This window comes from Bos taurus, chromosome X (genome assembly GCF_002263795.3).
Source record: "Bos taurus isolate L1 Dominette 01449 registration number 42190680 breed Hereford chromosome X, ARS-UCD2.0, whole genome shotgun sequence".
Lineage (NCBI taxonomy): Eukaryota > Metazoa > Chordata > Mammalia > Artiodactyla > Bovidae > Bos > Bos taurus.
In genome coordinates, this window is record NC_037357.1 from 94,679,146 (window position 1) to 94,823,324 (window position 144,179).

General features: G+C 42.1%; 1 protein-coding gene and 1 pseudogene across 1 annotated transcript; both read right to left on the minus strand.

Annotated features, from left to right (window-relative positions):
• Positions 1-17,499: 17,499 nt before the first annotated feature.
• On the minus strand, positions 17,500-90,188 carry MSN (moesin). The gene is given in 13 exon segments (NM_001046477.1): positions 17,500-19,730; positions 20,321-20,545; positions 20,891-20,983; positions 22,165-22,325; positions 22,586-22,716; positions 25,133-25,296; positions 26,990-27,086; positions 28,509-28,655; positions 29,374-29,457; positions 30,769-31,043; positions 32,384-32,479; positions 41,547-41,630; positions 90,012-90,188. Coding segments are annotated over 13 exon segments (1,734 nt in total). The 5' UTR covers positions 90,024-90,188; the 3' UTR covers positions 17,500-19,565.
• Positions 90,189-123,058: 32,870 nt separating this feature from the next.
• Positions 123,059-124,714, minus strand: LOC783563 (importin subunit alpha-4-like; annotated as a pseudogene).
• Between the last annotated feature and the right edge of the window lie 19,465 nt (positions 124,715-144,179).

The following is a 144,179-nucleotide window of genomic DNA, read 5'->3' on the forward strand; positions in this document are numbered from 1 at the left end:
TACTAGTAAATTGTGCCTGTCAGTCTTGTACATCCTAGAGTCCTAGATTCCTAAACCTGGTGCCATTCACAAGCTCTTCCAAAAAACTAAGGAGGCCACAGTCCCCCAACTCATTCTATGAGGCCAGCCTTACAATGATAGCAAAATCAGACAAAAAAAATCACAAGGAAAGAAAGCTAGGGATAAATATCCTTTCTTATTATAGATAAAAATTTTCTCAACAAAATACTAGCAGACAGAACCATCAACATATAAAAAGAATTTACATACCACAAGTAAGTGAGATTTATCTCAGTAATACAAGGCTGACTCACCATATGAAAATCAATCAATGTAATGCACAGTATTAATAGAACAAAGAAACAAATCACATGATCCTCTTAATAGATTCAAATATAACATTTTTCAAAATTCCTTTCATTATAAATAAAAAAAAAACATGCAACACACTAGGAATAGAAGTGGACTTCCTCAGGCATCTATAAAAAATAACAATAACAGCTAATATCATACTTCATCATGAAACTGAAAGCATTGACACTAAAATTAGTAACAAGACAAGGAAGTCAGCTCTTGTCACTTCAGTTTAGCATTTTGCTGGAGGTTCTATCCAGGGAAATTAGACCATTAAAATGAATAAAATTTATTCAGTTTAAATAGTAAGAAGTAAAACTATCTCTGCCTGCAAATGATTTGATCTCACATATGGAAAATTCTGAGGAATTCTCCTCAAAATGTAAACATGCCATATGATCCAGTAATTCCACTCCAAGAGAAAAAAAAATATATGTACATACAAAATCTTGTACATGAATAGTGATATTAGCATTATTTATAATATCAAAAAGTATTTAAAAACTCAAATTTCCATTAATTAATCATTAGATAAATTTAATCATTTAGATAAATTTTTTAGATAAATTTAAATTTTATGAATAGTCCATTCATTCAAAGAGTAAAAATGGACTATTCATTCATCCAAAGAGTAAAATAGGATTCATGTAAAAATTTGTATGAACCTTGAAAAGATTGTCCTAAATGAATGAAGCCAGATACAAAACATCATATATAATTTCATTTATGTAAACTATCTAGAATAGGCAAATCTATAAAGACAGAAAACAGGTTAGCGGTTTCAGGGATTTGTGGCAGCATAAGGAGAGAAGTGGAGAGAGACTGCTAATAGGTCTGAGGTTTCCTTTGGGGATTATGAAAATGTTCCAGAATTAGATAGTGGTAATGCTTGCATTACCTTGTGAATATAATAAAATCCATTGAATTATGCATCTTAAAAGGATGACATTTCTGGTAAGTGAATTTTATTACAGTAAGAAAAATTACAATAAAAATGAAGTAAAAAAATAATGACAATGTCTCATGAAAATCAGAACATCAATAAAATGAAATGAAAAATGAAAATTCTAAGGTTAAAATAACAGTAACTTACAGGTTCTGTGAAAAACAATATAGTTATTCCTCAAAAAAGTAAACATACAGTACCATACAATATATCAGATTCATTTCTGAGTATATAACCAAAATAATTGAAAGCAGAGATTTGAACAGATATTTATGTGCTCATCTTCACAACATTATTCAGAAAAGCCAAAAGGTGGAAACAATACAAATGTTATTCAATATATAAATGTTTAAACAAAATGTGGTATATGCATGCAATGAAATCTTATTTAGCCTTAAAAGAAATGAAATTCTGATACATGGTACAACATGGTTGAATCTTGAAGACATGATAAGAGAAATAAGCCAACACAAAAATACAAATATTGCATGATTCCACTCATATGAAGTACCTAGAAAAGTCAAACTCACAAAAATATAGGGTAGAACAGGGGTTATCAGGGTTAAGAGGAGAGGATACTGGGGAGCTATTGCTTAATGGTTATGGGGTTTCAGTTTGAGACAATGAACATTTTCTAGAGATATATAGTGGTGATGGATTTACCACACTGTACATGTACTTGATACAACTGAACTGTGTGTTAAAAACTGTTATAATAGTTAAGTTTTATGTTATGTACATTTTCCCAAAATTAAATATAGATGCATATAATAGATATGAACTGGCAATGAAGAGTAAGTAAACTTGAAAATAAACTGATAGATGTTATGCAATCCAAAGAACAGAGAAAAATAAAGAATGGAAAAAAAACAGTCTCAGAAAAATGTTGGACACCATTAAACCACCAAACTATAATAATGAAAGTACCAAATGAAAGGAGAGAAAAGAGAAAGAAAAATATTTGAAGAAATAATTATTGAAATTTGTCAAATTTTATAATAAAGCATTAACCTATCCATCCAACAATTTCAATCAACTAGATCCACCCATGTTGCTGCAGATGGCATTATTTCATTCCTTTTACTGGTTGAGTAATATTCTATTGTATATATGTACCACACCTTCTTTATCCATTCCTCTGTTGATAGACATTTAGGTTGCTTCCATGTCCTGGCTATTGTAGTGCTGCAATGAACATTGGAGGGCATGTATCTTTTCAAATTATGGTTTTCTCCAGAAATATGTCCAGCAGTGATATGTCTGGATCAGATGGTAACTCTATTTTTATTTTTTAAGAAACCTCCATACTGTTGTCAATAATGGCTATACCAATTACATTCCCACCAACACTGTAAAAGGGTTCCCTTTTCCTCACACTCTGTTCAGCATGTGTTGTTTATAGATTTTTGAGGATAGTTAGTCTGACCAGTGTGAGATGATACCTCATTGTAGTTTTGATTCGCATTTCTCTAATAATGCATGATGATCATCTTTTCACGTGCTTATTGACCATCTGTATGTCATCTTTGGTGAAATGTCTATTTAGAACTTCTGTGCATTTTTTGATTGGGTTGTTTATTTTTTATATTGGGCTGCATAAGCTGTTTGTATATTTTGGAAATTAATCAATTGTCAGTTGCTTTCTTTCCAAAAATTTTCTCCCATTCTGAAGCTTGTCTTTTCATTTTTTTTTTATGATTTCCTTTGCTATGCAAAAGATTTTAATTAAGTCCCATTTATTTATTTTATTACTCTATAGGGTGGATCAAAAATGATCTTGCTTCAATTTATGTCAGCCAACATTCTCCCTATGTTTTCCTCCAAGAGTTTTATAGTATCCAGACTTATATTTAGTACCTCATCTTGAATTTATTTTTGTGCATTGTGTTAGAGTGTGTTCTAATTTCATTCTTTTACATGTAACTGTCCAGTTTTCCCAGCACCACTTATTGAAGAGACAGTCCACTGTTTATTCCTGCCTCCTTTGTTGTATATTAGGTGTGTGGGCCTGTCCCTGGATTTTCTATCCTGTTCCATTGATCTATATTTCTGTTTTTGTTCCAGTACCATACTGTCTTGATGACTGCAGCTTTGTAGTATAGCCTGAAGTCAGGAAGCCTGATTTATTCAGCTCTACTTTTCTTTCTCAACCTTGCTCTATTTGTGGTCTTTTCTGTTTCCATACAAACTGTAAAATTTTTGAAGAGAAGGTTCAAAATGGCTAGGTAAAAGGACGTGGACTCATTTCCTGCAAGATCACAAAAATCACAACAAGCTGCTGAAAAACCATCAATAGGAGGATGCTAGAACCCACCAAAAAAAAAAAAAAAGAGACACACCACATACGAGGACAAAGGAAAAGCCACAGTGAGATTGTAGGAGGGGAATAGTCATGATAAAATCAAATCCCATACCAACCGAGTGGGATACTCAAAAACTGGAGAATAATGCCAAAGAAGTTCTTGCACTATTGTAAAGTTTCTAGGCCCCACAACAGGCTTCCTAGGCTGGGAATCTGAAAAAGGGATTGGGAATCTCCAAGGAATCTGACTTTGAAGGCCAGTGGGATTTGATTAGGACCTCGACAGGATTAGAGGAAAAAGAGACTTCACACTTGGAGGGCACAGACAAAACCTTGTGTACACCAGGACCCAAAAGAAAGGAGCAGCAACCCCACAGGATACAGAATCAGGCCTTCTTGTGAGTGTTTGAGGGTCTCCTGCAGAGGCGTGGGGTAGCAGAGGCCTGCCTCGGGGACAGGAGCCCTGGCAGCAGTAGTCCTGGGAAGCACACGCTGGCATAAGTCATTTTGGAGGACATTAGCCCTACCTGGGTTTCCCTGGTGGCTCAGTTGGTAAAGAATTCTTCAATGCAAGAAACCTGGGTTCGACCCGTGGGTTGGGAAGATACCCTGGAGGAGGGCATGGCAATCCACTCCAGTATTCTTGCCTGGAGAATCCCCATGGACAGAGGAGCCTGACAGGCTACAGTCTAGTCCGTCAGTCAGTTCAGTCGCTCAGTTGTGTCCGACTCTTTGTGACTCCATGAATTGCAGCACGCCAGGCCCTCTGTTCATCACCAACTCCCGGAGTTCACAGAAACTTATCTCCATCGAGTCGGTGATGCCATCCAGCCATCTCATCCTCTGTCGTCCCCTTCTCCTCCTGTCCCCAATCCCTCCCAGCATCAGAGTCTTTTCCAATGAGTCAACTCTTTGCATGAGGTGGCCAAAGTACTGGAGTTTCAGCTTTAGCATCACTCCTTCCAAAGAACACCAAGGACTGATCTCCTTTAGAATGGACTGGTTGGATCTCCTTGCAGCCCAAGGGACTCTCAAGAGTCTTCTCCAACACCACAGTTTAAAAGCATAAACTCTTTGGTGCTCAGCTTTCTTCACAGTCCAACTCTCACATCCATACATGACCACTGGAAAAACCATAGCCTTGACTAGATGGACCTTTGTTGGCGAAGTAATGTCTTTGCTTTTGAATATGCTATCTCGGTTGGGCATAACTTTCCTTCCAAGGAGTAAGTGTCTTTTAATTTCATGGCTGCAGTCACCATCTGCAGTGATTTTGGAGCCCCCCAAAATAAAGTCTGACACAGTTTCCACTGTTTCCCCATCTATTTCCCATGAAGTGATGGGACCAGATGCCATGATCTTCGTTTTCTAAATGTTGAGCTTTAAGACAACTTTTTCACTCTCTTCTTTCACTTTCAAGAGGCTTTTTAGTTCCTCTTCACTTTCTGCCATAAGGGTGGTGTTATCTGCATATCTGAGGTTATTGATATTTCTCCTGGCAATCTTGATTCCAGCTTGTGCTTCTTCCAGTCCAGCGTTTCTCATGATGTACTCTGCATGTAAGTTAAATAAGCAGGGTGACAATGTACAGCCTTGATGTACTCCTTTTCCTATTTGGAACCAGTCTGTTGTTCGATGGCCAGTTCTAACTGTTGCTTCCTGACCTGGATATAGGTTTCTCAAGAGGCAGGTCAGGTGGTATGGTATTCCCATCCCTTTCAGAATTTTCCACAGGTTATTGTGATCCACACAGTCAAAGGCTTTGGCATAGTCAATAAAGAAGACATAGATGTTTTTCCGGAACTCTTGCTTTTTCAATGATCCAGCGGATGTTGGCAATTTGATCTCTGGTTCCTCTGACTTTCCTAAAACAAGCTTGACCATCTGGAAGTTCACGGTTCACGTATTGCTGAAGCCTGGCTTGGAGAATTTTGAGCATTACTTTACTAGTGTGTGAGATGAGTGCAATTGTGTGGTAGTTTGAGCATTCTTTGGCATTGCCTTTCTTTGGGATTGGAATGAAAACTGACCTTTTCCAATCCTGTGGCCACTGCTGAGTTTTCCAAATTTGCTGGCATATTGAGTGCAGCACTTTCACAGCATCGTCTTTCAGGATTTGAAATAGCTCAACTGGAATTCCATCACGTCCACTAGCTTTGTTCATAGTGATGCTTTCTAAGGCCCACTTGACTTCACATTCCAGGATATCTGGCTCTAGGTCAGTGATCACACCGCTGAAACTATCTTGGTCGTGAAGATCTTTTTTATAGTTCTTCTGTGTATTCTTGCCATCTCTTCTTAATATATTCTGCTTTTGCTGGGTCCATACAATTTCTGTCCTTTACTGAGCCCATCTTTGCATGATATCTTCCCTTGGTATCTCTAATTTTCTTGAAGAGATCTTAGTCTTTCCCATTCTGGTGTTTTCCGCTATTGCTTTGCATTGATCACTGAGGAAGGCTTTCTTATCTCTTCTTGCTATTCTTTGGGACTCTGCATTCAGATGCTTATATCTTTCCTTTTCTCCTTTGCTTTTCGCTTCTCTTCTTTTCACAGCTATTTGTAAGGCCTCCTCAGACAGCCATTTTGCTTTTTTGCATTTCTTTTCCATGGGGATGGTCTTCATTCCTGTCTCCTGTACAATGTCACAAACCTCCACCCATAGTTCATCAGGCACTCTATCTATCAAGTCTAGGCCCTTAAATCTATTTCTCACTTCCACTGTATAATCATAGGGGATTTGCTTTAGGTCATACCTGAATTGTCTAGTGGTTTTCCCTACTTTCTTCAATTTACGTCTGAGTTTGGCAATAAGGAGTTCATGATCTGAGCCACAGTCAGCTCCCGGTCTTGTTTTTGCTGACTGTATAGAGCTTCTCCATCTTTGGCTGCAAAGAATATAATCAATCTGATTTTGGTGTTGAGCATCTGGTGATGTCCATGTGTAGAGTCTTCTCTTGTGTTGTTGGAAGAGGGTTTTTGCTATGACCAGTGCATTCTCTTGGCAAAACTCTATTAGCCTTTGCCCTGCTTCTTTCTGTATTCCCAGGCCAAATTTGCCTGTTACCACATGTCCAAGGAGCGGTGGCTGCACAGGCGCAGTATGGCCAAGAGGAGCTACTCCAATGTTCAAGGTCAGGAGGGGCGGTGGTGAAGAGATACCCCTCGTCCAAAGTAAGGAGCAGCAGCTGCGTTTTGCTGGAGCAGCTGTGCAGAGATACCCCACGTCCAAGGTAAGAGAAACCCAAGTAAGATGGTAGGTGTTGTGACAGAGCATCAGAGGGCAGACGCACTGAAACCATAATCACAGAAAACTATTCAATCTAATCACACAGACCACAGCATTGTGTAACTCAATGAAACTAAACCATGCCCTGTGGGGCCACTCTAGACGGGCGGGTCATGGTGGAGAGGTCTGACAGAATGTGGTCCATTGGAAAAGTGAATGGCAAACCACTTCAGTATTCTTGCCTTGAGAACCCCATGAATAGTATGAAAAGGCAAAATGATAGGATACTGAAAGAGGAACTCCCTAGGTCGGTAGGTGCCCAATATGCTACTGGAGATCAGTGGAGAAATAACTCCAGAAAGAATGAAGGGATGGAGCCAAAGCAAAAACAATACCCAGCTGTGGATGTGACTAATGAGAGAAGCAAGGTCCGATGCTGTAAAGAGCAATATTGCACCAGTTCAGTTCAGGTCAGTCACTCAGTCGTGTCCGACTCTTTGCGTCCCCATGAATCACAGCACACCAGGCCTCCCTGTCCATCACCAACTCCCGGAGTTCACTCAGGCTCACGTCCGTCGAGTCAGTGATGCCATCCAGCCATCTCATCCTCTGTCGTCCCTTCTCCTCCTGCCCCCAATCCCTCCCAGCATCACAGTCTTTTCCAATGAGTCAACTCTTTGCATGAGGTGGCCAAAGTACTGGAGTTTCAGCTTTAGCATCATTCCTTCCAAAGAAATCCCAGGGCTGATCTCCTTCAGAATGGACTGATTGGATCTCCTTGCAGTCCAAGGGACTCTCAAGAGTCTTCCCCAACACCACACTTCAAAAGCATCAATTCTTCAGCGCTCAGCTTTCTTCACAGTCCAACTCTCACATCCATACATGACCACTGGAAAAACCATAGCCTTGACTAGACGGACCTTTGTTGGCAAAGTAATGTCTCTGCTTTTCAATATACTATCTAGGTTGGTCATAACTTTCCTTCCAAGGAGTAAGTGTCTTTTAATTTCATGGCTGCAGTCACAATCTGCAGTGATTTTGGAGCCCCCAAAAAATAAAGTCTGACACTGTTTCCACTGTTTCCCCATCTATTTCCCATGAAGTGATGGGACAGGATGCCATGATCTCCGTTTTCTGAATGTTGAGTAAGCCAAGTTTTTCACTCTCATCTTTCACCTTTATCAAGAGGCTTTTTAGTTCCTCTTCACGTTCTGCCATAAATGTGGTGTCATCTGCATATCTGAGGTTATTGATATTTTTCCTGGCAATCTTCACTCCAGCTTGTGCTTCTTCTAGCCCAGCGTTTCTCATGATGTACTCTGCATATAAATTAAATAAGCAGGGTGACAATATACAGCCTTGATGTACTCCTTTTCCTATTTGGAACCAGTCTGTTGTTCCATGTCCAGTTCTAACTGTTGCTTCCTGACCTGCATACAAATTTCTCAAGAGGGAGGTCAGGAACTTGGAATGTTAGGTCCATGAATGAAGCTAAATTGGAAGTGGTCAAACAGGAGATGGCAAGAGTGAAGGTCGACATTCTAGGAATCAGTGAACTAAAATGGACTGGAATGGGTGAATTTAACTCAGATGACCATTACATCCACTACTGTGAGCAGGAACCCTTTAAAAGAAATGGAGTAGCCATCATGGTCAACAAAAGAGTCCCAAACACAGTACTTGGATGCAATCTCAAAAATGACAGAATGATCTCTGTTCATTTCCAAGGCAAACCATTCAATATCACAGTAATCCAAGCCTATGCCCCAACCAGTAATGCTGAAGAAGCTGAATTTGAATGGTTATATGAAGACCTACAAGACCTTTTAGAACTAACACCCAAAAAAGATGTCCTTTTCATTATTGGGGACTGGAATGCAAAAGTAGGAAGTCAAGAAACACCTGGAGTAACAGGGAAATTTGGCTACAGTCTATGAGGTTTCAAAGTGTGACTAAGAACATACATTATGCTTCACGACTAGGTTCCCTCAGGTGAAACAACTAGCAGGGAGGGAGCACAGCCCCACCCATCAGCAGAAAATTGGATTAAAGATTTTCTGAGTATGGCTGAGAGTCCCTTGGACAGCAAGGAAATCAAACCAGTCACTGGTCAAGGAAACCTTTCCTGAATATTCACTGAAGGACTCATGCTGAAGCTGAAGCTCCCCTACTTTGGCCACCTGATGTGAAGAACTGACTCATTGGAAAAGACCCTGATGCTGGGAAAGATTGAAGGCAAGAGGATAAGGGGGTGACAGGGTGAGATGGTTGGATGGTGTCTCTAACTTGATGGACATGAGTTTGAGCAAGCTCCAGGAGTTGGTGATGGACAGGGAAGCCTGGTGTGCCGCAGTCCATGGGGCCACAAAAAGTTGGACACAACTGAGCGACTGAACTGAGCATGGCCCTGCCCACCAGAGCAAGACTCAGTTTTCCCCACAGCCAATCCTCCCATCAGGAAGCTTACACAACCTTTTATCCTCATCCACCAGAGGGCAGACAAGCTGTAAACTTTTTCTTCTAATTCTGGGGGAAATGCCATTCTTAATTTGATAGGGATTGCATTTAATCTGTAGACTGCTTTGGATAGTATAATCATTTTGTTAATATTGATTCTTCCCATTAAAGAACATGTTATATCTCTCCATCTGTTTGTGTCATCTTTTGTTTCTTTCATCAATATCTTATAGTTTTTGGAGTACAGGACTTTGATCTCCATAGGTGCGGGGAGCCGGTGAGGCATTCCACTCGTGACAAAGGTCATGAGGAAGGAGGCTCGGCATACGCAAAGGCGGGATCGAGCCTCAGGAGTCCCCCCGGATATTCTCGAGCATTTTCCCCCAAAAAACCAGTCTGCCTACTTTATTGCTTTGTGCTCTCACCTCTGACTTTACTAGGGGCTGTCCCCTACCACCATCTCTCTCTCTTTCTGTCAAAGAGTTAACTTACAGCTCCAATTAATAAAGTTCCTGGGCAATTAGGAGTGTTTAAATCCAAACCCCTCAGATGGCTCTCTAACTCGCCTGACAAGTTTACCCGGACTCCTGCAGCTATGCATACGATTGTTTACAGTCTCCTAGCCTCCAGAGGCACGGGAAGCTTAAGATATTCAAATAGCTTAGAGCCTCTCAGAGAGTTAAAAACTGTCAGAATAAACTAGTAAAGGATTTCATTGATGAGTCAATGCTTGTTGCCAAGTTTTCACATCCCCTGAATTGTATCTTTGAATATGTATTAATTAATAGTGGGCATGTAGAAAAAATAAGTAGTGGCCTTGGTGTTAGTAACTTTAGACCCTTAAGGTAATAAATTCTTTCTTTGTTGTAAACCCATTACACATCCGCCCTATAGGAATGCAATTTTATCTTTGGAAGATGGTGCCAAACCTTGAAATAATTACTCTTAGAGAAAATAAGTCTTTGTTGATAAGTCCTTGTCAAGAGTCATAAAATGTTAGTAGGCCTTCTGGCCAGAAGATGATGTAAATCACCTAAACCATTTGTATACGATACATTTGCAGGAAAGAAACCTTGGTTTTTGATAAGAACCAAAGACTGCTGACTTTGCATCCCCTATTATCCTCTATGTGTAACTTAGGGTATAAAAGCCCCTGTTAAAAATAAAGCTACGGGCCTTGTTTACCAGCGCTTGGTCTCCCCATGTCATTCTTCCCTTTAACTTCCAGCTGAGTCTCCATCTGGAGCGCGGAACCCACCACGCTTACTAATCATGCCTGGGCTTCTAAGACCCACTCGAGAAAGAGTCTAGGGTGAGACACCTTCCGCTATTCGAGAGGGCGCCTGCGGCCTACGTAAGTGGTGCAAACTTCTTGTCTTGAAGTTTTATTGGTCTCCCGCGTAAACCAAGCTACTCAGCTTCTTTTCTCCACTGAATTTTCCTACTGAGCTATCCTCATTCTATTGTTCTCTATATCTCTAATTAGCATATAAATAGTCGCCTAGGCCGTCTCTCCTTCGAATACCCTGGATCAGCTGGGGCTGGTCCCCGGCACATAGGTAGGTTTATTCCTTGGTATTTTATTCTTTTTTGATGTGATGATAATAGGATTGTTTCCTTAATTTGTCTTTCTGATCTGTCATCGCTAGTGTATAGGAATGCAAGAAATTTCTGTCTTTTAATTTTGTGTGCTATTGCTTTACTAAGGTCATTAATGAGCTCTAGTAGTTTTCAGGTGGCATGTCTGGATTTTCTAAATATAGTATCATGTCATCTGCCAACAGCAACAATTTCGCTTCTTTTTCAGTTTGGATTCCTTTTATTTCTTCTCTGATTCCCATGGCTAGAACTTCAAAAACTATGTTGAACAAAAGTGGCAAGAGTGGACATGCTTATCTTATTCCTGATCTTACAGGAAATGCTTTCGGTTTTTTTATCATAGAGAATAATGTCACCTGTGGGTTTATCCTGTGTATGTATATCCTCACTTGAATCTAAATCTTTGCAACGCTATGAACTGTAGCATGCCAGGCTCCTCTGTCCATGGAATTTTCCAGGCAAGAATACTGGAGTGGGTAATTTCCTTCTCCAGTGGATCTTCCCAACCCAGGGATCAAACCCGAGTATCTTGCATCTCCTGCAGTGACAGGCAGATTCTTTACCACTGCACCACCTGGGAAGACCATAGATTTGTCATATATAGCCTTTATAATGTTGAGGAAGATTCCTTCTATGTGCCTACTTTCTGGAGAGTTTTATCATAAATCGATGTTGAATTTTCTCAAAAGTCTTTTTCTACGCCTATTGAGAAAATCACATGGTTTTTAAATTTGATAAGGTAGTGCATCACATTGATTTGAGTATATTGAAGAATCCTTGCATCCCTGGGATGATTCTCACTTGATCATGGAGTGTGACCCTTTAATATCTTATTGGACTAGGATTACCAGTATTTTGCTGAGGATGGTCGCACCCATTCATCAGTGATATTAGCCTGTAATTTTTTTAATATCTGGGTCTGGTTTTCATATCCGGGTGAGGTAGCCTCATAGAATGAGCTTGGGGGGTGTTCCTTTTTCTGCAATTATTTGGAAGAGTTTCAGAAGGGTTGGAGTTAATCCTTCTCTAAGTGATTGATAGAATTCACTTGTGAAGCCATCTGCTCCTGGACTTTTGCTGGTTGGAAGTTTTTTTCTCACACTTTCAATTTCAGTGCTTGTAAACGGTCTGTTTTATATATTCAATTTTTTTCTGGTTCAGTCTTGGAAGTTTGTACCTTTCTAAGAATTTCTCCATTTCTTCTAGGTTGTTTGGCCTTGTAGTAGTCTCTTGTGATCCTTTGGTTTCTGTGGTGTCAGCTGTAACTTTTTCATTTTAATTTTACTCATTTGAGTTTTCTCCCTTTTTTTCTTGATGAGTCTGGCTAAAGGTTTATCAATTTTGTTTAACTTCTCAAAGAGTCAGCTTTTAGTTTCATGTATCTTAGCTTTTGTTTTCTTTGTCTCTGCTTTCTTTGTTTCTGCTCTGATATGTGTGTTTTCTTTTCTTCTAACTTTGGGTTTGTTTGTTTCTCTATATCCAGTTGCTTTAGGTATAAAGTTAGCTTTTTTTATTTGAAATTTTTATTGTTTCCTGAGGTAAGATTGTATTTCTATAAACTTCTTAGAATTGCTTTTGCTGTTTCCCATATGTTTTGGATCATAATGTTTTGGTTGTCATATGTCTCTAGGTATTTTTAAATTTCCTCTTTGATTTCTTCAGTGATCCATTGGTTGTTCAATAACCTATTGTTTGGCCTCCTTGAACTTTTGTTTTTTACCTCTTTTTTTCCCCTGTAATTGATTACTAATCCCTGAGGACACTAGTCAGAAAAGATGCTTGATATGATTCCAATTTCCTTACATTTACCAGTGCTTCAACTTCCCTGTTGGTCCAGTGGTTAAGAATCCACCTGCCAATGCAGGGGATACAGGTTTGTTCCCTGGTCCATGAAGATCCCACATGCCATGGAGCAACTAAACCCATGCACCACCAAAACTACTAAGCCTGCTTGCCTAGAACTTGTGCTCTGCAACAAGAGAAGCCACTGCAACGAGAAGCCCACACACTGAAACTAGAGGACCTGCTGCTTGCCACAACTAGAACAAACCCATGCACAGCAAAGAAGCCCTAGCACAGCCAAAAGTAAATTAATTAATTAACTTACCAAGGCATGATATGTTACCCAAGATGAGACCTATCCTGGAGAATGTTCCACATGCACTTTCATGAAGAAAGTATATTCTGCTGCTTTCAGATGGAATGTCCTATAAATATCAATTGTCTCTCTGGTCTAATGTGTCATACAAGGTTGTCTTTTCTTATTAATTTTCTTTCTGGATGATTTGTTCATTGGTGTCCGTGGAGTGTTAAAATGTCCCATTATTGTTGTATTACTGCCAATTTCCCCTATTATGGCTGCTAGGATTTGCCTTATATATTGAGGAGCTCTTGTGTTGGATACATATTTATTTATAATTCTTATGCCCTCTTCTTTCATTGATATCTTGATCACTACGTACGTACTTTCCTTGTCTCTTGTAACAACAGTCTTTATCTTAAAGTCTATTTTGTCTGATATGAATATTGCTACTCCAGCTTTCTTTTGATTTCTATTTGCATGGGATATCTTTTTGCATTCTCTTACTTTCAGAGTGTATGTGTTCCTAGATCTGAAGTGGGTGTCTTATACAGGTCTTGTTTTTTATATATATTCTGTCAGTCTGAATCTTTTTTGAAGCATGAAATTCATTTAAATTTAGCATAAATATCAATATTTAAGTTCACTTCAAATCAACATCTATTTTCATTTCAGTAAATGTTTAGGGTTTGTTTTTGTAGGTCATTTTTTCTTCTCTTCCTGTTTTGTTCTCTTTTGGCTCATCTTTGGTGTTGTATTTGTGTTACTTTTTCTTTCATGTGTGTATATCTATTGTAGTCTTTGGGGGGGGGGTTCCATTTCCTATGAAGTTTTGATATAGCAGTTATATATATATATATATATGCTTCCCTGGTGGCTCAGACGGTAAAGTGTCTGTCCACAATGTGAGAGACCTGGGTTCAATCCCTGGATTGGGAAGATTCCCTGGAGAAGGAAATGGCAATCCACTCCAGTACTCTTGCCTTGAAAATCCCATGAACAGAGGAGCTTGGTGCAGGCTACTATCCATGGGGTCGCAGAGTTGGGCATGACTGAGCGACTTCACTTTCACACACACACACACACACACACACACACACATATATATATATCCCTGGTGGCTCAGACAGTAAAGCATCTGCCTACAATGCAGGAGACCTGGGTTCGATCCCTGGGTCGGGAAGATCCCCTGGAGAAGGAAATTGCAACCCACTCCAGTATTCTTCCCTGGAAAATCCCATGGACAGAGGAGCCTGGTTGGCTACTATCCATGGGGTTGCAAAGAGTTGGACACGACTGAGTGACTTCATTATCTATCTATCTATCTATATATATAGTTGCTTTAAGTTGCTGGTCTCTTCATTTCAAATTCAGTTCCCATTTCCTGCGTTTGTACTCTCCTCCTCACATGGTTCCTGGTTTTGGTATCATATTCATGTATGGATGATTTCCATTTTTTACTGTTTGTTTTAATTGGGTTTCATTGAGCTTAAGAGTTAGCAGGACTGTGTTCCTTCTGGAGGTTCTGGGGGGAGAATCTGCTTCCTTGCCTTTCCCAGTTTTTAGAGGCCACCTGTATTCCTTGGCTTGTGTCCTCTTCATCTGCAAAGCCATCAACACTGCATCTTCAATTGTTTCTCTGACCCTCTTTGATCTTTTAAAGACCCTTGTAATTACATTGGGCCCACCTGGATAATCTAGAATCATCTCCCAAACTTAAACTCCTTAACTTAATCACACCACCATCGCCAAGTCCCTTTTTGCCACATAAGGTAATATATTCATCTTTGCGGGGGGCCATTATCTTGCCTGCCACATGCATCTTCCTGGAAACATAAGACCACTTGTCTCCCATATTTGCACATATATAGCCCAACATACACACAGAAACAGGCACCCTCTGGTTGAAGCTGGAGGGAACCTCAGTTCAGTTCAGATCAGTCGTGTTTGACTCTCTGCAACCCCATGAATCGCAGCACGCCAGGCCTCCCTGTCTATCACAAATTCCCGGAGTTTACCCAAACTCATGTCCATCAAGTCGGTGATGCCATCCAGCCATCTCATCCTATGTTGTCTCCTTCTCCTCCCACCCCAAATCTCTCCCAGCATCAGAGTCTTTTCGAATGAGTCAACTCTTTGCATGAGGTGGCCAAAGTACTGGAGTTTCAGCTTCAGCATCAGTCCTTCCAATGAACACCAAGGACTGATCTCCTTTAGGATGGACTGGTTGGATCCTTGCAGTCCAAGGGACTCTCAAGAGTCTTCTCCAACACCACAGTTCAAAAGCATCAATTCTTTGGCACTCAGCTTTCTTCACAGTCCAACTCTCACATCCATACATGACCACTGGAAAAACCATAGCCTTGACTAGATGGACCTTTGTTGGCAAAGTAATGTCTCTGCTTTTGAATATGCTATCTAGGTGGGTCATAACTTTCCTTCCAAGGAGTAAGCATCTTTTAATTTCATGGCTGCAGTCACCATCTGCAGTGATTTTGGAGCCCAAAAAAATAAAGTCTGACACTGTTTCCCCATCTATTTCCCATGAAGTGATGGGACCAGATGCCATGATCTTCGTTTTCTAAATGTTGAGCTTTAAGACAACTTTTTCACTCTCCTCTTTCACTTTCATCAAGAGGCTTTTTTGTTCCTCTTCACTTTCTGCCATAAGGGTGGTGTCATCTGCATATCTGAGGTTATTGATATTTCTTCCGGCAATCTTGATTCCAGCTTGTGCTTCTTCCAGCCCAGCGTTTCTCATGATGTACTCTGCATGTAAGTTAAATAAGCAGGGTGACAATGTACAGCCTTGACGTACTCCTTTTCCTATTTGGAACCAGTCTGTTGTTCGATGGCCAGTTCTAACTGTTGCTTCCTGACCTGGATATAGGTTTCTCAAGAGGCAGGTCAGGTGGTATGGTATTCCCATCTCTTTCAGAATTTTCCACAATTTATTGTGATCCACACAGTGAAAGGCTTTGGCATAGTCAATAAAGCAGAAATAGATGTTTTTCTGGAACTCTTGCTTTTTCAATGATCCAGTGGATGTTGGCAATTTGATCTCTGGTTCCTCTGTCTTTTCTATTTGATGCCTTAGAACTGAAGGTGTGCAAGTACAGTCATCCCTCAGTATCCATAGGGGATTGGTTACAGGTGCCTTGCAGATATCAAAAGCAGTGCATGCTCAAGTCCCTTTTATAAAATGGTGCAGTATTTGCATATAATCTATGCACATCCTCCTGTATAGTTTAAATCATCTCTAGATTATTTATAATGCTTAAAACAATGTAAATGCTATGTAAATAGTTGCCAAGATGCAGCAAATTCAAGGTTAGCTTTTTGGAACTTTCCAGAATTGTTTCAAATATTTTTGATCCACAGTTGATTGAATCAGAGGATGTAGATTCCAAAGATACAAAGAATCAAATGTATTTCCTTTTTCCAGTGCATGTCTATCCTTCCTCAGGCCCTTGGTGGAAATAGCAGGGAAGAAATATAGTGTAGTGATTAAGAGCAGAGGCTCATGAACTAGATTGCCTAATGAACAATTGCCTAGATTGTTCATATCCTGGCTCTATTACTTCTATCTGCAACCTTGGAGAAATTAACTCATCTTATTGGTCCTCCATTTCTTTATCTGTAAAATAGGATAAAACAGTATATTCTCAGAGCATTTCCCACTACTAGAGATTATAATTTGATCTGAGGAAGTGGTCTAGGCTTTTAAATCTTTAAGATTCTAATATGTAGACAAGTTTGAGAGACACTGCCTCAAAGGGTTGTTGTAAGGATTTAAAGCTCACAGAATACATAACTTGCTTTTCCTTGCACACGATGGCTCACCAAGAAGGGAGCTGGTAAGTGAGAGTACGCCAGGTCCAAGACAACCTAGAAGGCTTATCTGAGTCTGTTTCCTCATCTGTAAAACTAGGACAACCATAACACGGCTACAAAATGACATGTTTTATAAACCATAAAGTACTGCCCAACAGTTTTTGTACATACATATATTCTCCATTCTCACTTCATACTCCCACTATCTTCTGCAATAGGGTTCAACTCAAGGTAATTTCTCTGACCTTCACTGACACTACAAGAAGTGAGGGTAGTAGGAGGTGGGCAAGCTTGGAGGTATTCCTGACAAGGAGGCAGGAAAGGGCCTGACCATCCCAGTAGGAGTCCAGAGATATAAACCACTCCTTACAAGCAGACCCAGAGCCAAACAAACCCAGGAGCATCACATGGTCAATGCAGGGCCCATCTACCTTGGAAAAATTGGCCTAGGACTATGGAAAGGGCACAGGCTACTAATTCATACAGTCCTGTGTCCTTGGGCAGTTATTCTACTCTTCTATTTTTTCAAGTTCATTCCTTCCTCTATAAAACGAGGATGGATAGTCATATACATTCCCAATAGGACTGAAGTGAGAATGAAAAGAGACCAGGGATAAAAAAGTGGTTCACAGAGTGGAAATTACATTAAAGTATTTTACAGTCATCCACTGATGCCATAAAGAAAGATTAAGTCATAATGAAGTCTTCCTAAATTTTATTGGCACTGAAATAGAACATGGGTTAAGCATAAACCCCTCCAAAAACAAATTAAAAAAAAAAAAACCCAAAAGATGCACAAAAAAACCCTGAATATAAAATCTAATCTTTCTCCCCAGCTTCCCCTGGCGGGGAGGGGGGTGGTGGTGGGGTGGTATACTATCTTTAAGGCAGCTGGATTGCCCCATAATTCCAGGTTTGAATTTAGCAAATATAGGGCACATCACCAAGAAAGTGTCAATATAATACACAGCGATGCACATAAGATTTCCCAAGGTCAAGCAGAAGACAAGGGGATGGAGGGATCAAAGCCATGGGCTCTGGGCTAGGGGCACTGCATGGAAGTACAGTAGGGCCCCTTTGGGGAATGAACTTTGAGAAGAAGGCAGGAAAAAAAAGGGAACAATAAAACCAAATACCAAGTACTTTAAAAAAGGATTGTATGACCTACAGTGACAGATGATATCACTAATACTGAAAGCTTCTTACATTAATTTTTCTGGCAAAATATGCTTCTTAGGTGTAGGGGTGGTAAAGGAATGAGGCCAAAATGATCCTGTCCCAAGACTAGTATCTTCTAAAGGTGCATTAGCAAGAAATGCAGAAATCAATGTTGAGTTAGATGCTGCTAAAATATATAACACTGGTAGAAAGAAAAAGAGCACACGTGAGACAGAGAGGAAGAGGATGCTGCTCCAGGGTTGAGAGAAAGAGGTGGCGGCGTGAAAGGGACCAGACCAGAACCCCTAACAGCTCTCTGGTTTATAGCTCCAAGGGATAGCACAGCTGGTGGGAAGATCTGGGTTAAAGGTTTATTAAACAGAGGCAGGACCCAGTCATCACCTCAGAGAGGGGTGATAGGAAGGGGCTGTTAGGCACCTGGTAGGGCTCAAGTAACCTGTAGGATCTGAGTCACGAGCTTCTCACACCACACTTGGCTTCTTCCACACATTCACCAATTGAGCCAACTGACATCAAGATCCAGGACTCACAAAACCAAGGCCTTAATGACCCTGAAGCAGAAGTTGTGGCCCAACTAGCCCTGAAGGGAGAAGTGGTTTGGGACCCCCTGGAGGTGAAAATACTGAAGCCACATGTGAATATTTCATCCCCTTGGCAAGAGTTCTAGATGTGGCTGGCTGGGTTTGAGAGTAATCATCCCTATTGTTCTACCTGAGGAGATTTGTGGATTAGAGTGGGGAAGGGCAGGTCCCAAGATCGGAATAGGAACACAGAATAATAAGGGATATCTCTGCCCATAGAGCTCACCTGAAATAAGCCTAGGCTCCCATAAAACATAGAGGCGTATTCTCTACCCAATCAGGTCTGAACAGAAGGGCTAACTGCCTTCCAGGAGGTTGGGGAAGCCTCTTGAAGGCATATTCTCCCCCATACTACCCTGAAGAGAAAAATCAGTGTCTGAACTCAGGCACAAGGCTTATTGGGACTGAATTTGTAACAAGCCCAATCTGGGAGGTAGAGAGAAGAATGACTGAACATCTTTTTGCCTCCAATGATTACAAAGCATAAGTAACTCTAGAAAGAATGGACATTGGGAGGCCTAATCCTAGGGCAGTTGACATTCTAGAGCATGTAGCCAGGGCCCTGCCTTCTTTTCTAAACCTGTGATGCTTCAATTCTGCAAATCACAAGACCATGAACATGAAGGCTGTGGTAGGGCAGGGGTGAGGGCCAGTTTTCAACCTACTCCACACTTGACTCCTGCAGAACAGCATTAAATATGAGGGTATTTCCCAAACCAAGTGGGAAGTGCCTCTGAGCTGAGAAAGTGTTCTCTTCTAGCAAGCCAGATCACCCAGGACAGAGGAAAAAGAGGATCTCATTGGCACCACAGTGGCCATCTCTCTGCCTAGGGAAGTGAATAAGGATTGAGGGGCTAGGTTTGGTCCCATGGCTGCACTGAATGCTTGGCGTGACTCCAGGACTGCTCTAGTTAATGGCTCCAGCACAGTGTGAGTTAGGCAAGAGTATAAGAGTGTGAGAGCAAGGAAGAAGGGAGGAGGGGTCCCTAGGGGCTAGGTGCCCTTTACATAGACTCAAACTCATCAATGCGCTGCTTAGTATTGCCCTGCCGGATCTGGCGCAGGGTCTTGTATTTGTCTCGACCCAGTCGCATGTTCTCAGCATGAATCATGTCATTAGCAGTCTTCTTGGACTCATCACGGGCATTGGCCAGCTCTGAAGTGAGGGCCTGTGAAGGTGCAAGGGGATAAAGGGTTAATGGCTTCCTCTAATTTTACCTCCCCTTCTTAACCAAATGTATTTCCTGATTTATCCTGTCCCACCTTCTCCCTCACCTTTCTCTCTCCCCTCCCACTCCACTCCCACTGTCCCCACCCTTTATACACACACACACACACACACACACACACACATATTTTTTGAGAGCCATTTCCAGCCCTGTTAGAATTTCAGGGGGGCAAGAATAAAACAAAAGATACCAACTGAGTGGATCAATTGATGACAGGTATTCTCTGTGAGTGGAGCAATACATCAAAGATTCAGGTAGGAATTGTGTCAACTAAATATTTTCTGAATATAAGAGGTAAATGGAATATGGATGGAGGACAGAGTGAAAAAAAAAGGAGGGGGAACAGGTAGTTCAGAGTCTGATTTATAAGTGAGAGATCCCTCCATTAGAGCCCTCATTGAGAAATGCTCAAGCTCCCACACAGCACTGAGACAGGTTCTTCTTCTCCCCTACCCCAATGATCTAGGGAAGGCCATAGCTACTAAGTCAATACACATGGTCTCCATGACTCTTTGGGTCTGCCTGGATACCTTCAGGTGCTTCTGCACACGCTCATTCTTTTCCGCCTCAGTGGTACGTTCCTCCTCACTGCGATCCTTGGCCATGGCATCAGCTCGCAGTTCAGCGCTGGCCTCTGCCCCATTCTCATCCTGCTCATCCTGCTCATTTTCAGCAGGCTCTGCCACATGAGGCGTGCTCATGGCAGTCTTCAGCTCTGCACGGGTCTTCTCCAAGTCTTCTTGTACCATCTGAGCCTGTTCAGTAACAGAGGAAGAGAAGGGCTGGCAGCTAAACCAGGTTAACTTGTAGCATCCCTACATGTGCCTAGAATGGCCCAGAAGAAAGCAGGCACCAGGTAGTTCAAGCCACTTTGCCTGACTGATCCTGAGTTTCTTCAGCTGTATAACAGGAGTAATTGTACCAAATTCCCTGGGGATACTGGAGAATTCTGGGAAATATTTGAGAGAGCCTTGAGCTCCTCCCATGATACACACTGTCAAGGAAGGATGGAAAAGTGACGAAACCCAAACCTGAGGAATCCAAGAACTTATGCATGATATCCCATCCCACACTGCTTAGTCCTGGGCACTATGTCTTACCTTCTGCTGCCATTCCACAGCCTCACTCTCCTTCTTTTGTCGGGCCATCTCCAGCTGGGAGATCCGAGCTGTCAGCTCTGCCATTTCCAAGGCCTACGGATCAGTTGGAAACTTATGAGAAGTGGGCCTTCTGGTCCCTAGGGCCCAAGTTTCTTCAACCCCAGATCCTCTGAGAACTAACAGGGAACTTCCTGTTTCACTTGCATGCTTCTCTGGAGACTCTTTTTACCACACCTCCTCCAGGAAGCCCAGAGGGAACACTCTCATTATCCCATCTACTACAGCATCCTATTAACTCCCTGCCTAGACTAGACTAGACTTGAAAGCAAACAACGTGTCACCTCTGGTTCTTTATGTCACTCTCTCCCCTCTCTTCTCTCTCTCACTGCAGAGTTCGGGCCTCAGTAAAGCTTTGGAGATCACTGTATCACTGCCTGAAGTGGCAGACCCTTTCCTGTTATCCTACAATGCTCAGGCCTCCACTAAGATCTTCTCAGGACAAGTATAGGAATGACACTCAAGTGTCACACAGTGATATGACCAAGGAAATAAAGCTTATGCATACCCTCACATCGTGGACAAATCTCCCAGAGGACATTTTCCCCTGAAAATTAGGTTTTAGTTTCCTGTACTCCCACTCTAAACAGTACAGGGTAAAAGCATATGTTAAGGAATTTAGGCCACAGGTCCTTAAATTCTGAGTTACAGAACCCTTGGAAATTGTGATGAAAGTACAGATGCTCACCCTCCTCCCCTATAAATAATGTATAGACATACAACTTTACACATGATTTTAGGGAGTAAACCCTTACAAGAGAAGCAGAAATGACTTCTCATTCTTAGTCACAATTGTGTGACCTATGCAAGTCTCTTCAACCACTCTAAGCCCTAATTTCATTACCTGGGCATATTATCCCACATGGGTTAATCCCATAGGATTATTAGGAAGAGGAAATAAGGAAGTAAGGAAAAGTGAAAAATTGATCGTATAGTTTGTAACACACATAGCTAGTCAATCAGGTGTGAATCCCTTCTTTCCTTCCTCTCTTTGTCAGGTCATCAGCTCAAGTCCCCACTTGCTAAGAAAAAGAATAAAAGTAAGGGTTAGGGAAGTAACTTCTCAGCTTGCTTCTGAAAGATCTATCTGCTGGAAGCCTGCAGAGAGGTACTCTGCTAAAAAGAGCCAGATGTGCAAACAGAGGTAGCTGTGAATAGGTAGATAGACAGAAGAGAAAATTCAGATCCCATAATCCCATCCCATTTTGTAGCTTTACCAGTTGTTCCTGGGTCTTCTTCTGGTCCTGGGAGGCCTGCAACAAGGCCTCCTTGGCCTCTTCAGCTTCTTGACGCTCTTTGGCCAGTTTTTCAGCCTCACTCTGGGCACGCTTTCGCTCCTGTTCAAGTTCCAGAGCCCTGCGGGTCTGTTCTTCCAGTTCTGGGAAGAGAAGGAAGGGGAAAGGTGGTAAAGAGTACAGAGATTAAGAAGGGATGCCTAACTTCCTTCCTGGAAATGCTTCACTCCAGGCACAGATGGCAAAAAGCTCTAGGCACTCTTCCTTTTGCCTCATCATTCCTCTATTCTTTTAGCCACATCTTGAATATATGCCCCGAGTCTGCAGCTCAGACAGAAGGGTTTCCAGCTCACAGTGTCAGACTGTGGGAAAATCCAGTCTCCAAGATGACTCCAAGCCTCACCTTGTTGAGCCTTCTTAGTCTGTTCCTCGATTTGCTTCAGCCTCTCCATCAGTTCCTCCTTTTCCCGTTCAATCTTCTCCTTCTCCTTTTCTGCCATCTCACGTTTCTTCTTTTCATTTTCCAGCAGAGCACTAGGAAAGGAGAAAGAAGGAATGGAACAGGATAGCAAGGCCACATGGAAGCCTTGGGATCCCCAAGACCTTCTGGCCCTGATCCCTCAGTCCCCACCCATCTAGCACACTCGGGGCTTGTGAGGCAAGATCACTCTCCCTTCTCCCTATATTCTTGTCCTCATATCACAGCCCCACATGGGCTGGTATGCTCAGAGCCCTGCCAGTTTGTCCCAGTATCAGGAGATCCAACCTGGACTCCCAGCTCATCCACTACCCAGTGAGTAACCAGTGGGTGACCTTAGCTGCATCATTTCTTTGGTCTTGTTCTTAGTAATCCTATGTGTAAGATGGCCAAATAACTCTTACCCTGTCTACCTTATGGAGTTACAGACAGAAAAGTTTTGACTCTTTGCTGATACACTGTGCTTCAAGTCTGGTGATCTCTATGGCTAGGGCATTAGTCCTCTGCCTTGTGAAGTTCAGTTTTAGGCTCCTTTCTCTCAAAATTTGTTGTAAATCTAAAATAAGTACTGGCTTTTTCTTGCCCCAGCACCTCTTCTAGTAGTCCTTCTTTTCTCCCTTGGTTAGATGTCTTTTCTCTCAAAATAGTTGGCCCTATCCTTCTCCATAGCCCTCCACCCTGTTATTTTTCTCCAAAGTACTTATCATGTCACAGACTGTATAATATGCTTATTTGATCTGCCTGTCTCGTCCCACTAGAACGACAGCTTCATGGGAGCAGAGCAGAGATTTTTGTCTTTTGTTCACTGCTCAATAAATATATATTGAGTGAATGAATGACACAGCATTGTGCCCTGAATAGTTATGCATATACTGTTTTTCCCCTTTCTTCTACTAGACTGTGAGGTCCTATAGGGCAGGTTCCTGCCAGAACCAGTTCTGTAAACTGCCCCTCATATCATTTTTTTTTTCAGAATAAATGTAAATCTTGGTGTCTAACCTCTCATACATGGAGTCATTTTCCAGCCTACTAGATTAGAAGCTTCCTGAGATTCCAAACTCTTTATGATATAGTATCTATTAGAGCAGTGCTATCAAACCTTAACGTGTACAGGAATCACCTGGGATCTTATTTTTTTAATAAATTACTTAGTGATAATCATATTAATAATATAAAGTTAATCATTTAAAGCAAATAATTAAGTGGCATTTAATAAATGCACAATATTTCATCATGCCAAAGTAAAACCTCATACCTGGTGTTAAGAAGTTTCTCCACATCTCCCTTCCCTCCAGCCCTTGACAATCATCAATCTGTCATCTGTCTCAGTAGGTTTATCTATTCTGTATATTTCATATAAATGGAATAATACAATATAGGCCTTTTGTGTCTGGTTTCTTTCACTTAGCATAATGTTTTAGATATTCATCCACATAATAGTATGTATCAGTATTTTGTTCTTTTTAATGACTGAATAATATTTCATTGGATAGCTGAATAATTTGCTTATCCATTCATTCAGTGATGGACATTTGGGCTGTTTTCATCTTTTGGCTACTGTGAATTTCACAGCTACAAACATGTGTGTGCATATACATGTTTGACCATCTGTTTTCAAATTTTTTTTTTCAGTGTATACCTAGGAGGGGAACTGTAGAGTTATACGATAATTCTACATTTAACTTTTTGAGGAACTATCAATTATTTTCTACAGCAGTTGAACCATTTTACATTCCCAACAGTGAAGAACATGAGTTTCAGTCTCTCCACACCCTTGCCAACAGCTGTTATTATCTGTTTTCATTTATTATATCCATATTAGTGAGTATGAAATAGTTCCTCACTGAGGTTTCAATTTGCATTTCCCTAATAACTAAGGGTATTTTCATGTGCCTGCTGGCCATTTACACATCTTCTTTGAAGAAATGGTTAACTAGGTTCTTAAAATGCAGATTTTGAATCAGCACATTTGGGGTAGGTCTCAGATACTGCCTTCCTAAATAGTTTCAAAGTTGATGCTGATGCTGCTAAGCCTTGATGCACTTTGAGTAGCAAAGGGGCCATAGTGCAAAAGGGCTGGAAAAATCTGGTAGCTCTGTCTAATTCTACTCAAAAGATCCTATAGAGTCCAGGTTTAAATGTGCATAGAGCCTTTTGCTACCACCACTATACTGGTCAGATAGCCCAGAGCAACCCAGAGTCCACCTAGAAGAGCAATAGCATGAGGGTCATAAATAACGGGGAACTATGAAATGCCCCTCTCTCCTATGAATCTCTGAAATCCTAGGGTTCTAAATGCCTGATTCCTGGGGATGAGGATATCTGAGACTTAAAGGAAGAGGTGTCATCCCTGTACAGCTCCCTTTCCCCTAGTACCAGGATGACTTCATGTCCTGCCTTTAGCAGGCTTGGCACCTTTGAAAAGCTTCTTTGCCATAGCCCAAGCCCCCACTTCAGTTCCACACCACCTACCGCTCCATCTGCTTCTGGTGCTTCTCCTCCCGGGCCTGTGCCTTCATCTGCTGTACTTCAATGGTGTCGGGCTTGCGACGGCGCATGTATAGCTCATGGTTCCCCATGCACAGAGCCAAGATCCGTTTGTTAATCCGCAGCCGAGGAGCATAGAAAACAAAGTCCTGGTAGAAAACCAGCAGTTAGAAAGAGTGTAGAGGGAAAGATGAAGGTGGGCTTCTGCCTTCTGAAAAGCTAAGTTAAAAAGCACTGAAACAATCATACTACAGATGGGAAGACCAATTATCAGAGTAGTGAAGTGACTTGCTCAGGGTCAGATGGCAAGTTAGTGGCAGACCCAGGTCTAGAACCCAGGCTTCTTGACTCCGAAACTAGTGCTCTTCCTTACCAAGCCACAATTTCTTTCAACATTTGCTTATGAAAATCATCTTAAAATACCCTCAATCCAGTTGAAAGATAGAAACTGACTTCATCTGCTAATTAAATATCCTGCTGGGTCTCAGCAACCTCTCTTAGAGGTACAATAATCTTTAGATAATACCCTGGTGAGTGTAGTATGAGTGGGCTGGACTGGTTCTGTATCTTCTAAAAGCATATCTTAGAGCTAGTCCCTTCAATCCTATTTGGAATAAGGCAGTGTATTTGTAAATACATACATGAATATATAAGTCTCCTGAACATCAATTATCCTGGTCGTTGTGTTTTAAATAAGCCCTTGGTCTCAGCTGGCTTTGTTACTTACCTTTCTGATGAAAGTTAAGCAAAACAGCAGTTAAAACACACACACACACACACACACACACACACACACAAGAAAATCCAGTGAGCTGGAGTTTGTTGCTACAAATACCACTGGACCAAGTTCACCAGCTGATGTGCTAACCACCAGCTCTTCTGCCACTGAACCCAAACTTCTACCATCTCATATAGCTTGGGGTACAGTAGAAGGAGCACAAGCTCTAGAGGTCAAACAACCTAGGTATAAATCCCAGCTCTACCATTTTAGCTGTATGATCTTGGGCAAATCACTCCATCCCTCTGAAACTCAATTTCATCACTTATAAAATAGGAATGCCATTACCTACCTGACAATATCATTGAGGGTTGAAGGAGACAATATATATAAAGTTCTTAGCAGGGAAAGTTCAGAGACCTCAAAGCTAGAAGAAGGTTGAGACCCCATGAGAAGTGTCTAGTTCAGCATGGCCACTTGCCCTTGGCACATGAAAGAGGAGACTCTCATCACAGTTTTCTATCTTATTCCCAATCCCCAGTTTTTCAGTCTTGTCAGCCACAGGCAACTACAGGTGACAGGTGTGGCAACCATGTTAGAGGAATTACTGGACTCAAAGCATTATTTTGTATTTGGATTGCTCTGGAGAGAAGTCTTAAGAGGACAGCAGTAAAGTTATAACAAAAAGAACAACATTTGGATCTGGACTTCTCCTGGCTCTCTCCCTTCTCCACAATTAGAGATAAATCAAGTACATGAACGATTTCTACTTTTCAAGCCTAGAGGCTTTAAAAGATAAGATGTACTACCCCAGAGCCTTGGGGCAGTAACAAACAGTGGCTAACAGGCAGAACTTAGACTGCCTGTGTTTCTCCCTAATCCATGCTTCTCCTGAGACACAGTTAGCAGGGTAGCACCAGTTACAGGATGCCTCCTGACCATTTATTGGCATCAACATCCTTTTTCATTGCCAATCACTTTTTGTACCTCCTATTCCCATCCACATACACAAAAATCCAGAGAAAGGAGAGAAATATGCAATGACATGATTGCTTCTAGCATTATGTAGGCCTTGGCCAATATGACCATTACCTAGGCCTTGGCCAGTAGGAGGAGCCACTTACCGGGGCTTTTTTGTCAATGGGCTTGATGACAAATTTCTTGTCATTGAAAGAGATGTTCCTGATTTCACTCCAGGGGAAGCCTATCTTAGGAGTCAGCCTGTAAAAATGGATACCAAGAGCATTAGGACAAACACAAGGCAAGAAGGACATAGAGGGTTGGTGCCTTGCCCTCACCACCACCAACTTCTCCATTAAGGAGACAGATTCATTGCCAGCTCAGCCAGTATCATCACATGCCACCAGGTCAGCTGCCAGCACTGAGAGTTCACAAAGGACTTTCTAATACTACAATCAACATATCCCTTGTCTCAACAACTAAGGTTTGCTTTATTTTTTGTTGAGGCATGGACCTTGTAACAATCTCTCAAAGAATCACCAGCCTTACTTCACTGGATCTCTTCTACTCAAAGTTGTAAAATCTGAGAGGACAGTAAATAATGAGTTCCAAGACTCAAGTTACACAAAACAATAATATATTGATCTTTATACTCATCAAGAGAAAACCAAGGGAAAAAAATAAGCTAGTGAGATAAGGCTGTACCAAGAGAGATTATAGGTCAAAAAATACTGAATCATCATATGAAGTGAGATTAATTACAAATCCTGACAAGGTGGGTTTTAAATCAGTGCTATCCAACAGAAATATAAATTATCACACATGCAATTTAAAATTTTCTAGTAACCACATGTAAGTAAAAAGAAACAGAGTGGAATTAACTATAACAACAGTTCACTTAACCCAGTATATGCAAAATACTATCATGTATTTTGAACATGTAAATGTTCATGAAGATGTAAATGAATATTTAAAATACATTAAATGAGACATTTTATATTGTTTTTCACACTAAGTCTTCAATGTAGTTTATACATATAGCACATCTCAATTCAGACCAGCCACATTTCAAGTATTCAACAGCTACATGTGGGCCAGAAGCCACCACAGTGGACAGTGAAAGTCTAGTCAATGCAAGATTTAGAGGCCTGAGGGAGGTTGTGTGATCATCTGGGCTGGTCTAATCTAGGTAGAAAAAGAATGATACAGGTGGGACCCAGGAAGTATAATCATACTTTGTCAAGTCCTAGGTGTCAAAGTAGCCCAAAAAAGTAAGCAAGCTGAGCAATATCATATGATATCTTTTATATGTGGAATCTAAAAAGAAATGATACAAATGAACTTACTTACAAAACAGAAACAGATTCACAGACTTAGAAAAGGAACTTATGGTTCTTAGAGGGGAAGGACAAGGGGGAGGGATAGTTAGGGAGTTTGACATGGACATACACACGCTGTTATGTTTGAAATGGATAACAAACAAGGACCTACTGTATAGAACATGGAGCTGTGCTCAATGTTATGTGGCATCCTGGATAGGAAAGGAGTTTGGGGGAGAATAAATACATGTATATATATGGCTGAGCTCCTTCACTGCTCACTTGAAAGTATCACAACATTGTTTGTTAATTGGTTATACCCTAATACAAAATAAAAAGTTAAAAAGCGAGCTCTGAACTATACCTGTCATTCTGCTCATAGATGTTGAGACCCAGGGCATCCACCCCCAGCCATAGCTCTGAGCCTTTCTTGTTCTTGATGCTAAAGTAGTTCACACCATACATCTCCAGATCCTGGGCAATCTTCAGATACTCCAGGACAGCATCCTCCCTAAACAACAGAGCAGAAGTCAGTGGCGGTGGGGTGGGGGTGGGGGTGGGCGCGGAAGGGGCAAGTAATAAAGGGGAGGGAGCCTATGACTCAGACACAGGGAGACAGAAAGCCTACTTGCTCTCCACTTCTGACAAGAATCTTGCCGAAAGCAGTTGAAAAGAGGATGGAAGGTGAGCAGATGATGGTTAACACAGCAAAATGTGACTTTTGCCAAAACATGCTCATAGAAGCCTAAGGTCTGAGATTCCCAAGGGGAATAAAGGCAGGCTGACACTTGCTGACCTCAGGCATATTAGCTATCACAGAAGCCTCTTACACAGGCACATTATTAGCAGAGCCCAAATGAGATGGTGATGACAAAATGAAAAGATTTGTTCTTCAATTAGACATCTCCCAAATGGTATGCCATGTTCATAAAGATCCTTCCTCATTTCATTCTTGGAGAGGGGACCCTTGTGGCTCAGAAACTCCCTAGGGGAGGGAATCTCAGGATCCCCTCATTTGGGCTATCAGCTCCCATCATCCACAAAAACCACAGTTTTATAATGGTGCTGATTTGCCTTCCATTTCTAATTTCCTCTTGTAAACGGCATTTCTGTCTCTCTCCAACATCCTCCAGTGTTCCTAGCCTCTGCCTCTTCTTCCCCACTGAACCAACTCTTATTCTCCTTGCAAGGGCATAGCATAGAGTCCACAGTTCCTAGGGTAGGCTTACCTGAGCATGCCCCGGTGCTCCTCATGCCACACCTGGATCCTTTCCTCCCACTGGTCCTTGTTAAGCTTGTGCTGCTCCAGGACCCTGGAAAGATGATGTGGGGTCAGTTACACCAGAAGCAGACTGAAATTACAGCAGGAGATATTAACTAGACACAGGGAACTGCCTGAGGGGTATGAGACATACAGAATGGGTGACCAAGAAAGACAATGGGAACACCTTCCTTTGTACCTTTAACCAGAAAATCCAATAATGTGCTGTGGTCACCAAGCAAAGCAGTAACATATTAACAGTCTGTGCTGATTTGTGAGACTAAGAGGAGGAATTGGCCTCATGGAGGCATGCATACTCTCTCCTAGATCTCTGTGGGGCCAATAGTTTGCATTTGTGAGACTACTGCTCAGGGATAAGATATAGCCTGTAGCTATGGAAGATAAAACTGAGTCCAAATGGTTTAGGAAAAAAACTAACAGGTTCAACTGTTATTATCTGTAAAATGGGCCCAGTTGTAATTATATTATAACAATAACTCCCAGATCTACTAGATCATAAACAAGGCTTGCTTTAAATATGCTATTTCAGACATTATAGCAGTGACTGACTCATGTAGAGTCCCAGGGCACAACCACTATCCCTAATACCTTCAGGTGAGTTGTACATTTGCCATAGCTCCACTGGGACTGAGGTTACTGGAATGAAGCATAATTTTCCTTCCAATTTAAAAGCCTATATAAAATAGTGACTGGATGCAGTAGGGTTAAAAAAAATCAAGACTAGGGTTCCAGGTTGCCACAAATGAGCTGTGGGAGATTCAGCAGGTCAGAGTGAGTACCTCTACATCTTTATTTCCTTAGCTAGGAAATAAGGATTATGCCTGCCTTATTCATTCTGTGTGTTGTTGCGATGCTAAAATAAAAATAATTAGAGTTTGAGAATGTTCAGTTTTGAAGTTTACAAAAGGAGAAATCTCTGTACACTGGGTATCAATATTAAAAGACTGTTTTGAGCTCCCTATGTCCCTAGTTTAAGTATTTCTCACTCCAATGAACCTCTGATATAAGAAGTCTAAATCAGTGGAAAGGATCAAGAAAATGGAACTGGGGCAAGGAGAAGTAATCCATCTCTGGTTCTCAATATAAGCACCTGTTTCCACAGTAATGAAGTTCTGTAATAGGCAAGCAGAGGAGGGAAAAAAGTGTTTTATTTTGAGAACCAGAGAAATAAGAACAGAGTATGGTGCCATATGCAAGTATGTCTGTCTGAGCATCATAACATGGTCTTCAGACAGACCCTAGTGGAGAGGGACAGATCTGGCAACCCCTGTATAACAGGAATCAATCAACTTTGGGCCACAGCTCACTCTGACCAGGGCAGATCACCAGGATACCACCTCACCTCTGTGGCAGCAACCTGTCCCCAGCCAAGTAGCCAGACTTGTGGACTTCCTTATTGAAGTCACCATACTTGGACTGGACAGCATAGGAGGCCAGCAACACAGCAGTCTCAGGTGGGCAGTAAATATCATCATTGAGAATGTCCTCCTTCACTTGCAGGAAGAATAGTCGCTGTGTGATGTCCTGGATCAACTCTTCAGATACATCCTCAGGGTAGAACTTGGCCCGGAACTTGAAAAGCAGAGGGCTTTCCTTCCGCACATCCTGGGCGGTCACCTAGGAGCACCAAGGGGCTATGCACTCTCAAAAAAATAGATTTTAGGGGTAAGGGAGTGGCTGTAGGGTGGGGAGAAGACACTGGAAAGTCATCAATTTGAATAATCCCAAAGAGTTGGGTAACAATTCTGGTAATTCAGAAAAGAGACATATTACTTTCATCAGGGACCCAAGCCCACATCCATAATTGCCTCCTATTGGGAATTTCTCCTTAAAATAACCTAACACCTATTGATAGTCATAAGCTCTTAAGCCATGATCAGACAATATATCCAACTGCTCCTACATTCTGAGGGTAGTTTTAAGAAACACCTCTTTTAAGACTCTCCTCCAACTCCATAAATCAACAAAGTAAAGACTAAGATGTATGACTGAGGTCTGGGAATTGACTAGAAAAGAGGACAAATTAGATTGTCTTTTGAAGCCTGAAATTGGCTACTAATGGTTCCACATTTTCCCAGCAAAAGTCTCCACTCTTTGGAAAAAGAAGACTCTGCCAGCAAAAGGTGGAGCACTCACCCGCTAGACACAATCAGGAAAATAAACCACAGGACTGTATGGAGACCTCCAAGGACAAAGTCAGACAGTTTGAGGATGATGAGATGGAGAACTGCTATGTACCTGCAGAGATTCTGCTGGGATGTGGAGAGTTTGAATGGACCTATACTTAAACCCTGGTGGCTCAGACGGTAAAGCGTCTGCCTATAATGCGGGAGACCCGGGTTCAATCCCTGGATTGGGAAGATCTCCTGGAGAAGGAAATGGCAACCCACTCTAGTATTCTTGCCTGGAAAATCCCATGGACAGAAGAGCCTGGTGGACTACAGTCCATGGGGTCGCAGAGTCGGACACAACTGAGCGACTTCACTTTCACTATATTTAAACCATCTCACTTGGAGTTCAACTGAGAAAATTAAGAAAGAAGGACACATCTTTATGGGGTGCAGGCATAAGTTAATAGGCAAGAAAATAGACAAGATTATGAGACTTTCAAGATTCTTTCCAGTTCGATAGTCTGTGACTCTCTGTTTAACAAATTTCCTAAAGCCCTTGAGTTTGGAAAGGAAAAAAGGATACCAATCTCCTCTAGAAGAACTACTGATAGCTATGATCCGTAAGTAGGTCCCATCCTCCTTGGACACTGGCCATTCTCGCTGTTACAAATCCAAATAGAGACAGAGCAAGAGCTCTACCCTTATTCTGATCTAGCGGTTGAGAGACCACCCAGTGAAAAATGGAGCCCTACATGCCCTAAATTTGCCAGCTTGCACATTTTACACTCCTGAGCAAAGTCTAGTAGAAGAGTGAATTCCAAATGTGGCAGTGGAGTAAGCAATTACCTTCTTATTGAGTTTCAGCCAAGTAAAGAATCCCTTAGTGTCCTGGTACTGCAGACCAAAAAACCAAATTTCCCTCAGGCCAATAGTTTTCACCACCTGAAAGGCAAAACAGAAAACAACCATTGATTTGAGTGCCTACCCTGTGCCAGGCACAGAGGAGACAAATGTGGAGCCCATGTGGTCCCTGACCTTAAAGGATATAAGGCACCCAGGTCTGAAAATAAAATACACTTGGGCAGTAGCTAAGAAATAATGTCAACATCTCTCTGCACCAAATACTTCTGCTGAGGTATGGACTAGATAAATTATAAGCACTACCAGACACCAATAACTTGATATCCATTATCTCCTTGAATTTTCACAATAGTCCTATGATATAATTACAACTGGGCCCATTTTACAGATAAATAAAAGTAAGGTTCAGTTAGTGAGTAGCAGAGTCAGGACTGTTTGACTCCAAACCCATTCAAATTCAGTGCTTTTTGCCATCACCATCCCACTCAGTTATGCCATGCAGCTCCATACTCCCAGAATAAGGTAAAGGCTGAAGGTAGAAACTGTTGGTTTAACTCCTGAATCTTGTTCTCCTGGACTCCTTCTTTATGTTTAGCAATTAGGAATAATGCCCATACCCTTCAGGCTAAGTCCTACTTACAATGCCCAAAGAAAAAATGTACTTTGGTATCTATAAACCCCAAACCTGTGCTGTGCTTAGAGGCTAAGATGCTTATTTTCAGCCCTGATTAGAGCTCAGTCATGATTCTCCTTTACTACTCACACAGGTTGACAGTAGGAATGAGTATAGTAGCTGAAGGGCCCCATGGTGTTCAGCTACTGGGCATTTTGGCTGAGCAGTGGGCAGGAAAGGAAAGACAACCAGGAAAAGATAGACAGGGTCTGTTTTCCAGTCCATGACATTAGCATGTAAATAGTTCTGGCTGGTGGCTCAACCCTAGCATGCCCACCACTGGGGATAGAGGTAATAAAGCCATTTCCTAATGAGGTGTCAGAGAGTCTTCTTTATATTTTCTTCTACTGGGGTGGGAGGGGGAATTTGAGGTGAAGAAATTTACCTGGAGTTAGAAACAAGTAGCAGGGACCCAGCGTTGCTACACACTGCACTGTATCCACAAAGTTTCTACTATGCATCCAAGGCCAGGCCAGACCCATTGTCACTCCCAGAGCTTACAATCTAGAGCTTCAGAGGCCTCAAGGAAAAAGTAGATCATGTTTATTAAGTACCTATTATGTGCCAGGTACCAAACACTGAACAATCATGAGATAGTTATTATTTCCATTTTATAAATGAGGAAAATAAGGCTTAGAGAGCAATCTGTCTAAAACCATAGAGTCTAGACTAAAATCCTAATTATATGACTCTAAAACCTATACCCTTTTTCTCTTGTTTGCTATCTCCTAAGGCCAAGGGTTCAAAAGAGCTTAGAAGCTCTGGGGTTCCCAAGTGACTAACTGCCTTGTCTCTCTTTTGATCCAGATATACCAGCCAGAAAATGAACTTTGACTACCTCTGCATCTACATATAGCTCCTGGCTTTTCCACTAGGTTCAGTCAACAATCACTTTGGAGAGAAGCCATACTGCCAAGACATTAACCTTCATTGCTCACCAGGGTGTTCATGATGATTACCCTCCCCTTTCATAGCTTGAATCAGGTGTCAAGAAACCTGAGTGGAAGTCTCACTTCTGTCTTCCACTTGCTGTGTGATGTTAAGGCAATACATTTCCTTCTCTGGGCCTCAGTTTCCTCATCTATCCAGCTTCGCCATCTACTATGAGTGGTGTGGCTTAAATGACTTCTTTATGCTCTCAAGTTCTACCAATCTACTAATTAAGTTATTTGTAAATGACCAAGAAATACAGCCCCATTTCCCACATACCTCTTGACAACTTGGGTAACTAGGAACATGCTTAGAAAAAAATAAATGAGGGAAGGTGTACTATATGAGGAAAGATCAAGACTTCCAGGATTTGATGGAAAGGTGAGTCTCTGAGTCTAAGTCAATAGGCATTACCATCAGGTTGTAGATGGAGAATACAAAGTAGTCATGTTGAAATGTGACAGTGACTTTTTTTTTTTTTTTTTTTTTGCAGAGGATAAAGGGAGAGGATGTGCATAGGAAAGATTTTTTTAAGCACCTCTTACATCCTATATCTAAGATAGGGTCTAATTAATGGTTTTCCACAAGGCTGCAGAACATAGTGTGTACAGGTGCAATTGGTGTAAAGAAATAAGTTCCAAGAAACAATGCAGCCCCAGGATAGAAAAAGACCCACTGAAGATGTTGAAAATGGACCATTAGGACAGGATGCTAGGTCATGGCAGGACATACTGGGAACAGAACTAGTAGGGTAGCAACTGGCTTTTGCCTGTACCAACGGCCCAGGTGTAGAAACTCAAGAGACACCAGAATTAAAAGAAAGTGAGGCAGGCACAGACCACACAATCAGTTCCACAGGTCCCAGGAGTGAGTGCCTTAGCCTCTACACCATGTTGTCTGCTTCACTAGCGGGATGGTTAGGGGTATGATGAGAGGAGTTATAGGAGCTAAAATAATTCCAGGATTTAGAGTATCTCTGAGGATAAAGTAATAGTTAAAGTGATATCAAAAGAAAAGATATCAGGATCAGCAGGGCATTTTAATCTCTCTGAGCACTGCCTCTTCCCTATGAACACAAAGAAATCAGATGCATATAAATGCTCTACTTCCTTAGACTGTAGGCTTGGAGAGAGAGCGATGTCTCTTAGCCTCCATTGAAGTCCCAAAGTAAGGAAGTGAGTGTGTTGGGTGAAGGAAATATGGTCTGAAGTCAGAACTGAGACTGAAAAAGAACAAAGGATAAAACTGATGACTCGTGGACCCCAGGCTGTAAGGAAATCTCCAATTAAGGTCCACAGGGTGCTGGGAATCATTTGATCAGGCAACTCTTGGCCCCATTTTCAAATTCTAAAATATGGAATGAGGCCAAGCTTAGCTTGCTTCAAGCTTTGCCTCCTGCTGAGAACTTACTTCAGAGGAAAGAGAAACCTCATTTTCTAGTGGGAAAGAGTGTCTAGGTACTGGTTCTGGGAAAACATCTGTGGCTCCAATGAGCAGGTTCTTTACCATTCCACTCTGAGAAGTGGCTGCATCTCTAAGAAAAAAATTCTTTGCTCCCTTTGATTTCAGACAGCAATCTCATCTGGCCTGAGCTAGTATTTCTCAAAGCTGCCATGGAAGACATTTTTAAGCCACAGAAGATAATGAATGCATATACCCAGAGGATGGGGGTGGGGGGGTGGGGTGGGGTTGGAAGTGTCAGAATACTAGGAGATGGCTGGCTGTAAGTCATAATTTCTTTGAAGCCTGAAGGTTTAATCTTAATAATTTGTGCAAAATTTACTGTTTACTCCTTAAATATCTATATTTTAATAATAAAATAGATATCTACAAGTACAACTGATGCTCCAAGATAGTAAATCACATTCAGCCTACAGGTCTGTGAACCTCTTGGAACCTGGCACATTCACCTTGAGGGGGGCTAGGACTTTAGTTTGCAAAACACTGGCTGTGGATTCTATTCAGCCACATAATACTAACCCCCAAAACAGACTGGAGCATTACAAGATCCAAGCAGCATAAACTAGAAAACTGGGGTCCCATGAGGGAAATAGACTTGCCTCTCAGAAAATTGTCACTAATTACCAGGAGCATCATAAGTAAGAAAGAACTCCTGTTTGCCTCTTTTTGCATGTGAAGGCTACTTATATCTGAGATCTGGGGAGGGCAGAGAATATTAGGCCAATTCCAGAACCCAAAGCCCCCTCCCCATATCCTCTATGCATCTATCTGAATAAATAAACTAGTGACATAATCAATCACTTCAGAAGCCAATAGCAGGATTGGGAAGCAAGGCTTGAGCCTTAAGTGCGTGAGAAATTATGTGCAAAACCACTGCTGCTGCTAAGTCGCTTCAGTAGTGTCTGACTCTGTGCAACCCCATAGACGGCAGCCCACCAGGCTCCCCCGTCCCTGGGATTCTCTAGGCAAGAACACTGGACTGGGTTGCCATTTCCTTCTCCAATGCATGAAAGTGAAAGTGAAGTCGCTCAGTCATGTCCGACCCTCAGCGACCCCATGAACTGCAGCCTTCCAGGCTCCTCTGCCCATGGGATTTTCCAGGCAAGAGTACTGGACTGGGTTGCCATTGTCTTCTCCAGTGCAAAACTGCACCAATGCCCAAATACCTGAGGCCATTACAGGCTTGGCAGCAGCTCCATCAATCACCTACCTGAAAGCAAATCAGTGCACAACTGGAAAGTTCCAGGAGGGGCTGTCACCATCTCTGCTTCTGTTACCCTACACTGACTGTGCCCAAGTGGCCATCTACTCTATAACACAGAGCACGTTCATCTAGGGTTCTAAATATAGGGACCAAACTTTGCTTTTAGAATGGAAACAGGCAAAGAAAGGGGAAGTCACAGAGGACACAGCTGACAAAAGGTACTGGGAAAATTGCAAATGCTATGTGCCTTGATTCAAACCATTATACTATGTCCTAGCTATCTGACCTTAAACAGGTCTTTTCCTCTTTCCAAGCCTCAGTTCCTCATCTATAAGATGGAGATACAACTATTACAATAACAGATATTAGGTATTTTATAAAATAAAAATGGAAAAAGGAGGATTGCTGTCTTCAATACAGAATCTACAAATCCTAAGAACTTCACTGAGCCAGAAAAGCCTCTTGATTGCATGGCTCCATTATCTGAACTCCCAGGGGAAATTCTACCCACTTATTTAGCTCTTAATAAGAACAAGCAACATTAGAATGCCTGCTATGCACCAGGCACTTTACTTATTCGAGGATTAAATAAGACTACAAAATCTCTAAAATTGTGTGATTACTATTTTACTGAGAAAAGTGAAGTCCTAAGAGGCTACACGAGCCATCCAAGGTCACATGGCTAAACAGCAGGATAGAATTTGAACCCAAGGCTGACTCTAAATCCCATGCTCTATATACCATCTCTACGTACAACTTGAGTCTCAAGGATGTTTTTTCATTCAACGTGAGAGGAGAGTTGCATGTATTTTTCTGTTTCCAAAGGTGAGTAATTCCAAGTTCCTTAAGGACAGAGATGGTATCTGATAGGCTAGAGATCCTTCTCAAGACACAGTAGACCTTCAGTCAATATTGAATCAGTCAATGAATAGGATGGATGCTCTGAGATTTCACCTCTTTTCCACAGCTCAAAACCTTAAGTGGAGGGGACAGGTAGAGCTAGACTAGAGCTAGAGCTTAGAGACCATGGCTGAGGAGGAGACAAGTAGAGGGTTCTTAAAGTGGAACTTATGCCACCTAAGTAATCACGAGCCCTTGGAAGAAGCTCAGGTTTTAGAAATGGGGCTAAGTGACAAAAATTGCTATAGAAAAATGTTCTCTCTCTCCTCCCTAGATGTTCTCACTCCTCCGCACTGACAAGAGACAAAGGCAAGTGAGAAGAACTATGGGCCCCATATCCCTTTCCCACCATGCCTTGGGCCTCTTCAAGCTATGGAGTCCCATTGTTGCCTGTTATTTATCACCAGTGCCAAGGAGAGTGCTTCGTCTCCAGTCAGCTTCCTCTCTGGTCATCAGCCAGACAACTGCTGGATTCCAGGATGGCCCCAAAGCTTTTGTCAGTCCCTCTCAAGGAGTCCAGCTCCTTTCTCCTAGGCCCCTAATCTCCCAGAAAGAAGGTCAAACATAATAGACTTCCTCCCTTATGCCTCATCAAGTTGGAAAGAGGGAAAAGATCAACCCCCGCCAGTGGCCTGTGAACATGCACAGGTCTGAGGATTCCCACCCAGACTTGCCTTGGCCCTGAGAGTGCCAGATGCTCAATTCTGTGTCAGAGTTCAAATCTTTTTGTCCTGTACTTTTCACCTATGGGGTCCCAGCTCTGTTCCTTCTGACATCACAGAACATGATTGCCCCTTCCTTCCAATGATAGCACCTCAGTGACCTCAAGACAGAGAATACATATCTTCTTGAGTCTTCTCTGAGCCAAACAGGCTCATTCACCCCAGAGTAGCACAGTAGGGAAAAGTATTGTTTTATTTACAGTCAGAGCTATAATTTAAACTCCATATTACAATTTACTAACTATATAACCTAGAGTGTGTTCTTTCACTTCTTATAAGCAGGGTCACTGCAAGGTTTAAAACACTGAGCCAAAGTTAGTCCATAGTAGGTACTCACTAAATGATTTTTCTCAAAACACTGATCTTCCTGGTTGGGAAATCATGAACTTCGCGGTTTCCTCCCTTTCCTGTCTCTAACCATATGAAAGATTCAAGTTTCTCAAGGGCTTTTCTGGGGAAGTAGTAGCTTTCAGAACTAGCACACCAATCCAGCCAAGAATCCCTACCATATGGGCTTCCCTCAGAACCACATCCATAGTACGCAAACCAAACAAACACTAACAAAGAATAACCTGGCCTTGTGGCTTTTTGAAGTTAATAAACTTCTTTGTTCAAAGATTTTTCTGCCCTAGTCTCTAAATTATACCTTCCTCACCCTCCACAGTTACCCCATCCAATGCAAATGGACAAAGACCCCAGTGTTGAAGGCAGGGGATGGTGTCATTTACTTGAGAGAGATTAGGCATAGAACTCTGGGAATGAGTCTGGGCAGAGGTTGAGGGAACCTCTGGTTCCTATCTGGACTATAAAATTCACATTGGCTCATACTCTCCTCTCTACAGCTGCTGTCCAGAATGATATTCCCGTCTGAAGCAAAGGGCCCAACAGCCTACCTATGGTATGGATACCTTCTCCTTTTTGTCCCAGGGACAGTAAGAAGCCTATACAGGAAGAGTTGTCCTTGCTGTCAGGTAGCTTTGCCCTCCCCACTCCCTGGTATATGCCAACTGCAAATCATACTCAAGTGAAGCATTTCCTTCCTTTTTACAGAAAGGGGTCATCTGAAATCCAAATAGTGGGGTTACAAATGGGAAAGAACAAATATGGATTACAGAAATAAGTGCCATAAATTTCTGAGAGATAACCAGATTTGAGGTATCAGTTAGATACTGTACAGATGGGAAAACTGAAGCACAAAGAGGGGAAAGGTTTGTGTAAGGTATCAGGAGAGTTAGTGGTAGAGCCAGCCATAAGGCCCAAAATTTCTAACTTTCTATTTAGTGCCCTTTCTAGTTCACTAGGCTATCCCTTTATAAGCTTTCCAACATAAAACCTGCATGCAAAAGAAGGTAAAACTTTAATATAATCAAAATGCAATGTCATATTCAAGATTAGCATTGTAATCACTTGTGAACTATATGAATGCCAGTACATTAATTGTAGTAAATGTGTGTTTAAATGTTCCTCTAATTTTTACTTTCTCAAATTAAATATCAATGACTACCTTACAACATTTGATACAAAACAAACTCCAGAGAAGAAGCAAGTTCCAGTTAAATCCAGTTACATATGCTGAGGATCTTCAAGCCGATCTCTCAACTCTATCTGATTAATCAGACAAGAAGTGTCACGGTGTTTGACAGCTATCATTTATTACATCTCTACTATACGTCAGATGCTTCACATAACACTCTTCTCTATATGCACTTTCTTATAGTCTTTCTCACCTATTTTAATTTATCCTTCTGAATTTTATATATCCTTACAAGCCACTGGGTAGCAAGTGAGATACAAATAATAGACTCTTCCATAATCTCACAAAAAGTCTGTGAGGTAGACATTAGATGCACTTTGGTTGGGGTGGGGGACGTGGTGGGGGAATGAGACTACTAACCCAAAAAGGTTCAATAAATTTTCCCAGGGCCTAGCTAAGAATATGAAGATTTTTGTTTCCTCATCTGTAAAATGGGGCTAGTACTAATCCCTGCACTCACAGGGCTTTGTGATAGTCAAGTGATATGGTTTACAAAATGCCTGGCATAGTACCTGACATACAGGAAGCCCTTGACAAAATGTTAACTTTCATCTGTATTAGCCATAGACAGCAATTTTCGTACTCTACCATATGACATCAGGGACTCAGGAGACATGCCCAAACTGTCTCACATTTCTAGCCATACTTTCCTTCTTTTTACACAGAGATCTGAATGGAAAACAGCCCTGTACCATGCCCATCTCCATCCTCTCCTCTCACCAGTCAGATGTATTCATAGTAATAGAATGATCTTATTTGAATATAATCTCTTTCCTCCTTTCCCTTCCCAAGTATGGGTAAGCTCCGACAGCAGAAGTACACAGAGAGCAAAGGAAAAAGGGAAGCAGGAGGGCATGGAAAATCCATTAAGGGGACATGTGGTCCCAACATCCAGGACAATGTCAGACTCTCACCTCGCCAGAGGCTGGTGTGGAAGTAGGATAATGGCCTGTCTGGAGGGATTCCAGTTTCTGGAAATGAGAGCCCCATTTTTACTCCTGGAAGTCTGGTCACAAAAGGCACATTCCTTTGGATTCTATGGCCCCCACCTGGCTGTTACATAGCACATCCTTTCTGACAATGGTGATTCACAATGAAAGGACATTCTTTGGATTGTAGATGGGGATGACTACTTCAGTATTATCTCCATGTCAAGTTTATAGGAGCTGAGGTATCCTCTTATTGCATTTCTCACCCACTGTGGTATCTTAAGTCCCAATATTCCTTGAGGGAAATGTACATAGAGCACACTACTACAGGGAGAATATGTTGGTTTCCTTCTAGTGGGAAGAAAAACCAAGTGACAGAAGCCATGTTGTACAGTGACAAGAATGTGGGGTTCAAATCCCAGGCAGATACCAACTGAGTGCAATAAAATTATTTAATTTCTGAGCCTCATTGTTAAATCAGAGAAGAATCACATATCTTTCAGAGTTGAGAGAAGGGCTCTGCCTGCTGACATTTTTAAAGTATCTAGCACAGTCATACCCTACTTGCTTCTCTTTTCTCCCATGTTTAGCCCCAAGGATAGGACTGATTGGGGCCATCCAAGATATAGGCTTCCAGAGTTAAAATTTGCCTACTTCATTAAGGCTGAGGTCAGCCTTTGTTTTGACCTCTGCTGGAGGAGTGAGTAGAAGAGATTCCTCAAAAGTGGGCATTTTGGGGAAAGTGGAAGCTATTGGGAGAAGTAGGAGGCTAAGAAGCAATAAGTCCTCCCTTACCTGGTCAAACAGCTGCTTCCCGGTGGTGTTGGGCTGGATGGCAAACTCCAGCTCAGCGTCCATGGTGGTCACACGCACATTGATCTAGGATTAGATCAAAGGAGATAAGTCAGTTGTTTGGCTTGATGCTCAACAGAGCCTGGGATAAGTCTCTATCCAACCACAGGAGAAGAAACTAAGGTGCAGGAACCTATGGAATTTAGATACTGGTGTGAAGGAAGGGAGACCATTAAAACAAACAGTAACCTAGCCCTCTGCTCCCAACCAGTTTACTGAAGACAAACCCCCCACTGCTACAAGGCAGTGCTTATCAAGGGGAAAATAAATGAATGCAAATAAACCTATTATCAAAAGGAAACAAATGTTGGCTATACTTCTTCCAGGAAGCCTTCTCCACCTACATCAGCCAGCTCCAAGCCCACAGCATTCTCTCCCCACCTCCGATCTATAGCCTGGATTATCTACAGCACTGGTCTTCATAGAGGCAAGTTAAGGGCAGGATAAAGAACACTGGATTCCAAGCCTAGCACCATAACTGGCTTACTCTACAACCTTGAATAAATCTTATCCCATTCCTGAGCCTTAGTTCCCTTCACCTGTGCAAGGGCAGGAGTGCAGGAGATGGAGTTTGTCAATTATACTAGGCAATCTCCAATAGCCATTTCCGTGCTGATGTCTATGGTTCTATATACTGTCTTGCATTGTTAACACTTCCTGTATATATGTCTCACTGGTCTCCCTAGGCACAAGAGAGGAAAGGGCCCTCAACATAGATAGGTTTGAGCAGGACAGAGGTGCTACCAAAGCCAAGTAAGCATAGGGAAAAGGGACAGGGACAGGCCCAGACGGAAACACAAAGTATTTCATACGTACTAGAAAAAGCACCCTCTACTCTTAGGAATAGATCACCTAGCCAAAGTCAATGATAGCTGATATTTCATCAGTAGAGATAGGATTCTTTGGCTGAAAACTTGGTAGCAGTGGTAATAGTATTAACAGTAACAATAAGCAGCAGCTTTCATGTATGAAGACTCACTACTCACTAGGCACTTTATATGTACTATCCCAATAATCATAATCATCCTGTGAAACAGGATATCTCCACATTGGGCATGAAGACTTAGATATTTGTCTAATGTTACTTTGCTAGTAAGTGGGGAAGACAGGGTTTGAATTCAGATCTAAGTCCAAGTCTCACAATTTAAGCCAACATGTCAAATCTCTCTTACATCAAAGTGTAGAATGCCTCTATTAAAAGAAACCAAAGATTAAGGTTTTTTCATTATTTTTTAACTGAAGGATAATTGGTTTACAGAATTTTGTTGTTTTCTGTCAAACCTCAACATGAATCAGCCATAGGTATATATATATCTGCTCCCTTTAGTTATATATATATATATATATCTCCTCCCTTTAGAACCTCCAAAGATTAAGTTTTTTAGTTGTTGGACATTTTGCTTAGGTAATCTATATGATATAGCCATATGATGGCTTGTCACATGGTCAAATAAAATATTCATAATGATTATTTCATGCCCACATAAAACACCTCAGTAATATTAAGAAAGAGTAAGCAACAAGATTTCATGAGCTCAATTTTATAAAAAAGTATTCAAAGAGAGGTTATTGGAATCATACCCAAGTATTTGTCAGTCTTGGTTTTTGGGTAGTGATCTTATGAATGCATCCTCCCTTCTTTAAATTAAAAAGAAAACTAATCTACATTTCTAGGATGCTCACATATTACTTATTCTGTTGGAGGGGAATAAAAGTAGAATTGCCAAAGATACAAATCCCCATGGAGTAGCTAAAACATTAAGCCTTATGAGTCTTTAATACCTATGGGCTTTTCCTGAGCACAGGGGTCAGCTAGTGGGAAAGAGGGGGCCAGACAGCAATTTTGCCAGCTAAACAATTCTGATGAGGACCAGGCCTGGGGAACAATTTTGTAAATAAATCTCACCAGGGAGCCAAGGAGGAAATCTATTTCAGGATTGACAATGGGACAGGAAAGGCCATGAAGGCAGGAACAAGTAAGGCAAGTACCCCAGTGAGAGACAGCAGGCAAGATTAGTCACTTTGACTCAGTGTTACCTAGGCTCCCTGCCAATCCAGTGACCTGCATATAATGGACCCTCATAAGGTAGGGAGAATGAGGCCCAATGGACTAGAATTTGGCTTCAATTCAGTTCAGTTCAGTCGCTCAGTCGTGTCCGACTCTTTGCAACCCCATGAACTGCAGCACGCCAGGCGTCCTTGTCCATCACAAACTCCTGGAATCTACCCAAACTCTTGCCCACTGAGTTGGTGATGCCATCCAACCATCTCACCCTCTGTCGTCCCCTTCTCCTCCTGCCCTCAATCTTACCCAACATCAGGGTCTTTTCAAATGAGTCAGCTCTTCACATAAGGTGGCCAAAATATTGGAGTTTCAGCTTCAACATCAGTCCTTCCAACGAACACCTAGGACTGATTTCCTTCAGGCTGGACTGGTTGGATCTCCTTGCAGTCCAAGGGACTCTCAAGAGTATTCTTCAACACCACAGTTCAAAAGCATCAATTCTTCTGTGCTCAGCTTTCTTTATAGTCCAACTCTCACATCCATACATCCATACTCTCACATCCATATTGGCTTCAATATCTAGCCTTAAATCACACTTGAGCTGAGTTAGGGGAGCCCTCAAAACACCAATGACTTGGCAGATAAGAAGTAGAAAAGGGACAACAGCCCTTTTAGTATATTGAGAAATTTAATCCTCATTTTGAGGCTTCTATCTTAATTAGAGCTACCTCTCTAGTATCTAGGGACTTCCCTGGTGGCTCAGATGGTAAAGTGTCTGTCTACAATGTGAGAGACCTGGGTTTGATCCCTGGGTTGGGAAGATTCCCTGGAGAAGGAAATGACAACCCACTCCAGTACTCTTGCCTTGAAAATCCCATGGACAGAGGAGCTTGGTGCAGGCTACTATCCATGGGGTCGCAAAGAGTTGGGCATTACTGAGCAACTTCACTTTCACTTTCTCTAGTACCTAAGACTCAGTGGGTACTCACAAGATATTGGCTAAATGAACAGTACTAAGCAAGGAGATACAAGAGATAGATATAGCACAGTATACAGACTCAGAGATGGGAACATTTTACATCTTGACTTTTTTGTGCCACGGACCTTTCTGAGCAGTATGGTGAGGTCTATGGATTGCCTTCTCAGAAATTTGTAAATGCATGAAATAAAGTAGATATAAAGAGACCAATTACATTGAAATAGTTACCAAAATTTAATATGTACTTCTTCATTATTATATTATATAATTACCTAACACTGGTTCTTATTAGTTATTACTACTGTAATTTCAATCTTGTCTTCAGCATAAATGATATTCTGAAAAATCTATAGTAACTAAACTGTAATATCAAAGTATCTTAGATTTCCTCTGGTGACAAAGTCACAGGTACTGCCTTTTTTTGGCCTAAATTCATAACTGAAAGAAGGGTTAAATTTTAGTGAGAAGTCAGTGAAAACAAATATGTAAATTTTCCTCCATCCATCTTCATAGATCCTTCCCACTTCAAATTATACCCATAGATTTCATGGAGGCCCAAGGACTCCAGGTTAAGGAGCTCTCTATAAATTTATTTCAGTTTACCCAATATTAATGGAATACTATGTTTAGGGAACTATGGTTGCAGTAGAGCTATAGAATCAGTCTCTGACCCTAAGGACTTACTGAATAACAGGGAAATTATTACATACAAGGGAAACCCTGAGAAGTACCATACCAGAACAGAAGAAACTTTTTTGTAGAAATACAGAACCACAGTTCAAAGTGGTATTTGCAGGGTATCTAAAGATAAGGATTTTGAAAAAGGGAGAATGTGAGAGTTGGGGGGAAGAGCACCCAAATGTCCCAGGTAAAGAAAGAGACACAATGCAATGGCCCCAAAGGAGACAGAGATGCAAGGATTCAGAGCTCCTCCAGGGTAAATGAGGCCTGCAAGGTGAAGAGTGGGCACAGAGGCCAGGAAGGTAGATGGAAAGGAGTCATACCAATCTACCATCTTCAGGGGCTGGCCCATAACTCCAAATATTTAACTGAAATATTTGTTTATAAATGTTTCTTAAATAAATCAACTGGTAGAAAAGAACTCAGTCTGGGTTAGGGATAAATATGTCAGAGAGGCTAGAACTGTTCATGCTTCCTGTATCATATATAGAGCATTGCCCCAGAACAAGAAAGAGCTCTCCTTCAATCTGATGCTGTCCAGTTGAAACTAAACTGGAACCTATGTCTCCAGAATCCCTGCTCAGAGTTTCTGTCATTCCACTGTGGCTGCATCTCAAGGGAAAGCAGCCTGTGGTTCCCTGAACTTCACTGTGGAGATAAAAAATCTTAGGTTTAAAAAATTAGGAAGAAAAGCAAACACAACACAAAGGGACTTCTATTCTTGCCACCACTCAACTCAGAATAAAATGTGAGTCTTGAAGACAGGATCATGGGTCTGTGTTCTCCTGATTTTCAGTGTGTTGGCAGTAGGGGTAGCAAGGGTAATAGCATGACCAGGGCTGAAGGTGATAGGTATAGGGCAGGAGTGGTGATCAAAGAAAATCTCTCATTTTCCTTAACAGTAATCTGGGACCCAAATGTGTACAAGGAGCTGCAGGCCCAGATCCACTGCCACACAGGATGCTCACACAAGTGGGCACCCACTGCCTTCCTTTTGGGCCTGGCCTCTTCAGTATCAATGAAGAGAGGAGGGTAGTCTAGTTTGAAAGGCAAGAACCTGAAAATAAAGCCTCCAAAGTCAGCAGAAAGTTCCCAGGCAGCCCCACAGCTCAGCGGGAATGGAGGAGCTGGCCTGGGTGAGAGAGTATTTCAAGATGTGGTCCCCAGTAAAGAACTAAGGCCCTGTCTAAGCCTGTCCTTGAAAACTGTGTTTCATGAAATCATTTAGGGTTTACGGAACAGAAAGAGTCTGGATGTGGTGGTGGGGGGTGTCACTCATATACACTAGCCCACCCACCCCTAGCCCAAGAACAATAAATCCACTGTTCCTTATTGAAAAATGGAATACAGACAATTCCCAAGCAAGCCCTTCACTGGTCTATAGCCCATCTCAGTAGTCTATCATCCAAAGCCCTCAACAAACTGGATCTCTCCTGTGTCCCCAGTTGGCTGGCCTAGAAAAGAAAATAACTACCTACCTCTGCCTTGACAGCAACAGCTGGGGAACTTTGCCCTCTAGACCTGGCCACTTCAAATAAGGAACTCTCTCATTTCCTAGGGCCAAGAGTACCCACATGAGCAGTAGCTGGGCCACAGAGAGGAGATCGGGGCAAAGTTTCCTCTCATTTGCTCCATGTTACTGAACTACAATATGGCTCTTTACCAGAGAGGAATTTGGAGGATGGCTTCCCAGGTGGTGCAGTGGTAAAGAATCCGCCTCCCAATGCAGGAGATGCAACAGATGTGGATTCAATTCCTGGGTCGGGAAGATCCCCTGAAGGAAGAAATGGCAACCCACTCCAATATTCTTGCCTGGAAAATTCCATGCACAATGGAGCCTGGTGGGCTACAGTCCATGGGGTCACAACAAGTCAAGACACAACTGAGCATGCACACACGCAGAGGACAAAGCAGAGACAGTCAAATAAACTGACTTGTCTGGACAATGGACCTGTATGCTAGAAGGAACTGGCATTACCAACCCCACATCATGAATAAGGAAACTGATGAACAAAGAGGCAGGTAACATAAAGATGGAAACGAACAAACTATGTTAACAACAATGCGCCAAGCCCCTTCACTCACAGTCTAACTTAACATCACTGAAACCACATTTACTCAGCCAACAAGTGGTAAAGACAGGCCTTCTGGACATTCCAGAGCACCATCCTTGACTCCACCTACCTCTCTGGTCATGCTGATTTCACTGCTGACTTCAGACAATGCCTTGGCAACTGTTTTGGCTAAGGCCCAAACACTCTGGTACAAGGGAACCTGGGCACATCTGTGAAGCATTACTTGGGAAGGCCCCCTTGCCAGGGCAGAGCTTGTGAGTCAGCCCAATTGAGTCTGAGCTCAATGACCTCACCTCTCACCTGCCACCTCCCCATTCTTCAAAGGCCCAAGTCCTCTGGGCTTTCAGTGGCATTGCCGTTATGGAGAAGGCAAAGGTAAGTGCAAAAGTGTGGCCAGAGGTAGGATGAGCCCTACTAGGGCAACCCCAGAACTTCAGTCTCTTCCATGGACAGAGGGCAGTCACTACATTGTGACTCAAATTTGCCTTTCACCATTATTTAGGCTCTAGCATCCACCATTTCCTGCTGCCAGAACTAGAGCCAGAGCAGGGCAGGGCCTGGTCTGTCTTGGCTCTTGAGATGACAGCACTGACTCAAGCATCTGTTTTCCATAAGGGGTAAAACAAGGGTTGCTTTTAATCTCTAGCCTAGGAGGCATTCTCCCCCTCTCCCTTCCCCTCCTTCTTCTCCACTGACTCACTCACTTCCCAGCAACTCAGCCTCTTCCCGTGGACTTGGAAGTGGGATGTGGTACAGTTATCTGTTCTGACCTCTTCTTGCCCATTTCCAGACCCTTACTTAACACAGAGAGCAAGACCTGCCTAGGGTTAACTCTTCCTATGCCATGCTTTTCCCCAGTAGGTTCTAGAAAGAAGACCACCTGGACCCCATGCACACCCATACCTTTAATGCTGCTGCTGCTGCTGCTGCTGCTGCTAAGTCACTTCAGTCATGTCCAACTCTGTGCGACCCCACAGACGGCAGCCCACCAGGCTCCCCTGTACCTGGGATTCTCCAGGCAAGAACACTGGAGTGGGTTGCCATTTCCTTCTCCAATGCATTAAAGTGAAAACTGAAAGTGAAGTCGCTCAGTCGTGTCCAACTCTTCGTAACCCCATGGACTGTAGCCTACCAGGCTCCTCCATCCATGGGGTTTTCCAGGTAAGAGTATTGGAGTGGGTTGCCATTGCCTTCTCCGATTAGTTACTCCAACTGCTGCAAAGGGCATGGGAGACAATGGTTCCCTTTAACTTGCTTTGACCCAGTCACCTTCCCTAAGAATCACTTCAACTGGGAGACAAGGGCATATTGGACCCTGGGTGTTACTTGCCCAGTTATATTTGGGGAAGCAACCTCAAACAAAACTAACCTTTGTTAACAATGAGAACATAATTACATTGTTGCTATGTGAGGACAGCTCAGGACAGAGACCAAAGCTAAAAAGGAGATAAACAATCAGAAACTTTAGCAAGCTACAGCTTTCTTATTAATCCAGCCTTAATTGCACAGCCTTTTGCTTAACCTGAGACCGAGGTAGAGTTCCCCTCTGCCTCTCAACACATTAAGGTCCGGAAGGAAACTAGCTCCTCACCATTTATACCTAACTCCAGGACTTATTTTCAAAATCAGCTCAGCCAAACCTTACCCCTACCCCCTACCCTAACTCATCTCTTCTCCTAGGCACAGGGTTCTGTCCCATACGCTCCTTAGCATGGCCATTCCTCTTTAAATTTCCTCAAGATTTCAATCTACTCATCCTAGAACCTCATCTGGCTCCTTCAGAATAAACCCTTCTGAATTTCTCATCCCTATTCTCCAAGAGAATAAATAATCCAGAATCCCCAACTATCAGACCTGAAAGGAACCTCAGAGATCACTTGATTCAAATTCTACAATATGCAGCTGAGGAAACTGAGGTCCAAAGAAGGGGAAGCATTGGCCTAGGGTCACACAGCTGCTGGACAGTGTGAGAGCAAGGATTAAAAGCCTTGCTCTTGATCCACTGACCATTATAAGCAATAGAAACACCCTAGCACTTAGAAAACAGTAGACAAATCAGGATGTTGAGCTGAAAAGACTATGTGGAGAAGGCAGAACCAGCTTGCTTCCATTAAAAACTCTAAGTGGACACTGAATGGAAGTCTAGTTTATGACCGAGGGAAAGCCTAACTTTTAGGCTCTGATACATTCACCATCACTCATTTTAGAGAGACTAAACCTTTTATTACCACAAGGAAGGAAACTAAAAGGTCTCCTGTTTTAGGACAGCTTCTTTTTAAAACAAATAGCAATTAATTGGGAAGGTCTCTGGCAGCAGGTACAGCCAAGACCCAAGCTGGAGGTTGGGGACAGAGCAGGGAGGTACAGAGGGTGAAGACGACACAGCAGGGAAAGAGGCAAGGAATTGGAGGAATGGGTTTATATCCAGGTAGCCAAGAACAACAGATTCTTCAATTCTCATAAAACTTTGAAGCCACTGAATTTAAAGGAAAGAGGGCCTAACATTAATAAGTCTCTCACATGGATTAAGCCTCTCTCTGGGGCCACACCCAGCAGGGCTTCAGTCAATAGCATCAGTTTCCTGCTTAACCCAGCTTCCTGCCTACAAGTTTCACAAGAAGTATTTATAGACTGGAAACACAGACCATTTGCAGCTGCCTGGAGACACTAGTTATGCAGAACACCAGAAGAGGGCTCTATTCTCTCTGCTCAGAAACACACCACAGCAACCTCCAGCATCCCAGCTCTGAAGGGCACTGGAGCTGACCTAAGAATCAGCTTGGATTCCATCCATTACTCATGGGCTTTCTGCCCTGTCCTGTGTTAAAAACTGCTGAAGACAGGATCAGTCAACTATGTAGGGGCAAGAGGAGGCTTCCAGCTAAATAAAAAAGCTCTATTTTCCAAATGTATGGTTATTAGGAAGGGGTAGAGATAAATTGAGAGATTGGAATTAACATATATACATTACTTATATGGGCTTTCCAGGTGGCGCAGTGGTAAAGAATCCACCAGCCAATGCAGGAGATGCAGGAAATTTGGGTTCAGTCCCTCGGTTGGGAAGATCTCATGGAGGAGGGCATGGCAACCCAATCCAGTATTCTTCCCTGAAGAATCCTATGGACAGAAGAACCTGGCGAGCTACAGTTGTGTCACAAAGAGACACAACTGAGTGCATGCGTACACACACACACACACACACACACACACACACACTACTATATAGCACTCAATACTCTGTAAAGAATTATATGGGAAAATAATCTAAAAGAGTGGATATAAGTGATTCACTTTGCTGTACACCTGAAACTAGCACACTGTTGTCTATTTTATATATAGTAGTCAACTATACTCCAATATTAAAAAAAAAAAAAAGCTCTGTTTTCCGTCCCAGAGCTAAGCTATGATTGGCTTCCTGCCAAACTTGCTGGTATGCCATCAGTCAAACCTGGCATCTAGGGGACTCACAAAACTGGAGTCCTCATCCTAGAAATAATGGTCTTAGTTCTTTGAGAAATAAATCTTGGTACAGCTGAAAGATGCTTTAGAGTCTCTCTTACCTTCCTGTTTCTAAAACTCAGTTTTCTAATATATAAAAATGAACCTAATAATATCAACCTCACAACAGGGTTATTGGGAGATTTAAGTTAAAAATAACAGACAAGAAAGTACTTGGCATATCATAAGTAGAATGTGATGATTACTAGCGCCTCCATTTTTAGCCATGTTATTACAAATATTCAATCGCTCCAGAATAATTTGAACTAAAAGCCGGTTTGACTACACGGAAGGGCTATGGGTTGCCAAGAAGACCTGCAGAGGGCCCTTCTAGCCTAAGGGCCCTTTGATTTTGGGGGAAACTCTAAAATATGATTAGATTTCTAGTTGGTTAGACAATTGAAGCCATGCATATCAGGCAGAAACACACACATCCTTGTATTATTTTAAATGTTTTCTCTCTTGGGAGGGATAGGGATATCCCCTCAAGAAGCAGAGCCCTGAAGTGAGGCAGAACACAACAGAGCACCTAGGCTACCTTGTCCTTTTAAAGGATACCTGCTCTTCTTTCCTCATCCTAGGCTCTGCCTTGCCATTTTCTCTAATTATGTCCCATTAATATACACAGGTTTCCAGCCCTCCAACACAACCCACCAAAATGTCCAAACTCCTTCAGCTGGTATCCAGAAAAATCACAAACTGGGTCTGTAGATAGGCTAATCAGCATCACTTTGGAAAAATTTTAAAGACAGATTTCCTGGCCCTACCCACAGAGATCATGGTTTATTATTATATAAGAAGCAGGGCCCTGGCATCAGAATTTAAGAGCTTCAGATAATTCTAAGGCCCAGCCAAATTTGGGAACCTCTGGCATGGAATACAGCCTCTCAAGGACTAGTGTCAACAGTCAATATGGGCAGAGGGATCCTCGATTGAAGGGAAACAAAGCCAAGTAGATAGCAGTAACTACAGAGACATCTAGGCCAGTGGCCCTAGTGAATGGTTCTCCAGAGTTAAATGCAGCTTACCTCTACAAAAGATCAGGGGCTAAAGTAATTTCTCTATATACTAAAGCAATTTCTCTACATACTAAAGTAATTCCTCTCTTGTAGAAGGAACATAGCTATGTACTCTAAAAACCTGAAGGCAGGATCGAGCTTTGCCAAAAACAAGCCATGATCTCTCAATCTTCCTACCTGCAAAATGGACAAAATGACACCCACGTGGCAGAGGATTGTGCAGTGGCAATGTGGTATTTCCCAAACTTAACTGCTGGGAATCATTTGGGGCACTAATTTAAAAACCTAGATTCCTGGACCCCACTCCAAGCTTACTGAAAAAGACACTTCAGAGGAAGAGCTAGGAAAGCAGTAGTTTTGTCCCAGGTGATTCTTATCCTCTGGGAAGTTTAAAGAAACATCACCCAGCATAGATTCTCTTGAGATGAGATGAGAGGTCAGACCAGATCTCCAGTCCTCCAAAATACTTTCTAGCCCAGAGACCCTCATAGCTGGGACCTTCAGGTTAGAACCCAGAGGAGCAGGCTCTACAGGCAGGAGAGGGAGGATAGGCTTTGGGATTTCAAACAGAAAGCTGAGTGCTTTCTGGAATGACCAAACCCTCAGGCCATTGTCCAGAGCCTTCCACTATCTTCCCATCTAGTTAAGAATTAGACAGAGGAAGGAAACAACTGGTACAAATACCTCAGCAGCCCAACAACATTGATCAAAAATACTCTAATTAGAGCCTCAATCAAAATCTTAGGCAAGGAGCAGACCTTAAATGATACTCTCCCTTTCCTAGATGCTGTGGGAACTTAGGGAGCAAGCCTTGTATCTGCATACAGATGTGAACAGGTTGAAGTTGGGGACAGGCTAGGGACTCTCAGATAGGTGCAATCAATAACAGTGCACTGGAACCAACTTACACTAGAGCTGATCTCTGTATAAGTCCTCCTTCAAGGACCCTGTGTTGGTAGTTTGAAATTGGCCATGGTGAGAGTTGGACACAACTGAGTGACTGAACAACAAGTGGTGAGAGTATTTATACCATTGGGGTTGGTAAACCGTACAAATCATGGCTTCACCAGAGAGTCTGTTGTGAAAAATTTATCAGTACATATAAAGGAAGCATCTGTAGGCCCATTTTAAAAATGAGAAAACTGAGTCTCAATGAAGGGAAGCAACTACCATCTTTTAGTTGCATGACCTTGGACAAGAGCCAGTTCTAACTAGCAACACATCCTAGCCCTTCCTACCAGCTCTCCAGGGGAGTAAGAAGTCCCTCTTATCAACAAAAAAGGTTGCTGACCCAAAGGGCTCCTCCATCAACTAATGGCCAAACAAGGGCACCTAAGTGCACTTGGTGTATGTACCACCAAGGAAAGCAAGGAGTACAGAGCCCAGGGTTGTGACATGAAGCCAACAAGAGAGGAGAGACACTGGAGTAGATCAGGGAATGAGTTGGAAAGTTACAAAGGAAACCACAGCACTTTCTTAAGATGTTTTTACAAATATATGACGGACAGTGTGGGCTCTAGAGGGAGTCCCTTGGTGCACTGCAAGTCCCTCTATCTCTTGAAGCATCAGTTTTCCTCCAAGTAAAATGGGAGTAACAATGCCTACCTCACAAGATAGTTGTGAGGAACAGCATTATTTCCTTTATTTATACAAAACAACCTGGCTTGGCACCTAGCATGTATTAGATATTTGATACATTTTGGTACCTTTCTCCTGCAACCTCATTATCAAATGCAGGACTTTTGACTCACCCTTATACAATAAAAATCCTAACCCCATGTGCACAGTGCTTTACAGTTTAAAAGACACTCATGGCCCAAGATGGCAGCCACCATGAAGAAGGTGGTTGCAGATGTCAGTTTTACAATACACAAATTAGCACAGAATACAAGTAGAATCATAGAACTAAAGGAATAAACAGAAATAAAAAAGAAATAACTCCAAAATTTAGAAGATGTTTGTGAGGATATCATGCTTACAGATGACTGCTTAGTGATACCTTATCAGACTGGTAATGTTTTCATTAGCCATTCTAAACACAAGAAATGTTAGCAGAAGTAAATAAAAATTTGCAAGAAGAAACTGACACCTTACAATATTGTATTGGTTCCCAATTAAAATAAATAAATTTAAATTAAAAAAAAAAGAAACTGACACCTTAGAATCCATAGTGGAATCAATTCAGCAGGTATTAGCAGATTTGAAAAGTTCAGTTACATGCAAAATTTGGGAGTAACATAAACCTTGAAGGTGATGAAAGGTAAACATTTTATACAACTTAAAAAAATCTGTTTAATAAACTTGAATATTGTTTAAAATGATAATTTCCCTTCTTCAAATGATATGGAAAGCAAAACTTTTAAAACTTTTTTCATTCACTTAATGGAAATTTGCCTACTTTCATGTCTTGTTTATTTTATATTTTTAAAACAAGACAGTATTCATCTATGTATTTTACATAACAATTACATCAAGTGTAAGAGTTTTATGTCATGTTATTAAAATCAGTTAAGCAATAAAAAAAAGACACTTGTCCACATGCATTCTCTTGCTGAACTCAAGTCTGTACAAAAGGCAGAGTACATATCAGCACTATTTTATAGACAGGAGAAATGGAGGTTCAGTGAGGCAAATGGCACTTTGTCCAAGTGTAAAGGAGACTGGACTAGAACCCAGGTCCCCCGAACTTGGAACTTTGCCCTCCCAATTTTCTCTTATTTAAGGTTGCAAGAAGGTCCTTCCAAAGGCTTACTTGCTATCATTTATTTCATCCAATAAATTTAATGGCCTCTAGCTCTTGTCTTGGAGAAGGCAGTGGCAACCCATTCCAGTACTCTTGCCTGGAAAATCCCATGGACGGAGGAGCCTGGTAGGCTGCAGTCCATGGGGTCGCTAAGAGTCAGACAGGACTGAGCGACTTCACTTTCACTTTTCACTTTCCTGCATTGGAGAAGGAAATGGCAACCCACTCCAGTGTTTTTGCCTGGAGAATCCCAGGGATGGGGGAGCCTGGTGGGCTGCCGTCTATGGGGTCGCACAGAGTCGGACACGACTGAGGTGACTTAGCAGTAGCAGCAGCAGCTCTTGTCTCAGGGTGCTTCAAGAGGGGGTCTCCTTGGGATGGGAGAAGATCAAGGCAACACAGGATGGGAACAATCTTTCCTATAGTCGAGGGAGCCACACTATTAGCTGGAAGCAATCAGCCAGGAACAGTGGACCAGTGATCTTGAGACAGTCCCTTCCTCTTAGGTCAGAGTGTGACCAATTGTACTGGGTAGGTCTTGATCAGTCGTTTTCAACTTTATTTGTTTTTTCAGCAGCTTCCTGCCTCTTCACTTTCCCAAACAGAAAATCACATGAAATTTCAAGATATAATGTACATAAAAGTAGAATTGTTCTGGTCAAAGGAAGGCTACCCCAAGCAGCTTAGCCAAATACAGTTTGCCAACCACTGGACCAGCTTGGGAAAGGGAAGGAGCTTCAGTTCTAACCTTGTAAAATTCTACACAACTCTGCCACCAATTCTTTAGAGGACTTAAAGACTCCCTGGGGCTCAGTTTCCCTATCTGTGGTATGAGATGGTTGGACCAGTTGGTGCCTAAAAGTACTTTTTTGCCTTGTGGTTCTAGAAAAAGGGAGCCCAGCAATCCCTGTTGGTGGAGAACTGTAAAGAGAGACCAAGAAGAACAAAGCCTCATCCCTATGCCCCAGAGAGCCCCTATGCCTCTGATGACTCTGAACTTAACTCTACAGTCGGTTCCTCAAGCACTGGCAGCTGGGAGGGTGGGCAGACAGGCAGGAAGGCGGGCGCCCCACCCTCCCTTGCACAGGAAGCTAGCTACATCCTCTTTTCCCCACCCCAGGCAGCACATCTCCAAAGGTCCCCAGCAGAAGTAGTGGGGGCAGGGAAAAGAAGAGGACGGGGCCAAAAGCAAACTGAACATTAAAATCGCCTCAGTGTGCTAGAGACCCATCTGTAGGGAGGAGACTGACGAGGTCCCGGGAAGAAGCAACAAAGCAACCACATTCTCTACTGGAGCCCAGCTCCCTAGACAAAACCTTGCCAAAATGGCCTATGGCTACAGAGTCACAAGGCATGGGCTGGTACAGCAGGCTGCCTGAGCCCACCCACTCCTTGCCACTGAGTTTCTCCAGCCTGAAGAGCTGGTCCTCACTCATAGGTGTTTACAGTTCTTTCTTAGAAGAACACGGACATGTCATGAGTAGGTGGGTGGGTGGGTGGGTGTACACATGAATTAACACTTGAGAACAGAAGGGCTCTTCATGCCTCTCAAAGCCAAGGAGGCAGGCATCAACCCACATGGCCACACTACCAGCCCACTTTCCCGTGCCCACCCCCATACCCTGTGACTGGGGCCCAGCCCTCCCCACATCCTGTTCTCAGAGAACATGTGGCTGCCTGGGGAAAGATAATGTCATTACCACACTTCCCCTCCCTGGAGGAGGCTTTGGTTGACTAGGGAGGGAGCTGGAGTAATCTGCTTGATCAAGCTGAAAAATCTGCAGTAACCTCCTACTTTCACAGAAAAGGACAGGAAGGGTGACCAGCTAACCATGGGGGCATCTTCCACACTGGAGAATCCATGTCTACAGAAAGATGGTGATGGTCCAAAGTACTTCTGGAAAAATGAATTTTCTGAGGAAACACAAATTGGCAACTTCTATGTTTGGAAACAAAGAAAACATGCCAATGCTCTTCCTTGATCAATGAACCAGGAAATGCAAAACTACAGTAAATTTTTTAAAAGGATCCCAAATATCACTGAAGTTTCACTACACATGGATTTTAGATGCCAGTATCAACATTTCTGCTAAAGCAACGTGATTTGCGCAGGGTCTTAATGGGCCTAGAGTGCTTTGGCCACTGGGTAAAAGAAAATGACTTCAGGCCAGTAGGAACAGTTCTTCCAACAAGATCAGAGGAAGAAATGGAGAGAGGATACCAGTCTGAGCCCACTCATTGTTCAATTTCCCTTCACTCCTCTCTAACCAGCTGACATCCTGACTCCTCCTTGTCTTCCTTTCCCGGACTATAAGTAGCAAAGAATGTGGCTGAACACTCCATCTGAATGTTCAGGGAGGGTCTCCTCATTCATACAGGGTGAGAAATCAGAAGGCAGATGCCATTCCACAGCACTGCCTCACTAAGTGCAGACTTTCAGTGAGTATAATCCCAGGCTAGGTTTATATGGGAGAACTTGGTCAATTACCCCTAAACAAATCATCCCCAGTCCCAACCAGCCTGCTGCTTTCTTACACCTAATCTGCAGCCCAATCTAACGCTAGCACTCATCAAGGAACAAGATTTATCCTTATGGAAACACCAGCTCTTAGCACCCATTTCCAGTGGATGTGTTAAAGGCTGAAAAGTGGCATGTGGTATCATACCTGCCCTAGGGTACCTCTGTTTGTAGCCACAGTCTTCACTTTTGTTATAGTCACCTTCCTAAAAGCAGAGTTATAGAGAGCCCAAGTAATGCCCTTGAGTTCTGTGCATCTATGACTCTTTTAGAAAAGTTTTAGGGAACAGTGAGGGGAGCAGTCAGTAAGAGAACAGAGACATGACATCCAGCTTATTAGTTATGGTTCCTACACAGTTAACATAACTTCTCTAAAAGGTGGCTTTGTATTTTTTGAGTTGATAAAGCCACATCTTGCCCTCCAAACCACAAGCTCAGCTACTAATTTATTAAGACCAGTAGAAACTGTTTAACTTTATCCAACCAACAATACCAGGGTTTTTAGCACCCCTACCACCAGAAACTTACAAATTTTGTACCCCCTAATGCTAAGGTAAGCATGCATGAAACCACTTACTCCAAATACATACATACATCAGAGTTCTTCAGGTAGAGTAAGAAGCACCCCTACCCTAACTTTGGTTTACTTTTTTTAGATAGCAGCAGGGAAAAGGCCCACTACAATCTCTACAGAAATTACCCAGCAGCCTCCCAGGCAATAGATAATGTTCCATAATCCAAACTGAGCCCAAAACTTTACCTATAATACTAATAAGGCCTAGAAAAGTAAATAGGGCCAACTCTTACCTACGTCAGGTGTTTCAGAAATGACCTCCACTCCTGACAGTCACATATATACACATGCTTGTTCCACACACCACTAAGTTATAAGACACCCAGCATGGACCAGGCCATGAGACGATGATTCTAAAGTTTGCACATGTACATATGTGAAAGTAAATGAGTAAGCGTGTGAGAGTATTTCTTGTAGGGGAGGGATTGTAAGTAAATGAGGAATTGCCATGTTGCACAGGGCTTCTCAGGTGGCTCAGTGGTAAAGAATCCACCTGCCAATGCAGGAGACACAGTAGACATGGGTTCGATGCCAAGGTTGGGAAGATGGGCTAGAGGAGGAAATGGCAACCCACTCTAGTATTCTTGCCTGGAAAGTCCCATGGACAGAGAAGCTTGGCGGGCTACACTCCATGGCGTCACAAAGAGTCAGACATGACAGTGACTGAGTATGAGTATGTACCACATACTCTTGTACAGCAAAAGCAGTGATAGAGGTAATCAGAGGGAACTGTGGAAACATAAAGGGGACCCAGGCTATAATGGAGAAGGCAGAAGAGCAGGTTTCCAGAGAAAGAGCAGACCTGTCCTGAATGATAAAAATATTTTCACAGGGAAAATATTTTAAAAGGAAAGTGAAGCTCAAGGTATTCCAGGTAGACAAATAGCCTGTACAAGGACACAGGAAAGAAACACGATGTAGGCCCTTCAAATGCCACAGGAAAATTTCCAATTCGTGAAATCCCTCCCAAAAGTACAAAGTTAAGGGTCAAGGCCTCTTTGCCCAGCTCCCTGACCTTCTTGCCAGAAACTATCAAAAGTGAATACACTAGAGACCTTTCCACAGTATTGAACAGCAGTTCATCAGATGTGGGGAGGGGTGTGCCACAAGCAGAGACAGAAATCCCTGAAGACAAAGCCAGACAAGGTGGCCTAATATACAAGATACATGTTGGAAGCTGGCTTTTTTTCCCGCACAGTCCCACTAAGGTACCAGCTTAGCTTAATGAGGACTCCCTATCCTAGCTTCCACAAACCTCAGGGGAACCACTCTCCAGATCTTGAGAGATCCCATTACAACCCACTTTCAGTCTATATAGAAAGCCTGTCTACTCACAGGCATATCTGAAAGGGTGACCAGACTAAGACCTCCCCCTGTACCTTACCACACACACACAGGAAGTGAAAGCTACCAGCACAGCAAGGGCTGGGGTGGGCCTCAGCTATGGCTGCCTGGCTTCTGCAAAGGGGCAGGGACCCACAAACTGTTTTGCCTTCTTGAGTAAGGGTTCCTCTAACCATTTTCCCCTCTGCACATTCTCTCTTTTACCCATCCCACAACCATCCTATCTAACCTGGGTCTCATAATACCTCTTCTCCTTTACCCTACTCCCTCATATTGGGACTTTCAAGGCTCCCCAGAGCTGAGGTTCTTTGCAGAGCAAAAGATATACCCACAAAAATTCTTATACTGTTTCCCCTCAACAGGCTGCAGTGAAAGATACTACAGTACAGGGAGCACATTTACAAATTAGAGGAAAAGCCTAAACTAGGGTCCTAAAATTATTTTATCTCAAATACTTAAAGAGAGCAAAATACAATGAAATAAATTAAGAGAAATAGGGCTTTTATCAAGCACCTTCAATATGCCAGACATCCTGCATGAGCTCTTTTCTCTCTCCTGAATTCCAAGTAAGTGGGTATCATTTTTATCTCCATTTTAAAGATGAAAGACTTCCTTGGTGGTACAGTGGCTAAAAATGCAAGGGACATGGGTTTGATCCCAGGTCCGGGAAGATTTCACTTGCCACAGAGCAATTAAGCCCGTGGGCCACAACTACTGAGCCTGGGTTCTAGAGCCCATGTCCTGCAACTACTGAAGCCTGTACACCTAGAACTTGTGCTCCACAACAACAGAAGTCACTGCAATGAGAAACCCGTGCATCATATTTGTCCCAACAAGAGAAAACCCCTGAACAGCAATGAAGACCCATCACAACCAAAAATAAATAAATAAAATTATTTTAAAAATAAAGATGGAAAACTAAAATTCAGAAGGCTAAATACCTTACTCAGGGTCATGCAGCTATAAATAATGGTTGAAAATATTTCTATACAATTGGTGCACTTAATTTATCTTATGGCTACCATCCTCCTTTTTCAAGTCACCTTGAACAATACTGACCAGACACCTTCCCAAAGAAGTCATGAGAAAAACATGAGGCAACTCTACTTGGAATGCTCACCATTAACTGTCACCTTAAAACCACTTAAGTTAACCTCATTTACTGACGATTCACAAATATGCTTTAGTCCCTAAGAGTCAGAACATCTTTACCCATTCCACAAGTCTTCTATATTGTTGGGTAGAGGTGTAGGGTTTTGGGGACAGGAGGGAAGGAGAGAGGAGGAGCAGCCCTGGTTACCCCTCAGGAAGCTCAATGGTTGAGCTGTCCAGGTCTAAAGGAGCATAGACAGGGGAACTACAATCCTAGGTGTGTTTGGAGAAGGGTAGGGGCAGCAAAAGAGAGAAGAGAAAACATTCTAAAGCAGATCTGGTGCAACACCTTATAATCTTGACTTTTCCAAGAGAATGACTCAGCCTTGGCACCATACTCTCTCCATTCCCAGGCACTTGGCAAGAATTGGCATGGGTGCCCAAATAGGCATGTACCCACATAAACACACAACAGTTAACAAAATGCAAATCTCCAGAACACTGGATATAAGGGCTCCAGATGGAGCTTAGAATGCCTTCCTGCCTGGATAAGAGCTACACTCTGATATCACCCCTACAACAGATAGTCTCAGTATCTTACTCTAAAAGTACCCAGGATTCCTTCTGTTCAGGCATAGTCTGGAAAGAACACAAAGGAGGCACCTTCTCAAAAAGTTATGTTTGATTTTAGGAGGCAAAATAGCCAAGGATGAAGTGTGAGGGGGGGGGGGAGCAGGAAGAGTTAGCCCCAGCTCCAGAATCCCCTGTCGTATTCAATTTTGGACTTTTGTGATTTTTGTTTTCAAATCTCTGTAATTACCATCAACAGGAGCTGCTTACTTATAAGATTTGGGGCCATCTGAGATGAAAGGCTAAGTCTTTCACAGGAAGAGAGAGGTTGAGGAGAGCATCAGTTTTCAAGTTCTTTCTCCTCCAAGAAGAATACAATCCTAATTCTAACCCCTAGTGACTAAGACACCAAGTATACAACAGAAGGAGATACAGTGGATTTGTTAGTTAGCATCCAACACAGAAGAGGCTAGCTACAAACATCTCAGTCATAAATCAAAAGAGCCAAAGGCCTACCATGTGCTTGGCTCAAGAAAGAGAAACTATGAGTTTATGAGAAATTGGTGTATAATAAATTGGTAGTATAAAGTATCACGGGTTGGCAAACTGTTTCTATGGACCACATATGGTCTCTGTTGCATAGTCCTCTTTTATTCTCTTTAACAATGCTTTTAAAATGTGAAGCCTTTTCTTAAAAAATCAGGCCTCACAGACAAGTTTGCTAATTGCTAGACTAGACTAGTAACTCCATTCACTATCTGCAAGACCTCAAACCTGAACCAATAGCTCCTTCACATTCTACTTTCCATAGAAGATGGGCAGCAAGAGTCTTATCTGAAAATTAACCAAAAACTGGACCAGATCATCATACACAGTAGCCTATTCCCTTCCTAAGTAAGGGTATTGGTGGGGAGGGGAAATAATAAGCTTAGACTACTAACCATCTATTTCTGAAAGGCTCATTCACATACCAGAAGGGACCTGTGCCAAGCCGAACCCCCTCAATAACATGCCCCAGACCAGGGGCTGAGTCAGTGATAGCTTGATCCCTAGGCCTCTGGCTCAAACATCTGGTCTTGAAGAGCAAGAGGCATGTATGAAGAAGAAAGAAGAAGGAGACCTTCCCAGCCAGCCTATTAAGGGCTCAAGAAACAAAGGGACATATGTGGCTTGCTTCCCTCCCTATCCCCTTAGAAAACATTTGGAGAATAAAAGGAAATCAAGTTGGAGCTGCCAAACTCAGTGGGAGGGAAAGCTAAGAATGAAACTAATGCCAACCACAAAACTCCAAGGATAAAGACCCCCATTAGTGCCCAACATTGCAAACAAGCCTTTCTCCTCTGGACGTCTAGGTACTTCAGGGTCCAGTTAGTACTTCTCTCACAAGGAAGTGGTAAAAAGAAACAACCATTCAGGAATGTCCACCTTCTAACCTCCCAGTCCATGCCCTGACTCCTCATATTTGCCCTCCCATAGGAAAACAAACAAAGGAACATATATTTGAAAGTATGTGTACCCTAAAAGTCAACTAATACTAAGAACTGTGGGCTTCTGGATCCAAGGGATGCCACTGACAGCCAATGCTCAGATACAGCCCTTTCCTCTTCACTAGCTTTCAGACTCTTCCCCCAGGAAATAGAAGGTTTCTAGAGAAACTAGCCTGACTCAAGGGAGGGAACAGGAGAAGAAATGCCTTCAAATCAATTCAGCAGCTACTGAGCACCTGCAAAGTGTGGGGCAGGACACTACAGAATATGGAGATTTAGAGAATACAGAGATTCTGACAATCTCTGAGAATACACAGAATACAGAGTTTATAACAAGCCCCTATTTCAAAGGGTTCCTCATCTAGTATTGAAAAAATGTAATGAGTAGATCTACAGAATGCAGTGTGTGCTATATTTACCCAAAAGCTCCTAGTCACCATTCTCTTCAAATCCAAAGTTTCTTTGGAGGCTGGGGCAGGGAGAAAAGAAATCAAGATATTCTTCAAGTGCTGCCTTGTTCTCCACTAAGTACCTTCATGTGCTCCTGGAGAGACTAGGAACAAAGTCGTATTTCCTATCATCAGTTCAGTTCAGTTCAGTCACTCAGTTGTGTCCGATTCTTTGCGACCCCATGAATCATAGCACGCCAGGCCTCTCTGTCCATCACCAACTCCCAGAGTTCACTCAGATTCACGTCCATCGAGTCAGTGATGCCATCCAGCCATCTCATCCTCTGTCGTCCCCTTCTCCTCTCACCCCCAATCCCTCCCAGCATCAGGGTCTTTTCCAATGAGTCAACTCGTCGCATGAGGTGGCCAAAGTACTGGAGTTTCAGCTTTAGCATCATTCCTTCCAAAGAAATCTCAGGGCTGATCTCCTTCAGAATGGACTGGTTGGATCTCCTTGCAGTCCAAGGGACTCTCAAGAGTCTTCTCCAACACCACACTTCAAAAGCATCAATTCTTCAGCGCTCAGCTTTCTTCACAGTCCAACTCTCACATCCATACATGACCACTGGAAAAACCATAGCTTTGACTAGATGGACCTTTGTTGGCAAAGTAATGTCTCTGCTTTTCAATATGCTATCTAGGTTGGTCATAACTTTTCTTTCAAGGAGTAAGCGTCTTTTAATTTCATGGCTGCACTCACCATCTGCAGTGATTCTGGAGCCCAAAACAATAAAGTCTGACACTATTTCCACTGTTTCCCCATCTATTTGCCATGAAGTGATGGGACCAGATGCCATGATCTTCATTTTCTAAATGTTGAGTTTTAAGCCAACTTTTTCACTCTCCTCTTTCACCTTCATCAAGAGGCTTTTTAGTTCTTCTTCACTTTCTTCCATAAGGGTGGTGTCATCTGCATATCTGAGGTTATTGATATTTCTCCCAGCAATCTTGATTCCAGTTTGTGCTTCTTCCAGCCCAGCATTTCTCATGATGTACTCTGCATGTAAGTTAAATAAGCAGGGTGACAATATACAGCCTTGATGTACTCCTTTTCCTATTTGGAACCAGTCTGTTGCTCCATGCCCAGTTTTAACTGTTGCTTCCTGACCCACATACAGGTTTCTCAAGAGGCAGATCAGGTGGTCTGGTATTCCCATCTCTTGAAGAATTTCCCACAGTTTATTGTGATCCACACAGTCAAAGGCTTTGGCATAGTCAATAAAGCAGAAAGAGATGTTTTTCTGGAACTCTCTTGCTTTTTCGATGATCCAGCTGATGTTGGCAATTTGATCTCTGGTTCCTCTGCCTTTTCTAAAACCAGCTTGAACATCTGGAAGTTCACGGTTCACGTAAAAGGAATTTATTCTTTAATTGAGGTACCACATACAAAACAATGGAAAATAATACAAGACCAGACTGTGATATGGTGCCAGGGCTTATGACAGAGCTTGGTATACTCTGAAAGTATAGGAGCAGCAGGGACTGGGACCTAGTCAGATGTAAAAGCTATCCAGCTTAAGCAGGAAGTAGAGAATCAGCAGTCTTCAGTTCCAAAGCACCTTACCTTGGACACAGGGCAGGGTCTCAGCCCAGCACTTCTATTTGTAACTGAGGAATGAGGTCACCACGTCCTTGGGCTCTTACTCACCAACTCTCTGTAATGTTCCCACTAACTGAGTGCCTTGGTGCCCACAGCATTACTCACTTTCCATCCTGTCCTATCCTTTCTCCCACACCACCACCAGTATGCACATGCCCAGACACTGAATTTGAGCTCTAAAGAGAGCTGCTTACCTCCCTGGGGTCCAGTTAGTTCTTTGAACCTCACCCCTTCCTCTAGTACTTGGAGCAGGTGGCATGGTGCATAACTCCCATCTCATTCAGGCCCCAAAACCAAGTTTAGAGGATGCCTGAATGAGCTGTCTGGGTCACCTTTACTTCCAGCTACAAATGGAGTGGAAAGAGCCCTAGACAATCTCAGCTCAGCTCAGCTATATTCACGCTGTGTGGGCACCGGTATGGACCTCCATTTCTCAGGCTCAGTTTTCTCAGATGTAACATGGAGAGGCTTCAGAATTAGAATATCCTAGGGGAGCTCTTAAAAAAATACTGATGCCCAAAGCCCTAAGCCAAGACCTGAGTTTACAACATGCTTCCACAAGCTGGCCAAGACCAACTAACTGTATAGGCAAGCTGGACTTTCCCACTGGATCAGGAGGCTGGTTCCATGAAGAACTCAACACTCTACCATAAGGAAGGCAGCCCTAAAAGTTAAACTCCACCTTCATTCTAGCTCTTAGGGCCACTAGGGTAATGAGCTCAAATTTCCCACTTTTCCTAACCTTGCTTCAAATCCACAAGGAAAAAAAAAAAAACTAAAATGTATCAACACTAGTAAATTCAACCTCACAAGCTTTGACATTAAGCAAGCATTATGAATTTTCCTTCTTTTGAAGGATCAGCCCTATCTGCTGTTACAAAACAGGTTTTCCCATTTGCCGCCAAGAACCTCACACTACACAATGGGGATGGTGACAAAGGAAGGCTGTTTCCACAGCCTTTGACTGCTCTAGTGACATATTTCCTAGTGACAGTGTCACATTCCTGAGGGCTTACCAACTACTTGGGACCAGGAACTACACTAAACTGTCTACCTCATGATATCATCCTACTGCCTGTTTCTGGTGGGCTCCCCGAGAACTACCTTTCCAGAGCACCTCTTCCCTTCTTACCCAGATCAGGCAATGTCTGATTCCTGCCACCCTTGCCTGCCTAACCCTCCACCCAATTATATTCCATAGCATTTCCAAAGCCTTTCTATGAAGGGGGTCTCCTCTAAAGCCAGGTGTAGCTGATTACTCTCAACCTCTCAGAGCTAGTAGAATTGCCATTTGGACCAGTATAACACAGATTGAGAGCATATCTGATATGTGTGCCACAAACCCCCTACCCAAGGTGGGGCAGACCAGGAGCAATTACTGAGGGAATGTAACATCTCTGAATACATTATAGCCTTTCAGAGCAGGAACGGCCCTCAGACATTAGCCAAACCAATACTTTGTAGAATACATCATGGTCCCCAAAGGACAAAGACCTGGCCAAGACTGCTCTGGGAAGCTAGAAGCAGAGCTCAGACTAAACTCCATTTCTTCAACTCCAGAAGAGTGCTCTTTTCACAATTTCTCAGTACCTCTTCCACTCAACAAGTTAGACCAATGATTATGTTCCCACCAAAGTCCAAACAAGACCCTATGTTAGCTAGGCCTAAGCAATCCTCAAACAATTCTCACTTCCTAACAAGCAACATCTATGCGTCCAAGAGCAAAGCGAAGTCATGTAAATTATTGGCCCAATCAGCTGGAAAGCTCGACCAGCCCTGAAGACAGTAGTCTGAGATCAGCAAGAAGGGTGACAGAAAGCCAGCTGCAAAACAAGTGTCAGGCCAGGCCCCAAGCAGGCAGAACATGAACAATATGACAGGTGGACATCCACTTAGAGACCCCAACTACTGTAATTCTCTCTAAATTTTATTCTTCACTCATGATATTTTGTTGTTGTTGTTGTTTAAACACTAAGTCATGCCTGACTCTTTTGCAACCCCAAGGACTGTAGCCCGCCAGGCTCTTCTGTCCATGGGATTCTCCAGACAAGAATACTGGAGTGGATTGCCATTTCCTCCTTCAGGGGATCTTCCTGACCCAGGAATTGAACCCACATCTCTTGCGTCTCCTGCATTAGTGGGCAGATTCTTTACCACTGAGCCAACAAGGAAGCCCCATGATATTTTAGGAGAGACTAAAGGGAGGTTTAGCAACTATTAGAACAGGGAAAGGGCCTAATTTAAAGTTGCAACTTCTTTTCTAACCTTAGAACTCTGACTTAATCATGACTAAGGCTTAAGTCCAGGCCTTTATGAAACAACACTCATTTCCCCATTCTACACCCTCCACACCATGTAGTCTAAAGTCAAAGTCTTCTGTCTCCCACTCAAGTCCTGTTTCCCTTATTCATCATCTGAGTGCTTTCTGCAGTCACTTAACCTCTCTGAGCCTCAGTTTCCCCATACAAAAAGCAGGGTTAATCATTCCTAACTTGTTAACTGCAGAGAGTTAATGAGTATCAAATGACATAATAATTATAGTGGTAAAAAGGGTTTTGGCAACAACAATGCATATTACAAATGTAAAGAATTATCAGTATTTTGGTTAGGAGCTTTCATTCTTTTGGTCCATACATGGACTTAGTATAGCTAGGAACATTGAAAAGTAATTTCAGAACAATGCCAGCCAACCTATAAAGGAATTCCTTCAATTCATATCTGAAAAGGCTCTTTTAAACAGGGAACTACTTGGAAAGCAGACAGCTACTCCCTAAACTCAGCAGTAGCGATCTAACCACTTTACTTTAAGAATTTTTTTGGAAATATTTACATAACTATGTCTTGTTTGGACTATTACAAAAGCCAAGGGAGTTTGCATTCTCTGGGCTCATATGGTTTAGGTCAGGCAGTCCACACATAGCTAGGAGAAGAATGTTTTTGTTATGGATAGTTGAGAGCTGATTATATGGCAATACATTATTGGTCCCAAATGGTCTATAAATGATCTGTTCTACAGAAGTGAAGTTTTCCTGATAACTGAGGCTTACTCTTTTAAGGATCAGAACCATTCTTAATGGTGAAGTGAAAGTCTTTTATCCATTGATCACATTTTACTGCCTTTGTCAACAGAGGGTGTAAAAATACGATTTATGCTTCTCTGAGCACCTGAATCCTATATGCTTGCTTTTCTACAGAACTAACATTCATGGGCTTTTTAATGTTATCCAAGTTTTCCATCAACACTGAGGATTATCATCTCTACTTTATCAATGAAGAATGGTAGGTTCAAAGAGGTTAAGGGGCTTCCAAAAGATCACATAACCAATAAATGTTGAAAACACAGATCTTCTTACAAGCCTGGAGTACAATAAATGCCTAAAGATACTTTGGATCCAAGCCTTCTCAAGTAGCCCAAGAAATTCTTTAAAATGTCATTCCCTTTCCCTTTTTAGAATATGACCTCAGACCCTTGCTCTCCCTGCCCCACGAGGATTCGGAAAGCTCCAATCACTCAATTTGCAGGCAGCTTCCTGTTTGTCTAAAGGGGAAGACAATAATGCCTTCAGTGGCCTATAGTACACCTGGTCTAGTCAAGGTCAACCTCTGACGGCAGAGCCTCCAGGATTGAAAGCTGGGCAAGCATAAGCTCTGCTCCACCCACTGTGAAAGTCTGGGAACTAAGAAGACAAGGGAAGGGTGGGGCATGTTATGAGTGGGCACAAAAGAGCCTGTATTTCTGGTAATCCTGCTTCTCCTTGCCTGGCCTGGCTTCTTCAAGAATGATCAATACCCTCAAACTAGCAAGCTTCTAAGAACAGGAATGGTCACTTGTCCAGACTTTGTTTTTTAGTAAACTGTGTACAGATCACTCACCTAGAGCCAGACATTCAGGAATGTGAAGTCAAGTGGGACTTAGGAAGCATCACTACAAATAAAGCTATTGGAGGTGATGCAATTCCAGTTGAGCTGTTTCAAATCCTCAAAGATGATGCCGTGAAAGTGCTGCACTCAATATGCTAGAAAATTTGGAAAATTCAGCAGTGGCCACAGGACTGGAAAAGGTCAGTTTTCATTCCAATCCCAAAGAAAGGCAATGCCAAAGAATATTGAAACTACGGCACAATTGCACTCTTCTCACATGCTTGTGACTTCCCTGGTGGCTCAGATGGTAAAGCATCTGCCTACAGTGCGGGAGACCCGGGTTCAATCCCTGGGTTGGGGAAATCTCCTGGAGAAGGGAATGGCAACTCACTCCAGTATTCTTGCCTGGAAAATCCCATGGACGGAGGAGACTGGTAGGCTATAGTCCATGGGGTCGCAAAGAGTCGGACATGACTGAGTGGCTTCACTTTCACATGCTAGTAAAGTAATGCTTAAAATTCTCCAAGCCAGGCTTCAGCAACACGTGAACCGTGAACTTCCAGATGTTCAAGCTGGTTTTAGAAAAGGCAGAGGAACCAGAGATCAAATTGCCAACATCCGCTGGATCATGGAAAAAGCAAGAGAGTTCCAGAAAAACATCTATTTCTGCTTTATTGACTATGCTAAAGCCTTTGACTGTGGATCACAATAAACTGTGGAAAATTCTTCAAGAGATGGGAATACCAGACCACCTGACCTGCCTCTTGAGAAACCTGTATGGAGGTCAGGAAGCAACAGTTAGAACTGGGCATGGAGCAACAGACTGGTTCCAAATAGGAAAAGGAGTACATCAAGGCTGTATATTGTCACCCTGCTTATTTAACTTATATGCAGAGTACATCATGAGAAATGCTGGGCTGGAGGAACCACAAGCTGGAATCAAGATTGCTGGGAGAAATATCAATAACCTCAGATATGCAGATGACATCACCCTTATGGCAGAAAGTGAAGAAAAACTAAAGAGCCTCTTGATGAAAGTGAAAGTGGAAAGTGAAAAAGTTGGCTGAAAGCTCAACATTCAGAAAACGAAGATCATGGCATCCAGTCGCATCACTTCATGGCAAATAGATGGGGAAACAGTAGAAACAGTGGCTGACTTTATTTTTCTGGGCTCCAAAATCACTGCAGATGGTGATTGCAACCATGAAAGTAAAAGACACTTACTCCTTGGAAGGAAAGTTATGACCAACCTGACAACATATTAAAAAGCAGAGACACTACTTTGTCAACAAAGGTCTGTCTAGTCAAAGCTATGGTTTTTCCAGCGGTCATGTATGGATGTGAGAGTTGGACTATAAAGAAAGCTGAGCGCTGAAGAATTGATGCTTTTGAAGTGTGGTGTTGGAGAAGACTCTTGTGAGTCCCTTGGACTGCAAGGAGATCCACCAGTCCATCCTAAAAGAGATCAGTCCTGGTGTTTATTGAAAGGACTGATGTTGAAGCTGAAACTCCAATACTTTGGCCACCTGATGCGAGGAGCTGCCTCATTTGAAAAAACCCTGATGCTAGGGAAGATTGAGGGCAGGAGAAAGGGACAGCAGATAAGATGGTTGGATGGCATCACCGACTCAATGGCCATGGATTTGGGTGGACTCTGGGAGTTGGGATGGACAAGGAGGCCTGGCGTGCTGCAGTTCATGGGGTCGCAAAGAGTCAGATATGACTGAGCAACTGAACTGAATTGAACTTAACAGTTGACCCTGAACAACATGGCTTTGAACTGTGCCGGTCCACTTAATAAAAATATTTTTTTTCAATAAATACATACTACAGTACCATACAATCTGTGGTTGGCTAAACCTGTGGTTGGTTGGTTGAATATGTGGGTGTAGAACCAAGGATATTGAGGGCCAACTGTAGAGTTAAAGGAGAATTTCAACTGGCAGTACATGGGTGGGGCAGGGGGTTGCCCTGACCTCCCCATTGTTCGAAGGTCAACTGTATTTATTTGCATTTCAAAAATCACTCTTTCTCAACTCTTCAATTAGATGCTTCAGCTATAACAGAACACTCTGCAAAATTCTAATTTGCTGCCACCTGGACAAGATCCCTGGTAAGTATGGGATGAGCAGATTCTAATCCAACTTCACTATTCTTCTCTGGGGAAGACTGGAAAGGCATGTGCACACCAACAAAGTGTATGTACACGCATGCACGCACACATACACACACACTCACACACAGCTTCTTTCCTCAACCTCAGATAGCTACAGCAGCCCAGAATTGGTCTGAGGAACAGGGTTCTCAGTCATGTACTGTTTGGAATCAAATTACTCCAAATTGGCAAAACCACAGAAAAGGGAGAGGGGATGCTTTAAGCACAGGGAAGTCCCAGGCAAATCTGAGGTTCCTGATATCATATCACAGAAAGAATTCAGTGACAAAGTTATAGATAAGAAGTGGATTTATTTAAAAACACACTCCACAGACAAAGAATGAGCCATCTCAGAAAGCAAGAGAGCCCTGAAATATGGCAGTTAGTTTTTATGCATTGGGTTATTTCTTAGGCTACTGAGTAGGAGGATTATCCCAGTTATTTTGGGGAAGGAGTGGGGATTTCCAGGAACTGGGCCACAGCTGACTTTTTGGCCTTTTATACTGAGCCTCAGAACTGTCAGACTTTATTTTCTTGGGCCCCCAAAAATCACTGCAGATAGTGACTGCAGCCATGAAATTAAAAGATACTTGCTCTTTGGAAGAAAAGCTATGACATAGATAGCATATTAAAAAGCAGAAACATTACTTTGCCATCAAAGGTCCATATAGTCAAAGCTATGATTTTTCAGTAGTCACGTATGGATATGAGAGTTGGACCATAAAGAATACTGAATGCTGAAGAATTGATGCTTTTGAGCTGTAGTGTTGGAGAAGACTCTTGGACTACAAGATCAAACCAGTCAATCCTAAAGGAAATCATCCCTGAATATTCATTAGAAAGACTGATGCTGAAGCTCCAATACTTTGGCCACCTGATGGGAAGAGCAAACTCATTAGAAAAGACCCTGATCCTGGGAAAAATTGAAGGGAGGAGGAGAAGGGGACAACAGAGGACAAGATGGCTGGATGGCATCATTAACTCAATGGACATGAGTTTGAGCAAGCTCAGGGAGATGGTGAAGGGCAGAGAAACCCAGCATGCTGCTCTTCGTGGGGCCACAAGAGTTGGACACAACTGAGACTGAACAACAACAACAGAACTGTCATGTTGTTGGATGTGTCATTTAGCATGTTAATGTATTATAATGAGTAATGATGACACTCAAGTTCCGCTGGAAAGCAAATTTTCCACCATCCTGGACCTAGTTGGTTCTGACCAGTTTTTGTCATGTCCTAGGATGAGATGGCTGGATGGCATCACCGACTCAATGGACGTGAGTTTCAGTAAACTCTGGGAGTTGGTGAAGGACAAGGATGCCTGGCATGCTGCAGTTCATGGGGTCGCAAAGAGTAGGACACAACTGAGCGACTGAACTGAACTGAACTGATGGCTATATCATTCTTTTATAGATTGTGCCCTTCCACCTTCCCTCTTGTTTCACTACCACCAATCACTCCACTAAGATAACTTAAGCATGGGTGAAATCACAGCAATCTCTAAAAGTGGGGCCTACAGAGCTTGAAAAGGGGAAGAGCTATCATCATTTTATTCTTTATCCCAACAAAAGCATCCACAACTCCTACCTTCTCCAGAAATCCTTCTCTCTCAGGTCTCAGGTAGGAAAACCCTTGCAGTGTTCTCTTTATTTTCCATTCAATGAAGAATATAAGCCCTTTTCATTTGTGAAAAACGTTTAAATGCTTTTAAGTGTTCTACTCACTTGATAAATTGATTATTAATGAGCCCACACAGATGTTAAAATCTGATTTGATATGAAAAGTTGCACACCACGTGGTAAGTTTAAAAAACAAGTAGTTGAATAGTATGGATTTATATTATGTATGTATTTAAAGTTCTATGTGTATAAATGCATTTAAAAAGGAGTCTAAATTCACATTAACTAACTAGTTCACACAAATGTTGGTTGTTTCTAGAGAATAATCAGGGCAGAAGACAGGAGATTTTAAATTTTTCAGTGCTATTTTATTTCCACAGCAAATACGTATCAGTTTCATAATGAAAAAACAAATCAAAAATTGTAAAATAAAGTCCGATTTTATTTGTCTGCCCTACCAAAAAGCACAGATTGTATCTGTTAATATTCTTCATACAGTGTCCAGCTCAGCACTATAAGAACAGATGGAAAAAGTCCTTTAAAGACCAGATGATCCTCAAAGGCTCTTGCTATTTTAGGCCACCCAATCCTATCTAGTAGGTCTACTCCTATATCTCTCAAATGCTGGCCATACTTCTCTTTCAGGGAATGTGTGGGAGAAAAAGTATCTCCTATTGCTCCTCAAATTAGCCTACCTTTACTAAAACAGAAAAGCCTACCTTTATCAAATCTGAAAAGATGGGCAGTCTAGGACCTAAGGCAGCCTGGATGATGGTAGCAGTAGTGGTGATAACAGGAACAACAGCAGAATACAGCTGCTGGGTACCCCAACATGATGATCTATAGGATTTCCCTGCTGTCCTCCCAGCACTATGTCTGGCCCTATCCATCTCTTAGCAGAAAAACCAACTCAATCCTTAAACCTCAGGATCACAAACTTCTCATGATAAGATTACCCAATGCAGTCCTGCCTGCTGGCCATGCCACAATGAGCAGTTGTTGTTGTTCAGTTGCTCAGTCGTGTCCAACTCTTTGCGAGCCCATGGACTACAGCACACCAGGTTTCCCTGTCCTTCATCATCTCCCAGAGCTTGCTCAAACTCATGTCCATCGAGTCAGTGATGCCATCCAATCATCTTGCCCTCTGTCGTCCACTTCTCCTGCTTTCAATCTTTCCCAGAATCAGGGTCTTTTCTAATGAGTCAGCTCTTTCCTGAGTGAGAGTGGCCACCACTTTCATCAGGTGGCCAAAGTACTAGAGCTTCAGCTTCAGCATCAGTCCTTCAGAAGAATATTCAGGATTGATTTCCTTTAGGATTGACTGGTTTGATCTCCTTGTAGTCCAAGGGACGCTCAAGAGTCTTCTCCAACACCACAGTTCAAAAGCATCAATTCTTTGGCACTCAGCCTTCTTTATGGTCCAACTCTCACATCCATACATGACTACTGGAAAAACCATAGCTTTGACCATATGGACCATTGCTGGCAAAGTAATGTCTCTGCTTTTTAATATGCTATCTATGTTTGTCATAGCTTTTCTTCCAAGAAGCAAGCATCTTTTAATTTCATGGCTGCAGTTACCATCTGCAGTGATTTTAGATGCCAAGAAAATAAAGTCTGTCACTGTTTCCATTGTTTCCCTATCTATTTGAAATGAAGTGATGGGGCCAGATGCCATGATCTTAGTTTTTTGAATGTTGAGTTTTAATCCAGCTTTTTCACTCTCCTCTTTCACTTTCATCAAGAAGCTCTTTAGTTCCTCTTGGACTTCTGCCATAAGGGTGTTGTCATGAGCAGTACACATACAAAAAAGTAAAAAAATTTAAAAAGCTGGGTAATTCCTGATACTCCAGGGCCAAATTCTGGGTTGCTTCACAAAGACATATAAAAATGCTTACATAGCTACCTGTTAGACTCCACTAAAAACTTTGATTTAAATATTCTGCCTTGGTGTGAACACTACTGTATTGTGTGAAGACATGGCAAAAGGGAATGGAAATTAGTTATGAACAAACTAGCCACTCACAGGTAAACAGGTTCTTCAAGGTACACAAAAGGGAAAAATTCCTCCCCATTTCTTGGCACTATTTACCTCCATTCTGCCAGGGCCCAGCTAGGTTCACATTGGGTAATTTCCAGTGGGCCCCTGAAACTGTTGTTTGGCTTTGTAGTAGACATAAACAAAGGAGTCTGTGCAAGACAATTCCAATTTGACAATAGTAGCTATTAATGTATTTATTGAACAAATTATTAGTGAGCTAAGCTGATAGAAGGGGGAGGCAGAGGATGGGGTGGTTGAATGGCATCACCGACTCAATGGACATGAATTTAAGCAAACTGCAGGAGATAGTGAAGGACAGGGAAACTGGGCATGCTGCAGTTCGTGGGGTCACAAAGAGTCAGATTCAACTTAACAACTTAACAACAACAAGCTGATAGAATGAAAAGAATACACTCCTGAGAGTCTTGGCTTAAAGACTGGCTTCTGCCCCTGACTCACTGCATGATCTTGAGCAAGTCTCTTCCCCTTGTTGTGTTTTATAGTTGACCAGCAGATCTTCCATAGGTTCAGGTAATTTGCTTCCTTTATAAAGCATACAATTCTGTGGTGGATTCAGGGTTTTCAGATGGCCAGGACAGCAGGAAGGAGTCATGGGTAGTATGTGGAAAAAACAAAAACCACACTAGGTGGAGGAGAATCTCTATCCAAAGACCTTAAAGCTCTCCACGAACTGTTTGCACAAGACAGGTGGGATGGGAAGGCCTCTGAGGAGCATATAAAGACATGAGTTCTGTCCTTCTAACAGTATTTGGCTGATTTGAGGCCAGAAGTCCTGAAAGATGACCAGTTTTACTATAGCTTCTATAAATACTTACACCTCCAGCTGAAGAGATGTTAGAAAACCCTCTACTCTAGTACCACTCATTTGTTGCTGAAGAGAAGATGGTACCTCCCTCCCCGGCCACTTGTGGCCATTTTTGAGTAGGGTTGTGCTGGGGCCAATTGGAGCCATGTTGCCCAGGTAAGTGGGGAGATGGGACTTCCCTACATATATCCCACTAAAAGCATCAGGTTGTGGGGCACCTACGGGAATGCTTGCTCAGGGAAATTATAGCACCTGACATTATGGGCTCAGAATCTTGTGAATAACTACACAGAGAGAACTTACACAGAGGCCAACTGGAACAAAAATTATGGGGTGCCCTAGCTCTACTCTTCCTCCCCTATGCCCCATACTTCACAGAGCACCTCCAGATGCATTAGTGCCTGAATATTCACCCATAACCCTAAGGAGTAGAGTGCTATTACTCTTTCCATTTTACAGATGGGAAACTGAGAATTGGAGTGGTTTGAGAAGTTTGCACTGGTGGATCAAGGTCAGACAGACTCTCTCTCAGGCCTCTCTTCCCTAAAGGTGCTAATGTACCCTATCCTTCTCCAAGGTGTATTTTCTCTATTACTGGTGCCTAGAGTATGTCCTACCAGGTGCTCATCCAACATTGGATCCCTTGTATATATTATTGCTGCATATATTACCCTTCTCCATGTCTGTCACTGACCATGTGCTCTCCAAAGGCCTGCCCATCCCTAACCATCTCTACCTGAACAACAGCCCCTTCTTGAGGCAAGAAGAGTTAGAAACTTTCAAATCTACCGTTTTGCTAAAGGAGAAAGAATGGGAGCCCAGATGGCTGCAATACCACATGGTAAGTATCATAACAGAAATTCTTACAAAGTACAGTGGGCACACAGAAGACACTGCAACTAATACTACAGGGAGTATTAAAGCATCCAGTGGAGGTGTCAGAGTAGGTGGAGGTGAGGAAGATACACCTGACATTTCAAGTTGAAAGAAAAAACATATGCTAAAGGTGAAAGATATAAGAGGTATGGCTTACTTGGGGAAATGATCCCACAAAGCTACAGCATAGTTAGTGTACATGTGGGGACAAGTGGGACTTGAGTTTAGAGACAGAGCTATGATGTAGCCAGGTATCAAAGGGCTCTCCATATATACCACACTAAGGGTTTTAGATTTTCTCTTATTCACGTTCACTGCAGTGATATAAATACTGGCAAATGCTGGGAGTAATTTTAAAGCCCACCAAAAGGGGAACGGTTAGTACACTGTGATATAGTCATTGGATGAAATTTTGTAAAGGTATTAAAAATGCTCATTTTTAAAAACTAAAGTGCATTTACCTAAGCTTTCAGTGATTTTTTTTATGTACAATATGATTATACCATGGAAAACTAAGGTACATATGTGAGATGTGATGAGACACAAACATAAATAATAATTGCTATGTTAAAATGGTGGATTTATGGAAGATGTCTCCCTCTATTTGCTAAACTCTGTCATATGCCATGTTGGGTTTTATAAAAACAGGAAGTATAAAAATAAACACTCTTCTTCTATCTGGTTCCTCTTTCCTTCTCCCCATCTCTCTCCTATATCAGCTTTCTTTCTCTCCCTCACCAACAGTGTTTCTAATATACCACCTGCAACTGGAATCCTTAACACATGGAAGGCTCCTAAGAAGGAAAGGCTGTGAGCAAGGTGGCTGCTCCAAGCAGCAACCTCCTGCATGGGCCAGAGGCCATTCCAGCTTAATGCTGGGGAAGAATCTTCCACCCAAAAGTATTGTCCAGTTTCACCCAACTAAGCCTTCTCTGCCCTAGGAACTTGTTCCCAGAGGAAAGAAGACAGACACAAAGAAGACTTCTATCTTGCCCTCACTTCAGAAGGTTCAGAGCAGCTGAAGAGTATGTTCATGGCCAACTCCTAGGTGGCTGAGATACAGCCAGGGATCCCTGATTTACAAGCATGTACTGTAGAAAATAGGGCTTCCCCGGTGGCTCAGTGGTAAAGAATCTGCCTGCAATTCAGGAGATGAAGGGGGCATGGGTTCGATCCCTGGGTCAGGAAGATTCCCTGAAGAAGGGAACAGCAACCTACTCCAGTATTCTTGTCTAGAGAATTCCACAGACAAAGGAGCCTGATGGGCAACAGTCCATGGGTCACAAACAGTCGGACATAACTGAAGCGACTGAGCATGCATGTACACACTGTACAAAATGTCACTAAGGAGGAAGAAGGGTAAAAACAGATCCAGCCAAGGGTATACCATCTCCAGTGAACCTCTTATGCCTCATAAGCCCATCACTCCCTCACAGGAAATTCAGAGATCCCTCCCCTTTCATCTGCAGATCTAAGACCACTGGAAGCCATATTCACAAAATGCAGGATAAGTTGAAGGCTGAACACTAGGCTTGTGGCAATCTCCCTCACTAGAAATTTCTCCCCTTCACTCCAACCAAGACTACATCACCTAGCTCTCCTGATCCAAGGAAAACAAAGGCATCAATGATTCAGACAGAAGAAGGGGAAGGGGAGCTTAGCAATTTTAGATGTAGCCAAAAGCAATTTCATAATCCTAAGGAGAGGGATGTTGTAGGGGAAGAGAGTACAAGAAGTCAAATTTCATTTGCATTTCAGTTTTGGTTTGTTTCTTGGTCTTCCCCTTCCCTACTGGAACGACCAATTCAAGGGTCTTCCATTCTTCTTGGAGTCACCAAGGACCCAAAATAGCCAGTTACTGTACTTTGGGGAAGGAAATGGCAACCCACTCCAGTATTCTTGCCTGGAGAATCCCCGGGACGGCGGAGCCTGGTGGGCTGCCATCTATGGGGTAGCACAGAGTCGGACATGACTGAAGCAACTTAGCAGCAGCAGTACTTTGCAGGCTGAACTCCAAGGCCCCACACCCATGGCTCTCAGTTAACAGTTGTCTCTCCAAGTCAGGATATCCAAGGCAAGCTCTGTCATAGGTTGATCCAATACATTTAAGCAGAGCTCACTGAAATAGAGAGGGCTACTTACACAATGATAGCTGGGAACAGGGTCAGGGAGAATGACATTCCCAATACCATTCTAAAGAAGAAAAAGCAGCTTCACCAAATAGTCTTTGTTCTATTAAACTCTTTCCATGAACTTCTTATCATCTTCTTAAAGACTAGGCACAAGTAACCAGAATGTCAGAAAAAGCCAATGTTCTCATTTTACAGATAGGAAAACTAAGGCCCATAAAAGTGACTTGCCCAAGGTCACACACATTGAGACTAAAAACCATAAATTCTGATTCAGTCTGTTAGTCTTTTCAATGTACCATTTCTACTCAAAAGCCTTAAAAAAAAAAAAAAAAACAGACAAGTGCTTGAAGCTGTGTCAAAAGCTCAGCTCTTCTAAGCTGGGGTGAGACAGCTCAGGACTGGAGATAAGACTAAGAAGGATGTTGGACCGAGCCTACTCAGAAAAGCCAAGTGAGAAGCCTAGGCATACAAAAGGCACATATAAAGAATTTAGCAACTGGATGGTGTGATCACTCACCTAGAGCCAGACATTCTGGAATGTGAAGTCAAGTGGCCCTTAGGAAGCACCACTACGAACAAAGCTAGTGGAGGTGATGGAATTCCAGTTGAGCTATTTCAAATCCTAAAAGATGATGCTGTGAAAGCGCTGCACTCAATATGTCAGCAAATTTGGAAAACTCAGCAGTGGCCACAGGACTGGAAAAGGTCAGTTTTCATTCAAATCCCACAGAAAGACAATGGCAAAGAATGTTCAAACTACCACACAATTGCACTCATCTCACATGCTAGTAAAGTAATGCTCAAAATTCTCCAAGCCAGATTTCAATAGTACATGAAATTCCAGATGTTCAGGCTGGATTTAGAATAGGCAGGGAAGCCAGAGATCAAATTGCCAGCATCCGTTGGATCAATGAACAAGTGATAAAGTTCCAGAAAAACATCTATTTCTGCTTTATTGACTATGCCAAACCCTTTGACTGTGTGGATCACAACAAACTGTGGAAAATTCTTAAAGAGATGGGAATACCAGACCACCTGACTTGCATCTTGAGAAATCTATATGCAGGTCAAATAGCAACAGCTAGAACTGGACATGGAACAACAGACTGGTTCCAAATCGGAAAAGGAGTACATCAAGGCTATATATTGTCACCCTGCTTATTTAACTTATATGCAGACTACATCATGAGAAAAGCTGGGCTGGATGAAGCACAAGCTGGAATCAAGATTGCCGGGAGAAATATCAACAACTTCAGATATTCAGGTGATACCACACTTATGGCAGAAAGCGAAGAAGAACTAAAGAGCCTCTTGATTAAATTGAAAGAGGAGAGTGAAAAATTTGCCTTAAAACTCAACATTCAGAAAACTAAGATCATGACACCCAGTCCCATCACTTAATAGCAAATAGATGGGGAAACAGTGGAAACAGTGGCAGACTTTGTTTTTTGGGGGCTCCAAAATCACTGCAGATGGTGACTGCAGCCATGAAATTAAAAGATGCTTGCTCCTTGGAAGAAAAGTTATGACCAACCTAGACAGCTTATTAAAAAGCAGAGACATTACTTTGCCAACAAAGGTCCATCTAGTCAAAGCTATGGTTTTTCCAGTAGTCATGTATGGATGTGAGAGTTAAATTATAAAGAAAGCTGAGCAAAATTGATGCTTTTGAACTATGGTGTTGGAAGACTCTTGAGAGTCTCCTGGACTCCAAGGAGATCCACCTGGTCCATCCTAAAGCAAATCAGTCCTATATATTCATTGGAAGGACTGATGCTGAAGCTGAAACTCCAGTACTTTGGCCACCTGATGTGAAGAACTGACTCATCTGAAAAGACTCTGACACTGGGAAAGATTGAAGGTGAGAGGAAAAGGGGACGACAAAGGATGAGATGGTTGGATGGCATCACCGACTCAATGGACATGAGTTTGAGTAAACTCCGGGAGTTGGTGATGAACAGACAGGCCTGGTGTGCTGCAGTCCATGGGGTCACAAAGAGTCAGACTGGGGTCACAAAGAGTCAGACACAACTGAGCAAGTGAACGGAACTTAACTGAAGGCTTTAGCTACTGCAAAGAAGTAGTTTCAGATGCTGAGAGCCCAACCTGCCCCCCCCCCCCACCCCCACACCCTGAGCCTTTTCAGGCCATGCAAGACTACTCTTAAACTATCAGAGATCTAGGTAAGAAGCTAGAGAGTGGTGATCAGGCAGGGGTGAGGAGGACAAGAAAAGATAAGAAAGCAAGGTGGAGAAATCAGTCATTCCAGAGCTCTCCCATCTTCCTCTCTCCTTTCTCACTGGTCCCCACCCTGGCCCCAACAAAGGGGCCACCTCCTGTTCTAACAAGCTCTAAACAAGAAGAAAAGTTTGTAGGTGGCATTATACAAACATGAGGAAGTTATTCCCTGTACCGAAAAAGAACAAGACACTAGTTGAGGTGGCAAAGGCATTTCAGGGGGGAAAATATAGCCAAATAAGGCATACTTGACTTGTAGGGAATCATCAGGAAAGATTCCAGAAGCTGACGTCGCAGGGAGGAAGCCTTTAGTCATTGGTTTCCTCTGGCAACTGGCCTAAGGCCAGGCAGCAAACTCCCAACCTTAGGAAAATGCCCGGGTTATGGCAGAGAGAAAGGCAACTAAATCTAAATTTTCCCTAGGCCCTCTTCAGGTCCTGCTGGAGCACCTCTCCAAGTAACAGCAAAGAGGTATAGTGTAACTCTGAAGCAAAGTGGCAAATGTTCTCACCAATTATATGCTAGATCCACCATGGCCCCAGTGCCAAGAAGAGTAAGGAACCTGAAGAAAAGGGCTCTATTTCAGTTATATATTTCTGTTATCATTGACACTTTCAATATAAAGAAAAATTAAAAGGTAAAAATGACTTCTGGTCTCAACAAGGGAACTTCTGTGGATTAGTCAACCTCCCAGGAATATCCGTGAGTATATTTGGAGAGAAGATTAGCTCACTTAAAACTTTTGAAAATACCAAAGGTTTGTATAGCTTAACTAATGACACCCAAATGGACTATTACTTTGACCCCCAACCCCCAACTCCATACCACAGATTAATCAACCCCAGTCAGAGATTACAACAGGTTAAAACATCTTTGTATACTTATCTAACCTTCAGGCTGAGATTTCTGAAAAAGAACAGGGAGGTGGGAGGGGTAAGAGGCAGATTACACCAACACAGTAAGATTAGGAACCTTATCTATACATACTTCACTGGAGGAAAATGAGCCTTAAACTTTCCCAGGTATTTAAGGGAGGCCAAGACTAAAGATAGGAAAGAAATGCTGACCAAGCCTGATAGGTATGCCTTATTCCCCCTCCTATCTGCCAAATAAATATACAGGAAAAGATTTCTCATGATTATACTTTGTTATTGTTACATACGATCAAATGTCCACACCTCAATTTTTCACTCATTAGACTCTGATTGATATCCTGGCCATACAAAGTATCTATCAAATTCCTACAAAGTAGAAGGGTCACCAAGCACAGAAAGAAACTTCAACCTTTGAAGTCACCAATCATAGTAGCTACCTGGCAAAACAATACTACTAAGCTAACACAGTGGTAGGTCACCATACCACTGGCCTAGGAACTATGTCACTAACCTTATACCACAACAAGCCCACTGATAGGAGCATCCAATATGCTTCTATCATCAGGCACAGACAAAGAGCTATTTTTTGAAAGTCACCCAAAAGATCCTTTCTCCAAGTTTAAAGGCCCAGATAGTACAGCTGAGTCCTCACCAGAAAATGACATATCTATCAGGCATACCTATCAGGCTTGGTCACTTTTCAATCTACCACAATCGCAACACAAGGGAATCCTCCCCTCACTTCAGCACATCAAGCCTTCCTTCGTTTCAGGCAAACTCATTTTTAAGAGAACAGTGTGGCCTAGGGCCACTTGGTTTACACCCACATATGGAAACTGTCACTGTCCCCCTCAGAACAGCCATTGCCCTCGAGGGTATACACCCTTCAAGGCCCTGTTTATGTCCCAATAAACTCCCTTCTCAAAATCTATAGAAAATGCCATGTATACATTTTTTCAAACTGTGTTTTAGTGAGTTCGCCCTAAATCTCCAGGTAAATAGATCTAAAGTGAAAGTCGCTCAGTCGTGTCCGACTCTTTGTGACCCCGTGGACTGTAGCCTACCAGGCCCCTCCCTCCATGGGATTCTCCAGGCAAGAGTACTGGAGTGGGTTGCCATTTCCTTCTCCAGGGGATCTTCCCAACCCAGGGATCGAACCCAGGTCTCCTGCATTCCAGGCAGACGCTTTAACCTCTGAGCCACGAGGGAAGCCCAGCAGAGGGTTAGTTCCATAAATAATAATAACATTTGCATAGCACTGATTAGATACTGGCCACAGTTCTAAGCTCTTTATAGAAACTTACCCCATTTAATCCTTAAACAACCCTATCAGATAGGTATCTTCAACTTTACAGTTGAGGAAAATGAAGCACAGAAGTTAAGCAACTTGCCCAAGGCTACAAAACTATTAACAGTTGGTCACAGAGCTGGGATCTGAATCCAAGCAATTTGGTTCCAGAGTTTATGTTTTTCACCAATACTCTATATTCCCCTTTCTATAAAGGCCTGAAAAGTCCTTTTTTGGCTAGCTACCTTCACTGGGGGGCTTCCTAGTGGTGCAGCAGTAAAGAATTTGCCTGCCAATTTAGGAGATGCAAGAGACAGGGGTTTGATCCCTAGGTCAGGAAGATCTCCTGGAGTAGGAAATGGAAACTCATTTTAGTATTCTTGCCTGGAAAATACCATGGACAGAGGAGCTTGGCAGGCTACAGTCCACAGGGTCGCAAAGAGTTGGACATGACTGAGCACGCCTGCACCTTCATTGGGTCTGGCCTACAAAACCTAGAGATAAGTAGTGAGAGTTGAGGTCAGGAGACTCCAGTTTGTATTCAAATATTGTCACCAAAGTGAAAGAAAGTACCATAATATTCTCCTAACTCAAGGAACATGTCAAGCTGGACCACTGAGAATACAAAGAGGTCAGAGATCAAAATTTTAAATGGCAAAGAGAAAGCGGGGAATTTGGGTGAGGGGCAGGCAGGAAGAGGAAAAAGTCATTCTGAGGCCCCAGAAGAACTGAGTCACCCACTGACTGAAACCTGCTGCAGCAGAAGCTATTTAGGGGAACTCCATTGTGGCATTGTGGTCATACTGTTAATGTAATCACCACAGAGCCAATTCTCTGGATGTTGGTGTCCCATGAGTAAAAAGAGTCATCATCCTTTCAAGTCAGGCAAGTCCAGTGAGACACCACTAACTTGGGAATCAGGAAAGTCAAGTTCTCCTTTCAATACTGTTACAAACTTCATGTGACCCTGAACAAAAGGCAATGGCACCTCATTCCAGTACTCTTGCCTGGAAAATCCCATGGATGGAGGAGCCTGGTAGGCTGCAGTCCATGGGGTAGCTAAGAGTCAGACACGACTGAGCGACTTCACTTTCACTTTTCACTTTCACGCATTGGAGAAGGAAATGGCAAGCCACTCCAGTGTTCTTGCCTGGAGAATCCCAGGTACAGGGGAGCCTGGTGGGCTGCCATCTATGGGGTTGCACAGAATCGGACACGACTAAAACGACTTATCAGCAGCAGCAGCAATAAAGACTCTTACGACAGTGAAGCCTAGTTGCAAGCAGGAAAACATAGCTAGTCTCCTCTCCTTACCTCCTTTCTGTGCACATATCTACTTTCTACCATGCTTCACAGTCAAAGCAAAACACTTACCTTCCTGGGAAGTGCTACAAAGAATCCCAAAAGCAAGGTCAGAGCCTGAACCATCTGGATTATCTCCAAACAAAGTAACCTTTGAGATAAGCACTACATACACAGAAGGACTTGCTCTCAGGACCATTTTAACACTACAGTCCAGTCTCTGGTCACCCATAGCACAAAAGAAGAAAATGCTGAATATCTTGCAGTGAGTTCCATTTAAAAGGCAGACATTTATTATTTCCCACCTATCTGGAGTCAGACAAGTTGAATTTTAGTCCACAGCTCTATCATCAATTCATTCAAATCACTTCTCTTTCCTGGGCTTTGGTGAACACATGTATACCTGTGGCGGATTCATGTTGATATATGGCAAAACCAATACAATATTGTAAAGTTAAAAAATAAAATTAAATTAAAAAAAGAAAAAAATAAATAAAATAAAAATAAAAATGAAACATTGTCTAAATTAAAAAAAATAAAATAAAATATAAACTAAACTTAAACTAAAAAGTTTCAAGGCCAGCTCATTTACTCTGTGATTCAAAACACTTCTGTGAGAAACCCAGACCACTCAGAACAATCAGCTAAAAGGGAAACAACTTAAGGCTAAGGAAGCTCTGGGTCATCCTAAGTACAGATGCATTTGAAATGCTGTACCCCACAATAGCCAGCCCTCAGTGCACTGGTGGTAGATACCTTAAGAGGTTGGTTTATGCCCACTACCTCCTCACTGTCTACCAGAATATCTAACCACCACACTTGAGGTTAAAGTAAACTTGAAACATAACTCAGTAGCTTCCTAGCCTCTCAGCAGAACTGGGGGTGTGGGCGCAGGGCAGGAGACAGGCAGGGAGGAGCTATGCTTCAGGCAGGCAGTGAGAAGAAAAGAGGGGAAATCCATCAAGTTTTCGGTGTTTGAGGCTCCTAGGTCAACCACAATCTTTACAATATACTCTCAGTTGGTTTCTTTCTTGTTCCCTACATAGATATAGCCCTTTCCCCTCCATAGAATCAAGAAGAAATGGCCCAGAACACTCATGCCAGTGTTCATGTCAGAGCTACTAATGAGACAAACCAACTCCAATGCTAGAAGCTCTCTATTCTGAACCCAGTACCCAGGAAGAAAAAACACTCCAGAGGTGTAAGGGGACAAGAAAATACCTTTTAGCAACTGCTCTTCAACTGTATTCTCAGCATAGCCTAGCACACTTCCTGGTACAAAGAAGGCACTCAAATTTTAAGGAAAGAATGTCTGAAGGAAGAAGACACAAAAATGGGAGGCCTGAGGGCTGTACCATCAAGGCTTTCAAGAGCATCAGTAGGGGCTTCCTTGGTGGTTCAGGTGGTAAAGAATCTGTCTGCAATGTAGGAGACCTGGGTTCAATTCCTGGATCAGAAAGATCCCCGGGAGAAGGGAATGGCTACCCACTCCAGTGTTCTTGCCTGGAGAATTCCATGGACAGATGTACTTACAAAAAGAAAATAAGATCAAACTGAGGGAGTTACTTAATTTATGATAAATATTTCTCTATAATAAGTGACAATATCCAAAAAAATTTCTCAACTTATAAAAGAGCATCAATACTAGAAGGGTCCCTCAGTTCAGTTCAGTTCAGTTGCTCAGTCGTGTCCAACTCTTTGCGACCCCATGAATTGCGGCACGCCAGGCCTCCCTGTCCATCACCAACTCCCGGAGTTCACTCAAACTCATGTCCATCGAGTCGGTAATGCCATCCAGCCATCTCATCCTCTGTCGTCCCCTTCTCCTCCTGCCCCCAATCCCTCCCAGCATCAGGGTCTTTTCCAGTGAGTCAACTCTTCCCATGAGGTGGCCAAATATTGGAGTTTCAGCTTTAGCATCCCTAGAGTGTATCTATTACTAGTACAGTTCTCTTATGACAAGTTGGAGACTGAGGGCCTGAAGAAAGAACCTGCATAAAGGCCCACTTCATTTGGATCACTTAACTAAGGTCAGGGAATATGTCCTTCTTACATGGAAGAAGAAGGAAAACTATCAAGTCAGTGTTACCTGCCATTTCCCAACACTCACCTTCCAAATTAATGCAATCCTAAGCTAACCCCCCAAGTGACTGCTCCTATAACACAAATCAGAACCTGGAACTGAAAACTTTTTCAGCTCTATCAAGTATGAAATAGGAGGAAGGATGAACAGCAAAACCAGTCAATCATAATAAGACTACCTCTTTTACTTGACCAACAGACTGCACCCAAAAGAAACTACCTTTATACCGTTTTTTCTTTGGGGGCAGAAGAATAGAGTGAGGTAGCAGGGAGAAAATATCCTGAGTTGGGAAAGATACACATGATAAACTCAGTTCTATCTTTGAAATATCAGAAACAGACTGCTCCCAATCTGTAATGATGCCAATTGTCACCAGCTTAAACAGGAAAGACCCAATCCGAGTAGTGTGGGTAGCCAGATATTCTCCCTTCTAAGGACCTTAAGTCTTGTAATTCCAGTGAGGGGGACTCCCAGAAGACACAAAGGGACCTAGATATACTGTTGCCAAGTAACACTGTTAGAATAATTTCAGAGTAAATCTAGCTGTCAACTGAGCCTATCCAGAGAGAATTGGAATTGGAGTCAGAGAAATAGAACAAATGACCTCTAAATGTCCCTTCCAGCTCTATCATTCAGTACAGCAATCTCCTGAGAGGAGAAAGAGAAAAGTGAGAACACCCTTAAAACAAACTACTGTTATAGTCAGCTAGATAATAATGAAGAGTTAGTAGACCTATGATCCATACCATCTGTCACCTACTCACAGAGCAGCCTTCCCTTCCCCAAGCCTAAGATGATAGGATATAGATTAGCTGGTACCTTTGAGGGTCCCACAAGGGCTCTCCTGCCCCACTAGCCCATCTCTGCCCAGAGAGCTATTGAAGAAAAATCCTAAAGGAAATCTCCAAGATGGTTTCTGCTCTACCATCTAAACTTTCACAGAGGGCTAAGTGAACTGGAGAACCAAGTGGAAAGATAGATGCAGGATCCAAAAAGCCAATCTCTCACACAACCTCCATTCCTGATCCCTTGTCCACCCCTGAAGTCTACGGGCAGGGCTGATTCAAGGGTTAAAAGACTGATATTCTGCCTTCTATTCACCAAGTACCACTTTAGTGCCACTCGAGTGGCTCAAGCAATGCCAGGAATGGCAGAATAAACAGTCCACATGCCCCTGTTAAAATTTAGCTGAATGCAGACCCTGAAGCCCTCAAATACTTTAAGGAACTGGGTTCTTTACATTTGCTCATATGGATGGTCCCATCAATGACCATTTGATCACCTTTCCCTTGAGTTAGAGCTAAAAACTCAACAAACTGAAGAGGTTTTACCAAGAAATGATCCTGTAACTAAGTCACAGATTTAAATCTTATCCTCTCTACTGACTTACTGCATCATTCTAGGTCATTATGGGTCTCACTTTTGCCATGAGAACAATAAACCAAAAACTCAGGAACACCCTGAAAATTCAAAACAGTCACTTTTTAGGGAATACAGAGTCCCAAAGACTTTGTGATCTAAAAAAAAGTTAAAGAGGGTAGAGGGGAGAAAACTTTTTTTTTTTTAACAACTGTCTTATCATCATCAAAGTATAGATGGCAGTTAATAAGCTTCTGTATTCTGGTTACTTAAAGTAGACTCAGGAAACTGGCAAGTAGAGGCACAGAATACAAGAGGTGGTTGGGGGCAGGGATGCAGAAAGGCATGTTTTAACAGATTTAAAGGGAGATAGGTGACTAAGGGAGAAAATGGGCTGTAAAAGTGAAACCAAGCCTGGACAGACTGTAGACATGGTTCATATGAATGAATGAATTGATTTTTCCACTATCGTCCTTATCTGTCATGCTCCAGAAGTAGCCTAAAGCACACTAGTGAAATAGGCTTCCCAGATGGCTCAGTGGTAAAGGAATCTTCCTGCCAATGAGGGAGACGGAGGAGATGTGGGTTTGATCTCTGGGTTGGAAATATCCCCTAGAGGAGGAAATGGCAACCTACTCCAGTATTCTTGCCTGAAAAATTCCATGGACAGAGGAGTCTGGCAGGCTACAGTCCATGGGGTTGCAAAGAGTCGGACATGACTTAGTGACCGAGTATGCACAAACACACGCTAGTGAAGAAGGAATGGGAAATAAGGAATTTTCTCCCTTCATTAAAGTTACTAGCTGGTATGCAGTGAACTAGAAGTGTGCCCCTGGATACCTCAACAGCGGGATAAGGAATGGGAAAAGTAACAGGAGGCACCTGGTGACACCTGGAACTCTCACCAGGAGACCACACAAATACCAACATTAGTTACTCTGCCCAAATCATCCACTTCCTTTTATCTAAGGACCAGAAAGACCTGAAAATAAAGGTCAATTTGCTTTGAGCAAAAGAAGGGGCTCAACTTCAATAATACTTCAGTGAGTGAGAATAGAAGGTCAATGGGATGAGCATCAAGAAGCATGGACCCCAATCTTGATTCTGTCATCATGTGCCCTTAGGTGGTAGGTCCTTTCCTGTTAGGCCTAAATATCCTCATTAGTTAAAAGAGAGAGAGAGAGAGAGAGAGGGAGAGAGATCTACTAGATAGTGTGTGAGATCCCTTTTCAGGTTAAGATTCTATGGTCTTAACAGGCATAATACAGTTGTTTCTCCTAAGTTAACCTTTCTTTGAAGCAAAAAGCATGGGAAATTCTCTAAAGCTTCCAGTCTATCAAAATGTAGCCCTCTCCTTCCAGCATGATTCAAGTTTCAGTCAGTCTGCATAAAAATACTTTCACTACCCTAGGCCTGACGTCCAACAGCTCATACTCCAATCTCTCTCCACAACAGGAAGATCACCATGCTGTCTTCCTTGTCACTTTTCACTGAGATATGGTGGTTTAGATAACTTTGAAATCATTTCCAGGCACATTAAAGTTGTATTTAAATAAGAGATATTTCAGAACTGAGGATGAGAGATGCCACATGTGTTGCAGGGCACAGTCAATTCCCAGAGATCCACATGCCTATTTAGGCAAAGACACATCTGAAGAAGAGCCAAGGAGTCAACCACAGAGATAAAATCAAAGAGAGGGTCCTGGAAGGATTTTTATGATCCTCTGTAAAGCAGAGACTTTTCCCCCACTCCCTCTTTTTTCAAAACCATTCTCTCTCACTTTGTGTGTATGTGGTATGGGGGTGGGGAGTGTGTGGAAAAGCCCCATGTCATAAAACCATGAGCAATGAAAAGATGAAGATGGTGGGAGTATACACTTGTTGAAAACTTGCTGTTTCTGAAGGACAGGGTTCTGGAAAGGAAAGAATCACTTGGCAGTAAGGCTGGAACACAACAACGTGGCAACCAAAGCTCAGCACACACCCAAAGTACTGTCCCCCACCCCTTTCTTTTAGGGACCCTCAGTCCTTCCCACCACTGCTAGTCACTATCTCAGTTCTACAAGGCTCAGGCTGTCCTCAGAAGAAGGGTCCGGCAGAACTGCGTAGCCTAAGCCAGTGCAACAAGCTGCTTGGCCTAAGGGACTCAAGCCAGGGTGGTCACCCAGCCTTCCAGAGCAAGGGAAGGGCCTCAGCAGCCATTTGGCATGACTTGCACAAAAGCAAGCAGGGCTCATTATTCAGGCACATCCCTCCCCCCTCCCTCCTGGGCATCCGGCCCCCCTAGGCCCCACTCCCAGGAGGCGTCTTCTCTTCTCAAAACAGTGGGGTGGAGACCAGATCCTAGAAGCTACCACCACTCTAGAAAGGTGTGGCCCCACAGAAGAGTCCACACCTCACAGAACAGTCTGGAGTAGACAGGAGGAAATAGCCCGTGAGTAATGGGAAAGGCAGGGATTTGGCAAGTGAAGAGAAGGAAAAAACCAGTCTTCTTCTCAAAGTCTTCTTCCCTCCCTTCAGACTGGTGTCTAGTGAATTGTTAGCGCTCCTGGGCAAGAGTAAGTGGCCTCGATGAGTCCATCCACAACTCTCCTCTTCTAGTGGGAAACAGCTGAAGCTGTCTGGGGAGGCTGTGGGAAAGGTGAGTAGGGGGTGCGGGATCCGCCCTGAGCAGCTCCCACCCTCCTACTTGCTTCTCGGTTCCCATGGCCCATCCTGGTCTGAGGCAGCCTGGCCCCATAAAAGCGCCAATTCCTGGACTGAGGTAACTGTTTTCCTCTGGATCAGAATTCTCTCCCCTGCGCCCAGGGCCCATCGTGGGTAAAAAGAGACCTTGGGCCCTTAAGGAAACCTTCCCTACTGTGGCATTCCAGACACAAGGAACTAGAATCTGAGAAAGAGGCCTGCCCCTCCCGGCCCACACTTCTACCCCGGGACCCCTCTACACTCGAGGACGCACCAGAGCCGGACTCCGCCCCTAACCTTCCCTGCTCCAGGCCTCCGCCGAGGGCGCGGCGGCGCGACCCGACGCGTGGCTGGCCAAGCCCCCGGCCATCCGCGAAGCGCTACGAGGGTCAGCAAGAGCCCCCAAGGCCGGCAGCGCCCACCCCAGACACTCACCGTCTTGGGCATGGTGGCGACAAAGGCAGCAGAGTTGGCGAAGTTTGGCCGGGAGCTGTCGGACGGCGCTGAGCACGCAGTACACACGGCTGACTCCGGGGACTGGGGGCTCGGATTGGGTCTCTCTCTAGCGTCGGGACGACTGCTCGGCTTCCTGCTAACGGGCCACGACTTCACAAACCCCACCCAGGAAAGAGCCGCCCCCGTCGTACCGCCCGCTCCTTTATGTGGCCGGGCTTCCGCGCCGCTCCCCGCCCTCGCGCCCGCCTTCTAGCCGACCGCCAGCCTCGCCCCGCCCAGACCAGCCCTGCCCAGCCACACCAGCTACTTGGGGGCCTGGCTGGGCCTGGGCGCCTCAGTAGGGGATCCCAGCCCTCACCCGGGCCTGCCTGCCTCCTCTCTCACTCCCTTCACAGACCTTGGTCCTTCGCATCCGGGCCATCCGGCCCCACCTCCCAAGTAGGGCTGGGCCCTAGGCCGCACCCTGGAAAGAGGCTTACAGCCCTGACTGCAACTTTACACTAATTGGAGTTCAAGACCTGTCAAAATGGCTCTGACTCTCCAAAAGTTCTTCCTTCGTGTATCTGAACTCTTCTGTGGTTCCGCCTATGGATCTCAACTGAGGCCACACAAATCTACTACTCTCCCAAACAACTCCTCAGAGATCTGAAGATCCCCTGTACATCTGAAACTTCTCTTCTCTTGGCTAACCTGCCTCAGCTTCTCCAACGCTTCATCAGTTCTCTTCTGCGGAATTCTGTATGACTTTTCCCATCATAGTTTGTCCCCATCCTTGCTCAATCCTCATTTTTTATCAAAAATGGGCTCCTTTTTCCTATATCTGTCCTCTATTCAGTTTCCTTCCTTCAAATCCCAGTCTCCAACTTTCTGAAATCCTGATCCTGTAGCCCCACTGCAACATATTTACTGATATGTGATTCACTTTCTGATAATTCCACCAGGTTAGATACACCCTAGTGCATTCCTTTGAGATACATCTGCCAGAACCCTTCCTGCTTCTTTTCAAGTTCACAGAATCCCAACATAGAGGTGTTCTAGACTGTAACAGTCATCTAGTTAAGTCTGAGCTTTAGTTTGAAAGTGATGGGCCATAGTTATCCTTTCTCATATCCACTGGTAACTGTGTGGAGGCATGGTCTGAGTATTTTTTGTGAGGTAGGGCAATGTATACCTCAGGAATGATGAACCAGCTTGAGGCAGTGAAAAAGATATTTGGGAGGGATGGTCACAACACCTGGATTTTAGTCATAGCTTTGCCATTAACTCCCTCTCTGACCACTGTGTAGCCTTGGGTAAGCCCCGTCCCCTCTTTGGGCTTGAGGTTCCCCTTCTGTAACAAGAAAGGGCTGAACTCTTGGGCTTCCAAGGTCCTTTCCCAGTCTGACGTTATAAAAGGATAAGAAAGGAAGTAAACTTCCTAGGACAATAGATGAGTCTAGCAGTGTTGCATAAGGACTGGCTTTGCATTTTCTCTCAGGAATCAGCAGTCTTATTCTCTACTCCTCTGCTTTCCCAGCTCAACAGGGTCCATGTGTCAATGTGCCTCAGCTTCTCCCACTGCTGTCAAGATTCATTGATAAGTGTTAGGGTAAGCAAAGTTCCCTGCCCAAACCATTTTCTGGAGCTGAGCAGTTGACCCAAGGAAGGGCAGCACACCCCAGAAAGCCTCAGCAGCATGGGTAGCAATGACATCAATCACATTCCTTGACACTGCAGTGGCCCTTTTCCTCCAGTAGTTCAAGGAACTCACTGATTTCTTCATTCATATTCTAGAGCCTACAGGGGCCTAGAACTAGGCTAAGTGCTTAAAAGGGGAGGGGAAGTTGATTGGAAACTCCAACTTTCATTATCCATCCTGGAAAGTGGAAAGTCCCTGTGTGTCATTCCCCACATGCCATGCCCCAAACACACACACACACACACACAAGAGAGAGACCTGGTTAGGGAATGTCAAGCATCTGAACACAGTATTAAAGGGAAAAGAGACTCAGGAGTTCAAGTGAGGGGAAGGAAGTCAAAGGGTTAGGACGTTAAGGAGGTTGATGGAAAGAGAGGCTGAGAGAGGAGGAGGTGGTTGGCCCCCTGGGGAGAAGAAGGGTGGGGAATGGGAGGAAAACATAGGCTATCAGTGAGTGTTTAGTCTAGACCCCATTCAGGTCAAGGGAACTGAGGATCCAAAAGAGGAAAGAACTTATTCAAGATCTGGCAACCAGTGTGGAGAATGGATTCAGAAGTGATAGAGAAGACGAAGAACCCAGTTAAGCTGTTTCCATAATACAAGCAAGACTTTTTGAAGACTAGAACCAGATGAGTAGTGCCGCCCCTACTTTATCAGACAGAATCTTGGTATGGTGATTACAGTCAAGCAACTGAACATTGTTTGAAGTTTAGACTTGAAACCTCCTGGCTAGGAGGGACCTATATTTGATATCTCCATGTCTCCAAAGCAGAGCAGAGGAAGCTGAGGTGCTCTCTTGTTCTTCAGGATGGCCATCGAAACACACCTTTGTTTTTACCTCTTTGTAAAATATGTCATACCTGTATGGTCAGAACTTCTGAACTCTCCCATCCACCCTGCACCCTACCATGATCCCATGTGAATCGAGTTAGCTCAATCTTATTGGGGCCAAAGTAATCTCAAGAATTAGATTCAGATATGATGAGGTTTATGCCAGTGTTTGTAGAGAGAAGACGTGAAAATAAGGGCTAAACATCCCCTCATATGTTGGCTGGGTAAGGGAAATAAGAGGTGTGAAGACACCTGGGTTTTTAGAAGAGTTAAATTCAAAGTTCAAGGAGGAACAGGCAATTTTTTTTAAGCAGTAAAACTAGATGAGAGGCAGTATAGGGACATTCTGAAAGTGGAATCCAATGAAGCTAGGGTGGAGGTGTCTGAATCAGGAGTAGGAGATACAAAAGGAGAAATTTGACCTGAGCTCTAGGTCCATACATGAAGTCTAGTGGAAAGGCTCAGGATTCCTAGGGGGCTGGGGCTGTTCCAGAGCTGCAGCAAGTCTGGATGTGAGAGTTAAGAAACGGCAAGCAGGAACTGCATAAGGCTGATTTATGTGAAAGCCTATGTCAAGCTCAAGAGAGAGATGAGATTGAACTTGTAATCACCTCCCACTCCAGATATAAGCTCACTGCAGTAAACAAGCTTCTGCATTCTAAATTGCATTCCTTTTTCAGAGGACACAATAGTGCAGGAGAGGCAATATCAGAGAGTAAGTAGGTAGGGAGCAGTCCTGAATGCCAGGAGTACTTTGAATAAAAAAGCCCTCCCCCTCCTCCACCCAGTCCATTGGATGGTAAACAGTTGAAAGTTTCCCATCACTCAGAGGGCTGCTTTTCATTTTCATCACTGTTAGAAAGTCCTTCTTTACATCTAAATTTGATTTCTTCAGCTTAACTCTGCATAATTGCTCTTGGCTGATGCTTGGTTTAGGAATTAACTGAGCCTCTGAGTTGCTCTTCTCCTTCATTCATAGAAGAGATATGTATCAGAGAGATGAGGACAAACATAAGCTTGAGGCTACACACTCCAAGTCCTTCTCTCTCTCTTAATTCCCTTGGATCAGCAGCCCAAGCATTAGGCTATCTCTGCCCTTTACACAAACAAGAAAATAACAGAAAAATATACTCTTGTCTCCCCAAAGGGAAGAAGTCTTCTTGCTATAATATGGCTGAGAGTAAAACCTGAGCAGTAGAGAAATCTTGCTTTTAACCATCTTCTACCTATTTCTTGGAAAGAAAAAACTAGAGTTTGGGTTGAATATTTATTAATAATCATACTAATGGACCATAATGAGAGGGAAAACATTTTCTCTCTGGCTCTGCTTCTTAGTAGTAAGGCTGGAAACTTTTTGAGAGCTTTTTCCCCCCAGCCAACCAATATCAATTCAATTTGAGCCAGTGTCATCTTAGAATATGAAATTAGCCCTGCAGAGAGGGTCTCCCAGTCTCCCAGTGGAGTCACTAGCTCCCAGCCCTGTCCCAAGTAGCCAGTGACCAGCAACCACACCTATGTGGCTGGTCTGCCTATGGGCCCCAGAGAGAAAACAGCCCACTGAGCACATGGCCCTTCCTTCCATGAACAACCTACAATTCAAACTCGATACACTTAGAAGGAAACTATTCATCTGTGCATCCTTCCCATGCCTCCAGCAATGATCAGGTGTCTGCTAGGTGCCTGGTTCTCTGTGAGGCTCTGCAAGGGATACTCACCCTCTTCCTCCCCAGGAGCTCTCCTTCCCAGTGGCTCTGTATCTGTTGGTGGTTTTTCTGTTAGCACTGTCCTTTGTGTGCATGATGTCATCATCTTTAACTTTCCTCTGCCTGCCCCCTACCATCTGGTCACCAAGCCCTGCTGTGTGTCTGTCTGTTCTTCACAGCTTCTCTCTCCCCATCTCCACTGCCAGTGCCCTGTGTGAGTCCTCACTGACTCCCTGGTCTCCCTGACTTCAGGCTGCAGTACTAGGCCATCCTGCACATGGTCACCCTGGTGATCTTCAGAAAGGCAGCCTTCACCTATGCTCAGAAACATCCGATGACCCTCTCCACCCAACATACACACACCCTAACCTTTGCAGGCTTCTCTTGCTCCCACAGCTCCTCAGTAAACCTCTACTCCTCAAGCTAGGCTAGTCTCACTGCATACACACAGCCCTGTGTGCTTGCTCTTGTCTCTGCACAAAGCCCTCCCTTGATCTTTCCTGCCCACCTTGTGCTCTCTGCCTCCCCCTAGCTCTTGTAGTGCCTCAGTCTGCAGTGCTTATCTGGCCTCCATCCCACACCCTGCTTTGTCTTGTCAGCTGCTGCTTTTTCTCTTTTTTCCTCCATTCCAGGCTTGGCTGTAGTTGTTCCCAGAAAGGGATCACACTTTGTGTTCCATGAGGAAGTAGCACAGCATACTTCCAGGACATCTTTGAAGCTCAGGATAGATTGCTCAGCTAAAGAGAGAGATCTGCTGTTCTATTTCCAGCCGTACAAGCCTATCAACTGCTATTATGTTCAGATTCTCTAAAGACCTAAGTTTCCCCTTATGTTGCCTCAAGTTCTCCTGTTAAGAGATAAGACCAATGAACAGAGCCTCCTATTCCTATCTTGTTACTCCTTCTCCACTCATTCACAGCTCTGTGTGTGTGGAGGAGGTGTGCATGCTTTACTACCACTCTATCTTAGGGAAACACTATTGTTCACAAAGAGGAATCTATAAGGACATTTACTGTAATACTATAATAATCCATTACTATGAGACTGATTATATACATGGTACATCTGTACAACAAGATCTTATTCAGCATTTAAAAGCAGGAACTACTCTGAAAAGAGGTTTTATTATTATTATTTACTCTGAAATCACAGAAAGATATAAATAGTATGATACTATTTATGAATTTAAATATCTGTATGTTTCTAGATATGTCACCCTGCTTATTTAACTTATATGCAGAGTACATCATGCAAAATGCCCCACTGAATGAAGCACAAGCTGGAATCAAGATTGCTGGGAGAAATATCAATAACCTCAGATAGGCAGATGATACCACCCTTATGGCAGAAAGTGAAGAGGAACTAAAGAGCCTCTTAACGAAAGTGAAAGAGGAGAGTAAAAAAGCTGACTTAAAACTCAACATTCAAAAACACTAAGATCATGGCACCTGGTCCTATCACTTCATTTCAAATAGATGGGAAAACAATGGACAGTGACAGACTGTTTCTTGGAATCCAAAATCACTGCAGATGAGGACTGCAGTCATGAAATTAAAGACACCTGCTCCTTGGACGAAAAGCTATGACAAATCTAGATAGTATATTAAAAAGCAGAGACATTACTTTAGCAACAAAGGTCCATATAGTCAAAGCTATGGTTTTTCCAATAGTCATATATGGATGTGAGAGCTGGATCGTAAGGAAGGCTGAGCACCGAAAAATTGATGCTTTTGAACTGTGGTGTTGGAGAAGACTCTTGAGAGTCCCTTGGACGGCAAGGAGATCCAACCATCCATCCTAAAGGAAACCAGTCCTGAATATTCATTGGAAGGACTGATGCTGAAGCTACAATACTTTGGCTACCTGATACAAAGAGCCGACTCATTGGAAAAGACCCTGATGCTGGGAAAGATTGAAGGCAGGAGGAGAAGGGGATGACAGAATGAGATGGTTGGATGACATCACCAACTCAATGGACATGAGTTTGATCAAGCTCCGGGAGATGGTCAAGGACAGGGAAGCCTGGTGTGCTGTAGTCCATGGGGTCACAAAGAGTCTGACACAACTGAGCAACTGAACAACAACAACAACAAATATGTTTATATTTGTAAGTTCCCAGAAAAGGGGAAAGATGTATAGCAAATTTATACTGGTTGCTACCTCTTGGAACAGGGACTGGGATTAGAGTGGAGAGTAAACGGAGAATTTTTACTTCTTAATGTATGTATTTCTATATTAGGAATTCCCTTGTAGCTCAGCTGGTAAAGAATCTGCCTGCAATGCAGGAGACCCCAGTTCAATTCCTGGGGCAGGAAGATCCCCTGGAGAAGGGATGGGATATCCACTACAGTATTCTTGGGCTTTCTTGGTGGCTCAGATGGTAAAGAATCTGCCTGCAATGGGGGAAACCTGAAGAGCCTGGCAGGCTACAGTCCATGGGGTCGCAAAGAGTTGGACATGACTGAGTGACTTTCATTTTTTCTATATTATTCGATTTTCTGAATGAGCCTGAATTAAATGGCAGAAAAGAAAGAAAGATGAGTAGGAGAAGGAAGAGGAGAAGGAACAGAAAAATCTGGGAGAAAGTGTGGATAGGTTGGTTAATCAGGATGCAAAAAGTTTATGACAAGTTTGACTGATGGTAAAGATTAAAAGGATAACAGATATAAAGGTTGTGTGTGCGTGTTAGTCGCTCAGTCTTGTCCAACTCTATGCAACCCCATTGACTTCAGCCCACCAGGCTTCTCTGTTCATGGGATTTTTCCGGCAAGAATACTGGAGTAGGTAGCCATTCCCTTCTCCAGGGGATGTTAAGGACCCAGGGATTGAACCTGGGTCCCCTGCATTGCAGGCAGATTCTTTTACCATCTGAGCCACCAGGGAAGCCCTGTAAAAGTTGCCAGTTCAGTCCTTCAGTCATGTACGACTCTTTGCGACCCCATGGACTGCAGCACACTAGGCCTCCCTGTCCATCACCAACTCCCGGAGTTTACACAAACTCATGTCCATTGAGTCAGTCATGCCATCCAACCATCTCATCCTCTGTCATCCCCTTCTCCTCCCGCCTTCAATCTTTCCCCGCATCAGTGTCTTTTCAGAGGAGTCAATTCTTCACAACAGGTAGCCAAAGTATTGGAGTTTCAGCTTCAGCTTCAGTCCTTCCAATGAATATTCAGGACTGATTTCCTTTAAGATGGACTGCTTGGATCTCCTTGCTGTCCAAGGGACTGTTAAGAGTCTTCTCCAACACCACAGTTCAGAAGCATCACTTCTTCGGCACTCAGCTTTCTTTATAGTCCAACTCTCACAACCATACATGACCATTGGAAAAACCAAAACTTTGACTAGACAGACCTTTGTTGGCAAAGTAATTTCTCTGCTTTTTAATAAGCTGTCTAGGTTGGTCATAAATTTTCTTCCAAGGAGCAAGCATCTTTTAATTTCATGGCTGCAGTCACCATCTGCAGTGATTTTGGAGTCCCCAAAAATAAAGTCTGACACTGTTTTCACTGTTTCCCCATCCATTTGCCATGAAGTGATGGGACCAGAGGCCATGATTTTAGTTTTCTGAATGTTGAGTTTTAAGCCAACTTTTTTACTCTCCTCTTTCACTTTAATCAAGAGGCTCTTTAGTTCTTCTTCACTTTCTGCCATAAGGGTCATGTCATCTGCATGTCTGAGGTTATTGATATTTCTCCTGGCAATCTTGATTCCAGCTTGTGCTTCATCCAGCCCAGTGTTTCTCATGATGTACTCTGCATATAAGTTAAATAAGCAGGGTGACAATATACAGCATTGATGTACTCCTTTCCTGATTTGGAGCCAGTCTGTTGTTCCATGTCCAGTTCTAACTGTTGCTATTTGACCTGCATATAGATTTCTCAGGAGGCAGGTCAGGTGGTCTGGTATTCCCATCTCTTTAAGAATTTTCCACAGTTTGTTGTGCTTGGGTCCAAATAATCAACCTCATGTGGAAAAGATGGTAAAGATGTGACTTAGCAGCAGTGAGGCTAAAAAGACCTCTGAGGTTTTACTTTTAATAAACTACATGAATGTTAGCTGTGAGCAGTAGTTACCAGGAGACTTAATTCAGACTCATAAGGCTAATGTTTAGGGGGAAATGGACAGTCCTGCCTTTTGCTTCCCTGCCCAGAACCCATCTGAGGAGAGTATCCTTCCATGCATCCCTGTTTAAGGCGGAGATACACACACACAGGGTTATGTATATCCATGTGAGCTAGCTGGGGAGGGAGCTGGGACCAGGACACATGAAGAATAGTTGGAAGATGTGAGGTTGATGGACCTTGGGAAAATTCAGGAGGATGTTATCTATGTCTTTGGACAGCTAAATGCCCACCTTAAGAAATAAGGAACAGATGGGCCCCTTATGGCCCCAAAGGGCATAACTTAGAGAAAGCTATGATGTGACACAATGAAGAAGGTTCTTATGGTTATGTCTAGCTAAAACTGTTGAGGGCCACTCAGTGAGTACTGAAGTCATATTTGGGAATGTGTGAGCAAAGTAGGATGACCTCACACTATGCAAGGTAAAAGAGGAGATTCATATACTCTGAAAGTCTATGAAACCAGTGTGTTAAGGTGGCTCAGATGGTAAAGAGTCCACCTGTGATGCGGGAGACCTGGGTTCAATCCCTGGGTTGGGAAGATCCCCTGGAGGAGGACATGACAACCCATTCCAGTGTTCTAGCCTAGAGAATCCCCATGGACAGAGGACTCTGGTGGGCTACAGTCAATGGGGTTGTAAAAAGAGTCAAACACGACTCAGCAACTAAGCACAGCACAGAACACACACGCACACACACACACACACACACACAAATCTTAAGGGAAAATGGGGTTGTTTTCAAATCATTATTTTATTCATGCTTAAGAAAAACTTAGATAGACTTAGGTAGACAAAGTAGATATCAATCATTATTTGACAGATAAGGTAACTGAAATTCAAAGAAGTTACAGCACTTGACCATGATCACATTGCAGATAAGGACTTGAAATTAAGTCATTTGATTTTATTATTCATCTAATCCATTTTTAAAAATTCATTCATTAAACGTGTATGTGTGTGTGCATTCACTTACTATACACAAGGCACTGTACTAGGCCCCAGGGATATAGCCATGAAAAGATGGAAGAAGTCCTCACTCTCACAAAGCTCATTGCCTGGTGGGAGAGACAGAGAAGAAATCTATTATAGAAATAATGTGTTCTTTCCACTAGTCCCCACATCCTAAGTGTTGAGGTATGGGAATCAAAGTTTTCATCTCCCCGGGCCAATTGAAATCAGTGGCCCATCATGGAAAGCTTCTTTGTTCTGAAAAAGGAGCCCATAGGTAAATGAAAAAGAAACAGAGGGAAGGATGGCTCAGGGATTTGAACAGACCCTTCCCCTCATTACTGACTGAGGCCTCCATAACAGTGCTGCTCAACACCTTCTGCTGGTGGCTTTATGCATTTATATATGCATTAAGCCATTTCACATTATTATTCATCCATTCATTTTATTCATTCAGAAAATGTGAATGCATATCTGCAGCATATAGAGATATGCACATGTACAGCAACATAGCAGCATGATTTTTTTGTATGCATATAGAAGAGAGAAAGAAAGTGCCACTTGGAATGCAGCATGAGATAGTATAAAAAAGCACTGAATCTGAAGTTAGAAGACCTGGTTTTAGCCTGTTTTGCCATTTACTAGTTTGATAAATTTAGGCAAATTAATTGGTTAACCCCAAGCCTCAGTTTCCTCATCTGTAAAAACTTAGATAATAGCAACTGATACCTTCCAGGATTGTTGTCAATAAGATATATAATGTTGAATATGAGAAATGTTTTTGCAAACCATAAGGTGCTTGCATGGGGAAAAAGTATTATCATAGCTATGTGTATTTGGGGTAGAGATGTAGGTTCCAGGGTTTTCCTGGGCCCAGATGTGCCTCTGTTTGGTCATATATGTATTGTCTATATGTTCCCATACTTGCCCGTTTATATGTCTATTTGCATGTATGTGTGTGTATTTCCTGAGGTGTATTTCCAAGTCAGTGACATGTAGATTCACTTTTTCTTATTCCTTAATCCATAGTCTCAGACCAGAAAACATTCTAACCTTCTTTTATCTGAGAAATGCAAGTCTCAAACATCCCTAAATATATTTCGAGAGTGCTTCCCCTTCTTTCCACTTCTCCCCACAAGGCACTTTGCTTATGTTCAACCCACCCATGTGTATACATACAGATGAGAGCCCTTATGCAGATATTTCTCTGTGAAGAAAATGCAGGGCCTGCCTTCCACTGGGTTGGACATGCCTCTCAGAACCAGACATGTCATATGCTCCTGGACACCCCACCCCCCACTCAAGTGGCACCAGAGGATGTGCTGCTGGTGGGTGTAATGCCTCAGGGGAAAAGGAGGAGCTATTCTCCACTTCCCCTCACACACAAACCACTCACAAAACCTTTCAGCCTCTCCTCTCCAAGGTTTTGGGATTAGTGGCTTGAAAGGTCCAGCTCTACTTTCCTCAGATCTGCAAAGCCTCAAATGTGCTTCCAGATGTCCCAAGACCTCTAGTCAATCATTCTGAGTTTCAGAGTGTTTGGGAGAAGTGAGAGAGCCCTGTGTTTAGCTCACAGAAACACTGAATCTTAGAACTGGCTTGGTCCTTCATCACTGCCTAGTGCCACCTCTCTCACATCCTTGTGAAAGGATGAAATCAAATCAGAATCCTGAAATATCACACCTTTAACATCATCTAGGCTACATGTCCACACTTTATATGTGAGAACATAAAGGCCAAGAGAAGAGAATGAACTTGCTCAGGGAAAATTCTAGCTCTCCTGACTCCCAGGCTAGTGTTCTTTCTGCTAGATCTCCAAACTCAAGAGCAATAAGGATCAAACAAGTCAGTATAAAAGAGGAAAGATCCTACAGTTCTGTTGCTTCGGGGACATCCCCTGGAAATATAAGCTGAGTGGTTCTTGGGGAGGGGAATAAAGGTACAGAAGCAGGCTTATGAGTCTCTCTGAAGAGAGTAAACCTGGACAAAGTACCTACTATGGCTCAGGGCAGTATTTGAAACCCAGGAAAAAAGTGGGCTGTCTTGTCTAGCAGCTGATCTGGAAACTGAGTAGGTCTTATTCCTCCCAGGATATGAATTCCAGATCTCCAGCCAAAACTCCTGAAGTCAAAGATTCTGATGTGGATTCTCTCTTGATCTCCCAGAAACTTTCCCAGCTCTAGTCCTTCTGATTGATAATGCTTGCCGTAGAGATGAGATCATCCTGGCTTCCCGGGCAAAGGCCTTTGTCTGGATCCATCCTTGAGCTGCAAGTATATTGGCCCTTGGGTGCTCCACATTCTCATTGTCCCCACCTTCAAGGGAGTTGAATCAGCAGGGCTCATGGGGTGGCCTGCTGGACTAAGGGGTCTGCTTCTCATCCCTGTGACTCTTACCTCATAGACCACATGCAGAATGGAGATGGAGGTAATGAAACCCCTTCACCTCATTGCTTTTATTTGATTTACTTCTATGAGGTTCTCTGCTCCTACTTGAGCTCTCCCACTCTCTAGAAAAGGCCGGACTTGGGCTACTTCCACTTACCATTCAGTGTCATACTTTTTCCACTTTGGGGTCTTTGCACACGCTGTTCCTCCTGTCTGGTAAACTCTTCCTGGAACATTCGTCCTCTAGCTCATAGCTGGCTCCTTCCCTTACTTTAGGTCTCAGCTTAAATACAATTTCTTTCTGTTGTCCATTATTTCTAAAATAGAATGACCTCTGCCCTCATCTGCCCCAAAACCCTTTATTCTCAATCTAAGAGATTTGTTTCCTCAGCACTTATTATAGTCTTCAATAATATATTTTATTTATATACTTATTTGTTAAATGTCTACCTCTCTCTGCAGTAGGAAGAATAATAGAATAATGCCCCCCCCCCGAAAGATGTCCATATCCTAATCACCTGTGAATATTTTATGTTTGTGCTAAGTTGCTTCAGTCGTGTCTGACTCTTTGCTACCCAATGGACCATATCCCACCAGGCTCCTCTGTTCATGGGATTCTCCAGACAAGACTATTGGAGTGGGTTGCCGTGCTCACCTCCAGGAGATCTTCCCAACTTAGGGATTGAACCTGTGTCTCTTACATCTCCTGCATTGGCAGGTGGGTTCTTTATCACTAGCACCACCTGGGAAACCCGTGAATATGTTATATTTTATGAGAAAGAGGAATTAAGGTTGCAGATAGAATTAAAGTTGCTAATCAGCTGACACTGAAATGAGGAGATTACTCTGGATTATTCAAGTGAGCCCAATGTCATCACAAGGGTCCTTGTAAATAGAAGACTGGAAGAGGAAGGCATGAGAGGACGTTGTGAATGATTTGGTAAGGATTCAACCTGCCATTACTGGCTTTGGAGACAGAGGAAAGGATCACAACTCAAGGAATGCAGGCAATCTCAAGAAATTGGAAAAGACAAGGAAATGGATTATCCTCCAGAGTCTCAAGAGGAATGTAGTCTTGCTGACCCATTTTAGATTTCTGACCTCCAGAACTGCAAGAGAAGAAACTAGTGTTGTTTTAAGTAATTAGTTTTGTACTAATTTATTATAGTAGCCATAGAAAACTCTTACACTCCCCATTAGACCATAATTTTTATAAGGACATAAACTAGGTTCTGTTTACTATCATAGCCCCAGCATGCTGTATAGTGCTTGGCACAGAGTAGGGTCTCAATTAATATTGGTTGGTTTAGATAAATGAATGGAGCCTGATGCTCTACACACCCTCCCTCTCTAATGGCCCTCAGTGTGGGGTGGCATTCCATCCAAGGGGCTGAACCTAAAAGAGGCCAATAACTTCCCAGCCAGTGTTTGGTAGGAGAAAGAAGCTAGAAGCCTGGGAACACTTACATCTTTTAGTTCTCAGAAAAGGAGTCCTGTATATCAGCCACCCATCTATCCACACATGAATATACAGATGTTCTTTTTCATAGTTTCATATATACAGATATTGATTTTCTTTCAAGAACCTCCTCCGGAGCACCTGCTGTGAGCCATGTTCAGTGTTAGCAATGTTGCTCATTGCTATTTGTGGATAGTGGTGGTGATGGTCTGTTTTCCCACATGCCAATCTTATTATCTCATTTACTCCTTGTTTTGACAAGAGATTCTCAGCCCTACTGTGAAAAGGCTCAGAAGATATGAGCCCTGCCCAAAACCACACAACTAGTGAGTATGAGCTGAAACTAGAATCCAGCTCAACAGATAATATACACAGTAATAACTTTAATTTTTTTAAACTACTGCCTACTTTCACCACTCCTTTATATGCTGCTGCACCTAAATGCTATATTCTGCACATATATCCTATATGCTGCACCTGTCTTATTTCTTCCCTTAGACCACATCCGGAACATTCCACCATCTCCCTGCTGAAATGTATACCCTGACTTTTAGCAACCACTTTTTTTCCCCCATTTTCCTTCTAGTGAAAGAAAGCATTAGATTGAGTAGAAAGGTCATAGAATTTGGGATCCTGGCCTAGGTGTGAGTACTCACTTGGCAGCTTATGAAGAGTGTGATTACTGGCACCTTCTCCCTGTCCATAGCGAGGCCCTGTACCTTTCATTTCCAAGCTCATCTCTTCCTTTAAATGCAGCTGTATTTCTGTATCAGGCTGGTATTTTCTTCGCCCATGCCATGCCCACCCCAACCCCCCACCACACACACACAGACACCCAACAACAATAAATATGATCAATCTTCATTGCTTTTTATTTATCAGATGCCTTGCTATGTGCTAGATATGTATTAATCTCATTTAATCATCACAACAACCATAAATCATGTTTTATTATCTTTGAGTTATAGACAAGGAAACTGAAGAGATTTAAGTAACTTGCCCAATGTCATTGACACCTGAAGATGACAAGATACAAACCCTGATGCTCTGACATAGGACACACAATTTTAACTACTGCACTCACTTGGCTATTCTATATTCACACACATATGCACACACAGCCTGCACATTCACACCTTAGAGACATTCTTCTAGCCACTCCTCCCTCCTGGAAAGTGGGGGTGAGGATGAGGAAGTAATCAAAGTGGTGCATCAGACAGAAGGAACATGATCCATAAAGTCAAGAAAGCAAGAGAGATCACAAAAATTTAGAGATCTGCAAGCAGATTGATAAGGCTGGAGCACTGGGTCATGTGGCAGAGACTCCAGCTCACAGATTCCTCTAATGCAACATTTCTAAAAGGTGGATCCCTTCTGATCTTCCCTCTCAAATCTGTCCTCCTCCAGAAACCTGAGTAATTTTTAACATCTTTCTTCTTTACCCCTACCATTTCAGCCCATTACCAACTTCTATCAATGGGCCTCATAAATAGATCTCAAATCTGCTCACTTCTCCCCGTCTCCATTGTTACTACCCTGGTCCCACTTGAGTCAAACGGACAACTGCAGCAGGTTCTTGACTGATCACCCCTCATCCTTTCTGGCTCTCCTCCAATCTATTCTCCACAAAGCAGTCAGGGGAATCTTTTCAGTATGCAAATCTGATCCTATCTTCTGTAGTTTAAAAACCTTCAGTGGCTTCTTACCTTAGTTCTTATGATGAAGAACAGAATCTTTGTCATGGCTTTTAAAAGCCCTTGTGGTCTGGCTCATGTCTACCACTATAACCTCTCAAACAACTCTTTCTGTTGCTATTTACACTCCAGTTACATTAGCCTTCTTTCTGTTTCTAAAATGTGTCACACTTCCTCCAATCCATCCCCTACAAAGATCTTTGCATACTATTTATTCTGCAGGGGCTACATACTCCCCTCCAAACACACACATACAATTCACCTAGTTAACACCAACATATTTCTTCTTTTATATCAAATACTACTTCTTGTGAAGGTTTCTAAAATTTAGAACCCCTGCCATATATCCTCAGAGAACTAGCCACCTTCTTCTAGAGAATTAACCACAGTTTGTAAGCATACATTCATTTGAGTCTTGAGCTGGTTGATGTCTGTCTCCCCAAATAGATTGTAAGTTCTATGAGGACAGGAACAGTACATTTTTTTATTATTTTTAATTGGAGGATAATTGCTTTACAATGTTGTTGTGGTTTCTGCCATACAACAACATGAATCAGCCAGAAGTATACATACGTTCCCTTCCTTTTGAAACTCCCTCCCACCCCCAACTCCATCCCACTCCTTTAGGTTGTCACAGGCATTGGAATTGAGCTGTGTTGTTCAGAAACTTCCCACTAGCAATCTGTTTTACATCTGGTGATGTATATGCTTCAATGCTACTGTCTCAATTCGTCCCACCCTCTCCTTCCCCCACTGTGTCCACAAGTCTATTCTCTATGTTTGTGTCTCTTTTCCTACTCTGAAAATAGGTTCATCAGTACCATCTGTTTAGATTCCATCAGTTCAGTTCAGTTCAGTCGCTCAGTCATGTCCGACTCTTTGCGACCCCATGAATTGCAGCACGCCAGGCTTCCCTGTCCATCACCAACTCCCGGAGTTCACTCAGACTCACGTCCATCGAGTCAGTGATGCCATCCAGCCATCTCATCCTCTGTCGTCCCCTTCTCCTCCTGCCCCCAATCCCTCCCAGCATCAGAGTCTTTTCCAATGAGTCAACTCTTTGCATGAGGTGGCCAAAGTACTGGAGTTTCAACTTTAGCATCATTCCTTCCAAAGAAATCCCAAGGCTGATCTCCTTCAGAATGGATTGGTTGGATCTCCTTGCAGTCCAAGGGACTCTCATATATATATGTGTTAATATACACTTTTTTTCTGACTTACTTTGCTTTGTATAATAAGCTCTAGGTTCATCCACCTCACTACAGCTGACTCAAATTCATTCCTTTTTATGGCTGAGTAATATTCCATTGTATACATGTACCACAACTTTATCCATTCATCTGTTGATGGACATCTAGGTTGCTTCTATGTCTTGGTTATTATATATAGTACTGCAATGAACATTGGAATACATGTGTCTTTTATTTTATTTTTTTTAGTGACAAGGAATAGACTTTATTTTTAAAAATTTTTTAATTTTTTAATATAAATTTATTTATTTTAATTGGAGGTTAATTACTTTACAATATTGTATTGGTTTTGCCATACATCAACATTAATCCGCCACAGGTATACACATGTTCCCCATCCTGTGGGAATTGTGGTTTTCTCAGGGTATATGCCCAGTAGTGGAATTGCTCGGTCATATGGTAGTTTTGGGCTTGCCCGGTGGCTCAGACAGTAAAGAATCTGCCTGCAATGTGGGAGACCAGTATTTGATCCCTTAGTTTGGAAGATCCCCTGGAGAAAGGAATGGCTACCCACTCCAGTATTCTTGCCTGGAGAATTCCATGGACAGAGGAGTCTGGTGTGCTACAGTCCAGGGGGTCGCAAAGAGTTGGATATGACTGAGTGACTAACACACACACACACACACACACACACACACACACACATATGGTAGTTTTATTCCTAGTTTTTTTTTAGAAGAAATCTCCATACTGCTCTTGATAGTGGCTGTATCAATTTACATTCTTATCAGCTGTGTAAGACAGTTCTCTTTTCTCACATCCTTTCCAGCATTTATTGTTTGTAGATTTTTTGAAGATGGCCATTCTGACTGGTGTGAGTTGATACCTCACTGTAGTTTTGATTTGTATTTCTCTAATAATGAGCAATGTTGAGCATTTTTTCCCATGTGTTTATTGGATATATTCTTTGGAGAAATGTCTTGTTAGGTCTTCTGCCCATTTTTTGACTGGGTTGTTTGTTTTTCTGGTATTGAGCTACATGAGCTACTTGTATATTTTGGGGATCGATCCTCTGTCAGTTGCATCATTTGCAATTATTGTCTCTCATTTCAAGGGTTGTCTTTAATCTTGTTTATGGTTTTCTTTGCTGTGAAAAGCTTTTAGGTTTAATTAGGTCCCATTTGTTTATTTTTGTTTTTATTTCCATTACTCTAGGAGGTGGGTCATAGAGAATCACTGCAATTTATATCACAGTGTTCTGCCTATCTTTTCCACTGAGTCTTGTAGTTTTTGGTCTTACATTTTGAGTTTATATATAGCATTAGGAAGTGTTCTAATTTCATTATTTTACACGTAGCTGTCCAGGTTTCCCAGCACCACTTATTTGAGAGAGTGTCTTTTCTCCATTGTATATTCTTGCCTCCTTTGTCAAAGATAAGGTGCCCATAGGTGCATGGGTTTATCTCTGGACTTTCTATCTTGTTCCATTTGTCTGTATTTCTGTTTTTGTGCCAGTACCATATGGAACAGTACATTATTTGTGATCACTATTGAATGCCAATGCCCAGCACAGTATTTAGCACATAGTATTACTGGTATTCAATAAGCGCAATAAATGAGAGGTGGCAAGTTTGCAAAGTGGTTTGCAATTCACATTAAGGGTTTTTAATGTTATCCTCAGGGAAATGAGGAACTGCTGTTGGTTTTAAAGCAAGCTGACGTCTTGATCAGGATTTGTTTCTAGAAAGAATAATGTTGCAGGACAGAAGAAGACAAACTGGAGGGGATCAGATAGAGGTGTAAGATATAGAACTCAGTTTGGAAGCCATTGTAATAGTGCAGGTGAAAATAATGAGGATCTGGCATATTTTATCACCTGTGGGCCAATCATCTGTCAATTCTTCCAGCTCTCAATATTCCATAAATGATCTGAGGTAACTTGCCACAGAAAAAAATGATAAATAAATAAATGCAATTTTTAAATCATGATGATAGACATTAGAATCAGAAAGACAAAATTAAGAAATTAACTAACTGTAGATGGTTAGAGAAGGATACATTAGTAAGAAGAGAGGACAGGTATGGAAGCCACTAGGGCTGACACTGTTGAGCTGAGAATTTGGCTCTGAGCATCTGAGCCAGTATCCGAGTAGCATGACTACTATGTTATACTAGTCCAGGAAGATCCCTTGGAGAAGGAAATGACAAACCTGCTCCAGTATTCTTCCCTGGAAAATTTCCCATGGACAGGGAGCCTGGGGGGCTACAGTCCATGGAGTCGCAAAGAATTAGCAACTCAACAACTACAAGAATCTTGTGGTCCATATTAAAAGAAAGACATGATCAGTCACATAATTCTCTTTCTAGAAAGGGAAAAGTTATATTAATTCTTCAGTACTGAACTAGGTCTGCTTTTGGTATGCTTTGCCCACTGCCTAAAATGCCCTTTCCTTGCTGATTTCCCTCACTCCCTACACCCTTATTTACCTGAAGAGCTGTTACTTTCCTCCTAGCCTCAGCTCATCTTAGCTGAGAGGGTTCCCCTGTCTTGAACTCTCATAGTCCCTTGAACTTCCTTTTCTCTTTGCACTCAGCATTTGTGGTGGTATTAGAAACAGAGAGAAGAGGATAAGTTACAGAGAGATTGAAGAGGTAGAATTGCTAGGACTCATTGATTAGAAATTTTAGAAGAGGACCAGTTTATGGGGCAAAAGATGAAGATTTTGGACACAGTGAGTTTGAGGTACTCATGAACCATCGGGTGGAAAGGTCTAGGAGGAAGCTGAGCAATCTTATCTCAACATTTCCTCCTGCATTCTCTGCTCTCTCCAGCACCATCATGCATTTCCTCTATGCTGGAACCACACCTAATCATCCCCAGGTAAGTTCAAAGCTCTATTCCTTTAAGCCTATTGCTCCCTCAGTTTTATAATCCTTTTCTCCCTGACCAACCCCTATCAAATTTTACATCTCAAGCCAAATGTCATTTTTCCCTGGAAAGCTGCCTCCCCCACCACAGAAATTCCCTTCCTTCCCTGTGTTACAACTATGCTTTGGACACTTAACTCTCCCACTGCTCTATAATTATTTTTGTCTGCCTTCCTCATTAGACTGTCAGTGAATGAACACGCTTCAAGGAAACTCCATGGGAAAGAAAGAAAGAACCTTGTGCTATAGTGAACTGAATTGAAGAGGTCATTACATGAAGCCCAGAATATTGATAGGGAACACTCCACCAATGCAGACTGAAACAATAAGAGCAGAGATCTTGGGTGATGTATTTATTTCCAGGGGGCAGAACTGCTAGGGGTAAAGGGTCCCAAGGCCCCTAGTCCCCTTGTCCCAGAGCAACCTGGAAAGCATACTCTTTGAGGGACAGCCTGAAGACCAGCCAGCCTGGGCCCAGAGTCTACCTGGCTTAGCCTAAACTCAGCCCAGACAGGGGAGGGTGGGACTGAGGGGCTGAACCTCCACACAGGAGCTGGGCCTCCTCCCAGCCCGGTATTCCAGGGGTGAGTAAGGGTTAGGTGTCATTCCATTACTCAGCAACTTGGGCCAGGAAAGTGAGTGTTTTGTTCTGAGATTGAGGATAATGCTAAGTCTCACATTGTTTTTATTAATCCCTCTCTATTCATCCTAGTGTTACAATTGGTTAAAGAGAGTTAAATACCTGACCCAAGTTTAAAACTGAAGAGTGGTGTTCTGACATCTATAGCTAAAGTTAAAACCCCTTACCAGGGTATATATGACCAGTCTCATCTGTCTAGCTACTGATTACCATGCTTTCTAGCCATACCAACCACTGGACAATTTTGATTCCTCTGGGCCATTGGGTCTGCTTTTCCCACTGCCTAAAATGCCCTTTCCCTACTGGCTTCCCTCACCCCCTACCCCCCTGTTTGCCTGAAGAGCTATTACTTTTCTTCTAGTCTCAGCTCATCTTATCTGAGAGGGTTCCCCTGTCTTGAACTCCCATAGTCCCTTGAGCTTCCTTTTCTCTTTGTACTCAGTGCTTGTGGGAAAAATTAAACACAGTGCCCTCAAAAAGAACATATGGACTTAGGGGGGTCTGGGAAGTTGTTGGGCAATGTCACATAACTCTGGAATAAAGGGGCTGGGCATCATGGTGTTCTGAGTTTGAATCCCAGCTCTGGCATTGGATGATGATCTTGGATCAGTCATTTTACCTCCTAGGTCTCTCTCTCTACAGCTGTTTAATGGTGGGATAGGACTGAAAGGTGTCTGAAATACTTTCCACCTCTGATATCCTAGACAACGTTTTTTAAACATTGAAGGAAGAGGTAAAGAAACACATGAGGGAGAAGAAAAGGATAAATGAGAACCAGCCCATCACCACATTGTACACAACAGATTTAACTGGCAAGAATCTTATGACCTTTACAACCTGGCAGGTAGTGCTTGTTATTTATAACATTCCATCCAGTAGTGTGTGGAGTGCTTTACAGATCACTGGGCCCTTTTACTAACGCTATTTCATTTTACAACAGGCAGTGAGAGAGTCAGTATAAGCATTCAAAGGCTAGCCCTGTTTCATAGAAAAGAAAACTGAGGGACAGAAAGTAATGGTTGTCCCAGTCTGTGCTCAAATAAGTGACTTAAGGTTTAAATACTTTCATTCAGCCTGTGTAGGGTGACCAACTTTTCCAATTTGCTGGGGATGTGGGACTTTCAGTTTTAAAACCAAAAAAGTCCCAGGAAAACCAGAAAGTTTGGTCACCTATACAAGTAACTAGCCCACCTGCCTCTAATCACCCTTGAGGCAAGGGGTATAGCTGGGGAGCAGAGAGCTAGTACTTTCCCTTCCCCATGGTTTTGTACTACTGAGAACCAGGAGGCAGATCTAACCCTGTTTGTTCTCTGCCACACTAGATTATATCTGACAGGGCTCTTCTTAACTTGGTTCACAGTCCTGGCTGCTTATTAGAATCACTTGGGAAGATTTGCAAAAATAAATATGCTTGCACCCCACCCTAGACCAATTAAGTCAGAATCTTCTGTGCTTGAGTGAAATCTGGGCATCAGTATTTTTAAAAGTTCTCTGGGTGAGGCCTAGGAGCTACTGAGTCTAGCTCTTCTAAGTTTTAACCACACAGTAGATTGGGCCCGTGGATAGAAAAATTTCTCTTCAAAGTCGTCTTCCCCTCTTCTGCTTTGCTTAGCTTCCCAGTGTACAAAACTTCTCAAGACACTCAGAAGAGGCTCTCTGCAGAATGCAGAAGCTCTTCCCCCTCTTTGCCTTTTCCTGGCAGCTTAAGGTGATCCCCTTCGTGGAATTACTGGCATTTTTGCAAAGGAACTTTGGAAAGCATTCAAGATTCAAAGGACGAAACACTAAGGGTGAAAACTCAGATATTGGGGAGGTCTCTTAAAACAAGAGGATCTGCCTAGTGCCCTTGGGTTCACACCACCTAGGTAATAGCCTACCTATTCAGCCTAACAATGGAGCCAATTAAACTCTCTGACCCCAAGATCTCGATGGACATGAGTGTGAGTAAGCTTCAGGAGTTAGTGATGGACAGGGAAGCTTGGTGTACTGCAGTCCATGGAGTCGCAAAGAGTCAGACACGACTGAGCGACTGAACTGAACTGAATTGACACCAAGGAGGGAAGAGCTGTAGGAGTTCCAGTCTCCTTGTTGGAAGCCCTGCAATTCCCACTGGTCAGATGCTGTAGAAAAAAAGAGGGGCTGGTGGGGAGGAGAGGCTTGGAGAGGTAAGGGGAGATCTCTCTAAGGGTCAGGGAGTGGGAAGCCAGGCTGATCATGGTCTTTGCTCTAACTCACTGCAAATCCCATTAGGCTTAATTCTCAGGGACTCCCACCCTTGCCTTTCCCATCAGTCTCAGGCAGGTAGTGCAGGTCCACAATATTTGTCAGGTCTGAGATTCTCAAAAACTCTAAGAGAACTGACTTGGAAGCCATCTGACTCCCTAACCCTCTTCTTACATACCTCCAGTGGTGAAAAGCTCACTTCCCATCCCTAGCTAGACATCCTGCTCAATCATAAGAGAACTAGGGCATTTGAAGAGTTTCTTTTATTTAAACCAGAATCAGTTTCCCTGGAATTTTTATCCTCTCTGTTTCCAGCACCTTCACCTAATTTCCCTGAGTTGTGTCCCTTCTAACCTACTTATGTCCTTCTGGATAGACTCTAATTTATCATTTGTCTGCGTGCCTGTTAACATACCATGCCTGAAGCTGGACCCTAGAGGACTTTGCCCAATGTACAGATAAATTTCTTCTAAAAATAATATTTCTCTTAATATAGTCCAGTATATATATATATATATATATATATATATATATATATATATATATATAAATTTGTAGTGCCTTGTACAATGATCAAAAAGCTCGTGTGTCTGTGACGAAGGAAATAGACCAAAGTCCGTTTAGTCAAAGCTATGGTTTATCCAGTAGTCATGTATGGATGTGAGAGTTGGACCATAAAGAAGGCTTAATACTGAAGAATTGATGCTTTTGAACTGTGGTGTTAGAGAAGACTTTTGAGAGTCCCTTGGACTGCAAGGAGATCAAATCAGTCAATCTTAAAGGAAATCAACCCTGAATATGCATTGGAAGGACTGATGCTGAAGCTGAAACTCCAATACTTCGGCCACCTGATGGGAAGAGCTGACTCATTAGAAAAGGCCCTGATGCTGGGAAAGATTGAAGGCAGGAGGAGAAGGTGACAATAGAGGACAAGATGGTTGGATGGCATCACTAACTCAATGGACATGAATTTGAGCAAACTCTGGGGTATGGTGAAGGACAGAAGCCTGGCATGATGCAGACCATGGGGTCGCAAAGAGTCGGACATGACTGAACAATAACAACCACAAAGCTGGAGAGAGAGAGGTGTACACACACCAACCATAATTTACACTCTTTACATGCTAATTTATAATTTGATTTTTATTCACTCAAAAGTATTTCATGGGCATCTTTTTATATCAACTAATATAAATCTATTTCATCATTTTTAAGTGGTTGCATAGTGTTTCATTGCATGATGTACCATAGTTTGCGCATTCTGCTATCAAAGGGCACTTGGGTTGTTTTTCATTTTGTATTATCAAACAACATTGTAATGAATAACTTTATGCATATACCTCTGCAGTCTAGTCCACATTTATTCCTCAGTGAGTAAAAAGGTAAGCAACTTTAAAATTTTGATACATGTCACCAAATAATCTTCAAAGATTGTTCTAGCTTTCATTTCATGAGCAGTGCATGCGAGTACTTTTATCCTCACATGCTTACCAAGACTGGGTATCAGTCAATTTAATCTTTGCCAATATGCTACACAAAACAGTCCCTTCATCTTTATTTACATTTATATAATTACTAGTGAGGTTGAGCATCTTTTAATGTTAAGTTAGTCATTTATGTTTCTTCTTTTATAAATTGATTCATTTCCTTTGTTCAGTTTTCCCTGAGGTGTTCTCTTTTTATTATTGATTTAAAAAATTCCTTTATAGTTTAAGGGTATCACTCCCTTATATGTCAAATATCTTACAAATATGTCATCAGTTTTTCCTTTGTCTTTTGACTTTAATTTTTCACAATGCAAATTTTTTCTATTGTCAACCTTATCAATATTTGTTTTATTATTTCTGTTTTATCCTGTCAAGTTTATAAAAATTTTAATCTATATTTGTTTCTAATACACTTAAGCCCTTATTCTGACTACCACACCTTTCTTCTGCCTTCCATCAGAATTCAGCATCTGGCATCCACTTTCCTCTGTTTCCTGCTAGGTGACTGCTACACTGAAGCTCATAAACTGAGAAGTGCTATGTGTTCTCAGGCTTCTAGGTATGCTGCCTTGACATGTTAATAGGGGATTCTTGGAAGCAAATGCTACTGCACAAGAGTACTTTTCTAATGGAGTAATAATTTTGAGAGCTAAGATAGGTAGGTGAAGGAAATGATTTGCAGGCAGCAGGATCAGGTAGGTAGGTAGTAGAAATAGTGGAAATAGTACCAAAGTTAAAGTTAGCATTTGGGATCAAATTTGCATTTGGGATCTCAGCACTAGCTGTGTGTCATGGCCAAATCATATTCTCTCTCTGAGACCCAGTTTCCTCATCCATAAAATGAGAGGACTACCATGTGTTCTTTATGTTTATTAACTATTTGCCACCTGTGTCCTCCCGCTCTGGTCTCATTCACTGTACACTCCCAACACCCAGCACAGTGCCTGACAGAAAGTAGGTATTCAATAAGCTATTTTAATTTCTACCTGTAGAAATGTGTTAACTTTTTTGGAGGAAGAGGTGGATGTTGGGAGAGGTGAAAGAGAGAATGTCAGGTTAGGAGAATATGGAAAGTGGCAGGGAGTTTGAACATTTCAAAGGGAAGTATAACAAGTAAGAGAATAATTTAGAAAGGTCAGTGGGGGCTAACAAACAGGGTTAGGCTTATATATCTAGCTAAGGAATTTTGGATTTTATCCAGTAGGTACTGGGGAGCTGGTGAAGGCTTTAAGCAGGTGTGACACACTCCTGCAATCCCACCTCAACCCCAAATTATGATACGCTTGTCTGGAAAATAAGGAGGCTAGATTGCCCAGAGAGAGTCTAGAAGCAGAAAAACTATGCTATTGCAACAATCTATGACAAAGATAATAAGCTAAGGCAGAGGTGACAGAAATGGATCTAAGAGATTTCTTTTTTCTCCCTTCTTTTAAGAGAAATATTAATAGTGCCCCTTCCAGTTTTCCCCATGTATACATATTGAGGGAGCAAGACCAGCTGATCTCTAGATGGGATACTTTGGCATCTTGGGGTTTGAGGTGCTGTATCACCTCCATCGTGCTCCCTGGCTATCTCATCATGAATTGCCACTACTCCCCTCTCTCTCCATGACACCCCACTCTGGGGCAGTGATATTATTGTTTTCTCAGGGCTAGTTAGAGCTCAGGAAAGACAGAAGGCAGGCATGTCTCAGTTCTTCTATCATCAATGAATCCTCTGACAGCCCAGGCTGATTGGAAAGGGTAGGAGTCTTCTGGGAGATTTTGAAAGCTTCCAAAAATAGCCTCAAGGATTCAGTCAGAGAGCACAGGGCCAGGACACTGACTGAACATTGGAACTCACAGTCTTTGCCAAGTTCCCACCCCAGCCTCCATTCTATTACTGAATAAGCCACTTTTCCCTCCTGCTTTAGTTATCTCCTTGTAGGGCCCAATCCACATTTGAGAAGTTCAAACTTAGCCCTAAGTCTTCATCCCTAACTCCTCTAGAGAGAAAGCCCAAAATATAGCAACTTATCCTCTTTAAAACTCCCTGTGGGCTCTGGGCAGAGACGGCAATGGCACCCCACTCCAGTACTCTTGCCTGGAAAATCCCATGGATGGAGGAGCCTGGTAGGCTGCAGTCCATGCTAAGGGTTGGACACGACTGAGCGACTTCACTTTCACTTTTCACTTTCCTCCATTGGAGAAGGAAATGGCAACCCACTCCAGTGTTCTTGCCTGGAGAATCCCAGGGACGGGGGAGCCTGGTGGGCTGCTGTCTATGGGGTCGCACAGAGTCAGACACGACTGAAGTGACTTAGCAGCAGCAGCAGTGGGCTCTGGAATGGGAAAGAAAACAAGACAAAGGTGGAGATGATGAGACCAAGACACACATACACAGAGATCAAAAAGCAAAGGAAGGAAGATTGGTATATGAGGAAAATAGAGGAAGACAGAATGACAAGGAAGGAGACAGAAAGGATAAAAGAAAAGGATAAAGAGTCTGAGAGACTAGGGCAAAGAAGGATAAAGACTCAGAGATATGAATAAATAGGGAGGACAATAAAAAAGCAAAGAGAAAGAGGGAAAGGGATATATATAGTCAGAAACAGGCAGAGAAAAACAGAGTGGGAGCCAGGGAAAAGAGTGAACCTCAGTCCCTGGAGCTGTCCTAAACTCCTGCATCAAGCCAACCATTTGTGTCTAGAAGCCTGAACTGAGTCCAGGAGACAGTCCCTACAAAATCCAGTTCTTCAGGGTGGGAACTAACAGGGCCTCCCAGAGGCCGTGACAGACAGAAGGACCAAGGCAAGCTTGGCAGTCAGCCCAAACAGGCCTCATATTTGCACACTATTGTCATCAGGAACTCATACCTACCATGTAGTGCAGATGGGCCAATAAATAGTCACCCTCAAAGCCAGTGTACAAAAAAATGACCTCTAAAATGAGAACACTTTCCTATTTGATATTAAAAACACTCCAAATATTAATTAACTTCTGTACAGTGATTTCAACACCTTATTGTTTTTATTTTGAATTACATATTGGCAAGGGGAGCAGAATCTGTTCAACATTTGAGGCCTTTAAAGGTTTTCCCCTGATGTGCCACCATGGATCTAGGGGCTAGTGTACAGTGATGAAATGGTATGCTTTCCTTCTGGACCTGTTTTGATGTCTCTCTGAGTGCCTATTTTCAATCATTTTGTCAGAGTCCTTGGACAAGAAGTAGAAACTTTCAAGCCAAAGCCTGTCCTTTGGGGGTTGCAAGGACCAGTAGGGAGAGAACAAAGAGATTTGGCCAAGAAAGTGAAGAAGGGGTGTCTAATCTACTAGTAAGGCATTGGATCACATAGGCTTAAGGCCCAACTTTGCCCTAAAACAGTGTGAGCTTCAGTATGTGACTTTATCCTTTTGAAATTCAGCATCCTTTTTAATAAAATAGAGCTAATATCCATCTTGCCAGAGTACTCATGATGTTGACAAGAGAATAAACCATTAGAAACTACAAGTGTTTCTAATACCCAGGTGGTTCAGTGGTCAAGACTGTTGTTGCTCAGTTGCTAAGTTGTGTCTGACTCTTTGTGATTCCATAGACTTCAGTACACCAGGCTGCTCTGTCCTCCACTGTCTCCTGGAGTTTGTTAAAATTAATGTCCATTGAGTTGGTGATGCTACCTAAACTTATCTCATCTTCTGTCACCCCCCTTCTCCTTTTGCCTTCAATCTTTCCCAGCACCATGGTCTTTTTCATTGAGTTGGCTCTTCACATCTGGTGGCCAAAGTATTGAAGCTTCAGCTTCAGCAAAAGTGGTTAAGCATCTGCCTGCCAAAGCCTGGATTTGATCCCTGGTCTTAGAAGATCTCACATGCTGTGAAGCAGCTAAGCTCATCTACCACAACTACTGAAGCCTGAGTGCCCTAGAGCCCATACTCTACAACATACTCTACAGTGAAGCCACCACAAGGAGAAGCCTTGAGAGCAGCCCCTGCTCACCGCAACTAGTAAAAGCCTGTGTTCAGCAACGAAGACCCAGAACAGTCAATAAATTAAAAAAATAAATTAAAAGAAAATAAAGAATCTACAAGTGTGAGAAGAGTTCCAATTATTACAAATAGTTTTTGGGAATGCCAGACCATTAAAGCAAACACACTTCCTGGTACAGATGAGGCAACACAGATTTTCTGAATTTTGCTAGGGCAGAAACAGGAGGAGAAAGCAAGAAATCCTGAAAGAAGCCTGGGGAAAAATGGGAAACTGGAGCAGGGGGTTAAAAATGGAAACCTACATTTATTGTCTTAATAAGAACTGAGATGTGATTAATGATGTGTTTATGGCCATGTTTGGGCTTTGTTTGGTGATGGGTTGGGGAGGAATTATAAATATGTCTAACATGTAGGGAGCTTTTTGTAAGAAACCATTGAAAAGGGAGCATGGCCAGCCCATCAGAGACCCAGAAATTAGCCAGTTCCTTGACAACAAGAATCTGAGCAAGAAGCCTTAGGAGATGAAGGGCACCATAAAAGTCTCCAATCTGGCCAAATGTCACTCCTGGGGATTTCGTGGCTCCCTAGTACCTATGAGATTAATTCTAAGCTCCATTTTGTAGTAAGTCCCTGCTTGATCCCTCACTGCTTTCCCCCAGCCTCATCTATGACTTTTCTTCACTGCAATCTCATATATCATAGCCATATTAAACTTCTGACCACCATACTCCCCATATGTACTATCTATTGGAAATGCATCCATGCCACCCCTCCCTTTGCTTAGCTAAACTAACTTGTTCTTCAGAATTTAGCTAAAAATCACCTTTCCTAGGAAATCTTCCTTAACCATCTTTTATCCCCAGTCTGGAATCTTATAATTTCTGATTAATGCCGCCTCCATCTAATGTCATCTGGATTGATATTGTTTGACATTATGTGTTCCCATGTCTTTTTCTCCCATAAGATAATGACTATTTTGAGGATGGGGACGATATCATTGACATTTTTGTGATAACTATAGGTGGCATTACCTAACTATGCTATACACTTTACACACATGAACTCTCATATGAACTCCGTTGAGGTGGACACTATGAAAAAGCTCAGGTTATATAATGAGATATCACTGTTGCTACTGCTGCTAAGTTGCTTCAGTCGTGTCCGACTCTGTGCAACCCATAGATGGCAGCCCACCAGGCTCCCCTGTCCCTGGGATTCTCCAGGCAAGAATATTGGAGTGGTTTGCCATTTCTTTCTCCAATGCATGAAAGTGAAAAGTGAAAGGGAAGTCACTCAGTTGTGTCCCACTCCTAGCGACCTCATGGACTGCAGCCTACCAGGCTCCTCTGTTCATGGGATTTTCCAGGCAAGAGTACTGGAGTGGGATGCCATTGCCTTAAACCCACAAAAATGTCTAAAGTAAAAAAGTGACAGCACCAAATGCTGACAATGATGAAGAAACTGAATCACTCATACATTGCTGGTATGAATTCAAAATGGCATAACTCTGAAAGTTTGGCAGTTTCTTATACAATTAAAAACGCAACTACCATGTGACCCAGCAATTACACTTGGTCATTTATCTCAGATAAGTGAAAATTTCTGTTCACACAAAAACCTGTGCATGAAAGTTCATAATGGCTTTGTTCATAGTAGCCCCAAATTGGAAACCAACCAAATGTCCTTCAGTGGGTGAATGGTTGAACACACTATGGTGTATCCATAATATGGAATACAAATCAGCAATAAAAAGGGAATGGACTATTAATACACACAACAACAATGTATGAACCTCAACAACAGAAGAATTATGCTGTGTGAAAAAAGTCAGTCTCCAAAGCTACAATTGTAAAATTATATTCACTTAACATTCCTGAAATGACAAAATTATATCTATGGAAAACAGGTAAAAGGCTACAAGAGATTAAGAATAGGGTGGAATTAGGAGAGTGGTGAGTGTGGCTATAATATAACAGGACAACATGAGGGGTCCTTGTAGTAATGGAAATATTCTGTACTTTAACTGTATCAATGTCAACATCCTGGTTATGATATTGAACTACAGTTGTAGGTAACTAGGAAAATACTGCAGAGGATACCTCTGTCTTATTTCTTATATCTGCATGTGAATCTACCACTATCTTAAAAATAAGAGTTATTTTTTTTTAAAGGAGTAGAGTACTGATACATATTATGGCATGGATAAGCCACGTAAAATTATACTAAGTGAAAGAAGTCAGTAACAAAAGACCACATAATGCATGGTTCTATTGACATGAAATATTCAGAAAAGACAAATCCATAGAGACAGAAATTGGACTAGTCGTTGGCTAGAGCTCGAGGAGGGGTGGAATGGAAAGGGACTGATAAAGTCACTTTTTATGGTGATGAAAATGTTTGAAATTAAGATAATGATGATGATTGCAAAACTCTGTGATATACAAAGCCCACTGAACTGTACATTTTAAAAGGTAAAGTTGATAGTACTTGAATATATCTCAATAAAGCTATTGTTTAAAAAATTATAGATCATATAACAAAACAACAGAGTAGACAATTCCTAGCTCTCATTTCTCCACAGAAACATCAAAAAATAAGCAGAAACTGTCAGAGCCAACTTTGTCAGAGCTCTGAAAATCAGTCAAATATTTCTGGCAATCAAGTGGACACTAAATCAAGAAAAAGACAACTGCAAATAGGAGAGTTTTGTGGTGCATTTGCATGCCCTTGCCCCACCCCTTCCTGGGTATTGTGGCAGCTTTTTTCTTTCTTTGAGCTTTGTGTTTTTTATTTTTTTCCTTTATAGTCAAGGACTCTTGCTTTCAACTTAAACAGAAATTCACGTCTGTAACAGGTTGCAGCTTAAGTAAAATACCATGCACAACATTTGATTACTTCAAAACAGTAAGAACACACAGGGTGAAGTGAATGGTAAAATAGGGCTTACTGTTCCCAAAAATTAGGTATAACAGCAAAAACATTACCATGCATAGCTAAAGTTATTCCTTGAACCCTAGCTTGTGAGGCAGATAATAAAAGCATCAATTACTGGTAGATGAAGTAGGGCTTCTTAAACTTATCAGTTTAATCAATAAACAAGTGTTTTTTGTTTTAAGTTACTTTTTTTTGTGTCAGTTCCACCAATGAAAATCATTTGATTTGTACTTTAAAATCCATTGTTCCACTTAAAAGAGTATGAAAATATGTTTATAGAGGACAATGATGGGCTTCAGATCAGACTGCACCTCTTTAAATTCTCCCAACGTGTGTTATGTGTCATACAAAAGCGTCTTGATCCACAGCACACAATTTCCCAAAGGAATACCAAGTGGGCAGCTGACATGCCACCACCTCACTTCAGTTCAATTCAGTCACTCAGTCGTGTCAAACTCTTTGGACTGCAGCAACTGTGGACTGCAGCACACCAGGCTTCCCTGTACCTCACCAAATTCCGGAGCTTACTCAAGCTCATGTCCATGGAGTCAGTGATGCTATCCAACCATCTCATCCTCTGTCATCCCCTTCTCCTCCCACCTTCAATCATTCCCAACATCAGGGCCTTTTCAAATAAGTCAGTTCTTTGCATCAGGTGGCCAAAGTATTGGAGTTTCAGCTTCAGCATCAGGCCTTACAATGAACATTCAGGACTGATTACCTTTAGGATGGACAGGTTGGATCTCCTTGCAGTCCAAGGGACTCCCAAGAGTCTTCTCCAACACCACGGTTCAAAAGCACCAATTCTTTAGTGCTTAGCTTTCTTTATAATCCAACTCTCACATCCATACATGACTACTGGAAAAACCAAAGCTTTGACTGTATGAAACTTTGTTGGCAAAGTAATGTCTCTGCTTTCAAATATGACATAAAGGTTGGTCATAACTTTTCTTCCAAGGCACAAGCATCTTTTAATTTCATAGCTGCAGTCACCGTCTTCAGTGATTTTGGAGCCCCCAAAAATAAAGTCTGTCACTGTTTCCATTGTTTCCCCTTCTATTTGCCATGAAGTGATGGGATCAGATGCCATGATTTTAGTTTTCTGAATGTTTTTTTTTTTAATTTTATTTTATTTTTAAACTTTACAATATTGTATTAGTTTTGCCAAATATTGAAATGAATCCACCACAGGTATACCTGTGTTCCCCATCCTGAACCCTCCTCCCTCCTCCGTCCCCATACCCTCCCTCTGGGTCGTCCCAGTGCACCAGCCCCAAGCATCCAGTATCGTGCATCCAGCCTGGACTGGTGACTCGTTTCATACATGATATTATACATGTTTCAATGCCATTCTCCCAAATCTCCCCACCCTCTCCCTCTCCCACAGAGTCCATAAGACTGATCTATACATCAGTGTCTCTTAAGCCAACTTTTTCCACTCTCATCTTTCACTTTCATTAAGAGGCTCTTTAGTTCTTCTTCACTTTCTGCCATAAGGGTGGTGTCATCTGCACATCTGAGGTTATTGATATTTCTCCTGGCAATCTTGATTCCAGCTTGTGCTTCATACAGCCCAGCGTTTCTCATGATGTACTCTGCATATAAGTTAAATAAGCAGGGTGACAATATACAGCCTTGATGTACTCCTTTCCTGATTTGGAACCAGTCTGTTGTTCCATGTCCACTTCTGTTGCTTCCTGACCTGCATGCAGATTTCTCAAGAGGCAGGTCAGGTGGTCTGGTATTCCCATCTCTTGAAGAATTTTCCAGTTTGTTGTTATCCACACAGTCAAAGGCTTTGGCATAGTCAATAAAGCAGAAATAGATGTTTTTCTGGAACTCTCTCGCTTTTTCAATGTTCCAATGGATGTTGGCAATTTGATCTCTGGTTCCTCTGCCTTTTCTAAATCCAGGTTGAACATCTGGAAGTTCATGGTTCATATACTTTTGAAGCCTGGCTTGGAAAATTTTGAGCATTACTTTACTAGTGTGTGAGATGAGTGCAATTGTGTGGTAGCTTGAGCCTTCTTTGACATTGCCTTTCTTTGGGATTGGGATGAAAACTGACCTTTTCCAGTCCTGTGGCCAGTGCTGAGTTTTCCAAATTTGCTGGCATATTGAGTGCAGCACTTTCACAGCATCATCTTTCAGGATTTGAAATAGCTCAACTGGAATTCCATCACCTCCACTAGCTTTGTTTGTAGTGTTGCTTCCTAAGGGCCACTTGACTTTGCATTCCAGGATGTCTGGCTCTAGGTGAGTGATCATACCATCATGGTTATCTGGGTCATAAATATCTTTTTTGTATAATTCTTCTGTGTATTTTTGCTACCTCTTCTTAATATCTTCTGCTTTTGTTAGGCCCATACCATTTCTGTCCTTTATTGTGCCCATTTTTACATGACATGTTCCCTTGGTATTTCTAATTTTCTTGAAGAGATCTCTAGTCTTTCCCTTTGTATTGTCTTCCTCTATTTCTTTGCATTGATCACCGAGGAAGGCTTTTTTAAAATCTCTCTTTGCTATTCTCTGGAATAGCAAAGCCACCATCTCAGAATATTCTAAACTGGATACTGCATTTGTCAGCATGTGGCACCAGGGGACAGGGAAAATAGGGTAGTTGAGGTTGTTAAAGGAGAATTCTAAAACAGTTTAGGCAATCATATGCCTTTATAGTGACTTGTGGCATTTGCAGAGTGATTGACACATGGCTTGCTTTAGAAGCATCAAAACAAGGGGGCATGTATATTTTGGAGCCTTTTGTAGTTGTTGTTCTTGTCATTTGGTAGCCATCTGGTGGTGCTTCATACTGAATGTGGGAAAGATGCTGCACTCAATTGAACTCAAAAATAAATTCTTTTGTTTGAAGGTTGACTGTTGGATCAAAGTTGTAAGTAACTCCTTGTGTTGCTTCACAATGAATCTAGGATTTTCATCAATATCGTTGCCGGAGAAATACTGATCTATGATTTCCAATGCTAACTATATGTCTTCATTTTCATATTGGTGTAAAACTTCTCCAAACCACTGCTTTCTTTATTACTTCAGCTATCATGCTTGCTTCATCACTAGCCATTATAGACCATCTAAAACCACTAGAACAACTTGAGAATCTTTTACTGAAAGTAAATTAGATAATGGTGGTATTGTGCTGTACAAAGTACTCAACTTGATATTTTTTGCCACTTATCATTAAGTTGCTAATTGCCCCCAAAGCTCCCTTTTGTGTTCCAAAGTCCCCCTTAGCAAGCTGATAAATAATCATAGGATTAATCCAACATCTATTACAGCTTGAACTTGTTGCTGGTTGCCTGCTGTAATGTTGGAAAGGAATCACACTGCTTCCTTATTTATCTTCTTCTTTGGATGTGATAAGAAATTTGGGAAGTGTGACAGGACATTGCAGTTGAGAACAACCTGGGTCTGCTCGTTGGCACCTGTCACTGTGTTGCCAACTGCTCTCAGTGCTGCTGTTTGAACTTTCATTTCCTGATGGCTCAGAAGGGACAAAAGAAATGGCACAGCCCTTGAATCAATAACCATCTGTATCTGCTCTTTAATTCCATCTATCAGATGTGACAGCACCCAAACAGTATTCACAAGAGTGTTCATGTCCATATGATATATTAAGACACACAATGCTGGCAAAATCTCCAGACTGTCTCCATAGGTGATGGAATCGGTCCTTATTTCTGCAGAGACTGAAAATAATCCATGAGACATTCCAAAAGAGGGCAATAAGAATGGAGGGACTGATAAAAGACAGAATAATTTTGACAACTCTCAGTGAACATGACATAATCTCTACTCTGAGGATCATCACCTGCAATATTCCCCAAAGCCCATACTGCTTGCTTACAAACATTCTGATGTGGCTGAAAGGAGAAGTCTTAGAAAAAGAGGTACAGTATTAAACTGTATAATAGTTTGAGTCTATGCAGAACTTCCTGATGCTATATTAGTTAACACTTATACAGCTTCAAACTGTAATGAAGGATTATCATCCCTTTCTAGACACTTCACTAGAATTGGTAAAATCCAAGGTTTTATTAGATCATCACCTGGTGGATTTCTGTCACTGGATAAAAGTTTTCTTGCAGCCTGTATAGCACTCAACTGGGCCACTGGGTATTTATCACTTGTAGCATTCTGCATTATAGTTTCTAGTATTATATTGTGTGCTTTAAAATCAGAATCAGCATCTGAATCTTCTAAATTTTTTCTTGGGGAACATTTCTTTTTTCAGTAATTGTTCATCTCTTTTGTTCTTTTGCAGTTGAACAGTCATTTCATTTCTGTATCTTCACATTGTCTCCACATCGAGGCTCTTATTCTTAAAGCTCTTGATGAGGTGGTTCTCCAAGCTGGGGTTCTCAGCCATGGCTGTATGCTGGTTCCAGCTGCAGCTGTGGCACAGCAGTAGTGGAGGCAGTGAGTCTCAGTAAGGGAGGGGGAGGTGGAAGGCGAGAGGGGAAGAGAGGGAAAGGGGGAGAGGAGCGCATATTACTTTATGCTGACAAGCACTGGTAGCAGTCTTAGAGTGGTAAAAGCTCATGCTCCCACTGTGGGATCCTGGTCTCTGGTTAGAGGGAGCAGATAATACTTTATTTGCAAAGTATTATATGTGTCTGTTCTAAGTTTTCTGAGCTCTACTTGAAGGACTAATGCAAGCAACTTGTCTCTATTTTGCCTAACTTAGAATTCAGATAACACTAAGTTTCACCACAGGCTTAGCATAAACCTGACTAAGTGTTAGATTGCCCCAGCACAAAACCAATCTGTAAGGACTGAGAGAAGTGTTTAGGGTTTGGTTTTGTTTTGAAAGAGGCTGCTTTTTCTTTTTTCTTCTTCTTTTTAAAAATATTTATTGAGCTGCATTAGGTCTTTGTTGCAGCACACAGGATCTTCCATGTGTCATGCAGGAACTTTTGGTGTGGTATATGGACTCTGTAAGTTGTGACATGTACAGGCTCAGTATTTGTAGCATGCAAACTTAGTTTCTTTATGGCATGTGGAATTTTAGTTCCCTGACGAGTGATTGAACCCACGTCTCCTGCATTGTAAGGCATATTCTATTTTTTAAAATATTTATTTATTTATTGGCTGTGCTGGCTCTTTGTTGTTGCTCGTGGGCTTTCTTTAGTTGTGGCAAGCATGGGCTTCTCATTGCAGTGATGTTGAGCCCTGCAGAGCACAGGCTCTAGGCATACATGCTTCAATAGTTGTGGCACACAGGCTTAGTTTACCGAGGCATGTAGGATCTCCTTGGACCAGGGTTTGAACCAGTATCTCCTGCATTGCAAGGTGGATTCTTAACCACTGGACCACCAGGAGAATCCTCAGGGTGCTTTTCTTTTATCATTGGCATTTAATTTTGTTTTTAGCTCCTAGCATTCAAGGAAATCTGTCAAAACACTAGTAAAACCAGAGCTAAAGGAATAGAGACTGCAGAGACCATTCATGACAAGGAATACAATCTTTTCAAAAATAACTTTGAGTAATCACTGAACATATGGATTACTCCAGCCTTCCAACAAAGGCTACAACAACACAGTAAACCCTGAGAAAGATTGTTAGAGTTACCATATTACAACAATCAAATGTTCAGTTTTTAACAACAACAAAATGACAGGATGTACAAAGCAATGGGAAAGTATGGCCTATTCAAAAGAATAAAATTGATGGACAGAAATGAAGTTAAGATATGAGACTTATTAAACAAAGACTTCAACACAGCTATATTAAATATGATCAAAATGCTAAAGGAAAACATGGAGAAAAAAAACTAAAGAGAATCAGGAAGAAAATGTAATCAAAATGTTTTGAACATCAATAAACAAATTATTAAAAAGAACTAAATAGAAATTCTGGAGTTAAAAAGCAGAGAAACTGAAAAACAATTCAACTGAGGGATTCAATAGCATATTTAATCATGGAGAAATAAGAGTCAGTGAATTAAAGGTAGACCAATTGAAATTTATAAATTGTGAAATTTATAAAGTGGAAAGAAAAAATGATAATGAAAAGTGAACAGAACTGAAGGGACCTGAAGTAAATCAAGCAACCAACACACACACTATGGGAATCTTAGAGGGAGAAATGAGAAACGAAGGGAAAGAAAGAATACTGGAAGAAATAGTGTTCAAAAACTTCCCAAATCTAATGAAAGACATAAGTTTACAAATCAAGAACCTTGACAAAGTCCAACTACAGTAAATTCAAAGATATACACAGTTTTCTTTCACATCGGGGCTACTTCTTAAAAGAAGTAGCACAAAGGAATGACTTCAAAAGGGGGAATTTACCCAGTTGAGAATGGGGAATCTTCCCCCAGCACATGCACATGACACACCCATTGCACTGCAGCCTGCAAAAACACAGGTTTGATCCCTGGTCCAAGAAGATCCAACCTCCCACGAAACAACTAAGCCTGTGCACCACAACTGTTGAGTCTGTGCTCTAGAACCTGGGAGCCACAACTACTGAAGCCTGCACACTGGAGAGTTCATTCTCCACAACAAGAAAAGCCACCACAAGGAGAAGCCCACACACTGCAAGGAGAGTCCCCTCCACTTGCTGCAACTAGAGAGAAGCCCATGCAGCAAAAAGGACCGAGCACAGCCAAAAAAACCAGGACAATCCTTCATATACAGACTGCGTCACATGGACTCTTCCTTTTTTACTCCATTCAACCAGCTTAGAAGGGTTTCAAGAACAGTATTTATAAATTTCCAGAGATCAAGCCCTGAGCTTTTGGAGCAGGAGCACTGACTCCAAGACCTTAGACTACCAGAGAACTAACCCTAGGGGGTATCAAATAGTGAGAAATCATACAAAGTAAATCACTTGAACAAGATCTGGGATCACCAGACCAGTAGCAACCTGTGCACTATGACTCATCTAAACAACAAACAAAACAAAAATACAAACCCAGTCATCAGCAGACAGGATTACCACCTCACTCAGCCTTGCTCATCAGAGGAAACACACACACATAAACAAACAAAAAACTCTGCACAAATCTCACCCTATACAATGCTTACACAAACCACTGGACCAAACTTAGGAGGGCAGAAGCCAAAAGGAAAAAAGAATTCAACCTTGAAGCCTGGGAAAAGGAGATCTCAAACAAAATAATTACAAAAAAAAAAAAAAAACCAACAACTGAAAAGGCAGAGAAATACTAAACAAATGAAGGAACAAACTAGAAACATAGAAGTCCAAATAAATGAAGAGGAAATAGGTAAATTACCTGAAAAAGAATTAAGAATAATGATAGCAAAGATGATCAAAAACCTTGAAAACAAAATGGAGAAAATGCAAGAATCAATTAACAAAGACCTAGAACAACTAAAGAACAGACATACAGAGATAAGCAACACAATTACTGAAACTGAAAACACTCTAGAAGGAATCAATAGCAGACTATCTGAAGCAGAAGAATGAATCAGTGAGCTGGAAGACAAAATGTTGGAAATGACTTCTGAAGAGAAGAATAAAGAATGAAAAGAACTGAGGCTAGTCTCAGAGACTTCTGGGACAATATCAAACACAACAACATTCAAATTACAGAGGTCCCTTAGAAGAAGAGTGCCAGGCTGCGACAGCACAGGAACAGCCAGGAGGAGCTAGCCCACGGCCGAGGCCAGGGGCCATGGCTGGGAGGAGCAATCCCCACCTCCAAGGAGTGGTGGCTGTGTGGGCTCAGGAGGGCCTAGAGGAGCTATCCCACGTTTAAGGTCAGAAGGGATGGCTGTGAGGAATTGCCCCTCGTCCAAGGTAAAGAGCAGTGGCTGCACTTTGCTGGAGCAGCTGTAAAGAGATACTCCACATCCAAGGTAAGAGAAACCCAAGCAAGACAGTAGGTGTTGCAAGAGAGCATCAGAGGGCAGACACACTGAAACCATACTCACAGAAAATTAGTCAATCTAATCACACTAGGACCACAGCCTTGTCTAACTCAATGAAACTAAGCCATGCCTGTGGGGCAACCCAAGATGGGCGGGTCATGGTGGAGAGATCTGACAGAATGTGGTCCACTGGAGAAGGGAATGGCAAACCACTTCAGTATTCTTGCCTTGAGAACCCCATGAACAGTATGAAAAGGCAAAATGATAGGATACTGAAAGAGGAACTCCCTAGGTCAGTAGGTGCCCAATATGCTACTGGAGATCAGTGGAGAAATAACTCCAAAGAATGAAGGGATGGAGCCAAAGCAAAAACAGTGCCCAGTTGTGGATGTGACTAGAGATAAAAGCAAGGTCCAATGCTGTAAAGAACAATATTGCATAGGAATCTGGAATGTCAGGTCCATGAATCAAGGCAAATTGGAAGTGGTCAAACAGGAGATGGCAAGAGTGAACATTGACATTCTAGGAATGAGCGAACTAAAATGGACTGGAACGGGTGAATTTAACTCAGATGACCAATATATCTACTACCACGGTCAGGAATCCCATAAAAGAAATGGAGTAGCCATCATGGTCAACAAAAGTGTCTGAAATACAGTACTTGGATGCAATCTCAAAATCGACAGAATGACCTCTGTTCGTTTCCAAGGCAAACCATTCAATATCACAGTAATTCAAGTCTATGCCCCAACAGTAACACTGAAGAAGCTGAAGTTGAATGGTTCTATGAAGACCTACAAGACCTTTTAGAACTAACACCCAAAAAAGAATGTCCTTTTCATTATAGGGGACTAGAATGCAAAAGTAGGAAGTCAAGAAACACCTGGAGTAACAGGCAAATTTGGCCTTGGAATATGGAATGAAGCAGGACAAAGACTAATAGAGTTTTGCCAAGAAAATGCACTGGTCATAGCAAACACCCTCTTCCAACAACACAAGAGAAGACTCTACACATGGGCATCACCAGATGGTCAACACCGAAATCAGATTGATTATATTCTTTGCAGCCAAAGATGGAGAAGCACTAGATAGTCAACAAAAACAAGATCAGGAGCTGACTGCGGCTCAGATCATGAAGTCCTTATTGCCAAATTGAGATGTAAATTGAAGAAAGTAGGGAAAACCACTAGACCATTCAGGTATGACCTAAATCAAATCCCTTATGATTATACAGTGGAAGTGAGAAATATATTTAAGGGCCTAGATCTGATAGACAGAGTGCCTGGTGAGCTATGGGTGGAGGTTCGTGACATTCTACAGGAGACAGGGATGAAGACCATCCCCATGGAAAAGAAATGCAAAAAAGTAAAATGGCTGTCGGGGAAGGCCTTACAAATAGCTGTGAAAAGAAGTGAAAAGCAAAGGAGAAAAGGAAAGATATAAGCATCTGAATGCAGAGTTCCAAAGAATAGCAAGAAGAGAAAAGAAAACCTTCCTCAGCAATCAATGCAAAGAAATAGAGAACAACAACAGAATGGGAAAGACTAGCGATCTCTTCAAGAAAATTAGAGATACCAAGGGAACATTTGATGCAAAGATGGGCTCGATAAAGGACAGAAATGGTGTGGACCTAACAGAAGCAGAAGATATTAAGAAGAGGTGGCAAGAAAACACAGAACAACTGTACGTAAAAGATCTTCATGACCCAGATAATCATGATGGTATGATCAGTCACCTAGAGCCAGACATCCTGGAATGTGAAGTCATGTGGCCCTTAGGAAGCAACACTACGAACAAAGCTAGTGGAGGTGATGGAATTCCAGTTGAGCTATTTCAAATCCTGAAAGATGATGCTGTGAAAGTGCTGCACTCAATAGGACAGCAAATTTGGAAAACTCAGCAGTGGCCACAGGACTGGAAAAGGTCAGTTTTCATACCAATCCCAAAGAAAGGCAATGACAAAGAATGCTCAATCTACCATACAATTGCACTCATCTCACACACTAGTAAAGTAATGCTCAAAATTCTCCAAGCTAGGCTTCAGCAATATGTGAGCCATGAACTTCCAGATGTTCAAGCTGGTTTTAGAAGAGGCAGAGGAACCGGAGATCAAAGTGCCAACATCCGTTGGCTCATTGAAAAAGCAAGAGAGTTCCACAAAAAACATCTATTTCTGCTTTATTGACTATGCCTAGCCTTTGACTGTGTGGATCACAATAAACTATGAAAAGTTCTGAAAGAGATGGGAATACCAGACTACCTGACCTGCCTCTTGAGAAACCTGTATGCAGATCAGGAAGCAACAGTTAAAACTGGACATGGAACAACAGACTGGCTCCAAATAGGAAAAGGAGTACATCAAGACCGTATATTGTAACCCTGCTTATTTAACTTATATACAGAGTGCATCATGAGAAACGCTGGGCTGGAAGAAGCACAAGCTGGAATGAAGATTGCCAGGAGAAATATCAATAACCTCAGATATGCAAATGACACCACCCTTATGGCAGAAAGTGAAGAGGACCTAAAAGCCTCTTGATGAAAGTCAAAGAGGAGAGTGAAAAAGTTGGCTTAAAGCTCAACATTCAGAAAACAAAGATCACGGCAACTGGTCCCATCACTTCATGGGAAATAGATGGGGAAATAGTGGAAACAGTGTCAGACTTTATTTTGGGGGGCTCCAAAATCACTACAGATGGTGACTGCAGCCATGAAATTAAAAGATGCCTGCTCCTTGGAAGGAAAGTTATGACCAAACTAGATTGCATATTGAAAAGCAGAGACATTACTTTGCCAACAAATGTCTGTCTAGTCAAGGCTATGGTTTTTCCAGTGCTCATGTATGGATGTGAGAGTTGGACTGTGAAGAAAGCTGAGCACCGAATAATTGATGGTTTTGAACTGTGGTGTTGGAGAAGACTCTTGAGACTCCCTCGGACTGCAAGGAGATCCAACCAGTCCATTCTGAAGGAGATCAGCTCTGGGATTTCTTTGGAAGGGATGACGCTAAAGCTGAAACTCCAGTACTTTGGCCACCTCATGCGAAGCTTTGACTCATTGGAAAAGACCCTGATGCTGGGAGGGATTGGGGGCAGGAGGAGAAGGGGATGACAGAGGATGAGATGGCTGGATGGCATCACTGACTCGATGGATGTGAGTCTGAGTGAACTCTGGGTGTTGGTAATGGACAGGGAGGCCTGGTGTACTGTGATTCATGGGGTCACATAGAGTCGGACATGACTGAGAGACTGAACTGAACTGAGACTGACTTTTGTTGACAAAGTAATGTCTCTGTTTTTGAATATGCTATCTCGGTTGGGCATAACTTTCCTTCCAAGGAGTAAGCATCTTTTAATTTCATGGCTGCAGTCACCATCTGTAGTGATTTTAGAGCCCCCAAAAATAAATTCTGACACTGTTTCTACTGTTTCCCCATCTATTTCCCATGAAGTGATGGGACCAGATGCCATGACCTTAGTTTTCTGAATGTTGAGCTTTAAGACAACTTTTTCACTCTCCTCTTTCAATTTCATCAAGAGGCTTTTTAGTTCCTCTTCACTTTCTGCCATAAGGGTGGTGTCATCTGCATATCTGAGCTTATTGATGTTTCTCCCAGCAATCTTGATTCCAGCTTGTGCTTCTTCCAGCCCAGCGTTTCTCATGATGTACTCTGCATAAAATTTAAATAAGCAGGGTGAAAATATACAGCCTTGACGTATTCCTTTTCCTATTTGGAACCAGTCTGTTGTTCCATTTCCAGTTCTAACTATTGCTTCCTGACCTGCATACAGGTTTCTCAAGAGGCAGGTCAGGTGGTTTGGTATTATTCCCATCTCTTTCAGAATTTTCCACAGGTTATTGTGATCCACACAGTCAAAGGCTTTGGCATAGTCAATAAAGCAGAAGTAGATGTTTTTCTGGAACTTTTTTCCTTTTTTTGATGATCCAACGGATGTTGGCAATTTGATCTCTGGTTCCTCTGCCTTTCCTAAAACCAGCTTGAACATCTGGAAGTTTACAGTTCACGTATTGCTGAAGCCTGGCTTGGAGAATTTTGAGCATTACTTTACTAGCGTGTGAGATGAGTGCAATGTGCATTAGTTTCAGCTTTCTTTGGGATTGGAATGAAAACTGACCTTTTCCAGTCCTGTGGCCAGTGCTGAGTTTTCCAAATTTGCTGGCATATTGAGTGCAGCACTTTCACAGCATCATCTTTCAGGATTTGAAATAACTCAACTGGAATTCCATCACCTCCACTAGCTTTGTTCGTAGTGATGCTTTCTATGGCCTACTTGACTTCACATTCCAGGATGTCTGGCTCTAGATGAGTAATCACACCATCGTGATTATCTGGGTCATGAAGATCTTTTATGTACAGTTCTTCTGTTTATTCTTGTCATCTCTTCTTACTATCTTCTGCTTCTGTTAGGTCCATACCATTTCTGTCCTTTATCGAGCCCATCTTTGCATCAAATGTTCCCTTGGTATCTCTAATTTTCTTGAAGAAATCTCTAGTCTTTACCATTCTGTTGTTGTACTCTATTTCTTTGCGTTGATCGCTGATTGCAGTAAGGCTTTCTTAACTCTCCTTTCTATTCTTTGGAACTCTGCATTCACATGGAAATATCTTTCCTTTTCTCCTTTGCTTTTCACTTCTCTTCTTTTCACAGCTATTTGTAAGGCTTCCCCAGACAGCCGTTTTGCTTTTTTGCATTTCTTTTCCATGGGGATGGTCTTCATCCCTGTCTCCTGTAGAATGTAATGAACCTCCACCCATAGCTCACCAGGCACTCTGTCTATCAGATCTAGTCCCTTAAATCTATTTTTCACTTCCACTGTACAATCATAAGGGATTTGATTTAGGTCATACCTGAATGGTCTAGTGGTTTTCCCTTCTTTCTTCAATTTACATCTCAATTTGGCAATAAGAACTTCATGATATGAGCCGCAGTCAGCTCCTGGTCTTGTTTTTGTTGACTATCTAGTGCTTCTCCATCTTTGGCTGCAAAGAATATAATCAATCTGATTTCGGTATTGACCTTCTGGTGATGTTCATGTGTAGAGTCTTCTCTTGTGTTGTTGGAAGAGGGTGTTTGCTATGACCAGTGCATTCTCTTGGCAAAAGTCTATTAGCCTTTGCCCTGCTTCATTCCGTATTCCAAGGCCAAATTTGCCTGTTACTCCAGGTGTTTCTTGACTTCCTACATTTGCATTCTAGTCCCCTATAATGAAAATGACATCTTTTTTGGGTGTTAGTTCTAAAAGGTCTTGGAGGTCTTCATAGAATCGTTCAACTTCAACTTCTTCAGCATTACTGGTTGGGGGATTGGATCCCCATGATATTGAATGGTTTGCCTTGGAAACAAACAGAGATCATTCTGTCATTTTTGAGATTGCATCCAAGTACTGTATTTCAGATTCTTTTGTTGACCATGATGGCTACTCCATTTCTTCTACGGTATTCCTCCCCACAGTAGTGGATATAATGGTCATTTGAGTTAAGTTCACTCATTCCAGTCCATTTTAGTTCACTGATTCCTAGAAGATCGACGTTCACTCTTGCCATCCCCTGTTTGACCACTTCCAATTTGCCTTGATTCATGGACCTAACATTCCAGGTTCCTATGCAATATTGGTCTTTGTAGCATTGGACCTTGCTTCTATCACAAGTCACATCCACAACTGGGCAATATTTTTGCACATATATATGTATATAAAACATTCCATCAAAAAGCAATAGAATGCACATTCTTTACAAGCATGGGACATTCTCATGTTAGATTACATGTTAGGCCACAAAAACTCCTTGGCAAATTAAGAAAATTGAATGCTTTCAGGCATCTTTTCTGACTACAACACTATGAGACTAGAAATCAACTACAAGGAAAAAAATGCAAACAACAATGACAACAAACAGACAGATACTAAACAAGATACCACTAAGCAACCAATGTATCACTAAAGTAATCAAAGAATAAATAAAAAAAAAAATACTTGGAAGCAAATGAAAAAGAAAACACAATGATCCAAAATCTATGGGATGCAGGAAAAACAGTTCTACTAGGGAAGATTAAGTTATACAAACTTACCTCAGGAAACAAGAAAAATCTCAAATTAACAATCTAACCTTATATCTAAAGGAACTAGACGAACACACAAAACCTAAAGTTAGTAGAAGGAAAGAAATCATAAAGATCAGAGCAGAAATAAATGAAATAGAGGATATTAAAACATTTTAAAAATCATTTCATGCAAAATTAATTGAAGACTTAAGTGCAAGACCAGAAACCATAAAAGTCCGAGATGAAAACATGGACAGAATGTTCTTTGACAAAAACTGTAGCAATATTGTTTGAATCTATCTCTTAAGGCAAAGAAATCAAACACAAAAATAAACAAATGGAACTGAATTGAACGTAAAAGCTTTTGCATAGCAAAGGAAACCATTGACAAAGTGAAAAGACAGCTCATTGAATGGGAGAAAATATATGCAAATGATATGACCAACAAGGGACTGATATATAAAATAAATTTATAGCTAATACAACTCTATGTCAAAAAAAAAAACTCAGCTGCAAATAGGAAACATTAGAACAAATGCTGCTGGGTTAATAAATTGCTTCATTCATTAAAAAAAAAAAAGAAAGAAATGGGCAGAAGACCAGAATAGACATTTTTCTTTTCTTAATCTTTATTAAAATATAGTTGATTTATAATGTATTAGTTTCAGGTGTACTACAAAGTTACTCAGTCATATATATGTATGTGTGTGTGTGTGTGTGTGTGTGTGTGTGTGTGTGTGTGTATAAAATATTCCTTCTTACATTCTCTTCTCTGGTAGCTTATTTTAAGATATTGAATGCATTTCCCTGTGCTGTAGAATAGATCCTTGCTGCTGCTGCTGCAGCAGCTGCTACGTCACTTTAGTCATGTCCGACTCTGTGCGACCCCATAGATGGCAGCCCACCAGACTTCCCCGTCCCTGGGATTCTCCAGGCAAGAACACTGGAGTGGGTCGACATTTCCTTCTCCAATGCATGAAAGCAAAAAGTGAAAGTGAAGTCGCTCAGTCGTGTCTGACTCTAGCGACCCCATGCATTGCAGCCTACCAGGCTCCTCCATCCATGGGATTTTCTAGGCAAAAGTACTGGAGTGGGGTGCCATTGCCTTCTCCAAGAATAGGTCCTTACTGGTTATCTATATTATATATAGTAGTATGTATATTTTAATCCCAAACTCACATTGTATCCCTCCCATTATCCCTTTTGGTAATCATATTTCTTTTCTATGTCTGTGAGTCTATTTCTGTTTTGTATATAAGTTTGTTTTTACAATTTTTAAAAAAGATTTCACATATAAGCAGTATCTATGATATTTATTTTTCTTGATCTTGTTCAATTCATTGTAAATGGCAGTATTTCCTTCTTTTATATGGCTGAGTAATATTTCATTATATATACATATACATGTACCACATCTTGTTTATCCATCTATCTGTTGGTGGACACATAGGTTGTTTCCATGTCTAAGCTACAGCATGCAAATAGTGGTGCTGTGAATATTGGAGAGCATGTATCTTTTCAAATTATGGTTTTCTCCAGATATATGTCTAGGAGTGGGATTGCAGGATCATATGCTAGCTCTATTTTTAGTTTTTTAAGGAACCTTCATACTGTCCTCCATAGTGGCTGTACCAATATACATTTCCACCAACAGTTTAGAAGGATTTTTCCTCTACATCTTCTCCAGCATTTATTTTTTGTAGACTTTTTGATATTGATAACTTTGGCTGCTGGGAGGTGATAGCTCTTTGTAGTTTTGACTTGCATTTCACTAATAGTGATATTGAGCATCTTTTCATGTACTTTTTAGCCATCTGTATGTCATCTTTGGAGAAATATCTATTTACATCTTGTGCCCATTTTTTGACTGGATTGTTTGTTTTTTGTGATATTGCTTGGTATGACCTGTTTGTATATTTTGCATAATAATCCCTTATGAGTTGTTTTGTTTGCAAATATTTTCTCCCACAGACAGATTGCTATTCAGTGACTATTCTTCAGTCACTAAGTCATGTCCAACTCTTTGTGACTTTATGGGTTGTAGTACATCAGACTTCCCTGTCTTTCACTATCTCCTGAAGATTGCTCAAACTTACGTCCAACATTTAGAATGGGAGTAAATATTTCCAAATGAAGCAATCAATAAAAGAAATCTCAAAAATATACAAATAGCTCACGCATCTCAATGTAAAAGTATCAAACAACACAATAAAAAAAAAAAAAAAAACGGGTAGAAGATCTAAATAGACATTTCTCCAAACAGAACATACAGATGGTTAAAAAGCAAAAGAAAAGATGCTCAACAGCTTTCATTATTCACTTCAGTTTAGTTCAGTTCAGTCACTCAGTCGTGTCCGACTCTTTGCAACCCCATGAATCGCAGCATGCCAGGACTCCCTGTCCATCACCAACTCCCGGAGTTCATTCAGACTCACGTCCATTGAGTCAGTGATACCATCCAGCCATCTCATCCTCTGTCATCCCATTCTCCTCTTGCCCCCAATCCTCCCAGCATCAGAGTCTTTTCCAATGTGTCAACTCTTCACATGAGGTAGCCAAAGTACTGGAGTTTCAGCTTTAGCATCATTCCTTCCAAAGAAATCTCAGGGCTGATCTCCTTCAGAATGGACTGGTTGGATCTCCCTGCAGTTCAAGGGACTTTCAAGAGTCATCTCCAACACCACACTTCAAAAGTATCAATTCTTTGGTGCTCAGCTTTCTTTCTTTCTTTCTTTTTTAATATTTCTTTTTTTAAAATTTTATTTTATTTTTAAACTTTACATAATTGCTATTAGTTTTGCCAAATATCAAAATGAATCCGCCACAGGTATACATGTGTTCCCGATCCTGAACCCTCCTCCCTCCTCCCTCCCCATTCCATCCCTCTGGGTCGTCCCAGTGCACTAGCCCCAAGCATCCAGTATCCTGCATCAAACCTGGACTGGCAACTCGTTTCTTACATGATATTTTACATGTTTCAATGTCATTCTCCCAAATCTTCCCACCCTCTCCCTCTCCCACAGAGTCCATAAGACTGTTTTATACATCAGTGTCTCTTTTGCTGTCTCGTACACCTGGTTATTGTTACCATCTTTCTAAATTCCATATATATGCGTTAGTATACTGTATTGATGTTTTTCCTTCTGGCTTACTTCACTCTGTATAATAGGCTCCAGTTTCATCCACCTCATTAGAACTGATTCAAATGTATTCTTTTTAATGGCTGAGTAATACTCCATTGTGTATATGTACCACAGCTTTCTTATCCATTCATCTGCTGATGGACATCTAGGTTGCTTCCATGTCCTGGCTATTATAAACAGTGCTGCGATGAACATTGGGGTACACGTGTCTCTTTCCCTTCTGGTTTCCTCAGTGTGTATGCCCAGCAGTGGGATTGCTTTCTTCACAGTCCAACTCTCACATCTATACATGACCACTGGAAAAACCATTGCCTTGACTAGACAGACCTTTCTGGCAAACTAATGTCTTTGCTTTCAATATGCTATCTAGGTTGGTCTAACTTTCTAACTATCTTTTCTTCCAAGGAGTAAGCGTCTTTTAATTTCATGGCTGCAGTCACCATTTGCAGTGATTTTGGAGCCCCCAAAAATAAAGTCCGACACTGTTTCCCCATCTATTTCCCATGAAGTGATGGAACCAGATGCCATGATCTTCATTTTCTGTATGTCGAGCTTTAAGCCAACTTTTTCACTCTCCTTATTCACTTTGATCAAGAGGCTTTTTAGTTCCTCTTCACTTTCTGCCATAAGGGTGGTGTCATCTGCATATCTGAGGTTATTGATATTTCTCCTGGCAATCTTGATTCCAGCTTGTGCTTCTTCCAGTCCAGCATTTCTCATGATGTACTCTGCATAGAAGTTAAATAAGCAGGGTGACAATATACAGCCTTGGCATACTCCTTTTCCTATTTGGAACCAGTCTTTTGTTCCATGTCCAGTTCTAATTGTTGCTTGCTGACCTGCATATAGGTTCCTCAAGAGGCAGGTCAGGTGGTCTGTTATTCCCATCTCTTTCAGAATTTTCCACAGTTTATTGTAATCCACACAGTCAAAGGCTTTGGCATAGTCAATAAAGCAGACATAGATGTTTTTTTCTGGAACTCTCTTGCTTTTTCAACGATCCAGTGCATGTTGGCAATTTGATCTCTGGTTCCTCTGTCTCTTCTAAAACCAGCTTCGACATCTGGAAGTTCACTGTTCACATATTGCTGAAGCCCGGCTTGGAGAATTTTGAGCATTACTTTACTAGCATGTGAGATGAGTGCAATTGTACAGTAGATTGAGCATTCTTTGTCATTGCCTTTCTTTGGGATTGGAATAAAAACTGACCTTTTCCAGTCCTGTAGCCAGTGTTGAGTTTTCCAAATTTGCTGGCATATTGAGTGCAGCACTTTCACAGCATCATCTTTCAGGATTTGAAATAGCTCAACTGGAATTCCATCACCTCCACTAGCTTTGTTCGTAGTGTTGCTTCCTAAGGGCCACTTAACTTCACATTCCAGGATGTCTGGCTCTAGGTGACTGATCACACCATCGTGATTATCTGGGTCATGAAGATCTTTTATGTACAGTTCTTCTGTGTATTCTTGCCACCTCTTCTTAATATCTTCTGCTTCTGTTAGGTCCATACCATTTCTGTCCTTTATCGAGCCCATCTTTGCATCAAATGTTCCCTTGGTATCTCTAATTTTCTTGAAGAGATCTCTAGTCTTTACCATTCTGTTGTTGTACTCTATTTCTTTGCGTTGATCGCTGATTGCAGTAAGGCTTTCTTAACTCTCCTTTCTATTCTTTGGAACTCTGCATTCAAATGGAAATATCTTTCCTTTTCTCCTTTGCTTTTCACTTCTTTTCACAGCTATTTGTAAGGCCTCCCCAGACAGCCATTTTGCTTTTTTGCATTTCTTTTCCATGGGGATGGTCTTCATCCCTGTCTCCTGTACAATGTCACGAACCTCAGTCTATAGTTCATCAGGCACTCTATCTATCAGATCTAGTCCCTTAAATCTATTTCTCACTTCCACTATATAATCATAAGGGATTTGATTTAGGTCATACCTGAATGGTCTAGTGGTTTTCCCTACTTTCTTCAATTTACATCTCAATTTGGCAATAAGGACTTCATGATCTGAGCCACAGTCAGCTCCTGGTCTTGTGTTTGTTGACTGTATAGAGCCTCTCCATCTTTGGCTGCAAAGAATATAATCAGTCTGATTTCGGTGTTGACCATCTGGTGATGCCCATGTGTAGAGTCTTCTCTTGTGTTGTTGGAAGAGGGTGTTTGCTATGACCAGTGCATTTTCTTGGCAAAACTCTATTAGTCTTTGGCCTGCTTCATTCTGTATTCCAAAGCCAAATTTGCCTGTTACTCCAGGTGTTTCTTGACTTCCTACTTTTGCATTCCAGTCTCCTATAATGAAAAGGACATCTTTTTTGGGTGTTAGTTCTAAAAGGTCTTGTAGGTCTTCATAGAGGCCTAATAATAATAATTTCATTATTAGAGGAATGTAAATCAAATCTATGATGAGGTATCATCTCATACTGACCAAAATTGCCGTCATCTAAAAAATCCACAAATAATAAATGCTGGAGAAGTTGTGGAGAAAAGGGCACTTTTCTGCACTGTTGGTGGGAATGTATATTGGTACAGCCATTATGGAGGTTCTTTTAAAAACTAAAAATAGTACTAACATATGATCTTGCAATCCTGTTCCTAGGCATATATCTAAAGAAAACCATAATTTGAAAAGACATTGCAACTCTATTTACAATAACCAGGATATGGAAGCAGCAACCCAAGTGTCCATCAACAGATGGATGGATAAAGATGTGGTATATATATATATATACATACATACATACATACACACACATATATGTATACATTATATATATATATTATACATATATATACATTATAATGTATAATATATACATTATATATACACATATATACATTATGATGTATAATATATACATTCTCTAAATATATTTATATAAAATTGAACATTACTCTTCCATAAAAAGGAAACAATGCCATTTATAGTGACACAATGGACCTAGAGATTCTCATACTGAGTCAAATAAGTCAGTCAAAGACAAATATCATATGATATCACTTATATATGGAATCTAGAAAAGGGTACAAATTAACTTATCTACAGAACAGAAATAGAGTGACAGATGTAGAAAACAAACATGGTTACCAGGGGGCAAGCAGGGGAGGGATAAATTGGGAGGCTGGGGTTGACATATGCATACTACTATATATAAATGGATAACTAATAACAACTTACTATAGTAAAAGGAACATGACTCAATACTCTGCAATGGTCTATACAAGAAAAGAATCTAAAAATGAGTGTATATATATGTGTGTGTGTGTGTGTGTACATATATATACATATATATATATAACTGATTCTCTGCTGTACACTTGAAACTAACAAATTGTAAATCAACGTTTATTCCAATAAAAATGTTTAAAAATTAAAGTAAAGTACCTATGGTAAAAATAAACAAATAAAAATAAAACTAGTGAATGCAACCCAAAAGAAATAGACTTACAAATATAGAGTGAAAACTACTGGTTACCAGTGGGGAGATGGTAAAGGGAAGGAACAAGATAAAAGTAGAGGTTTAAGAGGTACAAATTACTATGCATAAAATAAACTACAAGGATATATTGTAAAGCACAAAGAATACAGCCAATGTTTTTAATACTATAAATAGAGTATAATATATAAAAATTTTTGAATCACTATGCTCCTTACCAGAAACTAATATAATATTATATTTCAACTATACCTCAATTTAGAAAATAAAATTAGTAAACTATAGACAAACACTTTAAAAATGCATAATATAGACATAGGAGAATATTATTCAGTTTTATAAAAAGAAGGAAATTCTGATATATGCTATAACATGGATGAAACTTGAGGACATTACACTAAATGAAATAAACCAGTCACAAAAAGAGAAATAGTGCACGATTCCATATATATGAGGTATCTAGAGTAATCACATTCACTGAGACAGAAAGTAGAATGGTGATTTCCAGGGACTGGAGAAGGCAATGGCACCCCACTCCAGTACTCTTGCCTGGAAAAATCCCATGGACGGAGGAGCCTGGTGGGCTGCAGTCCATGGGGTTGTTAAGAGTCGGACACGACTGGGCAACTTCACTTTCACTTTTCACTTTCATTCATTGGAGAAGGAAATGGCAACCCACTCCAGTGTTCTTGCCTGGAGAATCCCAGGGACGGGGGAGCCTGGTGGGCCGCCGTCTGTGGGATCACACAGAGTCAGACACGACTGAAGCGACTTAGCAGCAGCAGCAGCAGAGGAAGGTGAAAATAAGAAATTATTGTTAATAGATACTGAGTTTCAGTTTTGCAAGACGAAGAGTTCGGTAGATTGTCTGCACGACAGTGTGAATGCATTTAACACTACTGAACACTTAAAATTTTCTAAGATTGTAAACATTGCTTTATGCATTTCACCATAATTTAAAGTAAATAAATAAATATCAAAAGCTTAAAAAAAAGAATGGAAATTAAGGGTTGGCAAACTGTGGAGAAATTTGGACCCTCTTATATTGTTAACATCTGCTGGATCATTGAAAAATCAAGAGAGTTCCAGAAAAACATCTATTTCTGCTTTATTGACTATGCCAAAGCCTTTGACTGTGTGGATCACAATAAAACTGTGGAAAATTCTGAAAGAGATGGGAATACCAGACCACCTGACCTGCCTCTTGAGAAACCTATATGCAGGTCAGGAAGGAACAGTTAGAACTGGACATGGAACAACAGACTGGTTCCAAATAGGAAAAGGAGTACATCAAGGCTGTATATTGTCACCCTGCTTATTTAACTTATATGCAGAGTACATCATGAGAAACGCTGGACTGGAAGAAACACAAGCTGGAATGAAGATTGCCAGGAGAAATATTAGTAACCTCAGATATGCAGATGACACCACCTTATGGCAGAAAGTGAAGAGTAACTAAAGAGTCTCTTGATGAAAGTGAAAGAAGAGCGTGAAAAACTTGGCTTAAAGCTCAACATTCAGAAAATGAAGATCATGGCATCTGGTCCCATCACTTCATGGGAAATAGATGGGGAAACAGTGTCAGACTTTATTTTTCTGGGTTTCAAAATCACTGCAGATGGTGACTGCAGCCATGAAGTTAAAAGACGCTTACTCCTTGGAAGAAAAGTTATGACCAACCTAGGTAGCATATTGAAAAGCAGAGACATTACTTTGCCAACAAAGGTCCGTCTAGTCAAGACTGGTTTTTCCAGTGGTCATGTATGGATGTGAGAGTTGGACTGTGAAGAAAGCTGAGCGCCGAAGAGTTGATGCTTTTGAAGTGTGGTGTTGGAAAAGACTCTTGAGAGTCCCTTGGACTGCAAGGAGATCCAACCAGTCCATTCTGAAGGAGATCAGCCCTGGGTGTTCTTTGGAAGGAATGATGCTAAAGCTGAAACTCCAGTACTTTGGCCACCTCATGTGAAAAGTTGACTCATTGGAAAAGACTCTGATGCTGGGAGGGATTGGGGACAGGAGGAGAAGGGGATGACAGAGGATGAGATGGCTGGATGACATCACTGACTCAATGGATGTGAGTTTGAGTGAACTCCGGGAGTTGGTGATGGACAGGGAGGCCTGGCATACTGCAATTAATGGGGTCGCAAAGAGTCAGACACGACTGAGCGACTGAACTGAACTGAATTGATATTGCTGTGGGAATGTTAAATAGTGCAGCCACTGCAGAAAACAATTTATTAGTTCCTCTAAAAGCTAAACATTGAATTACATATGACCAAGCAGTTCTTTTCATACTGTTCATGGGGTTTTCAAGGCAAGAATGCTGAAATGGTTTGCTATTTCCTTCTTCAGTGGACCACGTTTTGTCAGAACTCTCTGCTGTGACCCATCTGTCTTGGGTAGCCCTACATGGGATGGCTCATAGATTCATTAAGTTACACAAAACTGTGATTCATTTGATCATTTTGGTTAGATTTTTGTGATTGTGGAAGACTGATGCTGGGAAAGATTGAAGGCAGGAGGAGAAGTGGGTGAAAGAGAATGAGATAGTTGGATGGAATCATCAACTCAATGAACATGAGTCTGAGCAAACTCTGGGAGATAGCGAAGGACAAGGAAGCCTGGCATACAGCAGTCCATGGGGTCGCAAAATATCAGACATTACTAACACACTGAACAACAACAGTAGCAATTCTACTTCTATGTGTATACCCAAAAGATTTGATGCTATACTAAGTCACTTCAGTCGTGTCCGATTCTGTGCGACCCCATAGATGGCAGCCCACCAGGCTCCCCTGTCCCTGGGATTCTCCAGGCAAGAACACTGGAGTGGGTTGCCATTTCCTTCTCAAAAGATTTGAAAACAGACTCAAATAGACATTTGTATACTAATATTAATTGTTGCATTATCCACAATAGCCAAATGTGGAAACAACAGAAGTAATCATGAACGAATGAAAAGATAAATAAAGTGGGTACATACATACAATAGAATCTTATTCAGTCATTTAAAAGTTTTGAAATTTGATACAAGTCAATGATACATGGATGAACCTTGAAAACATGCTGAGTGAAACAAATCAGAAACTAAAGGACAAGTACTGATTTCATGCTTCCACATACATGAAATATCCAGAATAGGAAAATTCACAAACAGAAAGTAGATTGTGGGCTACCAGGGGCTAGAGGTGGGAGGAGAGTAAAGAATTATTGATTAATAGTTACAGTTTTTATTTGGGATAATGGAAAAGTTTCAGAAATATTAATAGGTAGGTGGTAATGGTGGAAGAAACACAAGCTGGAATCAAGATTGCCAGGAGAAATATCAATAACCTCAGATATGCAGATGACACCACCCTTATGGCAGAAAGTGAAGAGGAACTAAAAAGCCTCTTGATGAAAGGGAAAGAGGAGAGTGAAAAAGTTGGCTTAAAGCTCAACATTCATAAAACGAAGATCACGGC